The 144,179-nt window shown below is 38.5% G+C and overlaps 4 protein-coding genes, 1 long non-coding RNA gene, 1 other non-coding gene and 1 pseudogene across 13 annotated transcripts; 3 read left to right on the top strand and 4 right to left on the bottom strand.

Moving 5' to 3' along the window:
• Positions 1–57,987: 57,987 nt before the first annotated feature.
• Positions 57,988–84,765, bottom strand: SNRPE (small nuclear ribonucleoprotein polypeptide E). Of its 2 annotated transcripts, none has more exons than XM_089908301.1 (5): positions 84,632–84,765; positions 84,108–84,134; positions 83,001–83,063; positions 81,973–82,051; positions 57,988–76,759 (listed from the first exon to the last, which is right to left on the bottom strand). In XM_089908301.1, the coding sequence occupies exons 1-5, from the start codon at positions 84,683–84,685 to the stop codon at positions 76,671–76,673; spliced, it is 312 nt and encodes a 103-aa protein (XP_089764427.1). In that variant the 5' UTR covers positions 84,686–84,765; the 3' UTR covers positions 57,988–76,670. The 2 variants fall into 2 exon arrangements, with proteins under 2 accessions (XP_089764427.1, XP_022449430.1); XM_022593722.2 differs by lacking the exon at positions 57,988–76,759 and adding an exon at positions 79,473–79,688.
• Positions 60,520–60,592, top strand: TRNAK-UUU (transfer RNA lysine (anticodon UUU)). The gene has a single exon. It is a non-coding gene; the product is annotated as a tRNA-Arg (tRNA).
• LOC149750477 (small ribosomal subunit protein uS19 pseudogene) lies at positions 75,348–76,761 on the top strand (annotated as a pseudogene).
• Positions 84,766–93,703: 8,938 nt separating the features above from the next.
• Positions 93,704–133,710, bottom strand: ZC3H11A (zinc finger CCCH-type containing 11A). 7 transcript variants are annotated; one of them, XM_089908252.1, is made up of 17 exons: positions 133,543–133,710; positions 121,956–122,154; positions 120,752–120,871; positions 114,048–114,171; positions 112,011–112,214; positions 111,781–111,897; positions 111,418–111,498; positions 110,091–110,201; positions 109,220–109,282; positions 107,761–107,859; positions 105,642–105,710; positions 99,153–99,659; positions 98,564–98,643; positions 97,336–97,666; positions 96,551–96,717; positions 96,125–96,192; positions 93,704–95,708 (listed from the first exon to the last, which is right to left on the bottom strand). In XM_089908252.1, the coding sequence occupies exons 2-17, from the start codon at positions 122,007–122,009 to the stop codon at positions 95,450–95,452; spliced, it is 2,454 nt and encodes an 817-aa protein (XP_089764378.1). In that variant the 5' UTR covers positions 122,010–122,154; positions 133,543–133,710; the 3' UTR covers positions 93,704–95,449. The 7 variants fall into 7 exon arrangements, with proteins under 7 accessions (XP_089764378.1, XP_089764382.1, XP_089764374.1 ...); XM_089908256.1 differs by having other exon boundaries at positions 133,562–133,710; XM_089908248.1 differs by lacking the exon at positions 133,543–133,710 and adding an exon at positions 126,278–126,472.
• LOC149750476 (uncharacterized) lies at positions 126,593–127,688 on the bottom strand. Its single transcript, XM_089908282.1, has one exon. The coding sequence runs from the start codon at positions 127,214–127,216 to the stop codon at positions 127,118–127,120; it is 99 nt and encodes a 32-aa protein (XP_089764408.1). The 5' UTR covers positions 127,217–127,688; the 3' UTR covers positions 126,593–127,117.
• On the bottom strand, positions 127,729–132,730 carry ZBED6 (zinc finger BED-type containing 6). Its single transcript, XM_022593723.2, has one exon. It carries the CDS (start codon positions 131,817–131,819, stop codon positions 128,877–128,879), a length of 2,943 nt encoding a protein of 980 aa, XP_022449431.1. The 5' UTR covers positions 131,820–132,730; the 3' UTR covers positions 127,729–128,876.
• LOC149750475 (uncharacterized) lies at positions 133,621–135,201 on the top strand. Its single transcript, XR_016392294.1, has 2 exons — positions 133,621–133,809; positions 134,473–135,201. It is a non-coding gene; the product is annotated as an uncharacterized LOC149750475 (long non-coding RNA).
• The last annotated feature ends 8,978 nt before the right edge of the window (positions 135,202–144,179 follow it).

Below are 144,179 nucleotides of genomic sequence, written 5' to 3'. Positions count from 1 at the left end.
GCTGGGTCATATGGTAATTCTATTTTTAGTTTTTTAAGGAACCTCCATACTGTTCTCCATAGTGGCTGTATCAAATTACATTCCACCAACTGTGCAACAGGGTTCCCTTTTCTCCATACCCTCTCCAGCATTTGTTGTTTGTAGATTTTTTGATGATGGCCATTCTGACTGGTGTGAGGTGATACCTCATTGTAGTTTTGATTTGCATTTCTCTAATGATTAGTGATGTTGAGCATCCTTTCATGTGTTTGTTGGCAATCTGTATGTCTTCTTTGGAGAAATGTCTATTTAGGTCTTCCGCCCATTTTTGGATTGGGTTGTTTGCTTTTTGATATTGAGCTGCATGAGCTGTTTATATATTTTGGAGATTAATCCTTTGTCCATTGATTCATTTGCAAATATTTTCTCCCATTCTGAGGGTTTTCTTTTCATTTTGTTTATGGTTTCCTTTGCTGTGCCGAAGCTTTTAAGTTTCATTAGGTCCCATTTGTTTATTTTTGTTTTTATTTCCATTTCTCTAGGAAGTGGGTCAAAAAAGATCTTGCTGTGATTTATGTCATAGAGTGTTCTGCTTATGTTTTCCTCTAAGAGTTTTATAGTGTCTTGCCTTACATTTAGGTCTTTAATCCATTTTGGGTTTATTTTTGTGTATGGTGTTAGGGAGTGCTCTAATTTCATTCTTTTACATGTAGCTGTCCAGTTTTTCCAGCACCACTTATTGAAGAGGCTGTCTTTTCTGCATTGTATATTCTTGCGTCCTTTATCAAATATAAGGTGACCATATGTGCGTGGGTTTATCTCTGGGCTTTCTATCCTGTTCCATTGATCTGTATTTCTGTTTTTGTGCTAGTACCATAATATCTTGATTACTGTAGCTTTGTAGTATAGTCTGAAGTCAGGGACTCTGATTCCTCCAGCTCCGTTTTTTGTTCTACAGCTTTAGAGTTTAATATATCATGCCTTCAAAAGCTTGTATAAGGCATTCAGCAAAGGCCTTCTTTCCGAATTTACAAGTCAAACCCAGAACAAAATCACTAATGTTATTTTTATTAGCCCTTGAATGTTAGTTCCCAGTTTTTACTTATTTGTATGGCTCAGGTAACCCAATTGGTTCCCTTTAGTATGTTCAATTAATATTTTCTGAGGGGCAGATGTATATGCCATGTCTTATAATACCACACAGGGAAGCATTCCCCAGTGAAACATGTCTACCCTACAATATAATGAAAGAAAAAGAGATATAACCATCTTATATAAAGCCCATTTAAATATATACCAATTTTATACACTTCCATCTCAATTCTATCAACTTTTATACATTTAACTTTAGCTTTCATTAGGATATAAACAACAAGATTTGATCTTACAGGAGGAGTTCTAGAAGTTTTTCTTTCTTTTTATTCCCTGTCCATTTAATCTATTTTTTATATAAAAGGCTCTGGGATCCCCAGAGTGGGGTTGAGCCAAGGAACTCAGGCCTTTTGGTATGTTGCCCCAAATAATTGCTGGTCAGGTATCTCAGTGTAATTTTTTTCTAAGACCTTTAAATAAATATATATATATATAAATATATATTATATATTAATATATATTATATTAATATAATATATATATATTTAAATTGGGATAAATAGAGCAGACTTGTGAAGACCAGTAAGGGGTCCCTTTTGGCCCATTTAACCTCAGATAGTGTAGTATCAAAACCTTCTGTTCTAATCACATAAATGTCCATTTTATTTATCCCATTTTAAATAACGATCTAAAGATTTCTTTATTCATTTGAGGTAAGTCCTTTTAAAATTTCTACCTTGTTAGAAAAAGCTTCTAGACTTTCCTTACAAGTTTTTTTTCTGTTAACATTAATTATTCTAGTGTTTTTATTAGCATCTGTAAGAACCATTGAGGGGAAGCAAAGATCACAAATAAAGCTTCCCAAACTATATCATTATGTAGTGTCCTTCCTTGTCTCTTGTAGCATTCTTTATTTTAAATCCATTTTATCTGATATGAGTATTGCTACTCCAACTTTCTTTTTTTTTTTTTCCAACTTTCTTTTTATTTGCATTTACATGAAATATCTTTTTCCATCTCCTCACTTTCAGTCTGTATGTGTCCTGAGGTCTGAAGTGGGTCTCTTGTAGACAGCATATAGATGGGTCTTGTTTTTGCATCCATTCAGTGAGCCTGTGTCTTTTGGTTGGAGCATTTAATCCATTCACGTTTAAGGTAATTATTGATTTGTATGTTCCTATTACCATTTTCTTAATTGTTTTGGTGTGTTTTTGTAGGTCCTTTTCTTCTCTTGTGTTTCCCACTTAGAGAAGTTCCTTTAGCATTTGTTGTAGAGCTGGTTGAATTCTCTTAGCTTTTGCTTGTCTGTAAAGCTTTTGATTTCTCCATCGAATCTGAATGAGATCCTTGCCGGGTAGGGTAATCTTGGTTGTACGTTCTTCTCTTTCATCACTTTAAGTATATCATGCCACTCCCTTCTGGCTTGTAGAGTTTCTGCTGAGAAATCAGCTGTTAACCTTATGGGAGTTCCCTTGTATGTTATTTGTCATTTTTCCATTGCTGCTTTCAATAATTTTTCTTTGTCTTTAATTTTTGCCAATTTGATTACTCTGTGTCTCAGCATGTTTCTCCTTGGGTTTATCCTGCCTGCAACTCTCTGTGCTTCCTGGACTTGGGTGGCTATTTACTTTCCCATGTTATGGATGTTTTCAACTATAATCTCTTCAAATATTTTCTCAGGTCCTTTCTCTCTCTCTTCTCCTTCTGGGACCCCTATAATGCGAAAGTTGTCATGTTTGATGTTGTCCCAGAGGTCTCTTAGGCTGTCTTCATTTCTTTTCATTCTTTTTTCTTTATTCTGTTCCGCAGCAATGAATTCCACCATTCTGTCTTCCAGGTCACTTAACCACTTTTCTGCCTCAGTTATTCTGGTATTGATTCCTTCTAGTGTATTTTTCATTTCAGTTATTGTATAGTTCGTCTCTGTTTGTTTGTTCTTTAGTGCTTCTAGGTCTTTGTTAAACATTTCTTGCATCTTCTCGACCTTTGCCTCCATTTTTTTTCTGAGATCCTGGGTCATCTTTACTATCATTATTCTGAATTCTTTTTCTTGAAGGTTGTCTATCTCCACTTCATTTAGTTTTTTTTGGGGGGTTTTATCTTATTCCTTCATCTGGTACATAGCTGTCTGCCTTTTTATCTTTTCTGTCTTTCTGTGAATATGGTTTTTGTTCCACCGGCTGCAGAATTGTAGTTCTTCTTGCTTCTGCTCAGTTCTCCATACTCTTGAACTCAGTTTTTATTTTCTCAATAGCTGCCAGTCCAAACGCTAGTCCAATAACTATGGAAAGACATCTTGAAAATAAGCCTCTTATCAAAGAAAAGCATGACTGTTTGTAAATAGTTTTTCCATCATACTTTGTACAAGAAGAATCTGATGCACTTGGACGTTCACATGACTTGTAATCGTTTTGAAAATTATTTCCCCAGTCAGAAGCTCCATTGATGAAAGCATAACATTTTAACTGTAGTACATTTTGTCCTAGATTAGCAAGCAGGGAAGATCAAGGATGCTTGGTCCCACACAGTGGAGAAACCTCTCCCTGTTTTGAAGGATAGTTTTGCTGACTATAGAATTCTTGGTTGACAATCCTTTTTTTTAGCACTTTGAATATATCATTCTACTGTTAATTTTATTGAAGATCTCTTATATGTGATGAGTCATTTTTCTTTTGCTGCTTTCAGAATTCTCACTTGTCTTTTGACTGTTTTCCTTTGATATGACAAGGTGTGGAACCTACTGAGTCTGTTCTGAGAGTTCATTAAGATTCTTGGATGTGCAGACGTTTTTTGTCAATTTTTTGGCTGCTATTTCTTTGAATATTCCATCTTCTCTCTTTCTGAGACTTCAGTTATGCTTGTGTTGGTTCATTTGATGGTGTTCCACAGGTCTGAGACTCAGTTCATTTCCTTCATTCTTTTTAATTTCAATTCCTTTGGATGGATAATATTAATTGACATTTCTTCAAGTTCTCTTATTCTTTTGCCTGTTGAAATGTGCTGTTGATTCCATCTAGTGAATTTTCATTTCAGTAATTGTACTTTTCAACTCCAGAATTTCTTTTTTTTTAATAATTTCTCTTTATTGACTTTCTGTCTTTGGTAAGACATCGTTTCATATTTCTTTAATTCTTTAGATACATTTTCCTTTAGTTCTTTGAGCATATTTATAATAGCAAGTTTGAAGTATTTGTCTTGCAAGCCCAACATCTGGGCTTCCTCAGATAATATTTCTATTGACTGTTTTTTCCTACATATGGGACATACTTTTCAGTTTCTTTGCATATCTCATAATTTTTTGTTGAACTGGACATTTAAAATTATATAATGTGGCCACTCTGTAAATCAGATTTTTGACCCCTCTTCAGGAATTGTTTAGTGACTTTCTCAGATTAATTATATAAAGTCTGTATCTTTTTCATATGAAATTTCTGCTTAGTAGCTCAGTATCCAGGTAGTGATTGAACAGAGATTTCCTCAAATATCTTGAACCAACTTTTGCTTGATGACTCTATGTGTATATTGGGATATGGTTTCAATGATTTGTCAGGCAGTTCACACCTCTCATTGCCTTCACTTCTTGACTGAGCAAAATCTAAAGGTCTGCCAGCAGTGAGACTTTAGGGCCTTCTCAGGTCTTTCCTGGGTATGCACATAGCATGCACATGGCCTTATAGATTGCCAGGTGTATTTCAAATATTTTCATGTCTCCTTATGGACAGCTTATTCTCCAATTTTTCCTTTAAAATTTTTTTAGTCAGACTATTTTTAGCCCCAACTGTTAACAACACCTCTGGCAGCTTCAATGTTAAACAATTGCTACTGATTGTTTTTGATAAATACCCTGTGGCTAGGGCTATTTGCAGAGGTTGAGTCAGGTCAAATAAAACAAGCTCTGAGATAGTAAATTTTATTGGGTGGCCAGACAAGTCAAATAGTGACGATTCTCTGGGATTGTGGCATTGGGGGAACTTCAAACCCATTCTTCCTGTTCCAGTAGCTGCTAGTCTGCTTGTTTTCACAGCTACTGTAATTGTGAGGCTGCTGGCTTTTAATAATACTTTGAAGCTGGAAAGGGGTGTATTGGATTAGAGAAAGTTAAAATGCCCCTAACCTCATTGTTCTTACTGAGATTCAGCCATTTTTCTTGACAAAACACTGCTCAGATTATTGAAACCCTCTGTTTAATTTCAACAGTCTGAAAAAGTTGATTTTAACAGCTTTTCCTGGACTTCTCATTGTCTTTATGGAGAAACAGACTTTTGGATGTCCTTAATGTCATTCTGGAAGTCGGAAACCTCTCCAGCTTTCTTTTCTTTTGTGTTAGCATGGTATATCATTTTCCATTCTTCTACTTTTATTCTATTTGTTTCTTTATTTTGAAGTCAGTTTTTGAAGGTTTTATGTATTAGATATTGCTTGTTTATCCAATTTGACAATCTTTGTTTTTCATTTGGGATGTTAAAAATATTTAATTTTAAACTGTTTATTTATATTGTTAGATTTAAAGCTATTTACTTGCTATTTTCTTTCTTTTGTTTCACCTATTCATTATTCTGTTTTTTGGTCTTCTTTTGGATTGAGTATTTTTTATGATTTCATTTTATCTTTCATTACCTATTGGCTCTAGTGCTTTGAGTTTCTGTTTTGTTTTCAGTGGTTGCTTATGGCTTATAGTACACACCTTTAATTTATAACCATCTACTCTGAAGTAACATTATATTATTTCACAAATAGTATAAAAACCCACAACTGTATACTCCTCTCATTTCTCCACTCCTGGTCTTTGTTCTATTGCTATCAAATAATTTATTTCTGCACATGTCATAAATTCCATATTACATTTCTTATTTTTGCTTTAATAGTAAATTATCTTTTAAAGAAATTTTAAAAACAATTTTTAAAGTTCTTTTATATTCATCCACATATTTATCATTTCCTGTGCTCTTCATTTCTTGGTGTAGATTCAGATTTCCACTTGATAATATTTTCCTTCTTCCTGGAGACTTCCTTTAACATTCTTGTAGTTCAGGTGTGCTGGTATAATATTTTTTTCCAGCTTTTGTATGCTGAAAATGTCTTTATTTGGCCATTGTTTTTGAAAAATTTTCTCTAGGCATAGAATTCTAGATTGACAGTTTTTCTTCTTCCAGTACTTTAAAGCTATTGTTTCACTCTCTTTTGACTTGCATTGTTTCAGACAATAAATCTGTTGTTACTATTATTTTTCTTTCTGTACATAAGCTGTCTTTTTTTAATCTGCCAGTATTTAAGATTTTCTCTTAAATCTTATCAATAGTTCTAAGCAATTTGATTATGATGTACTTTTGTTCCCATTTCTTGGGCTTAGGATTTGTTGAGATTCTTAGATTTATAGTTTTCATCAATTTAGAAAATTTTTTATTCATTAGCCTTTTTTTTTTTTTTTTTATTGGCCTTGCCACACAGCTTGTTCCCTGACATTGATCTTAGTTCCTTGACCAGGGATTGAACCCAGGTCCCAGCAGTGAAAGCGCCAAGTTTTGACCACTGGACCACCAGGGAATTCCCTCATTAGTCTTTCAAATATTTCTTCTGCCTACCCCTCTCTCCTTTAGGGACTCTAATTGTATGCATATTAGGCCACTTGAAGTTGTCCCATATCTCACTGATGTCCTATTTTTTTCAGTGTTATTTTTCTTTCTGTATGTTTCCTTCTGTATAGTTCCCATTGCTATATAACTTCAGGTTTTCTATTCATTTTTCTGTAGCGTCTAATCTGCTACTAATCCTGTTGTGTATTGAATTGTGTCCCCCTCAAAGTTAATATGTTGAAGCCCTAACCCCCAATGTTACTTTATTTGGAGAAAGGACGTTTAAGAAAGTGACTAAGGTTAAATGAAACTATTACAGTAGGGCCCTAATCTAAGAGGACTGGTGTCCTTATAAGAAGAATTAGATATACCAGGAGTACATGCATTCAGAGAAAGGGCCATGTGAGGATGAGGACACAGTGAGAAGGTGACTATGTGCAACTGGTAGGAGAGTCCTTAGCAGAAGCCAATTCTGCTGGCACCTCCATCTTGGACTTCAGTCTCCAGAACTGTGAGAAAATAAACTTCTGAAGTTTAAGCCATCTAGTCCGTGGCATTCTGTTATGGCAGCTCTAGCAGACAAATATAAATGCCATCCAGTCTATCTTCATCCCTAAAAATTCTATGTGAACTTTTAAACGTGTCTTCCATGTCTTTCAACATTCTCTTAATTTCCCATTACTTTTTTTTTTTTTTTTTGCAGTATGTGGGCCTCTCACTGCTGTGGCCTCTTCCGTTGTGGAGCACAGGCTCCGGACGTGCAGGCTCAGCGGCCGTGGCTCACGGGCCCAGCCGCTCCGTGGCATGTGGGGTCTTCCCGGACTGGGGCACGAACTCGTGTCCCCTGCATCGGCAGGCGGACTCTCAACCACTGCGCCACCAGGGAAGCCCCTCCCATTACTTTTTGAAATTATGGAATGTATAACTATCATTTGTGTCATTTCTGGTTCTGTTTCCTTTGATTGATTTTTCTCCTCATTATGGCTTGTATTTTCCTACTTATTTGCATGTCTGATAATTTTTTATTTGATGACAGACATTATGAATTTTACATTATTGGATGCTGATTTTTTGGGGTTAGTCTTTAAATATTGTTGTGTTTATTCTGAGATACTGTTAAGTTACTTGGAAACAGTTTGGTTTTTCAGGTATTGCTTTTAGCTTTGTTAGGTAAAATCAGAGATGTCTGTAACCTAGAGTTAAACTGGCTGCACTACTGAGGCAGAGTGGTTGTTCCACTCTGATTGTTGGGAATTGAACTATTTTTAACCCTGTATATTTACTGGGAATTATTCTGCTGCTTCTACCCAGTTGTTCTTTCACTGGTTTATGGCTTTCTCACACCCATGTGTTGATCAGTATTTAACTGAAGACTAAAGGGAACTCCTCTGTAGATTGCTGCAGCTCTCTCCTCTCCAATACTTTGCCCTGTGAATTAAAGATGCTTTGTTCCAAATTCTCACCTATAGCTCCTCAACTCAAGGAAACCCTGGGCTCTCTTTCCTTCACTTCCTTGAGGTCTAGAAACTATTTCCAACAATAATTCATTTTTCCCCTCTTCTCCGAGGGACCACTCATTTGCATTGCCTGTAGTCTGCTTTTTGGAAAACCATTATTTCTTATCATTTGTCTGTGTTTTTAGTCATTTAAGGCAGGAGGGTAAATTTGGTCCTTGTTATACTTCTATGTTCAGAAGTGAAAGTCTCCCTAAAAGTTTTTAAGTACTTGGTCCTTCCAGCTGAACAGGTACAAATAGCATAATATCATTAATGTGTGACTAATGTGATGACCTTGAGATGTCAACATCATCAAAATTTCTTTGGATATATTATATTATATAATCAGAGAGAAACAAATTGAACTTTAGCACATCTGTGAAGGTAGGCTCTTTTAGGTCAAAGCGAATAGCAGGGGCTTCCCTGGTGGCGTGGTTGTTGAGAGTCTGCCTGCTGATGCAGGGGACACGGATTTGTGCCCTGGTCCGGGAAGATCCCATGTGCCATGGAGCGGCTTGGCCCGTGAGCCACGGCCAATGAGCCTGCGCTCCGCAACGGGAGAGGCCACAACAGTGAGAGGCCCGCGTACCGCAAAAAAAAAAAAAAAAAAAAGCGAATAGCATCTGGTGATCCTTGTAAACTGATACAGATTTTTTTAGAAAAAATCCTTTTCAAGGGACTTCCCTGGTGGTCCAATTGCTAAGACCCCACACTCCCAAAGCAGGGCCCCAGGTTTGGTCCCTGGTCAGGGAACTAGTTCCTACATGCCACAACTGAGTTTGCATGCCACAATTAAGACCCAACTCAGCCAAATAAATAAATAATTTATTCTTTTAAATCCTTTGCAAGATCAATAAGTCCATAAAATCTATTTTGATTTTGTCTAAGCAATATACCATGTCTGGAACAATAGCAGTAATTGAAATGCACATCTGATAACTTTTATGATCCACAATCATTCTCCAGGATCACAAGCTAAACAGATGAGTTGAATGGGGATATTTTAAATTTTATTTTATTTTTGGCTAAGTTGGGTCTTTGTTGCTATGCGTGGGATTTCTCTAGTTGAGGCGAGCAGGGGCTACTCTTCGTTGCAATGCATGGGCTTCTCATTGCAGTGGCTTCTCTTGTTGTAGAGCATGGGCTCTAGGTGTGCGGGCTCAGTAGTTGTGGTTCATGGGCTTAGTTACTCCATAGTATGTGGGATCTTCCTGGTCCAGGGATCGAACCTGTGTCCCCTGCATTGGCAGGCGGATTCTTTTTTTCTTTTCGGTACGCGGGCCTCTCACTGTTGTGGCCTCTCCTGTTGTGGAGCACAGGCTCTGGACGCGCAGGCTCAGCGGCCATGGCTCACGGGTCCAGCTGCTCCACGGCATGTGGGATCCTCCCGGACCGGGACACGAACCCGTGTCCCCCACATCGGCAAGCGGACTCTCAACCACTGCGCCACCAGGGAAGCCCGGCAGGCAGATTCCTAATGACTGCGCCACCAGAGAAGTCCCTGAATGGGGATATTTTAGATATCAACATCCTTGCACATACGAAGCTAGGAAGCATAGATCAACAAATACTATTGTGTGGACCACATTTTCTGGTCATAATGAGATGAAATTAGAAATCAATAATAAAAAGATAATTTTTAAATGCATACATTTGGAAAATTTAAAACACATCTCTCTCTATAGACTTATATGGAAAGATCCAGTTATACAGTTGAAGTAAATCATTCAAGATACTGAGTATTTTTAAATATATAATACCATTTGTGTAAAATAAGAAAATATATATTTGTATGTATACATAAGAACTATTTGGAACTATATCCCTCCAAATTTAACAGTGAATACTTGTATTAAGGGAGTATATAAAACCATATGTATGGGATCAGTAGTAGGATGGAAACTTCTCATAGAATACCATTTCACATTTTTCATTTTTGATTTCTATGACTATTGACTAATCAAAAATTAGGTGCTTAAAATTATTTATAAAACATATTTTAATAATTCATGAGCCAAAGAAGAAAATATAATGGGGAATTAAAATATATTTACAACTGAAGGACAATAAAATCTGTACTTTTCAAAATTTGTAAGAAGTGGCTGAAACAGTACCAAAAGGAACATTAATACTCTTAAATACATATATTAGAACAGAAGATAGATTGAGGTTAAAGTGTTTCCTTCAAAAAATTAGAAAATAATAATAGTGCAAATTCAAGGACACATTTTATTTTTATTCTATTTCTGACTATATAATGGAGAGTTAATCCAAACAACTGTACTATTTCAATTCAAATTCTGAGTGAAATATTATTTTAAAAACCTTTTAAATGTGCTGCTGGGCTGGCATAAAAGAAATCTCCAAATTCCCACTCTGAGTTGCAAGAGGAATTCTAGAAGTTCAGTGCCTTAGCATGCACTCTGAGGTTTTCTGACCAACCCTGAGGCCTTGACTTACTTTTTTTTTTTTTTTTTTGGTGCAGCTTGTAGGATCTCAGGTCCCCCACCAGGGATTGAACCTGGCGCATGACAATGAAAGCTCAGAATCCTAACCACTAGGCCACCAGGGAACTCCCCCTTGACTTCCATTTTGATGGCTACATGGATCACAGGACCTCCTAAGTAAGTAATTTAATAGGAGACGGCTCCTCATAGTTAGGACCCAAAGGAGAGAATCCTCAGTGTAAAAGTAAACACAAATCAAACCCTGTTGTAAAAACATCAGGTGACAAGGAAACATACCTGGCTTGACCTTAGTGCTGGAAAGAAGGAGGAGAAAATCTCCCTGGATAATTTACAAGAATAAGCCATCTGTGGTAGCCAGCATCTAAGATGGCGGCCCCAGTGATCTCTGCCTTCTGACATTCACACTCTTGTATGTAATCACCTCCTACATTGAATAGACTTACTTACTTAGGTGATAGAAGATTGCAGAAATGACCATGTGTGATTTCTGAGACTAGATCACATAAAATATTAAGGCTTCTACTTTTTTTCAGTTCCTTAAAGAACTACATAATGAAATATTTGTTTTCTTCTAGAGTTTAAATTCTTGCCTCAGTTATACCTGCTCACTTAATCCTCTAGATCCACCAGTTCTGCTGATGTTTCCAAGAGGTCCACACATGTGGACTTCAACCAGTGCCATAGCTAAAGCTTCAGGATGCAGCAATAATGTACACCCTGAGGCCACCTGAGGCCTATGCAGTGGCTTAGCCACTTTCTAGGGTTTGTGTTGTCTTTCTAGGGACCACATCTTTGCTTAAGGCCCAAAGTGTGCAGCTTTGCTTTGTAGAAGTATAAGCTACAAAGTCCTGACATAAGCTATAGTCATCTGCCAAGGTCAAAATATGAGGTGGCTTAAGACTTAAAGCCTCTTACAGAAGTTAAAAGCTATCTACACAACTGTGAAAACCCACCTGGGATAATACAACCTCTTAACTTGCTAAAGTTAAAACATGTTCAATATACCCTAAAGTGTGAAGCTCAAAGATACACACTTTACCTCACCAAAAGCCTCTTTGTGTATATATCTTGTCATCTGGAATTTAACTCCCTATTTATTTACCGAAAGTTACAGCCCAGCATTTCAGGTGTTGGGGTCTTTGAGGTTACACCTCTCAAATGCGGGCCTCCTTACTATAGAGGAAGGCCTGCCCCTGTATCTTACAGCATGGAAGAGAACAACCGGAAGAATGTACTCTCTACAAGCAAGCTAGCTTCCTAGATGAAGACATTAAACTACTTATGGCCATTTTCTCAAACTCATCGCTCAGGTAGTCCCCACTCCTCCCTGGGAGGAGGAGTGGGGGCTCCCTGAATCTTAAGTGCACATTTAAAAAATATTCTATGTGGCAAATAGGAAATAAACATAATGCACTTTTGTCTAGTGAAGTACTGTTATCAAGTTCAAGCTCATATCGCTCGCCACATGACAGGCCAATAAATCAAAAAGTAAGAATAGTGACTTTATTCGCAAAGCCAGCAGACTGAGAAGATTGCGGACTAGCGTTCCACACAACCATCTTACCCGAGTTAGAATTCAGGATTCTTTTATACTAAAAGGGGTGGGGGTGTGGTTGGTTGTTGCAGATTTCTTGGTGCTGGCCAGAGCCCAGAGGGGATGTGATAATCCTTTGTTCTTGCAGGTGTCCACGTTTGTCTGGTCACCATGTTCCTATAAATCTCCAACAAGACAAATTATTTTCTGCTCTGCAACTTTTTATCTCTACATGAACGAAAAAGTGTTATGGCTTTAAAGATCAAGCCTGGGAGGGAGAGCCTTGAGAAAGGGCTATAGGCAACATTCTTTTACAAATGTGCAGAGCCAGCATGACTAAGCATAGGCAACAGAGCACAAAGGTAAGAGCTAAAGGAATAGATCCAATATGGAGTCAGGTTTGTTCTTCTCTGTTAGAGTATGATGGTGGTCTCAACAAAAAGCATTATTTGTGGGATTGAGTCGCAAGCTGAACTAGCCACTTTTTTCATGTATCACCATTTACTTGAAAGAATGACTTACAAACCATTGTTATGGAGACTTCGGTATTGGAAGACACTTTCTTGAAAATGAAAAAAGTGAGCCTATTGACAGTATTTGTTGCCAATGAAAAACTTTGAGATTTCTGAAAATTAAAATATTAGAAAAGTTGTGTCTGCCACTCTGAGCTCAGATCCTTAATACTTACAGCCTTTTCTGATGATATCAGTGCTAATGCAAATGAAAGTGATTTTTTTCTATTATTGTTTAATGAAATATTAAACAACATTTGGAAGATACGCATAACTCAGTGAACCAATAATTTCCAAATAACCAAATAATAATTAATTAATAATAACCAATAATTTCCAAATAACCAAACAACATTTGGAAGATACGCATAACTCAGTGAACGAATAATTTCCAAATAACCAAATGCATGATGTTACAAAATTATGCACAGTTAAAAATTTCATTCAAGGTGAAAATAGGTCAATAGGTTCTAATTTAACAGAGTATGAATGATTCATTGAAATGGTTTTAGGTTCCACAATGCAACTAACATTTTATTAAATTTTGGTATAGTATCAAAGAAGAATATATAGAATTATCTGAAAAGATTATTAAAATACTTCTCCATTTTCCATATTTTCATATTGGCATGAGGCTAGATTTTCTTCATATGTTCCAACCACGACAACATATCACAACAGATTGAACGCAGAAACATATGAGCTATCTTCTATTAAGCCAGACATTAAACAGATTTGCAAACCAGTATTTTATACCCAAACAAATGAACTTTCCTGGGTGAAGACAACAAAAAATATTTTCAGATATGCAAGGGCTCAATAAATAGAATACTTACTTGCCCTTCTTAAAAGAAATGAATTCTGCCATTCAAGGTATGAGTAATTATGACTGTAAGAATGGAGAAATTGGGTGATAAAAGGATGGTTTTGTGATTTATAAATTGTCTCCAAATTACTTGTACTATGGTTGGAAGAGGAGCCGTACCTTAAAAAGGGGAAGGAATGTTGGACAGACAAAAACTAGGAGCCAACACATCACCTTGTCAAAGTCCCTCTGTTTAGAATGTTTATCTCCCTCTGTGCTCATCTTAATGCTATTTATATTTCAAGACAAAGCTCAGATCCCACATAGAATCATATAATCTTGATACTGGAAAGGATCAGGAGAGAGGAAAATAATTTATATTGAGACCTATTATTATGCACCTATCTGCATATTTAAAATTCATTCACATTTAATCCCTATAGAAAACCAGAAGAATAGGTTTTGTTATCCCCATTTTATAGACAAGGAAATCAAAGTTCAAAGAAGTTAAACCACTTGCCCATTGTCATCTTACTAGCTAGAGGTATGATGGGGACTCAAACCTTGATCTTTTTTACTTTGAAGTCCATGCCCTTTGTGGGTCACTATACTACCTTAAAGTTTGTTTAATCTAAATAAGCCCGACCAATGTGCTGTTTAAATTCTCCTTAGACATCCTCATGAGTGCTTAGCAGCCCAATTCCCTCCAGGGACAAAGAAGTCCACACATTTTAGTGCAGCCCATTATATCTATTGACTGCATTAGTTGCTCTCAATATTAAGCTGACATAGTTCTTCTGAAACCCTTAACCATAAATCCTAATAATGCCCTTTGGGGTTATGCATAATGAACTAGTACTGAGAGACTGTTAGTGGGGTATCTATTCTTTGCTTCTTAACAAGGGAATAGAACTTTACCTCAGCACTGAGGTAGCTGTACCTTGAAGTCAATGAAGCTGAAGCTTGAAGCTTCACTTGCCTGAGCCCCTGTGAGTGCTGGCAGCTGCTGGGAGCTGTGAAGGGCTCTAAATGGAGAGGGGAACATTGCAATTAGAAAGCAGGTCTGGCAAATTGGCTAAAGAGATCTCAGAAGAAAGGGACCTGAAACTCCAAAGCTCCAGTAATGGGTTATGATTTCTTTTCTCATACTTAAGAAATATCTACTTTTGTACCTAATTTTGCACCATAAAATTTGTATTATATTCCTTAAAGAAGGCTCCAGAATTGTATTCAGTCCCACAAATTCTGAACGGATTCAATCCATAGCAGTCCTGTTAAAATATATTTTCAATACAGTATTTATATCCTGGTATTTACATGAGAGAAATTAATTCCTATTTCATTTAACCCACTGTTATTTTGGATCTTTATCACAGTAGCCAGACCAATATCATGATACGAGATGTTTAATTTTTATTCTGCCCTGTGCATACATGACCACCACACTATTACTTGAGTAAGCTGGTCCGGGGGGAGGTGTGACCCAGGCCAGGCTAGTAATTTCTGCCCACGATTTTCAAACTGTGTCTGTTAAGAGAGACAGTCTCTTCATTTACCTGCGTTTAAAGCTGGGTAGCATAGGATCACCTGGCATTTGTGTTTCTTTACAATTTTTCTCATTACTTCCATATGGAGGACACCAGTAGGCAGTAAGAGAACATGAGGAAAAGAGAAGAAAGGATAAAAGCTATAGACATCTGCCCTTTCAGTTGTTCCATGAACCTAGATGCATTTCTGCCCTTCTTGTAGTTTGGTTCATCAGTTATTCCTTGATCGAGAAATTATACCAATATCCTTCTAATAAATTCCTGGCTTTCTCCAAGGTAGTTAAATAGGATTTCTGTCTCTTGCAACCAAGAGGCCTACCTTTTAAACTCATTATACACTCTCGTAAGGCATATATAAAGAAAGCCAGGGAATTCCCATGTTAACAACTTGCCTATGACTGTATCTTCTGAGCTCCTGGGTCCATAGATCCAATTACCTAACTGACAGGATATCACGAAGTCACCTCAAACTCACTTTCACCTCTCCTTTCAAACTTCTGCCTCCAGGGTTCCCCATCACAGTAAATAACATCATTACTCACACTCAGGTGCTCAAGTCACAAAGTTGGATGAGGTCCATGCCTTATAAAACCTAATATGCCCTGGGCCCTGCTTACCTCTCTAGTTTAACCATATACTGTTCCTCCCTCCATTCTCTACCCTCCGCCACACTGGTTTATCTAAAATTAATGAGGTAACATCTCCCCAGTGTTCCGCCACCTTCCCCATTTTGCTTAGAACTTTCCTATGCAAAACCTTACCTCCTATGCAAGGTACTTAAAATGAAGAGCTTTGGAAGTCCCTGGCCCCACAGGCTCCCTCCGCCTTCCTTAGGTCTCTCAGAAATAAAAGCGTCCTAATCCTCACACATCTAGGAGTTTCAAACAAATAGTGTAGAAACAGAAAAAACTATAGAGGTCATAGTTTTGTAGTGACGTGAGTCAAGGGCCATATTGACTTAGTTTTACGTGGATTGACTTAGTTAGGGCCCAATCTCACATAACAAATTAACAATTGGACCTCTGCTGCCACCCTGGTAAGAAAGTTGATCCTGCATGTCCCTTGCTTTCTCATCGTGCTCTCTTCTTATCAAAATCTCTCAGAGAAGCATGTAACTAGCGCCTGTATGCGTGCCTGTGCCATAGCTGCAAGGGACACTGAGACAGTGAGGGACTGGCTTCTCCTTTGGGAAGGTAGGACTCATAATGGCAGAAAACCCCCACAAGGGAAGGATGATCAAAACATGCTGGGCGGGGCTTCCCTGGTGGCGCAGTGGTTGAGAGTCTGCCTGCCGATGCAGGGGACGCGGGTTGGTGCCCCGGTCCGGGAGGATCCCACATGCCGCGGAGCGCCTGGGCCCGTGAGCCATGGCCGCTGAGCCTGCACGCCCTGAGCCTGTGCTCCACAATGGGAGAGGCCACAACAGTGAGAGAGGCCCGCGTACCGCAAAAAAAAAAAAAAAAGATGCTGGGCGACCTCAAAGCATAAGTGTCCCCTCCTCATTGCTTAACCCAGTCAGCTCATGACATTCATCTGACCATGGAGATTGCCTTATGATAAGCATCTGACCCATTTCAGGCCAAGGAGACACTGGGGAGGTTTGTGGGGTTATTGTAAAAGAAGATCTCTCATTCTTAAGCTCTACTTGAAGCTAGCCCTCCCTCTTTCAGGACAGTGTGGTTTAGGGACCTGAGACCTGGAACTATTGCAGCAATTTTGTAACCACCACAAAAGCTATGCCAAAGATAAAGCTAACACAGTAGGATGCAGAGTGGAGATATGGGAAGATAATGAGAAACTGAATTTCACTGATCCTGAAGCCTGAGCATTATACCTCTGGCTCTTACTATTAATTACATGAACCAATTTGTCATTTAAGCCAGCTTGAAGTTTTATTTGCCTAAAAAAACACACATATGACAAAGGACTTGTATCCATAATATATAAACAACTCCCAAAGCTCAGTAATAAAACAAACAAGCCAATTAAGAAAAAGGGCAAAAGATTTGAAGAGATACTTCACCAGAGAAGATATATAGATGGTAAACAAGCACAAGAAAAGATGATCAACAACATTAGTTATTAGGAGTAAATTAAAACCACAATGAGAAACTACTACACATCTAATTAGAATGGCTAAAATTAAAAATCTGACAGTACCAAGTGCTGACAAAGATATATAGCAACTGGAACCTTCACACATGCTGGTGGGAAGAGAAAATGGAACAGCCACTTTGGGAAACAGTTTGACAGCTTCTTTCTTTACTTTTTTTTTTTTTTTTTTGCTTATTAAAGACTTTATATTTTAGAGCAGTTTTAGGTTCACAGCTACTTTTCAAGTTAAACATACAGTTACCATATGACTCATCAGTCCCACTCCTATGTAGTTAACCCAGAGAAATGAAAACTTATGTTCACACAAAAACTTGTACATATATGTTCATGGTGGCTTTATTCATTGTCACAAAAAACTGGAAACAGCCCAAATGTCCTTCAACTGGTGAAAGGATAATGAAACTATGATACATTCATGAAATGAAACACAGCAATAAAAGGGAACAGATTACTGACATATGCAACAACATGGATGGATTTCAAAGTTATCATGGTAACTGAAAGAAGTCACATGCAAAAGGCTACATATGTGTGATTCCACTTATATTACATCTAGAAAAAACAAAATTATAGGGACAGAAAACAGATAAGTGGTTGCCAGGGGTTAAGGTTGGGGTGAGGTGGGGGAGATTGACTACAAAAGGGATTTGTGAGGCGGGGGAACAAAATTGTTCTATATCTTGATTGTGGTGGTGTTTACATAACTGCATACATTTGTCAAAACTCACAGAACTGTACTCACAAAAATAGTGAATTTTATTATAGGTAAAATTTTTAAAGTGAATAATTTTTTTTAAAGTTCTGCCTCTATAGTGGCTCTCAATCTTTTGGATAAAACAGAGTTCTAATCCTCAGGAAACTTTTAGTGCAACTGGTAAATGAAGGTGCCTGGTCTAAGCAGTCTAATATTAAGATGCACACACCTAAACATATATCAAAGATAGAAAGACAAGCACAAATGCATACAACTTCAAAAATTAATACATATAAATATTGAAATAAATATAACAAGATAGGGCTTCCCTGGTGGCGCAGTGGTTGAGAGTCTGCCTGCCGATGCAGGGGACACGGGTTCGTGCCCCGGTCCGTGAAGATCCCACATGCCACGGAGCGGCTGGGCCCGTGAGCCATGGCCGCTGAGCCTGCGCGTCCGGAGCCTGTGCTCCGCAACGGGAGAGGCCACAACAGTGAGAGGCCCACGTATAGAAAAAAAAAAAAAATATATATATATATAACAAGATAAAGTTAGTATGAGAAAGTTCCCTGGAAAGGATAAGCAGAAGTTATAATGAAAAAATCTTGCAAGGATCTGAAAACACTTGGGAATGTATGAATATTTATAAAAATGCAGATTTCATAATTTTTTTTGCAGCCCCTACAAGGTCTAGCATAATATTGTGCATATTGCTGGTATTTGGTAAATAATTTTTGTTTAGTCTTGTTTTTACGTAAGACTGATAAATAAGAATTGTTCAAAGGATTGTAAAACCAAGGGGAGTGTCCAGAAGAAGATCCTATGTACCAGCTCCAGAGCTGGCTCAGCTTCCCAAAGCTTTTCCCCTTGTTATGAGCAAAGTTTAGGGTTGGCCACCTTGTAAAACCTTGATTCAGGATAATTGAGGTCCAGCATGTTTTGCAGTCTGAGTAACTAGTATCAAACTTGTGCTCCCTGCTCTACACAAAGATGTAGGCTCTGATGGATATAAGAACACAAGCCCCAGGGGCTTCCCTGGTGGCGCAGTTGTTGGGAATCCGCCTGCCAATGCAGGGGACACGGGTTCGTGCCCCGGTCCGGGAAGATCCCACAGGCCGCGGAGCGGCTGGGCCCGTGAGCCATGGCTGCTGAGCCTGTGCTCTGCAACGGGAGAGGCCACAACAGTGAGAGGCCCGCGTACCCGAAAAAAAAAAAAAAAAAAAGCACAAGCCCCCACCTGCCCATGTGGGCGTCCTTCCTGCGGCAGCCCTCTCTGCTCGCCTTCCTCTCTCCTGCTTGACTGCAGGGCTCAGTGTTCTGCAGAAACCCCCCTTGATGGTATCTTGTTTCCCAGATCTGCAAGGTCCTCCCAGCTGCAGACTGGTGATGTGACAATTAACCTTCAAAGTGACCTGATCCCAGGTTTGAGGCACATAGCAGCAATCACCTCCGGAAAGTCAGCACCTTGCGAACCCACTAGTACCCCACATATCCGGTGCTGCTGTGATTTGCCAGAGTGGAAGAAAACTGTTTAATTAACCGTCTTTACTCACCCCACCAGGGCCCTAAAAGGCCTTGACTTCTCCCCATCAAAACAGTCCCTTTCACAGCAAGCTATAGGCTAGATAGTGTAAAGAATTAATTTTATTCAAATGGATCCTGTAATTCTCTCTCCTTTAGGACACCTCCTAGCTGAACACTTCCCCTGGACACTGAACTCTCAACTTTTTTTGTCAAGCTTTTCTTCATTCTCAACTCTAAAATCTTATTCATGAAAACATCTTACTCCTATTTCACCACTATTTTGGTTTGCGTTCTCTGTTATTGCAGGTTGGAACTTCATAAGTATACCTATCTCAAATTTTAATGCCACAGAATGCAGGAACTGGCTCTGGTCTTATGTAGTGGAACCTAGCAGCACATGATTTTTAAAGTAATGAACACATGACGTAGATGCGAAAACAAAGTCTAGTGAAAAATAATCACAACTTCCCCTCTAGCAAATGCCTTCCTGCATATAAGGCAAGAGAAGGGGATTCCATGAGTCACCATGAAGTTTAGGGACTGAAAGTAACCCGTTCTCTTCCAAAAGGTTTTCTGGGTATACGTTTTTAAAATGCAATAAGGCAAAAGGTTTGCTTTCATCTCTTTTCCCCATTTCACATGTTCAGAACTACAAGAGTCCCAAACAAACAATTCATAAATAAGCCAGTTCACATGTACTTACATTTATTATACATTTTAATTGCAAAATATTTTTCACATTCATTGCCAGAATATAGACACTGTAACCTTACCCGCTGCCTCATACAGTCACAGCACACGCTCCTCTCCTTTCCTCATGGTGAGCAGGCGACGCCAAGGGCCTGCCTCCGTTAACTCTTACTTTGCCCCAGTTCTCCCAATAGGGCTCAGATGCCCTGTAAGTTTCATCCTTCCGGTTGTGGTCAGACCTGGGAGAGCATTTCCCAAAGACAGGAAGTACCACGGAAACCTGGGGAAATGTCCCTACCCAACTCACAAAAGAGAAGTTTGGAAGAACCTACAGAACAATTTGTGGGCCTTTAGTTTGTGCATCCTAAACAAAGGCGGCCGCCCAGAGGATGTCTCCCCAGGCGACTCAGTCACAAACCACAGAATGGCTCTTACGCCAGGCGAGACCGAGACTAGTGGGAAGTGGGAATTTTCTAGCCAGTCAGCTTTTACCCAGGGCTCTGGGGAAAAGTCTCTGAGGAGGAAGATTTAGGACCAAATGGGGAAAATGGAAAGCAACACCTGGATCAGCCAGATGCAGAAAGAACAAGCAAGCCATTCCTGAGTGGAGTTGGGAGGGGCTCCCCACAACAATGGGATGCATAAATTAACACCTCCACTTGGGAGCTATCAGTTCACACCAACATAACACATCAAGGCAGTAAGGCAAGCCAGAGAGCAGACGACATCCGCCCTGTTTAAAATGATCAGGGGAACGTCCTTGGTGGTGCAGTCGTTAAGAATCTGCCTGCCAATGCAGGGGACATGAGTTCGAGCCCTGGTCCAGGAAGATCCCACATGCTGCAGAGCAACTAAGCCCGTGCATCACAACCACTGAGCCTGCGCTCTAGAGCCCATGAGCCACAACTACTGAAGCCCGTGTGCCTAGAGCCTGTGCTGTGCAACAAGATAAGCCACCACAATGAGAAGCCTGTGCACTGCAACGAAGAGTAGGCCCCGCTCACTGCAACTAGAGAAAGCCCGCACACAGCAACGAAGATCCAACGCAGCCAAAAATAATATAATTAAAAAAAAATAAAATAGAATTATGGGGGCAGGAAAGGCTGCAAGCTGGGTTCTGTCATCAACGCCATAGTAACATTCTTGAGGCAAGGTACCAAGAACCTCTGGGCCTCCGTATCTTTCAGGACAACAGAAATGTCCCAGGCAACACAGGTATAGGACCTAAGTGCTCTAGGTTTAAAACTATTGGTTCCCTGTGCCTGTGAGAAGTAAGTTATTCTAACTTCACAGGACACTTTATTCACACTTCAGGTAGGCCTTACGTATATTTTCTCATGTGATCCTTAGGATAACACTGTGAAACGGCGATTTCTTTCCATTTTACAGGAGAGGAAACTAAGCTTTACAGAGATCGCAGCTTGTGGAGATGTAGTGGATTAAGCTCGGCAGCATGGTGGTGTCTCTGGCCCCATCTGGTGCTCTTCGCACTGTCTGGTAGTTTCCAACCTTTGCTTTGCAAGCCCCTCACAACGACTCCGTGGAGAAGTCTGTGAGATTTTGTGGAGGCTCTTAAAGCAGGTCAGAAACTTTTAAAAGTACTGCTCAGTAATGCCTGACTTTGGTGCAGCCCTTTGCTTCCAGGTACATTTGATTCCCTCAGCAATCATCGGAAGGTTGCTAGGCCTCACTTTCCCCTGACGCTGCAGGGATTAAGAAGGACACATAATACATAGATAGGGCCCTGGGTGCCTTGAAAGCAAGCCTAGCTTCTGTAGGAACCAGCTTCGCGGGGCTGTGGTGAGAGAAGTGGGCAAAGCAGAAGGAAGTCTGTTACCGATACTTCGTGCCATCAGGTGATAACGCAACCGTTCATCTTCCTGTTGAAGAGTTTGAAGAGTGTGGGCTCACAGTTATGAATGAAATTCTCTCAGATTGGTTTTTAAAAATTCCTTTAAAACACCAAGCTCTTAAATGAGTTATAGTAGCTTCCTGCCTCAGCGACTGCTCCGACACAACATGCTATGTGTTTCTTGTGTTTGTGGCTGCCTATCATCTGAGCCCCCTTCCTGTAATGGAGGAATTCCCTGCCATTTGAACTTAAGTAAAAAGCAGGGCCAGTGTCCCACTTTAGAAGTAGAAGGACCAGATACTTACTTTCCCAGCACCTGTTGCAGCTGGGGAGTAGGCGTGGGATCTGAGCTTGGTCAGTTGGATATGAGCACCTGTTTTTTTTTTATTTTTGTTTTTTTTAAAGTAGTTATGTATTCAGTATTTTACTTATTTATTTTTGGCTGTGTTGGGTCTTTGTTCACTCTGCGAGGGCTTTCTCTAGTTGTGGCAAGCGGGGGCCACTCTTCGTGGTGCGCGGGCCTCTCACTATTGCGGCCTCTCCCGTTGCGGAGCACAGGCTCCAGACGCGCAGGCTCAGTAGTTGTGGTACACGGGCCTAGTTGCTCCGCGGCATGTGGGATCCTCCCAGACCAGGGCTCGAACCCGTGTCCCCTGCATTGGCAGGCAGGTTCTCAACCACTGCGCCGCCAGGGAAGCCCAGCATCTGGGGTTTTGACTCAGGAAAGAGTAATGCAGAGAAAGAAGCAGAGAAACAGAATTTATTCTAGCAAAAGCTAGAATATCTAGTTTCTATGCCAGGGATGGCATGCAATGTCCAGTGCTGGCAGCAAGAAAGGCTTCATCAGACTGGCTCCATGGTATGAGCTTGGCTATGGCTGTTGCTGCCTCCCTCCTCTTTATTTATATGCCCATTTTCAGAGCTTGAGTCTCCAGGAAATCCTATGAACTATCCAGCTCCTTCTTCTGGCTTCCCAGGCCCAAACTTTGGAGATGTCTTTGAGTCTTCTTTGTAACCCTATACGCAATCCATCAGGAAATTCTGAAAGTGGCCTCTCTCCTCCACCAGTACCCCCTGGCCTGAGCCACCATTATCCCTCACCGGTTCCTGCAACAGCCTCTTAACTGGCCTTCCTGCTTCCGCCTTTGTTCCCATACCGTCCTGTCTCCATGTAGTAGCTGGTGATCTTTTAAAATCTTAAGCCAGACCCTGTTACTCCTCTGATCAAAACCATCCCACATCTCTGATCTTACTCAAAATAAATGTCAAAATACTTACTGAGGTCTCCATGATCGGCCCCTTGCTTGCTACCTTTCTAATCTTATCTCCCTTCTCCTCCTCACTTGCTCTGCTTTGGCCACACAGGCCTCCCTGCTTTACTTCAAACTGCTGAGCGCACTCCTGACCCCAGACCTTAGCCTTGCCATTCCCTCTGCATGGAGCACTCTTCCCCAAGATGCCAATGTGACTTGCTGCCTCACTCAGTCAGGTCTCTACTTAAATGTTATTTTATCAGATAGGCCACCTTGACCACCCTATTTAAGATAGCACTCCTTTCCTCTGCCAGATCCCCTCTCTTTTTTTTTTCTCACATCTGAATCATTCCTCTTTATTTTTCTTCTTTAGCACGTGAAACATATTTATGCGTTAGTTGATTGTTTATCTTCCCTACTACAATGTAAATTCCTTGAAAATAGGGACTTGGTTTTCTGCTATATCCCCAAGGGCCTAAATAAAAGTACCTAGCACATAGTGAGCACTCAAGAAATATACATTAAGTAGATGTGTTGACCAAATAAATTCCATTTCTGCTTTTACCAGCTACAGTTGGTTTCTGTTTCTTACAACATAAACTCCCAAGAACCTTATCTGATAGACATAGTGTAAGGCCCAGTACTCTGGAGCATCAAATTGATCTTTTTGTTTAGTGACCCTAGGCAAACTTACTTAACATCCAGGGACTCAGTTTCTTTATATGTTGCCCCTCTTTAACATAATTTTACAATTTCTTTAAAAAGCCAAATTTCAAAGCAACAACAGAATAGTGGTTTTTCCAAATTACTTCATTCTTTTCTTTTTAATAAATTTATTTATTTTATGTATTTATTTTTGGCTGCATTGGGTCTTCATTGCTGAGCACGGACTTTATCTAGTTGCGGCGAGCAGGGGCTACTCTTCATTGCGGTGTGCAAGCCTCTCATTGCAGTGACTCCTCTTGTCGCAGAGCACAGGCTCTAGGTGTGCGGACTTCAGTAGTCGTGGTACTTGGAATCTAGAGCACAGGCTCAGTAGTTGTGGCGCACAGGCTCAGTTGCTCTGTGGCGTGTGGGATCTTCCCGGACGAGGGCTGGAACCCGTGTCCCCTGCAATGGCAGGCAGATTCTTAACCACTGTGCCACCAGTGAAGCCCCCAAATTACTTCATTCTTTAACTTTTACAATTAGCTAAATCTTCTTAGAAACGAGTCACTTCTCCTCAAGGTTTTCTTATTCTCATCAAATTCTTTTATTTATTTATTTATTTATTTATTTATTTATTTGGCTGTGCCGGGTCTTAGTTGTGGTGTGCAGGATCTTCACTGCAGCGTGCGGGATTTTTTGTTTTTAGTTCCAGCATGCGGGCTCTTAGTTGCGACATGCGGGATCTAGTTCCCTGACCAGGGATCGAACCTGGGCCCCCTGCACTGGGAGCGTGGAATCTTAACCACTGGAACTCCAGAGAAGTCCCTCAGCTAATTCTTATATATTGCCAATGCCACTTGTCACTATTGCCACCCATATCACCATCACAATCATCACTAAATAAAAGTAACAATCTAAAATATAGTATAGGATTTGGGATAAATAAACGCTAAGGAAGTTCAGAGCAAGGGAAAGTTCATCATGAATGGGGTTGAGAAATGGGTAGGACTGGAGCTAGGCTTGAATGAAAGGTAGAATTAAGGTGATCAGAGGGGAAAGGTGGTCTACAGGCATTTTATACACATGAAACGAGCACTGCAGGTATATGATGAGGGGGTGGAAGAATCAGAATCAAGCAAGGTTTCATAGGGATACCCACAAGCTATACACTAGCTTCTCTTGATTTCTAGGAAAAGATTTCGATCTCATAGTTTAAAGCTGTGTCTCAGGCCTTTCTCTAAATTGTACCCATATATACATCCTCAACCAATCTTGCTTCCTTCATCTTCTTACAATCGAAGACTGTATAAACATTTTTTAAAATTTCGTTTGCATCATTCATTGACTTCTATAAAATGGTAGTCCTTTACCTCTTTAACTGCTACCAAACCAAGTTTTTCCCTTCCTATACTTATTATATATTTTATTGGTTTTTTTTGGCGGTACGCGGGCCTCTCACTGTTGTGGCCTCTCCCGTTGCGGAGCACAGGCTCTGGACGCGCAGGCCCAGCGGCCATGGCTCATGGGCCCAGCCGCTCCGCGGCACGTGGGATCTTCCCGGACCGGGGCATGAACCCGCGTCCCCTGCATCGGCAGGCTGACTCTCAACCACTGCGCCACCAGGGAAGCCCCTTATTATATATTTTAATGTATATACTGGACTTTCCAATTACTCCTGTAAATTTTTATCTTTTAGCCCAACATTAGAGCTTATTACTTAGTATTTGGAATTCTAACTCTCTAGGTCAGTATAGTACAGTACCTGATAATTTCATGTAAGTATTTCTTATAGGTCTTTATCCAAGTTGTTGAGGAAAATATTGTATGAAGTAAGGCCTGGGCCCTCAGAGTTCTCTCACCAAGTTGAAATTGATCTTATCAGTATTTGGGTTTAACTTTTCAATCAACAATAAATAAATTCACCCAACTATTTTTGCAGGGAAGAGATTGAGTAAATAGAGCAACAGACTGAGATTTCTATGAACATGATTTTGACACAAATTTGTCACTGACTTTGTCAAGTTAACTAACTTCTTTTGACTCATTTGGAAAATGAGAGGGCTACACTAAACTCATTACCTGTTCCAAAATTCAGGGATTTTATCATCTAGTCCATATTTCCCCATGAAAAGAGACAATATTGTACTATCTCTTTAAGTATCCATTTTCTCTCTCAAAGACGGAGCAATAATATTTCTCTTTGGCCTAATTAATGGCATTTCAGCAAAAGTGAGTCTCACAATATTCCCAAGGATAGTCTAATTTCAATTCATTCTAAAAAACTTTGTTGAGTGCACGCATACCGTGCCAGGCATTGCACTAAGGGTCTTCTAAAAGAAATCACCAACAGTAAAAAACAAAGTTAATTACCAAATAAACCCTGCATTCCCCAAATGCCTCCTGCTTATTGATTTTGGATCTGTGCAGAAGTATGGAAGTGTGTCTCAGACTCCTTTCCATTGACACTAGCCGTTGTAGTTTCCACAGCATCAATCATTACTCATTTCATTAAAAGAACTGTATCTTGTCCTTGAATTCTCTGAGATATTCTCTCATTCCCTCAGCAGCCTTATGCAATTAATCACTTCCTTCATTCTATTTTTCCAGTGTTCCTTCTGGGATCTTTAGGGAAATGGGAATTATATCAGGATTTGATTAGGGATGAAGACCACTAGGAATGACATAGAATAAAGGATTTATTATGGGGATTGGGTCTTTTACAATCCTGGGAGCCAGTTAAGCAGTCTACATAAATCTGTTGCTCCTGCATCCAGTGCTGGGCCTGCCTGAAGTCAGCAAGGCCAGCAGTTGGAAAGGGGTGATAGACTGGATGTGGGAGACACAAAGGACCAAGTGCAACCTGTGAGGACAAAATGGAACTGTGTGTGGGTCTTTCTCACTCCTACTTTAAAAGCTGGTTTTCCTTAGCATACAGGAAAATTTCCTGTACATGCACAAGGCCCAGAATTTGGAGAGAATGAAGGAGGATATCCAGTGGGAGATGTAGCCTGCACCAAACCAACAAAATTAGCCAGTAGATAATTGATGATGTGTGAACTGCATAACTGCTGAAACCCTACACTGACCTTCAGAGCACAAAATTGGCTACTACTTCACTTCTACTTTCAAAATCTCATGCAAACTTCTCTTGTGGACAATTCTAACCAAGAACCTTGCAGAGAAGGAAGGAAATTATGGGAAATGTAGTTCTAGCTTAGCTACTGTTGACACAGTACAAAGCCATCATAAGAATCAAAACACAGCTGGACAGCTCTTACAAACTTTTTCTCTTTTATTGTTCAGAATCTTTTGAAGTATTCATTCCCAAATTCCCTGCTGCTGTACTTGTTTCTGTTATCAGGCTAGGGGGAAAAATAATGAAACCTACAGAAAAAAAAGACTTCGAAAATTTTTACAGAGGAAATTCTAAAAATTATTTTAAAACATAAAAAAACTAAATAAAAAAACATACTCTATGTTCATAGATGGGAAGCCTCAATATTAAAGTTAATAAGAAAGTAAGTTAGGGGCAGTGGTCCCCAACCTTTTTGGCACCAGGGACCGGTTTTGTGGAAGACAATGCTTCCACGGACGGGGATTGGGGGGGATGGTTCAGGCAGTAACGCGAGCGATGGGGACCGCTGCGGAGCGGCAGATGAAGCTTCACTCGCTCGTCCGCCACTCACCTCCTGCTGTGCGGCTCGGTTCCTAACAGGCCACGGACCAGTACCGGTCCGAGGCCCAGGGGTTGGGGACCCCTGGTTAGGAGATTTCCCTAGCGGACCAGGGGTTAAGACTCTGCGTTCCCAATGCAGGGGGCGCGGGTTTTATCTCTAGTGGGAGAACTAAGATCCCACATGCTGCACGTCTCAGCCAAAAAAAAAAAAAAAAGGAAGTAAGTTAGGACCAAATTAATCTAAAAATTTGATAAGATTCCAGACAAGGGCTTTCCTGGTGGTGCAGTGGTTAAGAATCTGCCTGCCAGTGCAGGGGACACGGGTTCGAGCCCTGGTCCGGGAAAATCCCACATGCCGCAGAGCAACTAAGCCCGTGCGCCCCAACTACTGAGCCTGCCCTCTAGAGCCCATGAGCCACAACTACTGAGCCCACGTGCCACAGCTACTGAGCCCACGCGCCTAGAGCCAGTGCTCCACAACAAGAGAAGCCACCGCGGTGAGAAGCCCGCGTACCACAACGCTGCTCACCGTGCGCAGCAAGGAAGACCCAATGCTGCCATAAATAAATAAATAAAATTTATTAAAAAAAAAAAAGATTCCAGACAAAATCCCAAAAGACTTGTTTTGTAGAACTTACACTTCACATAAAAGATTAAAAGGTCAAGAATAGCCAGGAGTATCAAAACCTATAGGTGGTTGCCAAAGGTGGGGGTTTGGGGGAAGTGGGAAAAATGAGTGGAGGGGTTCAAAGGGTGTAAACTTCCAGTTATAAAATAAATGTCATGGGGATGTTAAAAAAAGACCTATAATAAGGACATGATACTGAACACCATGGTAATAGTATAGGGATTGTCAAGGCTGCCAGTGAAGCAGAATAAAGAGGTAGGTGCAGATACATAGAATGTGATCAATGTGACACCACAAATTGTGTAGCAAAAAATTAATTATTGAAAAATTGATATTAGAATAATCAATAATCCACAACTGAAAAAAGTATAATAGATCCCTATTTTATATCATGTACAGAAAGAAAAATCCAGGTAGATCAAGACCTAAATGCAAAAAGCAAAATTTTAACATTTTTAGAAGAGAATTGGAGAATTCTCCAATTCTCATTGGAGAATTTTTTTATACTTCGGATGGAAACCTTACGGAAAAAACCCAATAATTTTGAAAGTATTATAATGTAAAAATTCTGTACAACAAGACACCATAAAGTGAAAAACAAGCCAAAGGCTAAGGGAATATAATTGCAATAAATGTAATTGACATGGGTTAACATTTAGAATATGTAAAGAACCCCTACAACACAATAAGAAACTGAAAAACAGCTTAACAGAAAAATGAGCAGAAGATATGAGCAAGCAATTTGCAAAAGAGAAAATGTAACAGGCAAGAGCCAAATCTGACTATATGTTGGATCTGTTTCTTTAACTTTTGCTTCCCATTACTTCTGTTCACTAAAAGGGTACTGTCTATACATAATGGCCTTCCTCGAGGAACACTGCCCCTATGCCTGAATGTTAAACCAAAGTGCCTTTGTTCGGGGAAACATCTGGACCCTGTCCACCTGTGGATGGCTGCAAGAAAGAATACTTAACACATCCCCTCCACGAGGCTGACCATTCCAGGGGATATTTGCCATTAGTCTGCCATCTTCTCAGTCTGCCGGCTTTCTGAATAAACTCATATTCCTTGCCTCAACAGCTTGTCTCTGATTCATCGGCTTGTCATGCGGCAAGCAGAGCGAGTTTGGACTTAGTAACAAAAACACAAGAAAGGAAACTCAATCTCTCTACTATGAGAAACGCACATTAAAGTAACAGATCACTCATATTCATCAGATCAAAAAAAAATTTTTAAGTCTACAAAAACAAGTAGTGGTGAGGATGTGAAGAATTAGGACCTTACACACTGCTAACATCTCTATTCCTAGGTATAAACAATCTACTCTAGAAAACCCTTTGTGTATGTACAAGGAGAAATGTATAAGACTATTCATTGCAACATTGATGTAACATTGAAAATTGCTAATGATATAAATGTCCACTAATAGGTCACCAAATAAATATAAATTGAGGTATATTCATTCAATAAAAAATATTCAATAGTTAAAATCAATGTATTAGAGTTACCTATACCAACATGAATAATATATAAAAAATAATCTGGAATAGAAAAACAATTTGCAGAATTATATATTTATAGTGTGACACCATTTAAATGAAGTTTAGACATAGGCAAAACAATAGAATATATTATAGTATATAGTAAATGTATAAAGGCATGCAGGAAAATGATATATACTAACATAACGGACACCCCCGGGGAGAAAGAGAAGGGGATTATACCATAAAGAGCACAAAGTGGGTTCAACTATATACATTAATGTTTAATTTCTTTTAAAAAAAAATCTGAAGTAAACATGGCCAAATGTTAAGATTTGAGAACCTGGGTGATGGATACCTTGCTTTTAAATTAGTCACTATATTTCCTGTTTGCCTGAAATAGTTTGTAATTTAAGTGGAAGAAAAGAAGACAAGAAGTTTGTAATTTAAGTAGAAGGAAAGAAGACAAGAGCAATTCCAATAGGGGCACCCCACCCATCTCCTACTCAATGCCACAATTTTGCTGCTGTGTCTTCTTCACAGTAGATCACCATGGTAGGATGAAGAGGAAAAAGTCCTGTTTTTCATAGATTTGGGTTCTGGTCCTAACTTGGTCCCTTTTGAGTTGTGTGAGTTAACTCAAGTCACACGATTCAAAAGGTACAGAGCTAGGATTATTTGAATTAGTATTGAGTTGGTTTCCTTTCTGTAAAATAGAAAAAAAGTAAACCCAGTTTTCAAAGTGGTTGTGAAGATTACCTGAAACAGCTTATATAAGATAACTCACAGAGTGCCTGTCTTATAGACATACGATAAACAAACGCAGAGTGAATGAGTGATCTCCTTCACCTATTTCTGACTTCCTGCCCTTCTGTTCCCCCTCTCGGTGCCCTATCCTCAGCCTGATTTGCTGAAAGGCATGAATTTTCTTGGTTTCCTCATAAACCTTCACATTTCTCCTGTCACTCCTAAAAGGTAAGGGCAGTTTCTTTTTCGCATTCTGTAGATGAGGAAGCTGAAACCCATAAAAATGAAGGAATTAGACAAATATGGTATTTAGGAGAGTAGCTAGCACTGAATCTCCTGATTCTTGGTCTGCTATTCCAAACAGTCTGCCATAATATTAACAAAACAAAACCAAAAGTAAACAAACAAAGCAAAATCAAAAACCTTAGGACTTCCTAAAAGATGACAAAGATTAACTGTGCTCAGACCCTAAACTTCCCATACTCTTTTTTTTAAAACTATTTATTTATTTATTTTTGGCTGCGTTGGGTCTTCATTGTTGCACGTAACTTTCTTTAGTTGCCGCGAGCAGGGGCTACTCTTTGTTGTGGTGTGTGGGCTTCTCACTGCAGTAGCTTTTCTTGTTGCAGAGCACAGGTTGTAGGCATGCGGGCTCAGTAGTTGTGGCTCGTGGGCTCTAGAGCACAGGCTCAGTAGTTGTGGTGCATGGGCTTAGTTGCTCCAAGAAATGTGGGATCTTCCTGGACCAGGGCTCGAACCTGTGTCCCCTGCACTTGCAGGCAGATTCTTAAGCACAGTGCCACCAGTGCTTAAGAAGTCCCCCATACGCTTTAAGTTTCAAAAGCAAATCATTGAAACAGTGAAATTTCAATATCAACAATAAGACTCAAAAAATTAAACTCAAGGCAAAAGTACACACAGAAGTTAATACAGGGCCTATAAAAATAGTAATACCACGTTAGCTCACAGTTAACCCAACCATTGAAATGGCTGAGCCATAAGAAACACAAAAATATGTTAGAGAGGAGCTGAAAATTAATTCCTGAAGAAGATGCAAGGGAATATCCAGTCTAGAGAATTCTCATATGTATGTACCAAGCAACACCTGGTCAGATTTTCACATTACCAAGTAAGATAATTGTGTAAAACAGTGAAAAGCAAAATAGACTCAACAGGAAAAAGTCAAATCAGTGAAATGAAAAATAATTTAGAGAAATATATTAGGAAATAAAAAATATAAGTAGATTTTTAAATAAAATGAAAGAGGAAGGTAGAACCAAATTTTGAATAATAGAAGTCTCAAAGAATACAGAAAAACCATCACAGGTGTGATCAATAAATGTATAAAAGAATATTTTTTCACCCCATAAAAGACCCAAGATTGGACACAAAAAAGTTCAGAGGATATCAAAATTAACTAGCAGAGACCAAGACCATGGCTTTGGAAAAAGAAATTAAATTACTAATAAAAGTGAAATAGGGCTTCCCTATTAAGAATCCACCTGCCCCACTGGGTACCAAGTTTAGTTAGTATGGAGGCTCTGGGCAGGTCGAGCCTGGTCATAAAAAGGGGTGGGGAGAGGACTGGAGGCCTGAAGTCATGCTTCCTTAGCCTGAGGAAGCATAGGCTCAGATCCCAGATGGGCTGTTTAGACAAGGCCTCCAACAACCAGAGTGCAGTGAACTGAAGTGAGGCCAGATTGCGTGTGTGTGTGTGTGTGTGTGTGTGTGTGTGTGTGCATGTGTGTGTGTGTGTGTGTGGTGTTTGTAGCCTTAAAGGTGATATGGATTCCTGTTCTAGAGTCTAGAAGGTCTTGGATTCCTGGCACCTGTGAGTTGTTCCAAGTTTAACATTGCAATTAGGTTGAGCTTAGGGCCAAGCCTAGAGCAGAAGCTTTCTTACCTGACAGCACTGGGGGGGCTGGGCCCTTAGGTCACTGGTCAATTGAGAAATGATGTTAAAGAGCAAAATCATTAAGTCACTTAAAAATTACACATTTGTATCCAATTTTTTAATTTAGAAGCTTCTTTTTTTAATTATTGTGGTAAGAACACTTAACATGAGGTCGACCCTCTTAAATTAAAAAAAAAAGAATACGCCTGCCAATGCAGGGGACAAGGGTTCAAGCCCTGGTCCGGGAAGATCCCACATGCTGCAGAGCAACTAAGCCGATACACCACAACTACTGAGCCCACGTGCCTAGAGCCCGTGCTCCGCAACAAGAGGAGCCATCTCAATGAGAAGCTCACACACCATAATGAAGAGTAGCCCCTGTTTGCCGCAACTAGGGAAAGCCCGTGCACAGCAACGAAGACAAAATACAGTGAAAAATAAATAAAGTAAATAAATTTATCAAAAAAAAAAAAAAAAAGAATTCTAAGCCTTCCAGCCTGAAAAGAAAAGCAGGCTATATGCAAATTAGAGCAGCTTTACATTTTGCCATTAAAACAAAACTGAAGGAATCAAAGGGGAAAAAAAGACATTTATTTCAAATATAAGTTTCATTTGTAAATAAATGGACAAGGAAAGCGATATTAGTTTGGCAAAGTGTTGATAAAATCTAGGAAGCCTTTTGTATTTGGTGTCTTTAAAAGCACCAAAAGCTTTGAAAGCTACTGTTTGAAGAAAAATGATTTTGAGGAAAAGTGAAGTATTATGTGTCAAATTGGCTAGGCTATAACCCTGTTATTCAATCAAACACTAAACATTCAATATAACCCTGTTATTCAAACACTAAAAAGGTATTGCTATGAAGGTATTTTGTAGATGTGACTAACATTTATAGTCAGTTAACTTTAAGTAAAGGAGATTATTCTAAATAATCTGGGTAGGTCTGATTCAATCAGTTGAAAGCTCGTAAGAGCAGAACTCAGAAGAAATTCCACTCGTGGACTGAACCATCATTTAGCTCAGCAAGGAACTTCAGCCTGTCCTTCCTGATGGCCTACCCTATGGATTTCAGACTTTTCAAGCTAGTCCCCACAATTGCAAAAGCCAATCCCTTGCAATGAATCTATTAATATCTATCTCCTACTGGTTCTCTTTCTCTGGTGGAAGCTTGACTGACACAGTGATATTAACTATGGTTGTTGGTAAGTATCTTCATTGATATAATATTAGGAAGAGATATAAAAGAGAGGTTGATTTTAGGAATTATAAAACCTCATAGTAAATTAATAAAGAATGAGAAACTATGAGGAAATTTTAAGACAAAGAAGCTAAATGTACTAAACTGCTCATCTTATAATTTGGTATCCAAATTCTTATTTTTATTAGACGGTTATAAGTAAGTAAATATAGAGTTAAGGATGTTTCTGGACATAAGATATTCACCAGTAGAATTAAAAATAGGGTGCTTGAGCTAACCAGCCTCCAAGATAGCTCCCAATATCCCTGCCTCCTGGTATTTACATTCTTGTGTTGTTCTTTCCCACACTGCACTAGTGTTGGTCTGCATGACCAATAGAATATAGCAAAAGTGATAGTATGTCATTGGGGAAATTAGGTTAAAAAGATATTATGGCTTCTACCTTGATTCCTCCCTCTCTCTGGATCATTTGCTCTGGGGAAAGCCATCTGCCATGTCATAAACAGCCCTGTGAAAAAGTCCATGTGGTAAGGAACAAGGCCTCCAACTACCAAGCCATCAAGGTCTTTTTTTTGGCTGCATTGGGTCTTCATCACTGCACACGGACTTTCTCCAGTTGCAACGAGCAGGGGCTACTCTTCATTGTGGTGCACGGGCTTCTCATTGCAGTGGCTTCTCTTGCTGCAGAGCACAGGCTCTAGGCTCATGGGCTTCAGTAATTGTGGCATGAGGGCTCAGTAGTTGTGGTTTGCGGGCTGGAGAGTGCAGGCTCAGTAGTTGTGACTTACGGGCTTAGTTGCTCCGTCGCATGTGGAATTTCCCGGACCAGATCTCGAACCCGTGTCCCCTGCATTGGCCAGTGGATTCTTAACCACTGCGCCACCAGGGAAGCCCCACCAAGGCCTTTTGACAACAGCCACTGAGTGAATCTAGAAGCAAACTTGCAGCATCTGCCCCTCCCCACATCAAGCCTTCAAAAGACTGAAGCAACAGTAGACTGCAGCCTCCTGACACACCCTATGTAAGAAATACCCAGCTAGACCACCTCCAGATTCCTGACTTTTAGAAATTGGGCTGATAATAAATGTTTGTTATTCAAGCTGCTAAATTTATCTTACAAATTGATTTAAAAGACAAAAGGAAACAAACTAAAACCTATAGAAAAGGCAGAACTGAAGAAACAAGAATAAAAGTTAGGAGACATAAAATAGAAAAAAAAAATAGAAAGTAAGATAAACCAAGCATAACAATTAAAATTATTCTAAACACTCGAAATCCTGCATTAGAAGGTAAAACAGCATAAATTGTTCAGAAATTAATTAAATAATATGTTATTACTATAGATACTTAATAGCCAAAAGGTCTAGGAAGGCTAAATATCAGAGAATGGACAAAGATAAACTAAGCTAAAATGGGCAAGGATAAAAAAGGAAAGCAATGATAGCAATATTCATATCAGATAGAGTAGAACTTAGGGCAAAAAAAGCACTGAAGGCCAGTGGAGTTATTGCATATGAGAAAAGGTAGTCAACAATGAAAATATAATAATAAGGAATTGATATGGATCAACATGGCATCTAAATATATAATGCAGATTGATAGACTTGTAATAAGAAAATAATAAAACACAATTATAGTGGGAGATTTTAATACTTAAATAGCAATGACAGATTAAGCAGATAATATATAAAGGCATGGAGGATCTAAAATATTCATAATGTAGAATATTATTTCAGATTTTATATTCTACAAAAATGGCTACACATGTTCATGTATAAAAATTGAGCAGCCTGGGTCATGGAGAAAGTTTTCATTAAAGGCAATAAAGGAAAACATTTTATGGGCTATATTTTCTGTCCACAATTGAACAGTAGCAGCATATGTGTTTTCTTATAAATAGCCCCCAATCACCTGTAAATTAAACAAGTATCCAAGGCTATAAAATTGTATGGCAAATATTAGTGATTTGTATTAGTTACCTATTTTTAAAAAAATAAGGAAAATGCCAACCTATCTAAATCTTTGTGATAAGTCAAAGCAGTCAAAGCAGTATTTGAAGGAAAATGTAGAGTTTTAAATATTTTATTGTTTCTTGAGAGAGAAAAAAAGATTGTATAAAAAGCAACAACAAACTCCCCAAAAGTAAATAGAAGCATGGGAATAATTAAAACCAAAATAAAATTAATTAGAAAATAAAAACAATGTCATTATGTAAACATCATGAAATAGACAAGCCTCTGACAAATCTAATCAAGGAGAGAGAACATAAACATAAAATATTAGGAATAAGGAGGTAATATACGAACATGCCAAATTTTTCCCTGTCCTAAAGAAGAAACCCTTTCTTTTACTGTAGTTCTCTTTCTCTCTTCTTTTGAAAGACCCTCTCAAAACCAAACAATTTTTTGGAAATAGCGTATGCTTTCTGATTACAAAAGTAATACAAGACTTATATTTCTGGTAGTTTAACAGACTAGGCACTAGAGGACTAAACCACCTGTTAAAATCAACTAAAGTTACTACATGTTTTAAAATCTCAAATGTAATTTAAATTTCAAATTTCTTGTAATTTAAAACTTTTGTATTTACTGAGGGAGATCTTTAGACTTTGTCATCTATTTTTATCACATATTACTCTTGGGCATACATAAACAGTAAAATATAAGTGAAAGAAATCACTTAAGTTATGCCTAAAATTTTCCATTTAATCTTAGTTTTCTACACAATCAATGCTCTGTGACATCAAGAACCTTGGTGATATATTATTTCATAAAATAATTCTTAAAAGAATGAAAAACCATTGATGCCGGGCTCTTAAGCCTGACTTTGCAATTATGCAGTACTAACTTACTTTTGACTTAACGTTTCAGGAATGTTGCTAAATATGTGTGGTTCACTATGACGACAGCTTCTCTCCGCAGACATCTGATCCCTAGGGGTTAAAATATGCTCCACTATCATCCTCAAAATTTTCTTCCAAGTCACGGATGTTCATCCTGCAAGTTTTGATGCTTCACTTTTGATATTCATACAAGCATAAAAAATGTGTTTATCTATGTTATGCCTGACCCTGGCTGACCATGATTGTAGGATGCCATCAATTTAAGATGCATACTAATTTCAGAGATTTTAAAATGTTAAAGAATGTATATTTTGAATAATGAAATATGATAAAGTGGGATGAAGTGAAATATCTAGCAAAAGCGGAAGAGCTTAAGATTCAATTTATATAGCATTGCATGGCATGCAAGTTAGAAGTCAAAGCCCAGGAGCATCTAAAATAGGGAAACTCCTTTTAGGAGATACTTTTCCTAACCACCCCCTCCACCCAGTAAAGCTGAGTCCTCAAAGTGTTACACTCTCAGTGTCAGGTAAATTACGAATCATGCATTTCCCTACCACAACTATCATCACCAGGACACTACAACAAAAATTGCTCATCTCAAAAGTTTGTGCAAGTTGGGAAGAAGAGGAGATTATAGCCCCCTAAGAATCTGTAACCACAAGACAACTTTAGTGCAAGTTTGCAGCTCAAACACCTCCAACCTGGACAGTTAAAAAACCTAAAGCCAAGTAATAGGTTTAAAGTAGTCCTAGTACAACGATGCCCTCAGGTGCCCAAAAGAAGCAAAAGCAAATCCCTCTGAAGGAACTCATCCTCCTCTCAGGTTTTAAAAACTTCCCAAAGAAAATGTTTTTTAAAAAAATCACGTCATGGTAAAACAACAATAACAAAACAAAACAAAAAACAAATCACAAAACCATCAGGAAACAAAGTACCATGAGCAAGAGCTAGCAGAAATCACAGAAAAATCAGAACTGCAAAGACATCAGATGTTGGAATTACCAGACACCAAATAGGAAAATTAAAAAGTATATTTAATAAATTTCTAGAAATAAAAGAGAAAGTTGAAAAAAGTTAAAAGCCAACATATATGAAAAGAAACCAAAAAGAACTAAATATATATGAATTAAAAAATTTCTATACAGAACAAAGAGAAAAAGATGATAAATATGAAAAAGATAATGGAGGATATAGTGTAAGGACCTAACAAATGACTATTCAAATCTCCAGAAGGAGGAAAGAGAGAAAATGGGGCAGAAGAAATAATTGAAGAAATAATGGCTAACAGTGTTTTAGAACTAAAGAAAGAAAACAATTCATAGATCCAAGAAATCCAGGGAATGCCAACTAGAGCAAGTAAAAAGAAAGTTATACCCAGACCTACAACAGGGAAACTACAGAATGAAAAAAAAAAAAAAAAAAAGTTACTTGAGGCAGCCATTAAAAAAGAGAGATTACTCTCATATGTATCATAATTAGAATGACATATGACTTATCAACAGCAACAATGGAAGCTAGTGAAGCTAGAAGACAGTGAAATAATATTTTTTAAATGTTTAATGTGCTGAGAGGGATAACTGTCAAGCTGAAATTCTATGACCAGTGAAAACATCTTTTAAAAATGAAGGCTAAATAAAGACATTTTCCAAACAAAAACAGAAAGTTTGCCACCGAATATCTTCATTAAAGGAAATTCTAGAATGTGTACTTTAGGCAGAAAGTGATCACAGATGGATGGTGTGAGATGAAAGAATACATTAATAATAAAGAACAAAATAGTAAATACATAGATAAATTCAAACACTGGCCACATAAAACTATAATAATAACAATGCCTTATGAAATTTTTAAAAATGAGATTAAAATACATGACAATATTAGCATATAAATTCAGAAAGAAATGGTTGGAGTGGGAATATTCTAAGTTCTTTTTTTTTTTTAAACTTGGCCTTGTTTTTGGTGGGGGAGGTGGCTGCATGGGGTCTTCATTGCTGGTGCAGGCTTTCTCTAGTTTCAACAAGCAGGGGCTACTCTTCGTTACAGTGCACAGGCTTCTCATTGCAGTGGCTTCTCTTGTTGTGGAGCACGGGCTCTAGGTGCATGGGATTCAGTATTTGTGGCATGCGGGCTCAGTAGCTGTGGCTCTCAGGCTCCAGTAGTTGTGGCACATGGGCTTAGTAGTTGTGGCTCCTGGGCTCTAGAGTGCAGGCTCAATTGTTGTGGCGCATGGGCTTAGTTGCTCCGTGGCATGTGGGATCTTCCCAGACCAGCGTTCAAACCCATGTCCCCTGCATTGGCAGGTGGATTCTTAACCACTGTGCCACCAGGGAAGTCCCTCTAAGTTCTTTTGTACTGTCGGAGAGGAGGTTAATGATTCTGATTCACTATAAAATTTCCATTTATCTCTTCATATTACCTTCCTTTAAATTCTTGAGTATATTTAAAATAACTTTAAAATTCTGTGCTACTAATTCCATCATCTCTGTTATTTCTGATTCTGTTTCTATTAACCAGCTTCTCCTGGTATGGGTCACATTTTCCTTCTTCTTTGTGTACTATTTTTTAATTGCATGCTGGACATAGTAAATGTTTCAATGTTGAGCAATGGATTTTGTTGCCTTCTTTTAAAGAGTGCTACATTTTCTTTTAGCGGACAGTCAAATTTCTCGATCCTTTCAAGATTTGTTTTCAAGCCTCATTAGAGTGGGTCTACAGTAGCCACTACTCTAGGACTAGTTTATTCCTAATAGTAAGGCTTGATCTTTCTGGAGTCTCTACTAAATGCCCCAGGTATTTAAAAAGTTCTTTCCTGTCTGGCTGGTTAAAATTCAAATGTCTCTCAACTTCATGTATTCTCTGGAATTTTTCACCTTATTGCCCCTCATTAGTTCTTTGCCCAGCCTCAAGGAGTTTTTTTTTTTTTTTAATTTTAATTTTTTGGCTGCGTTGGGTCTTCATTGCTGCGTGCAGGCTTTCTCTAGTTGTGGTGAGTGGGGTCTACTCTTCGTTGCGGTGCGCAGGCTTCTCATTGTGGTGTCTTCTCTTGTTGTGGAGCATGGGCTCTAGGTGCACGGGCTTCAGTAGTTGTGGTATGTGGGCTCAGTAGTTGTAGCTCACGGGCTCTAGAGCGCAGGCTCAGTAGTTGTGGTGCACGGGATAAGTTGCTCCGCGGCATGTGGGATCTTCCCGGACCAGGGATCGAACCCATGTCCCCTGCATTGGCAGGCGGATTCTTAACTACTGCGCCACCAGGGAAGCCCCTCAAGGAGTTTTACTCTATGCATTCATAGATTGGTATTCAATCAAAAATATCAAGGGACCATGGCCCAAATGTCCAGAACCATTTCTTTATGTAGCTACCTCTTCTCCAGTGCTCTGCTAAATAATTCCAACTGCCTCAGCTTCTCCAGATTCTAATCTCTGTCTCTTTAACTCAACAAGTCCACGGTAATCTGATTGGGTTCTCCCTCTGAAACCAAGCAAGGCCTTGTGGGGCTCCTGGGCACAAAGCCTTTCTGTGTCCCCCATTTCTTTGATTACAGGAAATAACCTTCATTCAGCCTCCATGACCTTCCCCAACTTCCAACGGGCAGATTCAAGCAGTTGTTAATTAGGGAAGGGAGGGGATGTGAGACAAAGGAGAAACAAACAGTCGAGAGAAACAATAGTGTAGCCTTGGGGCAAGGTCCTGGTTCCCCACCAACGGATACACACAAAGACATCTTTGAGCTGTTTCGTAGATACTGAAAACCCCTCCAGGTGGGAGAAGTTAATGATTAATGATGGTTTGCTGCCCACAAGCATGTAGACCCCAGACCAGTTGGAACCTGAAAGTTGATGATGCTGACTCCTACTTACCTCACCACCAACCCATCAGAAGAATGTAAGCCCATCATTGCCTTGATCCTATCACCTACCTCTGACCACAAGCCCTGACTATTAGACCTCTCCCTATTCCCCAGGGAGGGAGGCACATTTCTTGAGATGTTACCCTGCTATGTTCCCTCTTTGTCTGGCAAAGAATAAAGCTACTCTTTCTCTTTCTTCCAAAACCCTGTCTCCGAATTTCTGTTCAGCATCAGTGCACAGAAAGCCAATATTTTGGCATCAGCTCCCTATGTCATATTCCAGAAAACGCCACCAAACTGAAAGCCGGAATGGTCACAGGACTGACCTTGTTTATTTCTATTCTTTCAGGGATCCTAATGCTTTGCTGCCTATTGATCAATGTCTGAAAATAGTTATTTCTTATGTTTTGTCCAGTTTTCTAGTCATTTGTGATATATATAGGGAAGGGGCAAGTCCAGTACTAGTTACTCTGTCGTGGCCAGAACGTTATTAACTTAGACTATGAGAAATTAGGCATACATGTTAACATTTCTAGGGTAATTTCTAAAAACATAAGAATAGATAGCATATACTTGTGGTAGATTGCAAAAATGACCACAAATTCTTCCCATCCCAAAAGAAAGTAGAGTCTATTTTTCTACTCCTTTAAAAAAAAAAAAATTATTTATTTATTTTTGGCTGTGTTGTGTCTTTGTTGCTGTGCACGGGCTTTCTCTAGTTGCGGCGAACAGGGACTACTCAGCTACTCTTTGTTGCAGTGAGCAGGCTTCTCATTGTGGTGGCTTCTCTTGTTGCAGAGCACAGTCTCTAGGCTCATGGGCTTCAATAGTTGTGGCATGCGGGCTCAGTAGTGGTAGCTCACAGGCTCTAGAGCACAGGCTCAGTAGTTGTGGTGCAAAGACTTAGTTGCTCTGCGGCATGTAGGATCTTCCCAGGCCAGGGATCGAGCCCATGTTCCCTGAATTGGCAGACGGACTCTTAACCACTGAGCCACCAAGGAAGTCCCTATTTCTCTACTCCTTAAATCTAGGTTGGCCATGTTATTTGCTTTGGACTTTAGCAAACAAGAGATAAGTGGAAAAACGAAGTTTTGTGTAGTGGAACTTATTTGCTTCGTGCTCTTCAAACTTCAAGCTGCCACTGAAAGAAGTCTGAGTGAGATAATGGCTGACAAGAGACATGTGACCCTGTCAATAGTCACCCCAATTGGTCTGGCCAACAGTCTGCCAACCACCAGACATATGAGTGAAGTCATCCTAGATCATCCAACTGCCAGCCAATCTGCTAAATGGTTACAGATTCAGAGATCCACCTAGACCAGAGCACTCCCCAGATGGTCCAGGAATTGTGAGCCAAACAAACGATTGTTGTTTTAAGCCACCGTTTGTTTTTGTTTGTTTTTTGTAGAGGAGAGAAAGATCGTTGTACAGCAAGAGCTAATTATATATAAACTTCAAAGACTAGAATTAAAAACTAGAATGAGAGAAAAATAATTAGACAAGAAAAGCACAGGACAAAAACAAATAAAAAGCAAAACAAAAAAAAGCACAAAATGGCAGAAGCAAAATTTTAATTATAAGTGTAATAACTATAGTGACTACAAAAAAACTCAAGTGAACTAAAAGATACGGCTAAGACAAAGATTGACAGATGGAATTTTTTTTTTTTTTTTTTTTTGCCGCTTCTATGCAGCATGCAGGATCTTAGTTTCCCAACCAGGGATCAAACCAGTACCCACTGCAGTGGAAGTGTGGAGTCCTAACCACTGGACTGCCAGGGAATTATCCAGACTGAATTTTTTTAAAAGATAACTATATGCTATTTCCTTGAGACATACCTAAAATAAGATGTTTAGGTCACAACTAAAAAGAGGAAATTAACAAGTATACTTTTAAAAATAACTCATGAGTAAAAATAAATCATAATTAGAAAAATATTTAAAAGAACACTAGCATGAAGACTATATCAAAACCTGTGGTATACAACTAACGAAATATTTAGACTAAAATTTACAGTTTTTTTTTGTGTGTGTGGTACGCGGGTATCTCACTGCTGTGGCCTCTCCCATTGTGGATCACAGGCTCCAGACGCGCAGGCTCAGTGGCCATGGCTCACGGGCCCAGCCACTCCGCGGCATGTGGGATCTTCCCAGACCGGGGCACGAACCTGTGTCCCCCGCATCAGCAGGCAGACTCTCAACCACTGTGCCACCAGGGAAGCCCTAAAATTTATAGTTTTTAGTGCTTATTAAAGAAATGAAAAAGCTAACAGTGAGTTAGACACTAACTTTGGAAAAAGACCAACAGAGAACAGAAGGAAGAAAGGAAGAGAATAACAAAGATCAGAATGGAAATCCATAAAATGTAATATAAACACATAATACAGAGAAAAATCAAAATTAATGATGAAACTGACAAACTGCTGATGAAATTGATCAAGAAAAAGGAATGGTGGCAGAAATAATCAGCAATACGAATGAAATATAGTATATAACTATAAATGCTACAAATATTAAAATATAGCATAAACAATTTAATGTCAACAAGTTTTAAGAGTTCGATAAAATGGACAAACTCCTAGAAAATATAATTCCTGGACTTTTCTTTGTTAGGGGATTTTAAACTACTGACACTCTCTTTGGTGATTATAAGATTATGTAAGCATTCTACTTCTTGAGTCAGTTTTGGTAAATTACATTTTCTACAAGTTTGTCCATTACCAAAGAATTTATTCCCTAATTTATAAGAAGTTTCTAATAATCATTGAAAAAAAATAAAATCAATAGAAAATCAATCAAAGAATATGAACAGGCAATTCACAAAAGAAATATAAACATACAATAAAGCACAAAGTATACTGTACTAATAATTCTTGATAAACGGCAAAGCATAATGTAAATAATGGATGTTGTTAACACATTACTATTTATGACACCACACGTATTCTTTTCTCATTTAATACAGGTAAAATCTCTACTCATTCTTCTCTCTCTCTTCCAGGTTTGTTTCCTTTTTTTTTTTTCACTAGCTCTCTGCCTGTCTCTTTTTCCGTCCTTAGCCTTCTCTTTCTCTCAATCCATGTTTTTTCACATAGGGTGTTCACCACTTTCCATGGTTTCTACTATGCCTATTGAAATTATACTTGTTCTTCAATAATAATAGCTACTACTTACAGTGATTACTTAGTAGTTTATCTTTATTAATCATATTGATGAGGAAACTGGGGCACAGGGCTCTTAAGTAACTTGCGCAAGAGACATAACTTGTAGAACTCAGTTTTTTCTTCCAATTTTATTGAGATAAAATTGACATGTAGCACTGTATAAGTTTAGGGTGTACAGCATAATGATTTGACTTAACATATATCATTTGACTTAATGATTGTCACATATATCATTTGATTTTTCTGCATCTATTGAGATCATCATATGGCTTTTATCCTTCAATATGTTAATATGGTTTATCACATTGATTAATTTGCATATATTGAAGAAATCTTGCATTCCTGGGATAAACCCCCTTGATCATCATGTATGATCCTTTTAATGTGCTTTTGGATTCTGTTTGCTAGTATTTTGTTGAGGATTTTTGCATCTATGTTCATCAGTGATATTGGCCTGTAGTTTTCTTTCTTTGTGACATCTTTGTCTGGTTTGTCACAAAAAGTTTAGTAAGCATCCATCATCTCAAATAAATATAACATTAAAGAATAGAAAAAATATTTTTCCTTATGATGAGAACTTAGGATTTATTCTTTTAACAGCTTTCATATATAACATACAGCAGTATTAGTTATATTTATCATGCTGTTCATCCCAAGTACTTATATATCTATATCTGGAAGTAGGTACCTTTTGACTGTCTTTATTCAATTCCCCTCCCCCCACCTTCTAATTCTGATCATCACAAATCTGATCTCTTTTTCTGTGAGTTTGTTTTTGAAGTATGATTGACATACAACTCTATGTTAGTTGCTTTTACACAACATAGTGATTAGCTATTTCTATGCATTTCAAAATGATCCCCACAATAAGTCTACTTATGTCACCATACAAAGATATTACATAGTTATTAACTATATTCCCCACACTATATATTTCATACCTGTGAATTTTTGTTTTGCAACTGGAAGTTTGTACCTCTTAATCTCCCTCACCTATTTCTCTTCTTCTCTCATCCCCCTACCCTATGGCAACCACACATTTTTCTCTGTATCTATAACTCTGTTTCCATTTTGCTTTGTTTGTTAATTTGTTTTTTGATTCCACACTTATGTGAAGTCATACAGTATTTGCCTTTCTCTGTCTGACTTATTTCACATAGCATACCTTCTGGGTACATCCATGTTGTTGCAAAATAGCAACATTTCATTCTTTTTTTTAATGGCTGAGTAACATTCCATTTGAAATATTTACCACATATTCCTTATCTATTCACCTATTGATGGGCACTTATGTTGCTTTCATATCTTGGTTATTGTAATGCTGCAATGAACATAATGGTGCATATATCTTTTCTAATTAGTATTTTCATTTTCTTCAGGTAAATATCCAGGAGTGGAATTGCTGGATCATATGGTAGTTCTATATTTAATTTTTAAAGGAATCTCCATACTGTTTTCTATAATGGCTGCACAAATTTACATTCCCAACAACAACACAAGGGTTTCCTTTCTTCACATCCTCCCCCAACACTTGTTATTTGTTGATAATAGCCATTCTGACAGGTGTGAGGTAATATTGTGAGTCTGATTTACATTCCCCTGATGATTGGTGATGTTGAGCATCTTTTCACGTGCCTGCTGGCCATTTGTATGTCTTCATTGGAAAAATGTCTATTCAGATCAGCTATACTTTTTCTAATCTGGTTGTTTGTTTTACTGATGTTGAGTTGTATGAGTTCTCTGTATATTTTATATATTAACCCCTTATTAGATATATTGTTTGCAAATATCCTCTCCCATTTTTCTTTTGTTGATAGTTTCCTTTGCTGTGCAAAAAGCTTTTTATTTTGATGTAGTCCCATTTGTTTATCTTTGCTTTTGTTTCTTTTGCCTGAGGAGGCATATCCAAAAAAATATTACTAAAACCAATGTCAAATAGCTTACTTCCTATGTTTTCTTCTAGACGTGTTAAGTTTCAGATCCTTCATTTAAATATTTAATCTATTTTGAACTTATTCTTGTTCATGGTATGAGAGAGTAGTCCAATCTGATTCTTTTGCCTGTAGCTGTCCAGTTTTCCCAACATCATTTATTGAAGAGGCCGTCTTTTCCCTATTGTATGTTCTTGCCTCATTTGTCATAGATTAATTGCACATATAAGTGTAGGTTTATTTCTGGGCTCTTTATTCTCTTCCATTGATCTATGAATCTGTTTTTGTGTCAGTACCATACTGTTTTGATGAGTGTAGCTTTGTACTATGGTTTGACATCAGGGAATGTTGTACCTCCAGCTTTCCTCTTCTTTTCTCAAGATTGTATTGACGATTTAGGATCTTTTATGTTTCCATATTTGTTCTATTTCTGTGAAAAATGACATTGGTATTTTGACAGGGATTGCATTGTATCTGTAGATTGCCTGTGTAGTATGGTTGTTTTAACAATATTAGTTCTACCAATTTCTGAACATAGTATATCCTTCCATCTGTTTGTTTCATCTTTAGTTTCTTTCATCAGCATCTTACAGTTTTCTGAGTATAGGTCTCCTGTTCTTTTTGATGAAATTGTAAATGGGATTGGTTTCTTAATTTCTCTTTCTGATAGTTTGCTGTTGGTGTATAGGAATGCAACAGATTTTTATATGTTAATTTTGTATCCTGTAACATTGATGAATCCTAGTATTTTTTTGTAGCATGTTTAGGGTTTTCTATGTATAATATGTCATCTTCAAACAGTGACAGTTTCACTTCTTCCTTTCCTATTTGGATTCATTTTGTTTCTTTTTCATGTCTGATTGCTGTGGTTAGGAATTACAACATTGTGTAGAATAAAAGTGGTGAGAATGGGCATCCTTGTCTTGTTCCTGACCTTAGAGGAACAAGATCCTCAGCTTTTCACTGTTGAGTATGATGTTGGTCATATATGGTCTTTTTTTTTTTTTTCAGTATGTGGGTCTCTCACTGTTGTGGCCTCTCCCGTTGCGGAGCACAGGCTCCGGATGTGCAGGCTCAGCGGCCATGGCTCACGGGACTAGCCACTCCGCGGCACCTGAGATCTTCCTGGACCGGGGCACGAACCTGCGTCCCCTGCATCGGCAGGTGGACTTTCAACCACTGTGCCACCAGGGAAGCCCCATATATGGTCTTTATTTTTTTGAGATATGTTCCCTGTATACCCACTTTCTGGAGACTCTTTATCATAAACAGATGTTGAATTTTGTTGAAAGCTCTTTCTGCATCTACTGAGATTATCCAATGATTTTTATTCTTCAGTTTGTTAACATGGTGTGTCACATTGATTGATTTGTGGACATTGAACCATCCTTGCATCCCTGGGATAAATCCCACTTGATCATTGTTTATGATTCTTTTAATGTAATGTTGAATTCAGTTTACAAATATTTTGTGGAAGATTTTTGCTATGTGTTCATCAGTGACATTGGGCTACAATTTTCTTTCCTGTGATATCTTTGTCTGGTTTTGGTATCAGGGTGATGCTGGCCTCGTAGAATACGTTTGAAAGCACTTCTTTCTCTGCAGTTTTTTGGTTTTTTTGGAAAAGTTTGAGAAGGATAGGTGTTAACTCTTCTCTAAATGTTTGGTAGAGTTCACCTGTGAAGTCATCTGGTCTGGGACTTTTGTTTATTGAGACTTTTAAATTTTATTTCTGATTCAACTTCATTACATGAAATTGGTCTGTTCATATTTTCTATTTTTTTCTTGTTCAGTCTTGGGAGATTGTACACTTCTAGGAATTTGTCCATTTCTTCTAGGTTGTCTATTTTATTGGCATATAATTGTTTGTAGTAATCTCTTATGATCCTTTTTATTTTGGTGGTGTTGATTGTAAATTCTCCTTTATCATTTCTGATTTTATTGATTTGGGCCCCTCTCTCTTTTCTTCCTGATGAGCCCAACTAACTGTTTATCAATTTTGTATATTTTTTCAAAGAACCAGCTCTTCAGTTTCATTGATCATTTCTGTTCTTTTTTTTTTTTTTTTCTCTATTTCATTTATTTCTGCTCTGAAATAAATAAACAAATCATGAAGATTTCTTTCCTTCTACTAAGTTTGGGTGTTTGTTTGTTCTCCTTTTTTTAGTTCCTTTAGGTGTAAATTTAGGTTGTTTGAGATTTTTCTTGTTTCCTGAGGTAAGCTTGTATCATTATAAACTTCCCTGTTAGAACTGCTTTTGCTTCATTCCACAGATTTTGGATCATTGTGTTTTCATTTTCATTTGTCTCCAGGTATTTTATTTTATTTTTTTTTTGCGGTACACGGGCCTCTCACTGTTGTGGCCTTTCCTGTTGTGGAGCACAGGCTCTGGATGTGCAGGCTCAGCGGCCATGGCTCATGGGCCTAACCGCTCCATGGCATGTGGGATCTTCCTGGACCGGGGCATGAACCTGTGTCCCCTGCATTGGCAGGTGGACTCTCAACCACTGTGCCACCAGGGAAGCCCCTGTCTCCAGGTATTTTTTAAATTTCTTCTTTGATTTTTTCAGTGAAGTATTGGTCGTTTGGTAGCATATTGTTTAGCCTCCACCTGTTTGTGTTTTTTGCAGTTTTTCTCTTGTAGCTGATTCCTACTCTCATAGCACTGTGGTTGGTAAGATGCTTGACATGGTTTCAATTTTTAAAAATTTACTGAGACTTGTTTTGTGGTCTACCACGTGATCTATCTTGGAGAATGTTCCATGTGCACTTGAAAATAATGTATATCCTGCTGCTTTTAGAAAGAATGTTATATATATTTATATTGTATATATATTTATATTTATGCTATATATATACATATATGTGTGTGTATATATATATATATATATATATATATATATATTCCATTTGGTCTAATGTATCATTTAAGTCCAATGTTTCCTTATCACTTTTCTGTCTGGATGATCTGTTTATTGATTTAAGTGAGGTGTTAAAGTCCTCTACTATTATTGTGTTACTGTCAATTTCTTCCTTTATGTCTGTTAATATTTGCTTTATGTATTTAGGTACTCCTATGTCAGGCGCATATATATTTACAATTGTTATATCTTCTTCTTGAATTGATCCCTTAATCATTACATACTGTCCTTCTTTGTCTCTTGTAATAGTTTTTGTTTTAAAGTGTATTTTGTCTAAGTGTTACTAACCCCAGTTTTTTTTTTTCATTTCCAGTTGCATAACTTCTTCCATCCCCTCACTTTCAGTCTGTGTGTGTCTTTAGGTCTGAATTGAGCCTTTTGTAGGCAGCATATGTACAGTCTTGTTTTTGTATCTATTCACCCACTCCATGTCTTCTGACTGGAGTATTTAGTCTATTTACATTTAAAGTAATTATTATTGATAGTTATGTACTTATTGCCATTATGTTAATTGTTGGGGGTTGTTTTTGTAGTTCTTTTTTTGTTCCTGTCTTCTCCTTTTACTCTCTCCCCTTGTGATTTGATGACTATCTGTATCTGTAGAGTTATGTTTGGATTCCTTTCTCTTTTTTGTGTGTATCTACTATAGATTTTTGGTTTGTGGTTACCATGAGGTTTATGTATAAAAATCTATACATACATACATGATTATTTCAAGTTGCTCATCTCTTAAGTTCAAACACATTTTCCAATCCTACATTTTTACTCCCCACCCCATGTTTACTATTTTTGACATCATATTTTATATCTTTTTGTTTTTTGTATCCCTTAACTACTTGTTGTGGATATAGATGATTTCACTACTTTTGTCTTTAAACTTTACCACCTTTATACATAGCTGACTTACTACCTTTACTGTATATTTGACTTTACCAATGAGACTTTTTCATTCCTAATTTTTATATTTCTAGTTGTGGCCTTTTCTTTTTTGGTTAGAAAGCTTCTCACAAAGCTGGTTTAATGGTGCTTGTGTCTTTTAGCTTTTGCCTGTCTGTAAAACTTTTGATTTCTCCATCAAATCTGAATGAAAGTCTTGTGGGTAGAATATTTTTGGTTGTAGGTTTTTCTAATGCATCACTTTAAATATATGCCACTCCCTTCTGGCCTGCAGAGTTTCTGCAAGTCAGCTGATGGCCTTCTCAGAGTTCCCTTGTATGTAACTTGTTGCTTTTCCCTTGCTGCTTTTAATATTCTCTCTTTATCTTTAATTTTTGCCATTTTAATTACAATGTGTTTTGATGTTGTCCTCTTCGGGTTGATCCTGTTTGGAACTCTCTGCTTCCTGGACCTGGATGCCTGTTTCTTTTCCCAGATCAGGGAAGTTTTCAGCTATTATGTCTTCAAATATGGTCTCTGACCCTTTCTCTCTCTCTTCTCCTTTTGAGACCCCTTTAATGTCAGTGTTACTACACTCATGTTTTCTCAGAAGTCTCTTAAACTGTCCTCATTTCTTTTTATTCTTTTTTCTGTTCAGCTTCAGTCATTTCCACTACTCTGTTTTCCAGCTAGCTGAACTGTTTCTCTGTAGCATCTAATCTACTGTTGAGTCCTTCTAGTGTATTTTAATTTCAGTTATTATATTTTTCATTTCTGTTTGGTTCTTCTTTATATTATCTAACTCTGTTTAAAACTTCTAACTTCTCACTCTGTTCATCCAATCTTCTCCTGAGTTATTTGAGCATCTTTATCACCTTGAACTCATATTGGGTAGATTGCCTACCTCCACTTCACTTAGTTCTTCTTCTTGGGTTTTATCTTGCTTTTTTGTCTGGAATGTACTCTTCTGTTGTCTCATTTTGTCCAGTTTGTTATTTTATTTCTATGTATTTGGTACGTTGGTTATGTTTCCTGACCTTGGAGAAGTGGCCTTTTGTAGGACACATCCTATATGTTCCAGTAGTGTTCTCCCTTCTGGTCATCAGAGCTATAGAGGTGCCTCCTACGTGGGTTGCATGAGTCCTTCTCTTGTAGCAGCCTAACTACTGTGGGCAGTCTGGTATGTGTGGCTGGCCCCTTGTTCGTTAACTACCAGGCCCTGCCTTGTGTAGAAGTTGCTAGCCACTGGTGTGCAGGACCAGGTCATGGGGAGGCTGGCTTCAGAGCCCTGGGGGGTTCCAGGGCTAGTGCTGGCCCACTGGTGGGCGAAGCTAGGTTCTACTGTAGTTAGCTGTGGGACCAGGGGTCCTGGATCCAGTGTTGGCCTGCTAGTGGGCAAGGCAGGTTCCTGACATGGTTGGCTAAAGGGTCCAGTTTCTCCCAAAGCTGGTGTCAGCCTGTTGATTAGTGGGGATGGATTCTGAGGTGGCTGGTTGAAGGGTCTGAGGTGTCCCAAAGCTGGTGCTGGACAGTTGGTGCGTTGGCTGGGTACTGACATGGCAGGCTGCTGGGCTGTGTTGGTCCTAGGGCTAATGTCTGCTGACTGGTCAGCAGGGCTGGGGCCCAGGGGATCCTGGAGCTGGTGCCTGCTCACTGTTGGGTGAGGCCAGGTCCTGGGGCTAGTGCTAGCCAACTGTTGGGCAGAGATGTGTCCTAAGGTCTCTGGCTGCTGTGCCCAGGGGACCCAGAGCTAGTGTCAGTCACTAGTGAGGCGAGGTCCAGGGTGTTCCAGGGCTAGTGCCATCTCACTGGTGGGTAGAGCCAGGTCCTGGGGGTCTGTGTTCTTAATCACACAGCCATACGTAGAAAATATCACTTCCTCTGAATAACTATTATTTTCTCAAAGAAGAAATAATTTATTCTTTTCCTGCATCATTAAAAAACTCTGATTTAAACAAGTAGTGCTGGGATTCAAGTGTACCTGACCCTTTCCACTTCACCACCCAGAGTAGGAGCAGGGGAGGTAGAAGAAACTGGACAGATTTTGTGAAATCCTGGATTAAGACCATTTGTGCATGCCTCTTGAGAAGCTGATAATGTGCCACACTTTTGCAGCTGTGTAGGGTTCTGGTTGGGGTGTTTGGGTGGTCAGAATTGAGAGAGTCAGGGTATTCCATTAATCTCTATGTAATGGAGAATTATAGTAAGTGAGCCATGGAATACTCAAGCACTTGTGCTCAGGAATAGCAAGAACTTAGTAAAGTCGGGTGGTCTCAAAGAAACAGAAACCAAAGGCAAGAAGGAATTTGGGGCAGTTAAGGAATTTGGGAATTGACCCTCCAGCACCTCACCCTCACCCTTTGAGCATACTTCAGCCACTCATCACCTGTCTAATCCATTCTCCTCTTGCTAAGAGATCCCTTCCACTCTCCATATCTTCTCTGTCCTAGAACTACTCCTACTCATGGTGAATACTTTCCCCTGACTTTGTGTTCCCATGACTTCTTATTGCCCTCACTACACATTTATATCATAAGAAGCCAGGTTTTGGAGAGAAGGAACCAGAAGACCAGTTTTGGGAAGGAAGACCATGAATCTTGCTTCAGACATGTTGAGTTTGAGGTGCTCATAGGCCATCCAATTTAAATTTGGCCAACTGGGCCAATGTGAACCTTTCCTCCAATCTCCATCTAGGTCTGGAACATAGAGGACAAGTCTGGGCTAGAGATGTGGACTTGAGAGTCACTCCTAGGTAGAAACTGTTCTAAACTAACCTAAACTCAGGGTACTCTCTTAGTTCCTTCATTTTGTGCTTCTTCAGGGTTTTCATACACAGCTCATGAGGTCGCATGTAGAGTGGCTAGAGTATGCACAGTCTTTTCAAACAGATAGAGCCAAGTAAACTCCTACTGAGCAACTTATTAGCCATATGAACAAGGAAAAGTCACTTAATGGTTTCAGCCTCTGTTTCCTCATCTTTAAAATGAAGCAATTATCTGAGGGTTAAAAAAAATAATTATACCAGAGGAGAATAAGGAGACATGACAACTAAGTGTAACGTGATATTCTGGATAAGATATCTCACACACACACACACACAAAAAAGGGCATTAGTGGGAAAACTGGTGAAATTCAAATAAAATTAGAAGTTTAGTTAATAATAATGTACCTATGTTAATTTCTTAGTTTTGACAAATATACCTAGTATGTAAGATGCTAGCACTAGGGAAAGTTGGGCAAAAGGCATATAGGAACTCTCTGTACTATCTTTGTAACTTTTCTTTAAATCTAAACTTACTCCAAAATAAAAATTTTATTAAAATATAATCAAATAAACAACTATTTATATATAATTTTATATAAATATAAAATTTATATAAAATTTAAGTGTGTATACTTTACATATATATGTATATTAAATTTTATAGCTCTGTTTGTTGAGATAATTAGAAGCAGTGACACCCCACTAGCAATGAGCATGCCTGAGCCCAGATCTTGGTTTCTGAATACCATTCTCCAATAAAAAGAACCAAGGTTCCTTGACGAAATGGGATTTCAGGGCTGGGGCAAGGAAAATACAAGATAGGCCTGGAGCACCTTTTAGTGCCAAAAGTAAGAAAGTGCTCAAAAGACAAAATGATGGGGAAATGTCAAAGGGACACAGGAACCAACTGAAAGAGCTCCCAAAGATCAAATTTGGAATAATTTGGGCAAGAAAATAGATAACACAGTATTAGATTATAACCTAAGGCATAACATAAATATTCATGAACCCATATGTATATAAATAAATGATTGAACAAATAAATAAATGAAGAGAAAATTTTTCCTTATAGAATTCCAAATCATGTATGTCGATATTTTGACCCCTCCAGAAAGTGAAGCCTAATTCCCCCACCTTGAGTGTAGGTTCCTCTTAGTGACTTGTTTCCAAAAACAGAGTATGAAAAGGGAAACATAGTAACTGTTCAGTTGAGAGATCTGGCAGACACCACCCTAACCAAGTGAGAAAGGTTAACTCACCAGCAGTAAGTCATGTTAACATCATGTGCCCCCAATATGATGCAATGAGAAGGTTGCTTTACTTCTGTGGTTTTCTTTCCAAAAATCTGTAGCTTTAGTCTAATCACGAGAAAATCAAAACTGAGGAATATTCCACAAAATATTACTTGACCAGTATCCTCAAAATTGTCAAAGTCATGAAAAACAAGGAAAGACTGAGAAACTGTCACAGACAAGAGAAGAAAAGGAGATGTGATGATAAAACATAATGTGGCATTCTGGATTGGATCCTTGAGCAGAAAAAGGACACTTGTAGAAAAATGGTGAAATATGAATAAAGGCTGGAGTTTAGTTAATAGTGATATACCAATGTTAATCTCTAGTTTTGCTAAATGTACCATAATTATGGAAGATGTTAATATTAGGGGAGACCAAAAAAAGGTATATGGGAACTCCCTGTACTATCTTTGCAACTTTTCTGCAAATCTAAAATTATTTCAAATTTTAAAATTTTATTGAAAAGAAATCATCTGGTCTATTGGATTCACAATGTGAATTATTTAAAACTTTCAAGAAATTTAAAATTTCCATATTATATAATTTATTCCAAAAAAGATGGCAAGATATAAATTCAATTTATTAGGCATATATGGTCCTGATAAAGGTAACACACACATTCAAACAGAGGATAATAATAATGACCAATGAAAAGTGTTGAATATTTAGTATGTTCCAGGCCCTGTTCTAAGTAATTTATGTGAATTAACTCAATTCATCCTTACAACAATCCTGTGAAGGAGTTAATTTTATTATTATCATTTTATAGTTAACGAAATTGAGATATAAGCTTAAGTAAGATTACTGAAGTAAGATGTGGTAGATTACACACACTAGGGCACATCAGTAGACTACAGACAGTCTTAAAATGGAATTTAACATTATATATAAGCATAGTGTCAGAAAACACACTTTTTCTCAATGTAACACACTCCTAGTTGTCCACATTTTCTACTTAAGTGTCTTAGTTTGTGTTCCTCCAAAAGCCAAGGCTAAGGTCAAGATTTGGGTTCAAGTAGTTTATTTGGGAGATGATCCCAGAAAGCACAGTATGAAAGTGGGGAATGAACAGGGATGACAGGAAAGCTAACAAAATTGTTTTAATAAGCTGGTTAACCACTGTGGGTAAATGGGGCTCAATCTGCTGGGGACCCTCTGAGAGAATGTGCAGAATATGTCTCAGAATTGTAACATGGGTATTTTCCCTCATTTCCAGTCTCTTATTAGTTAAGGGTTGCTCTAAGAGCATTAAATCTCAGGCAGCACATGGACTGAGTGTGTGGCAGTGGCCAGAGAATGACCCCAGGCAGAGATGTAAGAAGTGATTGTTGTGTACAGTAAATGGTCTGCAGGTGCCCTCAGTTTGAACCAAGGAAACATGGGCTGAACACTGATAGTCACAGTAACAAAACAATGATTTTGTTTGGTGTGGTAATATGTTGAGCTAAAAATGCTGTTACGGACTGAATTGTGTCCCCCCAGATTCATAAGCTGAAGCCCTAACCCCCATTGTGACTGTATTTAGAGATAGGGCCTTTAACAAGTTAGTTGGGGTGGGGTCATAAGGGTGGAACCCTAAACCAATAGAATTTATAAAAAGAGGAAGAGACACCAGACACCCCTTTCTCTTTCCTTGCACACACAGAGATAAGGCCACGTGAGGACACAAGGAGAAGACAGTCTTCTGCAAGCCAGAAGAGGGCCTTTACCATAAACAGAATCTGCTGGCACCTTGATCTGAGACTTCTAGCTTCTGGAAATGTGAGGAAATAGATTTCATGTAAGCTACCAGTCTGTGGTATTTTGTCACTGCAGCCCAAGCAGACTAATACGTTTACTTTTTCAGACATCCTGGTAGCTAGGAGTGAACAGTAAGTCTTGGTTATGGCTAATGATATACAAAGAAGCCTTTGGGTGGAAACTCTGAGAAAGTTTTTTTAAAAAGGTCAGACTCAAATGGCGTGCTTCTTCAAGCTCCCTCCATTTTCCTAGTGGAACAGCAGTCCTTTCTTATGATCACAAAGAGAAAGGCATATGGATAATTCTGTGACAAAGGAAGCAGCAGGGAAAGATGGAAGTAGCCTGGGTGTCTGATGGTGTTGTTGGACTCCCATACTAGCACTGCAATGTTCTATATACCAATGGGTGGCACAGAGCTCGACTGCCTAGCTCAGATTTCTTACTGTGTGCTAAATAAATGTATATTTGTTTGAGCTACTGATAGTTGGGTCCTGTGTTATTCGCAAGTTTCCATATGATATCATATTCCCAGATGATAAATCCAAGGAGAAAAGATGGAAAAACAAGAAGTTATAAAGTTGTGAAGCCACAGCATGAAGCATTCTTCTCCTTCAGAGAAAGAATGTGGAAGGTGAGTTAAGTTTTTTAAAACATTATTTGTTTTAAATAAAATATTAAGTAAAATGTTTTAAAATGTTAAACAATGATGAAAGTAAATGGAAAAAAATATAAGCAAAATCTACATGATTTTTTAAGATAAAACTTAACACTTTAAAGAAATCTCTTTCTTTGATGCATATACAAAAGCCCAGGACCAGATGGCTTCACATTCTATCAAACATTTAGAGAAGAGCTAACACCTATCCTTCTCAAACTCTTCCAAAATATAGTAGAGGGAGGAACACTCCCAAACTCATTCTACAAGGCCACCACCACCCTGATACCAAAACCAGACAAAGATGTCACAAAGAAAGAAAACTACAGGCCAATATCACTGATGAACATAGATGCAAAAATCCTCAACAAAATACTAGCAAACAGAATCCAAAAGCACATTAAAAGGATCATACATGATGATCAAGGGGGTTTATTCCAGGAATGCAAGATTTCTTCAATATATGCAAATTAATCAATGTGATAAACCATATTAACATATTGAAGGATAAAAGCCATATGATGATCTCAATAGATGCAGAAAAATCTTTTTACAAAATTCAACACCCATTTATGATAAAAACTCTCCAGAAAGTAGGCATAGAGGGAACTTACCTCAACATAATAAAGGCCATATATGACAAACCCACAGCCAACATTGTTCTCAATGTTGAAAAACTAAAACCATTTCCACTAAGATCAGGAACAAGACAAGGTTGTCCACTCTTACCACTATTATTCAACATAGTTTTGGAAGTTTTAGCCACAGCAATCAGAGAAGAAAAAGAAATAAAAGGAATCCAAATCGGAAATGAGGAAGTAAAGCTGTCACTGTTTGCAGATGACATGATACTACACATAGAGAATCCTAAAGATGCCACCAGAAAACTACTAGAGCTAATCAATGAATTTGGTAAAGTTGCAGGATACAAAATTAATGCACAGAAATCTCTTGCATTCCTATACACTAATGATGAAAAATCTGAAAGAGAAATTAAGGAAACACTCCCATTTACCACTGGAACAAAAAGAAGAAAATGCCTAGGAATAAACCTACCTAAGAAGACAAAAGACCTGTATGCAGAAAACTATAAGACACTGATGAAAGAAATTAAAAATGTTACAAACAGATGGAGAGACATACCACATTCTTGGATTGGAAGAATCAATATTGTGAAAATGACTATACTACCAAAGCAATCTACAGATTCAATGGAATCCCTATCAAACTACCAATGGCATTTTTCACAGAAGTAGAACAAAAAATTTCACAATTTGTATGGAAACACAAAAGACCCCAAATAGCCAAAGCAATCTTGAGAAAGAAAGATGGAGCTGGAGGAATCAGGCTCCTGGACTTCAGACTATACTACAAAGCTACAGTACTCAAGACAGTATGGTACTGGCACAAAAACAGAAATATTGATCAATGGAACAGGATAGAAAGCCCAGAGATAAACCCATGCACATATGGTCACCTTACCTTTGATAAACGAGGCAAGAGTATAAAATGGAGAAAAGACAGCCTCTTCAATCAGTGGTGCTGGGAAAACTGGACAGCTACATGTGAAAGAATGAAATTAGAACACTTCCTAACACCAGACACACAAATAAACTCAAAATGGATTAAAGACCTAAATGTAAGGCCAGACAATATAAAACTGTTAGAGGAAAACACAGGCAGAACACTCTATGACATAAATCACAGCAAGATCCTTTTTGACCCACCTCCTAGAGAAATGGAAATAAAAACAAAAATAAACAAATGGGACCTAATGAAACTTAAAAGCCTTTGCACAGCAAACGAAACCATAAAAAAAGATGAAAAGACAACCCTCAGAATGGGAGAAAATATTTGCAAATGAAGCAACTGACAAAGGATTAATCTCCAAAATGTACAAGCAGCTCATGCAGCTCAATATCAAAAAAACAAACAACCCAATCCAAAAATGGGCAGAAGACCTAAATACATATTTCTCCAAAGAGGATATACAGATTGCCAACAAACACATGAATAGATGCTCAACATCACTAATCATTAGAGAAATGCAAATCAAAACCACAATGAGGTACCACCTCACACCGGTCAGAATGGCCCTCATCAAAAAATCAACAAACAATCATTGCTGGAGAGGGTGTGGAGAAAAGGGAGCGCTCTTGCACTCTTGGTGGGAATGTAAATTGATACAGCCACTAAGGAGAACAGTATGGAGGTTGCTTAAAAAACTAAAAATAGAATTACTATATGATCCAGCTATCCCACTACTGGGCATATACCCTGAGAAACACAAAAAGAGTCATGTACCACAGTGTTCACTGCAGCACTATTTACAATAGCCAGGACATGGATGCAACCTAAGTGTCCACTGACAGATGAATGGATAAAGAAGATGTGGCACATATGTACAATGGAATATTACTCAGCCATAAAAAGAAACAAAATTGAGTTATTGGTAGTGAGGTGGATGGACCTAGAGTATGTCATACAGAGTGAAATAAGTCAGAAAGAGAAAAACAAATACCGTATACTAACACATATATATGGAATCTAAAAAAAAAAAAAGGTTCTGATGAACGTAGGGGCAGGACAGGAATAAACACATAGACATAGAGTATGGACTTGAGGACACGGGGAGGGGGAAGGGTAAGCTGGGACGAAGTGAGAGAGTAATATTGACACATATACACTACCAAATGTAAAATAGATAGCTAGTGGGAAGCAGCTGCATAGCACAGGGAAATCAGCTTGGTGCTTTGTGACCACCTAGAGGGATGGGATAAGGAGGGTGGGAGGGAGACACAAGAGGGAGGGGATATGGGGATATATGTATGCATAGAGCTGATTCACTTTGTTAAAGAGCAGAAACTAACACAACATTGTAAAGCAATTATATTCCAATAAAGATGTTAAAAAATTATATTAGTTTCATGTGTGTTTTCTATATGGAAGGTAAACTATGGTTAATTTTGGTCAGTTTAAGCTCTTAGCACAGTACTATTCCCCATCCCCATCCACATGGCAGGCAGCTGTGTATATGTTCCTGGAGCAGATTGCACACACCCAGGATGGGTAAAAAGGACCCTGTTCTCCAAATACTGGAAAGTTGTATTCTAATTGGTGATGGCTGCTTCTGATCACAGAGGTGCAAAGAGGAGGTGCCATTGTTGTTGCACCTCCACCCATTGTTGCAAGCCACTTCCCCTACAGCTGAAGTGAGCTTACAGGGGATTTAAAGTGCCAGTGCCCTTTTCTCCCTCCCTTTCATTTTTCTCTTTTTTCCCATGTTGGCAGCCAGACATCAAAAGACTGTGACATTCAAAACCAACTACATATATGGGGAAAATTAGAAAGTGCTCAGGCTCAAAAAAGAGCTGAGAAGACCTTAAGTTTAAACCTCCAGCTGATCCTTGGTACAGAGACAACCCATAACAATAAAATAATAATAATAATAACAAAAAACTTCAGGTAAGGGGGAGAATCTGATTTCCAGAGATAACATTATTAGATTCAAATGTCCAGTTTTCAGCAAAAAAATCACAAGACACACAAAGAAACAGGAAAATATTGCCCATTCAAAGGAAAAAGCTAAATCAATAGAAACTGTCCCTGAGAAAGACCTGATTGCAGATCTGCTAGACAAAGTCTAACATATCATCTTAACAATGCTCAAAAACTAAGGAAGATGTGGAGAAAGTCAAGAAAGTGATATAGGAAATCTAAAAAGAAACTAAAAAAATTCTGGAGCTAAAAAGTATAACTGAGGGACTTCCCTGGTGGCGCAGTGGTTAAGAATCCTCCTGCCAATGCAGGGGACATGGGTTTGATCCCTGGTCTAGGAAGATCCCACATGCCACAGAGCAACTAAGCCCATGTGCCACAACTACTGAGCCTGCGCTCTAGAGCCCATGCCGCAACTACTGAAGCCCATATGCCTGGAGCCCATGCTCTGCAACAAGAGAAGCCACCGCAATGAAGCCTGCACACACTGCAACAAAGAGTAGCCCCTGCTCGCCACAACTAGAGAAAGCCCATGTGCAGCAACGAAGACCCAACACAGCCAAAAAAAAGTATAATTGAAAAGAAAAATTCAGTAGAGGGATTCAAAGGCAGAATTGAGCTGCCAGAAGAAAGAACAGGGAAACCTGAAGAAGATAGGACAATAGGAATTATTGAGTCTGAAGAAAATAAAGAAAAAAGATGGAAGTAAAGTAAACAGAGCTAAGGAACCTGTGGCACACCATCAAGTGGACCAAAATATACACTGTGGGAATCCCAGAAGGAGAAGAGAGAAAGGGGCAGAGAGAATATTTAAAGAAAAGATGGCTGAAAACTTACCAAATTTGATGAAAGACATGAAAATAAACATCCAAGAAGCTCAACAAACTCCAAGATGAATGCAAAGAGACCCACTTATAATAAAATGTTCGAAAACCAAAGATAAAGAATCTTGAAAGCAGCAAGAGAAAAGTGACTTGTCACATACAAGAGATCCTCAATAAGACAATCAGATTTCTTATCAGAAACTCCAGAAGCCAGAAAGCAGTGCAGCTGATACATTCAAAGTGTTAAAAGAAAAAAACTTTCAACTGATAATCCTATATCTCACAAAACTATCCTTCAAGACTGAGGGAGAAATTAAGACATTCTCAGATAAACAAAAGCTGAAAAAGTTTATTACCACTAAGCCTGCCTTGCAAGAAATGCTCAAGGGTGAAATGAAAGGACACTAGACAGTAACTGAAAACAATATGAAGGACTAATGAGAACACACTGTATAGCATGGGGAACTCTACTCAATGCTCTGTGACCTAAATGGGAAGGAAATCCATGGAAGAGGGGAGATATGTATATGTGTGGCTGATTCACTTTGCTGTACAGCAGAAACTAACACAACATTGTAAAGCAACTATACTCCAATAAAAAAAAAAATGAAGAAATAAAGATCTCAACAAAGGTAAATGTACACAAGTAATTATGAAAGCTAGAATTATTTTAAAAACAGTCTCTATCTCCACTTTTTTTCTATATGATTTAAGAGACTAATGTATTTTTAAAAAAATTATTAGTCTAGGGGAATTCCCTGGTGGTTCAATGGTTAAGACTCTGCACTTCTGCTGCTGAGGGCCCAGGTTCAATCCCTGGTCGGGGAACTAGGATCCCACAGGCCACACGGTGTGGCCGAAAAAAAAAAAAAAAAAAATACACACACACACACACACACAAAACAATAGGATTATTGTAATTTTGGTTAGTAACTCCACATGTTGCTTTCCACAAAATTTAAGAAACTGATGCATTAAAAAGAATTATTATTTTATGTTTTGGGGCATACAGTGTTTAAAAGATTCAATTCTGTGAATTGACAACTGAAACCAGGGGGACAGAGCTATAAAGGAGCAGAGTTTTTGTATATTATTGAAATTAATCTGGTATAAATTCAACTTAGAATGTTGCAACTATTGAATGTTAAATGTAATACCCATGGTAACCAGAAAGAAGATACCAATAGAATATACACAAAAGAAAGTGAGAATGGAATTTAAAATTTTTACTACTAAAAAATCAACTAAACAGGACTGCAGGAAATTAGGGGGGAAAAAAATTATAACTCATAAAAACAAATAGCAAAATGGCAGAGGCAAGTCCCTTATTACCAGTAATTACTTTAAATGTAAATGGATTAAACTTTCCAGTTAAAAGACAAAGATTGGCAGAATGCATAAAAATACATGATCCAAAATATATGTTGCCTGCAAAAGACTCACTTTAGATCCCAAAACACAAATTTATTGAAAGTACAAGGATGGAAAGAGATATTCTATGCAAATAGTAATGAAAAGAGAGCAGGATTAGCTATATTAATATCAGATAAATAGACTTTAAACCAAAAAAGATTATAAGAGAGAAGGGAGAGATCATATATTAATAAAAGGCACACTACAGTTCATAATAATTATGAACATTTAGGCACCTAATAACATACGAGCAAAATATATGAAGCAAAAACAGAATTGAAGGGAAAAATAGACAGCTCTACTATAATAGTTGGAGACTTGAAAACTCCACTCTCAATAATGAATAGAACAATCAGACAGAAGATAAATTAGAAAACAGAGGACTTAAACAACACAATGAACCAATTAGATCTAAGACATATACAGAACACTCTACCCAACAACTAGCATACACATTCTTCTCAAGTGCACAAGGGCCATTTTACAAGGTAGACTACACGTTAGACCTCGAATTAAGTCTCAATAGATTTAGAAAGATAAGAACCACACCTGAAAAACTCACAGCAAACATCATACTCAAAGTTTCAAAATGGATTAAAGACCTAAATGTAAGACTGGAAACCATAAAACTCCTAGAAGAAAACATAGACACAACACTCTTTGACATAAATCATAGCGATATTTTTTTGGACCTGTCTCTTAAGGCAGAAAAGGAAACAAAAGCAAAAATAAACAAATGCCTAATTAAGAGCTTTTGCACAGCAAAAGAAACCATCAACAAAACAAAAAACAACCTACTGAATGGGAGAAAGTATTTGCAAATGATATGACCAATAAGGGGTTCATATCCAAAATATATAAATAGCTCAGACAACTCAACATCAAAAAAACAAACAACCCAATTAAAAAATGAGCAGAAGACCTGAATAGACGTTTTTCCAAAGAGGACATAGAGATGGCTAACAGGCACATGAAAAGGTGCTCAGCATTGCTAATCGTCAGAGAAATGCAAATCAAAACCACAATGAGTAACTTTCCTGGTGGTCCAGTGGGTAAGAATAATCTGCACTCCCAACGCAGGGGGCCCAGGTTCGATTCCTGGTTGGGGAACTAGATCCCACATGCATGCCGCAACTACAAGTTCGCATGCTGCAACTAAGAAGGCTGCACACCACAAGTAAGAGCCCGTGTGCTGCAACTAAGAAGCCTGCATGCCACAACTAATAGCCTGCATGCCGCAACTAAAGATCCCACATGCCACAACTAAACATGCTACAACTAAGACCCAGCACAGCCTAAATAAATAAATATTTAAAAAAAAAACCCACAATGAGGTATTACCAATATCACCTCACACCTGTTAGAATGGCTATCATCAAAAAGACCATAAATAATAAGAGTTGGTGAGGATGTGGAGAAAATGGAATCCTTGTACAATGTTGGTGGGAATATAAATTGGTGCAGCCACTGTGGAAAACAGTTATGGAAGTTCCTCAAAAAAACTAGAAATAGGGCTTCCCTGGTGGCGCAATGGTTGAGAGTCTGCCTGCCGATGCAGGGGACACAGGTTTGTGCCCCAGGTCTGGGAAGATCCCACATGCCGCGGAGCGGCTGGGCCCGTGAGCCATGGCTGCTGAGCCTGCGTGTCCGGAGCCTGTGCTCCGCAATGGGAGAGGCCACAACAGTGAGAGGCCCGCGTACTGGAAAAACAAAACAAAACTAGAAATAACTCACAGACATAGAAAACAAATTTATGGTTACCAAAGGGGAAAGAGGGTGGGGGAGGGATAAATTAGGAGTTTGGGATTAGCAGGTACAAACTACTATATATAAAATAGATAAACAACAAGGTTCTATGGTATAGCACAGGGAACTACATTCAATATCCTGTAATAAACCATAATGGAAAATAATATATATGAATAACTGAATCACTTTGTTGTACACCAGAAGTTAACACAACATTGTAAATCAACTATACCTCAATAAAAATTTTAAAACTAATTAATTAAAAGGGAAACTAAAAATAGAACTACCATATGATCCAGCAATTCCACTACAGGGTATACATCTGAAGAAAATGAAAACACTAATTCGAAGATATATGCACCCCAATGTTCATAGCAGCATTATTTGCAATAGCCAAGATATAGAAGCAAAATAAGTGTCCATTAGCAGATGAATAGATAAGGAAGGTGCAATACACACACACACACACACACAAAGGAATACAGTTCAGCCATAAAAAAGAATAAAATTTTGCCATATGCAACAACATGGATGGACTTGGAGAGAATTATGCTAAGTGAAATAAGTCAGACACAGAAAGACAAATACTGTATATTACTTACATGTAGAATCTAAAATGTAAAGCCAACTAGTGAATATAACAAAAAAGAAACAGACTCACAGATACAGAGAACAAACTAGTGGTTACCAGTGGTGAGAGGGAAGAGGGGAGGGACAGGATAGAGGTAGGGGATTAAGAGGTACAAACTATTATGTATCAAATAAATAAGTTACAATATATATTGTATAGCACAAGGAATACAGCCAATATTTTATAATAACTATAAATGGAGTATAACCTTTAAAAATTGTGAATCACTGTGCTGTGCACCTGAAACTTATATAATATTGTAAGCCAATATACCTCAATTAAAAAAAATGTGAAAGCCTTTCCTCTAAGATCAGGTATAAGGCAAGGATGTCAACCTTCCTCACTTTTATTCAACTTAGTACTGATAGTTCTAACTAGAGCAATTAGACAAGAAAGAGAAATAAAAGGCATCTAATATGGAAAAGAAGAAGTAAAATTATCATCGTTTACAGATATGATCTTTGATAGAGAAAACCCTAGTCTACAAAAAATTGTGACACTAAAATGTTAATTCAGCAAAGTAACAGAATATAAAGTCAACATACAAAAATCAGTTATATTTCTATCACTAATAATCACCAATAATAAACAATCTGAAAAGGAAATTACAAAAACAATTCCATTTACAATAACATCAGAAAGTATAAAATACTTAGGAATGAACTTATCTAAGGAGTTGAAACACTTATACAATGAAAACTACAAATCATTGCTGAGAGAAATTAAAGAAGACATTAAAAAATGGAAATATCCCATGTTCATTTATTGGAAGACTTACTATTGTCAGTACTATCCCACAGATGTCAAGACTACCCAAAGTGATCTACAGATTCCTAACAAACGTAATGTATTTCTTATCAAAATCCTGATACTTTTTCCAGGAATAGAAAAAAAAACCAAAACCCATCCTAAAACCAAGGACTCTGAATAACCAAAACAATCTTGAAAAGGAAGAATAAAGCTGAAAGACTCACTTCCTGATTTCAAAACATACTACAAAGCTCCAAATAGTGTGGTACTGGAATAAAGACAGATATATAGACCAATAGAATAGAGAGAGCCCAGAAATAAATCTTCACATGGTGAAATTATTTTTGACAAGGGTGCCACAACCATGCAATAGAGAAAGGACAGTCTTCAACAAGTGGTGCTGGGAAAACTGGATATTCACATGCAAAAGAAAATGAAGTTAAACCCTATCCAATACCATATACAATGAATCAAAGGCTTAAATGTAGGACCTAAAACCATAAAACTCAGGAAAAAACACAGAATAAAAGCTACACAACACTGAATTTGGCAATAATTTCCTGGATATGACATGAAAGACACAGGCAACAAAAGAAAAAAATAGGCAAACTGGACTTCGTGAAAATTTAAACATTCTCTGCACTGAAAGACACCATCCAGAGTAAAAAGGCAACCCACAGAATGGGAGAAAATATTTGCCAATCATATATGTGATAAGGGATTAATATCTAGAATATATAGAGAATCCCTAAAACTCAAAAAGCAACTTGATTAAAAAATGGGCAAACACTTGAATAGATATTTCTCCAAAGATACACAAATGACAGATAAGCAAATGAAAAGATGCTAAGCATCAATAATCATTAGGGAAATGTAAATCAAAACCACTATGTCAATTAATGTAAATTATTGCAGTATTGTAAGATAGAAAATTCATATAATCATTAATGAAAGCACTCTATAAAATTTAACATACATGCAGGATAAAAAGAAGGAAAAAGTATTGTACACTTACAATTTTGTTAAAGGGTAGATATCATGTTAAATGTATTTTCCACAATAAACATTTAAAAAAAAAAACAAAACACAATGAGATACCACCTCACACCCATTAGGACGGCTACTATCAAAAAAACAAAACAACAGATGTTGGTGAGGATGTGGAGAATCTGGAACTGTTGCATGCTGTTGGTGAGAACGTAAAATGGTAGGGTTGCTGTGAAAAACAATATGGTGGTTCCTCAAAAAATCAAAGACAGATTTACCATATGACCCAGCAATTCCACTTCTGAGGATATACACTCAAAAGAATTGAAATCAGGGTCTCCAAGAGATATATGTACACCCACGTTCAGAACTTTATTTACAATAGCTAAAACATGGAAGCAACCCAAGTGTCTGTTGATGGCTGAATGGATAAGCAAAATGTGAGATATATATATATATGCAATGGAATGTTCTTTAGCCTTTAAGGAAAGAAATTTTAACATATACTACAACATGGATAAACCTTGAGGACATTATGCTAAGTGAAATAGCCAGTTATAAAAAGACAAATACTGTATGATTCCACTTAAATGAGGTACTTAAATCATAGACACAAAAAGTAGAATTGCGGGGGCTTCCCTGGTGGTGCAGTGGTTGAGAGTCCGCCTGCCGATGCAGGGCACACGGGTTCGTGCCCCGGTCCGGGAAGATCCCATGTGCTGCGGAGTGGCTGGGCCCGTGAGCCATGGCCACTGAGCCTGCAAGTCTGGAGCCTCTGCTCCGCAGCGGGAGAGGCCACAACAGTGAGAGGGCTGCGTACCACAAAAAAAAAAAAAAAAAAGTAGAATTGTGATTGCCAGGGGTTGGTGGCAGGGTGGGGGAGATGAGAGGATTGTGGGAGTTATGAGCATAGGGTTTTAGTTTAACAAGATGAAGAGTTATGAAGATGGATGGTGATATTAAATATTGACCTGTACACTTAAAAATGGTTAATATAGAAATTTTATATGTATTTCACACAATAAAAAAAATTTTTTAAACCAATCAAGAGGTATTGAAACCTCAAATACTAACGTCTGGAAAAAGAACAGTAGAGATCCATAACCAAATTTTTGAAAATTTCCTTGCAACAGCCTGTCTTCAACAAGTCTATACAATTTCTTCACCTTCTTTTCTCTAGGCAAAGTTATAAGATCCCCAAACCCCAGGGTATGTATTTTCCAGGTTTCTTCCTCTTTCTAACCTACTTTTGTAATACATAATAAATATATAAAAATATATTTATATAGGTAAATATATATATTTACCTATATAAATGCTGGTAGTTTTTAAATACACAAACCCACTCATGGAAATATACCTCATGAAGTGCAAAAGAGATGCAAAAGGATGTTCACTGTGGCATAATTTATAGTAATGAAAAAGCTGAAACTACATAAAGAAATATTTCATAAATTATGATTTGTCAACTCAGTGGAATGTTATGCACAAAGCCTGAAGGACAGGAGGAAACAGCTATTACAAGGAACCATGATTATGGGTGATAATTTAAAAATCCTTGAATGCCATAACAAACTGTTTTTAACAATGGAATCTATAGAAAAAGGAACCCTCTAGAGTTGAAACAAGGTAAAAAGACTGCAGCAGAAAGTACCTTTTCATTTCTTTAGCTGTCTGAAGGAAATTAAGAAGAGAAAAGGAAATGCCCTTATTGACCTTCCCTCCAGCCTTTCCTGCTGCTAATTCCTTGACACTCAACACTAGCCAACACTTTAAAAGGGAGCCTATACAGAAGTGGATTCAGCACTCAGGTTTCCTCTAAGAGGAGGTGGGAAGGTTACGTATGAAAAGATCTCAAGCTGAAGCCAAGAAAAGATCCACCTGGTAAAAAAAAAAACAAACAAACCCTCACGTCTCTTAAAAAGAAAAATGACCTGAAAAATTATTCCCAATCCAAAAGTTAAAAACTGATAAGACAGAAAAGATGGGACTTCCCAACCAGATATTCAGGTAGGTATATGTGAATCTTGTTACTATCTAAAGCAAAGATAGCAACAATGTATTGAGGAATTTATAACACATCTAAAAGTATGACAAAAGAGTATGAACAATGTGAGGAATAAGGTTCTAACACCATACATGAAGCAGTAAAATACTATTGAAGGTAAACTATAATAAGTCAAATATGTATATTGTAATCCCTAGGGGAATCATGTAAAAAACTTCTTAAATGAGGTATAGCTAACAAGCCAATAGACAAATAAAATGGAATCATAATAAAAACAATCCAAAAGACAGAAAAATAGATAAAGGGCTTCCCTGGTGGCGCAGTGGTTGAGTGTCCACCTGCCGATGCAGGGGACATGGGTTCGTGCTCCGGTCCGGGAAGATCCCACATGCCGCGGAGCGGCTGGGCCCGTGAGCCATGGCCGCTAAGCCTGCACGTCCGGAGCCTGTGCTCCGCAACGGGAGAGGCCACAACAGTGAGAGGCCCGCGTACCGCAAAAAAAAAAAAAAAAAAAGAAGAAATGGGACTAATAAAAAACAAGAAAGATGGATTCAAGAACTGTGAAGTATCTAAAATTTTACCCTACTTGCAAGCCAACAGGTTGGCCTGTCACAGTTTCATGGATGCTGGCAGAAGACATGAGGCATCTGAGTTACAGAAGGGCAGCTTATTATTCCTATCAATGGAAATACCCAGAGTATCAGTTTTTGTTTTTTCTACTGGTTCCCCAAATCTCAATTAGCACAGAGCAATGCAACTAGGGCCACATGACACTGACATATAGTGCTTTGTCAGGTTCAGAAAAACCGTGAACTTGGAGAACTAAATTTTTTATGTGGGCAGTAAGCAGGCCTGCTCCTTGCTCTAGAAAGATACTATCTTCCAAGTCTGTTTGCTAAATAAACATCCTTGAAAAAAGACAGTCAGAAACAAAGGGCAGTCAGTACCTTGCTTGCAAGACACACAGAAATGCAAAAGACTTATGAAGCTCTGTCTCCCACTAGATGGCAGATTTATTTTTAAGTTTTTTGTTCTTTTTTTCATTTTTAAATTTTTTATTTTATTTTTTTTTGGCCGTGCCATGAGGCATGCAGGATCTTAGTTCCCCGACCAGGGACTGAATCCATGTCCCCTGCATTGGGAGTGTGGAGTCTTAACCACTGGACCGCCAGCGAAGTCCCTAGAACACACATACTTTATAAGTGCATGTGGAATAGTCACCAAGACAGATCATGTGGGCTACCAAACAAACTTAACAAACTTAAAATAACTAAAATTATATAAAGTGTATTATCTGTACACACAGAAATACACTAGAAATCGATAACAGAAAAATAACTGGAAAATCCCCAAATATTTGGAAATTGAACAACACACTTCTAAATAACTCATGTATCAAAAAGGAATTTAAAAAGGAAACTGAAAAGATTTTGAGCTTAATAAAAATGCAATATATCAAAATTTCTGAGACATGATGAAATGCTTATATTAAAAATGTAACCGGGCTTCCCTAGTGGCTCAGTGGTTGAGAGTCCACCTGCCGATGCAGGGGACATGCCCGGGTCTGGGAAGATCCCACATGCTGCAGAGCGGCTGGGCCCATAAGCCATGGCCGCTGAGCCTGTGTGTCTGGAGCCTGTGCTCCACAACGGGAGAGGCCACAACAGTGAGAGGCCCGTGTGCCACAAAAGAAAAAAAAAAAAAGTAACCAATATTTTTATATCAATAATCTAAACTTCCACCTTAAAAAACTAGAAAATATCAAATTAAACCCAAAAGCAAGCAGACAAAAGAAAATAAAAAGCAGAAATTGATGAAACTGAAAATAGTAAAACATTACAGATTAATGAAATGAAAACCTGTTTCTTTAAGAAGTTCAATAAAAATGATAAATTTCTGACCAAGGGAAAAACTTCGACACAAATTACCAATATTAGGAATTAAAGAAAAGGTATCTCTATTGATCATACCAATATTAGGAATTAAAGAAAAGGTATCTCTACTGATCATACAGGCATTAAAATAAAATAAGAAACATTATGAATAACTTTATGCCAGTTTGATAGTTTACATAAAATGGACAAATTCCTTTATAAAAAGTTTCCTCTCAAAACTCACTCAATAAATGTAGATAAACTGAATAGTCCTAGATCTATTAAAGTAATTGAATTAGTAGTAAAAACCTTCTATCACAAAAACAAGCTGTAGAGATAGGTGAACTTAGGGGACAATGAGTTATTGGTTTTGAATACAGAGGCGTCCTAGGAGTCCTGGGGGATAAGGCGAAGTCCTGAGAGATAGATAGACTGTAGAAAGCATTGAAAGTCAGGCTAAGGACTTCAACTTCCATTACACAGATGATGTCTTTCTTTTTCATGGTGTGCCCCAGACCACCCTCCGCATTTATGCCAGTGAATCTTTTTTTCTTTTTTTTTTATTGGAGTATAGTTGATTTACAATGCTGTGTTAGTTTCTGCTGTACAGCAAAGTATGTCAGTTATACATATATCAGTACATATATCCACTCTTTTTTAGATTCTATTCCCATATAGGTCATTACAGAGCATTGAATAGAGTTCCCTACGCTATACAGTAGGTTCTTATTAGTTATCTATTTTATACATAGTAGTGTGTATATGTCAATCCCAATCTCCGAATTTATCCCTCCCTCCCCTTTCCCCCTTGGAAACCATAAGTTTGTTTTCTACATCTGTGACTCAGTTTGTTTTGTAAATAGGTTCATTTGTAGAATTTTTTTAGATGCCACATATAAGCAGTATCATATGATATAGGATATCACTGTCATATTGTCATTGTCATATTGTCTTTGTCTGACTTACTTCACTCAATATGACAATCTCTAGGTCCATCCATGTGACTGCAAATGGCATTATTTTGTTCTATTTTATTATGCCAGTTAATCTTTAGTATTTATATAGTGCCTTGTACTATTTTCTCTGTTGATTATATGTGTAAGAGTGCCCTAAGCAAGTCTGTAAATTCCTTAGGATAGGTCACATGATAAAGATTTCCAAACTGGGGGCAAAGTTACAGAAACCTTCCAGCTCAGGTGGCTTCATAGGTAAAAATATACCAAACATTTAAGGATGTAATGATATGAATCCCATACAACTCTTCCAGAAAATAAAAGATGAGGAAACACTTCCCAACTTTTTGAAACTATTACCCTGATGCTAAAACCAGATAAAAACACCACAAAAAACTACAGATCAACATCCCTTATAAGCACAGACACAAAAAACCTTAAACAAATAAGTAAACTGAATTTAACAATATATAAAATAGATAATACACCATGACTAAGTGGTGTTTATCTCGGAAATGCAAGGTTAGTTCAACATTAACATTGAAAACCAGTTAATGCAGGAACTTCCCTGGTGGTCCAGTGGTTAAGAATCCACCTTCCAGTGCAGGGGACTCAGGTTCAATCCCTGGTCGGGGAACTAAGATCCCACATGCAGCGGGGCAACTAAGCCCACACGCTGCAACTACTGAGCCTGCGCATCACAACTAGAGAGAAGCCTGTGCACTGCAACAAAGAGCCTGAGCACTGCAACGAAAGATCCCGCGTGCCACAAATAAGACCTGATACAGCCGAAAATAAATAAATAATTAAAAAAAAAGAGAAAACCAGTTAATGCAATTTGCCTTATCAGACAATAACAGAAAAACCATGTGATCATCCCAATAGGTGCAGAAAAAAGTGGTGACAAAATTCAACACATATTCATGATAAAAAACGCTAAGCAAATTAGATTTGGAGGGAACTTAACCAACTAAAGGGACATGTACCAAAAACCTACAACTGTATCATACTTGATAGCATGTTTTTTCATTAATGGTATACTTTCTTGCTAAGATCAGGAACAAGACAAAGATGTCTACTCCTACCACTCATACTAGAATGGCCCTAGCCATTGAAAAAAGGCAAGAAAAAGAAATAAAAGGCTTAGTCTGGAAAGGAAGGAATAAAACTTTTTCTTTGAATTTTTATTTCTTGCATTTTTATTTGCAGGCAAAATGATAATGTATATAGAAAATCCCAAGCAATCCACAAAAAAGAGACTAGTATTAATAATTGAGTTTAGAAGGGTCACAGGATACAAGGTCAACTTATAAAACTCAGCTGTATTTTATAATAGCATCAAAAAACATGAAATATTTAGGAAAGGATAAATCTAACAAAATGTGTGCAAGAATTTTATGCTGAAAACTGCAGAACACTGATGAGAGAAATAAAAGAAAACCTAAATAAGTGGAGAGATATCATGTTCATCAATGGAAGATGATAGTAAGATGTCAATTCTCCCCAAAACTATTTACATCATCAAGTAATCTCAACCAAAATCCCAGCAGACTTTTTGCAGAAATCGACAAGCTGATTCTGAATCTATATGGAAAAGCTAAGGCCCTGGAACAAACTACTTTAAAAGAACAAAGCTGGCTGATTCCCACCACCTGATTTCAAAGCTTATTATAAAGCTATAATAGTGAAGTCAATGTGGTATTGGTTAAAATACAGACCTACAGAGCAATGGAACAAAAGAGCCCCGAAAAAGTGACCCACACATACGGTCAACTGATTTTCAACAAAGGTGCTAAAGTAAATCAATGGAAAATGACAGTCTTTTGAACAAATGGTCCTGGAATATTGGTCATCCATCTGCCAAAAAAATGAACTCAATCTATACCTCACACTGTATTATAAAATTAACACAAAATGCATCATAGATCTAAAGGTGCACCTAAGATCTCTAGAAAAAAGCATCAGAAAAATCTTTGTCACCATTGGTTTGGCAGAGAATCCTTATGACACAAAAAGCATAAACCATAAAAAAATTTGTTTTGATAAAGGAAAACCTTGAAAATTGAAAAAATGAAAAATTTGTGTTAAGACATTGCAGAGAAATGAAAAGATAGCCACAGACTGGGAAGAAATATTTGTAAAACCCCTCTCTGATAAGGAATTTTTTGTGCAGAATATATAAAGAACTCTCCAACACTAAAAGAGGAAAACAGCCCAATTTTTAAAACAGCAAAAGGTTTGAAGAGACACTTCATCATAGATACAGAAGGCAAATAAGCACATGAAAAGACAGTCGGCCCTCCTCTGCATCTGAGGGTTCCACATCTGCAGAACAAAAATTTTCAGAAAAATAAAATTACATAAGTTCCAAAATGCAAAACTTGAATTTGCCTCCACACCAGAAACTATTTGCATAGCATTTACATTGTATTTACAACTATTTACACTGTATTAGGTATTATAAGTAATCCAGAGATGACAAAGTATATGGGGAGGATGTGCATAGGTTATATGCAAATACTACGCCACTTTATATGAGGGACTTAAGCGTCTGCAGATTTTGGTATCCTGTGGGAGGAGGTGGGGGCAGCCACCCGCAAACCAATCCCCCAAGGATACCAAAGAATGACTGCAGTACTCACAATTATTCAATATTAGGAAAATGCAAATTAAAACAATGAGATACCATTATATACCTATTAGAATGGAGAAAATAAAATCTGACAATACCAATTGCTGGTGAGGATGCAGAGCAACTGGAACTCACATACATTGCTAATGGGAATGCAAAATGGTATAGCCATTTTCAAAAGTCTCACAGTCTCTTGTTAAACATACACTTATCATTTGACTGTCACACCACTCCCCTGCCAAAAACTGGAAACAACCCAAATGTCCATTAACTAGGTAATGGATGAACAAATTGTAGTATATCCATACAATGGAATACTTAGCAATAAAAAGGGAAAAACCACTGATACAAGAAACATGTATGAATCTCAAAAGCATTATATGAAGGAAGCCAGACACAAAAGGCCATACATTGTATGATTCCACTTATATGACATTCTGGAAAAGGCAAAACTGTAAAGTCAGAAATCAGATCAGTAGTTGCCAAGGAGCTAGGGTGAATGAAGTGGATTGACTGTGAAGAGCCTGAGGAAACCATTTTGGATCATGGAAATATCAATGTTATGTTTTGACTGTGGCAGAGGTTACATGACTATACATTTGTCAAATGTCATCAAAGTGCACACGTGTGAAGTGTGACTTTCAGTATCTGTAAATTATGCCTCAGTAAACTGAACCATGAAAAACAAAACAGATTCACGAAGTTGTGATCTGTCTCGTTCTATGTGGAACAAGTTTACCTTTTCCCCACACATTCCTAAATAAATCTTTTAAATGACAGATCTATCCTCATTTGTAACAAGACAAATAATACTTCTTGAGCATTCCCGAGGCCTGATAGGTACTTTACATGTATTATCTCATGAAATTATTCCACCAGCCCTATGAAACTGAGGTTAAGAGGTTTGGATAATTCTAAAGTTGTCGTTTAAACCCGAGTATGCGGACTACCAAGGTCATCTTTCCCTCTGTACCTCGCTGCTTTCCCAATTCCCCAAAGACAAGGACTAAACTTTTTTTTTTTTTTTAGTAAGTTTATTTATTTATTTATGGCTGAGTTGGGTCTTCGTTGCTGTGAGCAGGGGCCACTCTTCGTTGCAGTGCGCAGGCTTCTCACTGTGGTGGCTTCTCTCATTACGGAGCATGGGCTCTAGAGCACAGGCTCAGTAATTGTGGCACAACGGGCTTAGTTACTCCGTGGCATGTGGGGTCTTCCTGGACCAAGGCTGGAACTCATGTCCCCTGCATTGGCAGGCGGATTCTTAACCACTGTGCCACCAGGGAAGCCCAGGGACTAAATTTTATATTCTTCACTATGTCTAACATATAACATCCAAATAAAAACTGACACTGGTGAAAAACAACAACTTCCCAGAGTACCTTATCAAGTGTAGGATCTAAAGAAAGATGCTTTTCTGGGGAAAATCCTCCCTTTCCCACTCTACTCCTACCACCTCTGGTTTAGTAACAGCCCATCAAAAGGAGGCACTCATTTGTTTATTCTCCCTAGTTCCTCTCTGCAATTTCCCAGCCCTGCAAAACATCACAAACTCAGGTGGCTCTGGGGATGAGGCTAATCTGTTAATACTCCAGAGACAGCAATTTCTATGGACATAGAATGATGATCCAAGATCACCTTTCTCAGGAATTATTTTCCTAACTAAGGAAGTTTACTGTTTTATTGAATAAAATCAGTCACATCACTTCATTTGTATTCCCTCATACAGTCCAAGATTATCACTTCAATCGCCAACTTTCTTAACTATGGCATTTAACGAATCTTCATTAAACAACTAATCCCTTCCCAAGCTTAAGAGGTACTGAAGACAAGTGGCCCCATTCTGACACTGTTCTCAGTTACAATGCTTTAGTTGTAAGTAACAGAACATCCAACCAGGAATTTTCTTCTATCACATAACAAGTTAGGTGGTAGGGAAGTTCCAGAGTTAATTCAGTGGTTCAAAAGTCATCAAAGGCCAAATTTTTTCCATTTTTCTATTCTGGCATCCTTAGGATGTTGGCAATTATTATTTCATAGTATCCTCACAATAAGCCTGTGAGTTTCATTAAAGCTGCTGCCTAATGGTTGCCTAGTATGAAGAAAACAATTTTCTCACATGTACTTTGGAAGGCAATTTAGAAGTACCTATAGAATTTTTTTTTAATGTGTATATCCTTTGATCTAGCAATTCCACTTCTAAGAATTCATCTCAGAAAATGTTAAGTGGACAAAAACAGGCATGAAGACGTTCATTACAAAATTTTTTTTAATGGTAAAAAATGAGAAACAGCCTAAAATACCCATCAATAGGGTGTGATTACTTAAATTGAGAGACTCATATATAATGGAATACATCATAGCTGTTCAACATGGAACTATGTGCAAGTTTTGTTGATAACAGCAGAACTGCAAAGAGTATGTGTGCAGAAATAAATAAAAATACCTATGACACTAAAAAGGCAGCAGGGGATTCCTGGCAGTCCAGTGGTTAGGACTCTGCACTTTCTCTGCCAAGGGCCTGGGTTCCATCCCTGGTCAGGGAACTAAGATCCCACAAGTTGCAGCAAGGCCAAAAAAAAAGGCAACAAAAGCAGAAACAGATAAACTGGATTACATCATAATTTAAAAATTCCGTGTATCAAAAGACAATGAACAGAATGAAAAGGCAACCCACAGAATGGGAGAAAATATTTGCAAATCATTTATTTAAGCCAGAATATGTAAAGAATTCCTTCAAATTAACAACAGAAAAGAACTGTTTAAAAATAGGCAGAGGACTTGAATAGACATTTCTCCAAAGAAGACAAGCTAATGACCAATAACATATGAAAAGATGCTCAACATCACTAATCATTATGGAAATACAAATCAAAACCACAACCTCACAACCATCAGGATGACTGCTATCAAAAACAGAAGTTTTACCTCTCCGAAGAATCGACAAGATGGCAGAAATGGAGCAGAAGCAGCAGACCTTCGGCAATTTCACCTACAGCAGCATGGACCTTGTAGGACGTGACCTACAAGCAGCTGGTACAGCTGTACAGCACCCAGCTACTGCTGAACCAGGACTGCCAAGGAAGCACACCCTGCTAAAGCGCCAGTGCAAGGCCAAGAAGGAGGCACTGCCCAAGGAGCCGCCTAAGGTGGTAAAGACGCACCTGCAGGACATCATCATCCTGCCTGAGATGGTGGGCAGCATGGTGGGCGTCTACAAGGTCAAGGCCTTCAACCAGGTGGAATCAAGCCTGAGTTCTCAATCACCTACACAGCCAGGTTGGCACTGGGGCCACTCCTCTGGCCTCACCCCCTTCAAGTAGCCTGCTCGGCCAATAAAGTCACAGACTTCTCTTAAAAAAAAAAAAGTTGTTTTGCCAAGGATGTGAAGAAACTGTAACCTTTATGCACTGTTGATGAGAAAGTAAAATGGTGAAGCCGCTGTGGAAAACAGTATGATGGTTACTCAAAAATCTTCAGAGAACATACTCAAAAGAACTGAAAGCAGGGTCTCGAAGATTCACAGCAGCATTATTTACAAAAGTCAAAAAGTGGAAGCAACCCAAATGTCTATCGGCAGTTAAATGTATAAACAAAATGTGATATATATACATGCAATGTTATTCAGCCTTAGAAAGGAAGGAAATCCTGACACATTCTACAACATGGATGAAATTTGAGGACATTATGCTAAGTGAAATAAGTCAGTCACAAAAAGACAAATATTGTATGATTCGACTTATATGCGGTGCCTAATCAAACTCAGAAACAAAAAATCAAATCCAGGGGCTGAGGGGAGGGATGGTTAAGTTGTTGTTTAATAGGTACAGTTTGTTTTTTGCAAGATAAAAAAGTTCTAAAGATTGGTTGCATAACAATGTGAATATACTTAACACTACTGAGCTGTACACTTTAAAATGAAGATAGGGACTTCCCTGGTGGTCCAGTGTTTAGGACTCCACGCTTCCATTTCAGGGGGCAGAGGTTCCCTGGTTGGGGAACTGAGATCCCGCAAGCCACGAAGCACAGCCAAAAAAAATAAAATAAGTAAACAAGATGGTTAAGATAGTAAATATTACGGGTATTTTACCAAAATTAAAAATTTTACCTAAAAGAAATTTTAAAGTAATACCAAAACGAGAATCAAACCAAGCTATACATATCTGTAAAGAGTTCAGAAAGCACCTAACTGTTAACAGTGGTTATTTATGGAGAACACTGATGGGAAAAGGAGGGACTTTTGTTTTCTGCTCTGTATATTTCTGTATAGTTTACATTTGATCATAAACATGTATTAAGTTAATGCTTTTAATATTTAAAAATTCCACTGGATATAACTTTTAAATTAAAATTAAATTCTAAGTAGTAACAGACTTAAGTTCTCATGCCACCTTAAGTTTTACCAAGCATCCCCTCAAAAAAGCATGCCACGAGTATGTGGTTATGATCAGTTCTAATACAAATAATTAATTAGGGAAAAGATCCTGTGTCATCCAGTTAACATGAGATGGTGCTATTAGGTTTTCCCCAGAAAATGCCCGTGACACTTCCTGGCTAATAATGCCTTAATCCAAATTAGACAGAGATCCACTCTCTAGTCTTGAAATTGACAAATGTGATACAATAATATTTGGTGCCTGCATATACAAAATTCTAGCATTTTCAAACTATTCTTATCCTTCTTTCTCCCTACTTACTACTAATAGAACACCAGGCCCAAATCAGCACTTACTTTTTCAGAGCCTGATTCTCCTCCCACCCCTCACTTCAATAATGTTACAAGAGAGTTCGTGGGTGGTTAGCAAACCCCCTTCGGAAACCAACAGCCATTCCAGAAAAATAACCGCTCACATACCAAGGGCTGTCAACAAGAGCAGCTTCCCAGCAGCATGTTTTAATAACCTTAATGAAGCAGACAGCAACTCCCTCTGTAATACAAATTCTGGTTGGAAGAAGATCTCCAGATTGTGGAAAAGTACAACTTAAAAAGTAAACACCACAGGCTCCAGTACAGCAGGAAAGCAAGCAGAGATTTCTAAATACAGAGCTCAATTTTAAGAGTTCACTGTACCTTATTTCTCACTATCACCACTTGCTCTGTCAAAAATAGACCTTTCCATGTCTTGATCCATTCAGGATAAGCCACAGCAGGCACAGCTTTGCTTACACAGGGCAGCCAGGTCAGAAAGGCCATACAGGGAACTGGAAAAAGCAGCCAGCAGGTTTTCTTAGGGATTATACTGCTCCAGTTTTTATCCTGCTTCCCAGCTATTTTGGTGCCAAGAAAGCTGCAGGGAGGTCTTTGCTCTGCTCTCAAAAAGCTTTGCACCAGAAAGGCTGAAGCAGTCTCAGGACTGCAACCCCCTCTGCTGCCCAATGTTTTCTTTGCATGCTGTAGCAGGTTCAATTGAATTTCAAACTCAAATATGTTAAAAGAGCTAAAGCAGCCCTTTATTTCAAAATATGACCAAAAAGGCACAAGTTCAAATGGAGTGGAACAGCTAGAATGCCAAGTTCTAAGCTAGACTGATTTCTAGACTTACCGACAAATCTCCTCTGTCTCATGAAGTGATTCTTTTACTCAGTTTAAAGAAAAGTTCTGGGCTTCCCTGGTGGCGCAGTGGTTGAGTCCGCCTGCCAATGCAGGGGACACGGGTTCGTGCTCCGGTCCGGGAAGATCCCACATGCCACGGAGCAGCTGTGCCCGTGAGCCATGGCCGCTGAGCCTGCGCATCCGGAGCCTGTGCTCCGCAACGGGAGAGGCCACAACAGTGAGAGGCCCGCGTACAGCAAAAAAAAAAAAAAAAGGAAAGTTCTGTATCTCCCTCAGAGGCACTTGGAAAAGCAGGAACTGGACTTTCTGATTCTTCCTTACCTACCCTTAATAATACTGCCCATTACCAGAATTTAAGGTAGGCCTTATTCATCTTTCAAGATTCAACTTAAATAACACTTAGCATGTGGTATTGAAGCTATGTTTGTCAGTCTGTTTCACTGTATATATTCAACTAATAGCAGATGCTCTATAACCATTTAACAGAATTCTAACTAGAACAACCTTGAAATATTGGGGCAAGAGAGAACTGACCACATAATTTAATTAGGAAATAAGCAATTACTGGAGGAGGAACCAAAATTCTTGGAGATAAGAATAGGAGAGGTGTTTCCCCAACTAACATACTATTGTTCTGCCTAACAACAACTTACCAGTGTTGCCTGTGGGTCTTTTTCTGGTTACCAATCTCACAGTCTCCCTCCAGTTAACTCTTAACAGAGCTCCTTTTTAACAAACTTTCATTCTTTGCCTATATCCAAATACTTCTCACATTCTGATCTTAGTGATAAAAGAATTCACAAAGGCCTTACACAATAACTCTAAGAGAGTGCTAAGCAAAAACTGAGCTACTATAATGTCCCCAACCTACTGTGGTTAGAAACCCTTGTGTCCCAGCATTCAGAATTAGAACTGATGATATTAGCACCATAATCTTTACTTTTGTGAACACTCCCCTTCTCCACCACCCAGTGTCAGAAGATTACATGTCAGGCAGAATTCCTACTCTTTGCCTTAAGAATCTACAGATCCCAGTTCTGTGAAAAGCAAATGCCCAGGACAAGTGCCATCTTCAGAAAACCTTAAAATAAATACTAACAGCTAATGGTGCCATTGTGTAAAAACTCTCTACAACTGGATAAAAGAAAACAATGTAAATATTTTAATAAAAACAATCCCACAGCATTTATTGTCATCTGGTAATAACATAAAGGTGAGCAAAACAATATGAATAAATGCTTTGGAACTACACTTCTAACAAAGCACACCTAAAAAAAACTGTATTGCCTTCTGAACAATTTCTCACTTCATTGATCATTTCTAGTTGGAGACACTTTGGAGCAGAGTAATGTTATCTCCTTTTAGCATGATCCGACCTGCAACACAAAATTAAAAAAAAAAAAAGCTATTAATAGCCACTCAGACTACTTTGTAACCACCTTTTAGCCTCAGAATTTCATATCATTCTTGAGTGATTCTGAAAATGCTTTCTCTCTTGAGAAGGTATGTGACATTTTCCAATATTCATATATTGAAAGGCTGTGCATATCAGACCATGTGCACTTTTCCAACAATAACCTAATGAAGGTAGAGAAATGTTATTTTATAAAAAGTAGTTTCTGTAGACTAAGTCAACTACCCCAACATTTCCTAATGCTCCGAGTTTGTAGAAGTTGAGAAATTGGTTTTTTTTAGGAAATGCAGCATATTTACTATAATCCCTTTCTTACAGTTTTTTTTTTTTTAACATCTTTATTGGAGTATAATTGCTTTACAATGGTGTGTTGGTTTCTGCTTTATAACAAAGTGAATCAGTTATACATATACATATGTTCCCATATCTCTTCTACAATTCTTAATAGATTTCATCCTGTGGTACACAAACTTGTTTAAGTTTTACCTAACATTTTCTAAACTTATTTGAGCAGAGAATACTTTTTTCCTGAGAAATATCTATAAATATCTTCAGGAACACTGGTGTTCAGTAAAACAGTTTGAGAAATGCTAATCAACACCAATAGCAATTAAATTGTTTCACTTTCCCAGGCTTCTACAACAGGTAATATTAATCTGTTCTACAGGGTGGATATTACCATGGGAAATCAACATTTTGCAAATAATTTATAAATAACATCAATAAGGTTAGCTTGGCCTTCCTGGCAAGACATGTTTAAATTCGAAAAATAGCCTAAGCAGGAAAAAGCAAAGCAAAACATTATACCACTCCCTAGAATCTACTTTCCACAGAGCTAGTATAGGCTCAAGAGAATCCTCAAGGACTGGAAGAAAGAGGCACCTGAAACCCACCACTGATAAAAATACTAGTGAGCTCTGAAGTGGGGCATTAAACAATTAAGGACAAAATGTCTAAATAAACCTCAGGTTAATGGAGTTTTAACAGAAATGATTCAGTAGGTCTTGATGAAGCCATGAATCCTAAAGAACGTGGGTTAAGAAATTGCCTTCACTGTTCAAATATTTTAAAATTTCTACTACGTGGCATGCACTGAGTTAGGCACTGAGCATATTAGGGAGCAAAAAAGACAGGACTCATGCACTAATGGAGCATGTGGTCCAGTGGCAGAGACATTAATAATCCCAGTAATGAATATTTTACTACAAACTCAGCACAGCACACCCTCCATCAATCCCCACCCCAAGCAAAACCAAACCAAACCCTGGCAGGAAGTGACATTTGGTCTGAGTCCCAAGAAACAGGTAACAGCATATACAAAGATTTATGATGGGACAAATGTACAGATTCCAAGAATTGAAAGAAGTGTGGGTGAAGCTCAGAATATGAAGTGCAAAGTGATACAAAATGAGCAGAGGGAGGTAAGGCCGTGAAGGATACATTAAAGATTTCCTTATCCTATGAGCAATAAGAAGCCATTGAAGGCTTTCTAGCAAAGAGATAACAAGTTCAGATTGGTGTTTTAAATAAAAGATGACAGGAGCCTGCAGAGCAAACTGGAGGGAGCTGAGGTAGTTGCAGAGAAATTTATTAGCAAACTGAATAGAACTGGTGCCATTCAGTATGGCAGGGAACACTAAAATTGCTCTAAACAGTGTGTGAGGGGTTGGAACTGAGTTTGATTTCTGATATGCTAACTTTGAGGAGCCTTTGAGACATCCAAGTAGAAATGTTGAATAGGCTCAGAGAGGTCTAGAGCTACAAATGTAAATTTGGAAGTCAACATATAAATGTAATTTAAGGTGCAGTCTTGAGTGCCTAGGAAAATAATACTGAGTGACAGGAGGACGTAGAACCAAGACTTGAGCAACTCAAACAGTTAATGGCTGGGTCCTAAAGAATGAATATATAAAAGTCTGAAAAAGGAACAACTAGTAATGAAAAGAAAAAACCTGACTATAGTATCACAGAGCCAAATGCTGCTTAGAGCGCAATAAAATGAGGACCATTCGATTTAACACCATTAGTCTTTGGTAACCTTTGTGAGAGCTCTCTGAGTGGAGAGACAAAAGCAAAAATGGAATGGGGTAAAGAATAAGTGGCAAAGGATGATTTCAAGAGTATATTTCTCTCCCAAATAATAACTTCTCAAATGCAAACTAAATTTAAACATGAAATGAGTTGCAATTCAATTCTGTAAGTGAATAAAAATTTCTACAATTCTTTAAGGCCATCTATAGTCTTACCCAGTTGTTTTCTTGACTTTGTTTTAGAATGAATCTCTTCTGCATCATCTAATACGAGGTTCATATACTCATCAAAACCCTAGAAAAATAAGCCAATTGACTGTCATCTTCACGTAAGATCATATCCAAACCATTCTAAATGAAAATGGCTATATATAGAGATGCTAACTTCAGAAACTCACCTCTCCACTGATCTTTTAGCTGAAACACCACCTCCCCGTCCTAAGCCTTGTGTTTTTTTTTTGGCCATGCTGCACAGCTTGCAGGATCTCAATTCCCCAACCAGGGACTGAACCCGGGCCATGGCAGTGAAAGCTCAGAACCCTAACCACTAGGCCACCAGGAAACTCCCTAAGCCTCTTTTTAAATAAAGGAAGACGGAATATACTTCAGATTACTTCTGGAACCCTTGGGACTTAAGATTTCATTAACTATGCCAAAGAGCCATTTCCCTTATCTTTTATAACATGCTCAATATAGTGTGTGTACATATATGAATTAACTCTTCCCATGTTCCCCACAAGACACTACCACCACCAACCACTGTGCTTGTTTTCTAACTAGTAAACAGGGAAGGGGAGATTATTGATGGAATCTACACTGTCTAAAAGAAATACCAGAGTCGTAGCATAACACTTCCATCCATATCTTCCTTTTTAAAAACATTATTTAGGCTATTCTGCCATCGTGGACATCTTATTTAACTAACCCCACCCAGTTCTATTCAGGTATCACCTAACCCAGAACTAATACTCCATTAATCCCATCTCCCCGGCCCCATTTTATTTCTTTTGACCCCTCCTTTAAGGACTAATACTGTTGTTTAAATAATTTTCTAGTAATTTTCCCTCTCTTTTATGAATTACATAATCCCTATCAAGCAGAACAATGAGACAAGGATAGTGGGTCCTGAAGAACTTTCCGTGGGTTGGGTCTTTGACTTTTTGTATATTGCTCTGCTGGCTATCTTTTGGTAAGTCTTTTTCTATAAACAAACTGCTCTGAGATAAAATATCTTGGGTACTCACAATAATACAGCCCTCTATCCGCATATTCACTTGCTCATAAAGCCACACCTGAATCCGAGATCTCTGAAATAATCAACAAAAATAGAAATGTTAAGAAATAAGTAAATAAAATCCAACCACTTTGGTCAAACAACAGACCACCATGGCTCCTAAGAAAACCTTAACAAATAAAAGCCAAGACTAGTTACTTATCAAGAAACATTCTCACTTAATAAATGCTAAATTGGAACTAAGTTAATAATTTTCCTGTGAACTTAGAACTCAATCATATTTCCACTGCTTCTAGTCTCTATACATTTAAAGTGAAAATTTGTGACAGGATAGCATTTAAAAGGGCTTCTTTCTTATCTGCTATAGCAAAATCCAGCTCCAAGACAGTTTTCTCTAGGTACTCAGTTCTCCATATCTCACACCTAATAGGAGGGGGACCCTCAATTCCTGTGATTAAAAATTACAAGAGCTTGAAATTAATCTGTTTTTCGATTGTGTTGTCACACACTAAAGTTTGTCAGAACAACAGGAGCCACATTTTCTTTCAGAGATAACTTAAATACTCCGCCTTGTCAAGTCAAATTTTGAGTTGCTAAAAATCCTCTCAAAGGAAAGAAGGCTGCCACTAAATCCTCTGAACCTATCCTTCCTGTCTTCCTTTTTTTGTGTCTTTTCTATATATATGTGTCTCCCACCCCGCAAAGTGATAAACACAACACTTTATGACCTAGTTTAAAGCCGACTGAATTTTTCTTCCAGTGTCTCATCCTAAAGGGAAGGGGGAAAGGTTCCAATGTTCTGGCCATACCCACTGCAACAAAAGTACCCAATTACCACTGTCATGTCAACCAATAATTACTTTTTGAAATTAGTAATTTTGGTCTTGTAGAGTAATTACGACACAATTCTTTGCATGCTTGGAGTTGGCATGGTTACACACCATTTTACCACATTAGAGCTTTCCCAGCACTCCTTCCCCTCAAATACCCTCACAATCTCCAGTTTCATCTACATTTAACTCTAGAACAATGATCAGACAGGATGAAACAAACAGCCAAATAAATTCACCTTTAACTTAAAAAGTAATTATAAAACAGTTAACAACAAACAACTTACATTTTGCAAGTATCTGAAGATGAGATTCTGCAGCAGTAGTTAAGGAAAAAATACACGCATAGCATAGACTCTGCTTCCTGGAACTGGTCAATCCTACCCCCATCTCACTTTTCTGAACGCGACGTCTGTGCCTATGCAAAGTGCCCAACTAGGCACCCATTTGGGGCTCCCTAAACACTGTAAACGAATCCCCTCCCACTCTCATTCTCCGGGAGTTTCTTCGGCGCCGACATCTTCCTCAGGCACGAGACCGATAACTCCCGCTTTCACTGAGTACTTAACTAAGGTTGTCTTCCAACGGCTCACCCCCGCCATTCTTGCATTTCCCACCGCAGGGGTCTGCCAAGCCCACCTCCCACCTGTAATTGCTTCTTCAACTACCCGCGCTTTCTCCCAGTCTCGGCCGCCCCAGGGGCTCATGGGATGAGGGGCCGGACTCCGCTCCCTCTGGCCTGCTCCGTCTGCTCCTTCGCCCCCCATTTCCTGGCCCAAACCTCCTCCTTCTCACATCCCGAGTAGGATACGATTGGCTGCACCATCACCTTCTGCACCTTCTGGCCCTGGCCCCGGTACGCCATGGTGGAAGCTCACAAAGACCACACTATCCCGCACACTACCTCAAAAAGCAACTTCCGGAATAAAGAGCCGGAAGCGGAAGTGCATGGTGCTCGCGGGGCGACCTGGGAGGTTCCTGGGAAATACCTCTCTAGCCGCGGGCTCCGCTTATCTCGGTGCTTTGTAGCAACTGCGGCGACTGCATTTTGGAACATGGGTTGGTCCTACAGCGCCACCTGAAGGGAGGCTGGAGGAGGAGCCTAGCGGCTTCGGTTGTGCCTCGGCTGCCGGGAGGCGGTGCACAGCGCTTGGCCATCGCGACTTCGTTTTCTGAGTCGGCTTTAAGAGCCAGATCGTCCCATTGCGTACCTCTGTTTGTGAAATAGGTCGGTTTAGTGCTTTTTCTAAGGCCTATTTCCCTTGAATTTAGGCTTGATAGCAGCGTTGTGGTGGACAGGGTAGGGCCGCAAGAAGCCCAAACTCAGGGCTCCCACAGCTGACACTTTCGGCCACAGACAATCCGAATTCAAAAGCCAGATGCTCTGGTTTGCTCCAGTAACCGATTCAACTCTCATGAACTTTGTGAGGAGCTAATTGTAAGGTGGCAACAGAAGATCTATGTAGCATGAAAACCCTGAAGTCTGATTTCTGGCCTCAAATCTGGCACTGTTATAGTGTGTGACCAAGATCCAGCCTTGGACTTCACTGGCGGCGCAGTGGTTGAGAATCCCCCTGCCAATGCAGGGGACACGGGTTCGAGCCCTGGCCCGGGAAGATCCCACATCCCGCGGAGCAACTAAGCCCGTGCGCCACAACTACTGAGCCTGTGCTCTAGAGCCTGCAAGCCACAACTACTGAGTCTGCGTGCTGTAACTACTGAAGCCCGCGAGCCTAGAGCCCCGGCTCTGCAACAGAAGCCACCGCAGTGAGAAGCCCGCGCACCGCAATGGAGAGCAGCCCCTGCTCGCCGCAACCAGAGAAAGCCCACATACGGCAATGAAGACCCAACGCAGCCAAAAATAAAATAAATACATAAATTTATTTTTTTTAAAAGTTATTCAGCCTTGCCATGTCTTGGCTTAGTTGTTACCAAAGTGGAGATAAAAATGTTCCTTCGGGGGCTTCCCTGGTGGCGCAGGGATTTAAGACTCCCGGCTCCCAGTGCAGGTGGCATGGCTTTGATCCCTGGTCAGGGAACTAGATCCCACATGCATGCCGCAGCTAAGAGTTCGCATGCTGCAACTAAGGAGCCCGCTGGCCACAGCTAAGACCTGGCACAACCAAAAAAGAAAGATCCTTCCTCATGGAGTTAAAGATTCAATGAAGTAGTAGTATACATGTGTACACATTAAGGTCTCAATGTTTGACCTTTCCTTTTCCTGGGTAACACAGCTGGAAGGGGAGGAGTTGGAATTTGTTAGGTTATGTTGTGGGCTGGCAGAAATTTCATTTAATTGGAATACCCATTTTATAGACAAGGAAACTGAAGCTCAGAGTTGAAGGGGCCCGTCAAAGGGGACACCACTTAGGGCAAGTAGCAAAATCCTAACTTGTTTAACTGAGGTTGTTACCAAACCAAACTTAGGTCCACTCAGCGGACGAGCAGTAAAGCCAAGCGGTTGACGCTGGTTTGTGATGAAGGAAAGTACAGTGTTTATTGTGAGGCCAAGCGAGGGGAACAGGCAGCTCACGCTCAAAAGACCCGAACTCCCCAGTGGCTTTTAGGAAAGGATTTTTAAAGACAAAGTAAGGGAGAGGCTTGCAGGTACATGATCAGCTCATGCACAATTCTCTGGGTGTTGAGGTAACCACGTGAGGTCACAGGGGTCAGCATTATCAATCCTCAGGCTCCAGGTGGTCTGGAGGCTAGGTGTTCATGGTCAAGATGCAGTTAGCTTCTTAGTTGTTTTGGTATCTGAAAAAAAACTCAAGGATATGGCTCAGGATATTATCTATAGCCCTTGACTTTGTTTTATGGCTAAACTATCATTATTTTGTCTTGCTTGACTGTTTTCCTTTGTTTCTGCATTTTCTCACTTCTCTGATTAAATTTACTCTTAGAAACTCAGGGAAGTCCTAGGAGGTTAAAGGTTTTCTATAAACAAGAGGCAGGAGATACAAGGGGGTCTGTCCCCTGGAAGGCCTTGCAGGGTCCTGCTCAGTTTCAAGGCCTTCTGTTTAATGAGGATAATATTAATGGCAACCTCATAAAAATGTGAGATCAAAGGATATGAAAGTGATTTTTTAAAAAGGGCTAGATGGGACTTCCCTTGTGGCACAGTGGATAAGACTCCATGCTCCCAGTGCAGGGAGCCCGGGTTCAAACCCTGGTCAGGGAACTAGATCCCACATGCATGCTGCAACTAAGAGTTCACATGCTGCAAATAAGGAACTGGAGAGCCACAACTCAGGAGCCTGCCTGCCACAACTAAGACCCAGAACAACCAAATAAATAAAAATAAAAAAAGAGAGAGCTAGAAAACACACGGAATAATTATTTCTTTTTAATCAGCCCCCCCAAAAACCAAATAGAGGGTCATGATGTGCGTGGAGTGAAGTTGAGATTTGCTGAATTTGAAGACAGTGTGACTAGAACACACCAGTATACCTATCCCATCTCATATGTAGAGATGCTTAGCTACTTGTTTTTGCATTTTCCTGTTTCTGAAGTCATGATTTCTAAACTTTTAAGGATTGATCTCTAAAACCAATCATTTGAATGATTATACAACTCATGAGAAGAGATCTACTATTTTTTTCTTAATGATTTTGGCCTTTTCCATTTAAATCTTTGATCCATCTAGAATTTATCCCAGTATATCCTAGAACTGATACAACTTTTAAAATTTCTAGGTGGCTACCCAGTTGTCCATCACTATTACAAAAAAATAATCCTTTGTTCCTCATTCAATTTTAAATTCCACTTTTATGATATACCAAGTATATGTGTGTGTGTAGGTATGTGTTTTTATGTATAGCATTTATATTTTGTTCAGTTGATCTTAGTGTCTATTTATAGACTAGTATCACTGTTATAAGTTTTGTAGCTTTATAATGTTTTCGTATTTACTAGGACTAGAAGTACATAGAATTTTCCTAGTTATTCTGGTTTTTCTTTAAAACTTTAGAATAAGCTTATCTAATTTTAAAAAATCCTTTTGGTATTTTTACTGTGATTACATTAAATCTAGAACAACTTAGAATTCTTTTTTTTTTTTTTTTGTGGTACGCGGGCCTCTCACTGTTGTGGCCTCTCCCGTTGCGGAGCACAGGCTCTGGACGCGCAGGCTCAGAGGCCATGGCTCATGGGCCCAGCCGCTCAGCGGCATGTGGGATCTTCCCGGACCAGGGCACGAACCCGTGTCCCCTGCATCGGCAGGCGGACTCTCAACCACTGCGCCACCAGGGAAGCCCCACAGAATTAATTTTTAAAAATCTAAGTACATGATGGCTTTCTATTTGTTCAAATTTTCCTTTGAGTCTTTGAGAAGTTTTTAGTTTTCTGTAGTTCTTAGTTTCTTCTTTCTAGTTCATCCAGTTTAATCATAGATATTTCATCTCTCTTGGTCTGAAAAATTGTCTTTTATTCAATTGTATGCTCTAACTGGTTTTTAAAAGAAAAGTAATACATTCAATTCTATAAAAATTATAAAGTTTTGCATCACTAAAAAGCCACCATAATAAGCAAAATGAGAAGATCTGGGAAAAGTATGTTTGCACCACATCAGAAAAGTGGGTAATTTTACTAATATATAAAGAACTCGAAAAAAAAAGTGCTGTGTAAGAAATATTCCAAAACTTAATGGCTTAAAACAGCATACTTTTTTTTTTTTTTAATTTGTGACCTTTGTGGGTCAAGAGTTAGGGCAGGGATCAGCTGGGTGATTTTTCTGCTTCAGATGGTCTAAGGCCTTGGCATGTGTATTTAGAAGGCTAGCCCCACCTGAGTCAGTCTCCATGTCTATATAGCCTCAGGGCCTCACCACATGGTCTCTCTGGCAGAGGAATATGCTTTATTATACGGGGGCCCAAGGCTCTAAGAAGCCAAAGCTGAAGCTAACAGCACCCTTTAAGGCCAGGCCTGGAACTAGTATAATGTTCACACCCCAGGCCAGGTTCAAGGGCTGGAAAAATAGAGCCCACCTCTTTATTGGAGGTGTATTAAAGAATTTGCAGCCAGTTCTAATCTGACACAAAGACCCAAAATAAAAATTGGCAATGGATATGAACAATCAGTTTTATAGCAAAGGAAATACAAATGGTCTTCAAAGGTATGAAAAGAGGTCAAACTTCACTCATTATAAAAGAAATGCAAACTAAACTATACTGAGAAATCATTTTCTCACTAGGTTGGCAAAGATCAAAAACTGGTGGTAATATACCTTATTAAGCTCCAATTCTAGACACTTGATCGTACAAACTTACATGTGTGAAATAATATAATCATTGCAGCATTGTTTAAAATACCAAGATGGGAAACAACCTAAACGTCTATCAATAGGAACTAGCTCAATTATTGCATGTTCATATAGTGTAACACTATGCAGCTATAATAAAAATTGCAGTTCTTTGTGTCCTGTTATGAAAAGATATCCAATATACAGTAAGAGAAAAAGTAAGCTATGATACATTTCAGATTAACTTCAGAATAATTTGGTGGAGCCAGCAGAGCTGGATCTTAGATGGGGCAAGCCTAAGGAATAAAATTTAAGGAGTCACACTTGCATGTACAAGTACAGCCCTGAGAGTGAGCACTTCCTTAAATTATGCCCAGGTACCTTGCTTGCCTCACCCTAGCCCCAGTCCTGGGGGCCAGAATAGGGGATGGATAGCTGGTATGGGTATAGGTGAAACAGGATTTGTCATGAATTTGTAATTCATAATTTAAAACTGTTCATAATAAATATAATAAAAGCAAGGTGCAGGATATCACGTTTTATATATAATATATAGAAGTATATTTGCTTATATGTGCCTGAAATATCTGTAGAATACCTGAGAAACTGAGAACATTGGTTTTGGAGGAGAAGTGGGTAGCTGGGGCAGGAGTAGGAGGGAGGATTTTTACTGTATACCCTTATACACATTTTGAAGTTTGAAACTTGTGAATGAATATCACCAATTCAATGAATTTATTAGATAGTGGAAAGTACTATGACATTTGTTTCCCTTTTTTTGTTCCAACTAATCATAATGTTCTTGTAAAATTTGAGATTTTCATGACATTCCCAAGGTATCTGCAAATGGCTGGTACACAGAGACATAGCCTGAGAATCACTGGTCCAAAGGGACATATCCTGAGAAGAGTCACCTCCAGGCCTTCTGAATATTGAAGAACATCCTTCCTCTCAGCTTAAAGTTTCTTGCATATCAACCAGGAGCCTCAAAACTTGCTGAATGAAGCATGACAAAGAATGGGGTTGGGAAGAGACAGGGGCAGCCTGACAAAGATCAACAGCCCTTGAAATGGGCAGCAAGTATTTATTGAATGCTTTCTGTTATTTTCCGAAGTGTGCCCCCCAAAATTCATGTGTTGAAGCTCTAAACCCCCAGTACCTCTAGAATGTGACTATTTGGAAATAGGCCCTTAAAGAGGAAATTAAGGTTAAATGAGGTCATATGGGTGGGCCCTAATCCAAGGTGACTAGTGTCCTTCTACCGAGAGATTAAAATACAGACAAGTATATGCAGAGGGAAGGCCATGCCTCATGTGAGGACACAGTGAGAAGGGGAACATCTGCAAACCAAATAGAAAGGACTCAGAAGAACCCAAACTAGCCAACACCATGATCTTGGAATTCTAGCACCCACAACTGTGAGAAAATATATTTATGTTGTTTAAGCCACCCAGGCTGTGGTATGTTGTTTTGGCCCTAACAAACTAATATACCTTCTATGTGCCAGACTTCTACTAGGTGCTGAGAATATATAGGTTAGTAAGAATCTCTATCTCAAGGAGTTTATACTCTGCTGATGGAGAGGTAAACAATTTCAAAACAATGAGGGTAAACAAAGAGTATATGTCTAGTAGACAGGCACCAGAGCCCAGTTTGGGGAGAGGGAGAACAGGGTATTATTGGAAGAGGTAACCTGGAAGTCATGGAGTGTGTAGGAATTAGCCAATGAAAAGAGGAGAAAAGAGACCTTTAAATAGAGGACAGCATTAACAAAGGCAAACAGCTAGAGACAGATTGGTGTATAAGGGAAGTCGACTGTCAGTAATTTTGCTAGTGTAGAGCATGAAGGGTGAGTGATGGAAGAGGCTGGTACAACAGGGCCTTACATGCTATTCTAAGGGACTTTAATTTTGGAGGGAAGGGGAAGGCACAGGAGGATTTCATGAAACAGTGACTCAGATTCACATTTAAAATAGATCCTTCTTTCTTTGTAAAAGACCAGTTTATTCCTTAGCCAAGAACAGCTGACAGCAAACTGAGCAAGAATGAGACAAGACAGACTCTGAGAATACCAACGGGATTGTCAGAGGTCACTAAAAACAAACCTTACCTGCTCAATTTTGGCTTCTTTTGCAGCTCAAATCATCTCCTGTGCTAAGCTACACAAAACTCCAGATCTAACACCTCAAGGAAAACTTCCCTGACCAGTCTTGAACTCGTTGATTTCTCACTCATCCCCTTTATAGACAGCATCATCCATTTATTTCTTGTACCCATTTCACTCTTGTTACTTTATCCTTAAAAGTATTTCAAAGGCAGAAGTTTACCTTATACTTAATCTATCCCTAGTGGCCAGCAGTGTTTAATGATGGTTAGAATTCATAATGTTCTGATTTGAGCCTCTTCAAGGGAAGGCAGTCCAAAACACTTTGCGGCAGTTATGCCGACGTACTTCACATTTCCTTACAGCTTTTCTAAACTTGACTACCTTCCTTGACCTCTCAACCTAAATAAGTGACCTCACTAATCAAATACACCTACCAGGGAAGGGTTCCTTCTTATTTAGCTTCTCCTTCCCCTTGAAATTTCTCCTCCTCCTCTGAGTGTTCTTGATCCATCCAATGTCCTATTTCAGTCATTTGTCTATTCAACAAACAGCAGTCTTTTTTTTTTTGGCCGTGCCATGCAGGATCTTAGTTCCCCAGCCAGGGATTGAACCCACGCCCCATACAGTGGGAAGTCCCACAGTAGTCTTTTACTTAATCATTTTTCCTCCTCTGCATTCTTCAGTCTGAATATCGGGTGTTCACACCCTTAACTCAGCAGGCTATTGCTTTACTCCTATCTGAACACAAATCAGTCACAGAATCTAAAGACCAAAAAGCCCAGGAACAGGCATTACCAAGTTTTAATCCACTGTTGCTCGTCACGATTGACTCAGACTCTGCAACACTTTCCCAATTAAATCCAACCAAACTTTACTAATAGGCCCACTCAGTAAATTTTATGACTCCTATTTTTTAAAATATAAAATTTTAATTGCTGTTCTTATTTATGGCCATTGTTTATACTGTCAATTTTATTGTACAATGTTAAGAAAATGGTCGGGTCTTTCCTGGTGGCGCGGTGGTTGGGAGTCTGCCTGCTAATGCAGGGGATGCGGGTTCGAGCCCTGGTCTGGGAGGATCCCATATGCCGCGGAGCAACTAGGCCCGTCAGCCACAATTGCTGAGCCTGCACGTCTGGAGCCTGTGCTCCGCAACAAGAGAGGCCGTGATAGTGACAGGCCCCCGCTTGCCACAACTAGAGAAAGCCCTCGCACAGAAACGAAGACCCAACACAGCAAAAATAATTAAAAACAAAAGTACCAATGCCACCGTGGATGTGAGGATTAGTCAATGCTTAAAAAAAAAAAAAAAAGAAAATGGCCAAGTATTTTGTGTTGATGCCTCTAACATTTTGCAATTCATATAAATTAGAGTTTGGAGAATAAATTATTAATGCAGTTAGATGTGTAGGTTGTGGAAACTTCCACAGACTTACTGAGCAGCTTTCAAAGACCAGATTTAAGAAAAAAAGAGTTCTTGAAAGGTTCAACGAATCAAACCCAACTGCACATAAAAATATACTTTCTTACTGTTGTATCTGAACACACTGATTCTGACACTCCAGTGGAGATAAAAAGCAGTAATCTTCCAAGGCAGTGTAGGATTTAGTGTCAAAATGGATATGTGAATTAAGAGGCACATAATAAGTACTCAATGTATGTTAGCTACTTTAGAGTGGTGTTACATAGCAACTGGAGACTACACAGTTCCTGTTGGTTCCTGACAAATTCAAAGCAAATATTTTAAAGAACTGCAGAAATATTCTGGCAAAATGAAGCCACAATTTTAGAAAAGGATCATAGAACTTTGATCAATATAGAGAACAAGCTTTATTTCTGAAACTGTAATTATTAAACATCGACCAAAGATTAGTTGAGATGAAAACAAACTATGTTCTGGTCGTATGTGAGAGGATCCACTGGAACTTGAGGTTAAGGCCAGAACTTTAAGGATCATTTATTGAGACAAATACATGAGCTGCAAATTATCTTGAAAGTTCTGGCTATGCTATGACCAAGTTCTACAACATGTGGGCCCTTTGAAAACCATCATCACTCAACACTGAACACACAATCTGTTCTGCTTTCTGTGAAAAGTTGACTCAACTTTTTGGGGACTACTTTTAGACTATTTGGGAAAATCTATATTCTCTGGTAAATTAAAAATTTATATGTATTCCCATAACAAAAAACTGGACTTTCCTGAAGTAAAAATTTTATATGCCTTCATGCTTGAAAATTCTAAATTGTTGGAACCATCTAAGATCACTTCTAAACCCTCTCTCCTTTAAAAAAATTAATGACATTACTCGAGTTACAATGCTAATGGCTAAGTATCAGTGTCAGAAAAAATCCTCACATATAATAGTATTTATTCTTACCTAAAGCAAATGCAGCTAAAACTGAGCATACTTGTGGAGAAGTCTGGCAGTATGTCTTTGTAAAAGGTTTCTAAAGACCAATAGTATCTGTGAAACTGGGCCTCTATTGAGGCAGATCCCAGGCTGAAGTGATGTACGACTACTTAACTCATAACATCAAGACTTTCCTACACCAGCTTTATTTAAAACACAAATAAAGTATTTCTCTTTATGTAATGGCAAATGGTTCAAATAATGCTGAAAATGAATCATTGACTAATACACAGCTTTAAATATGAAACAAAATTATTTTTAAAAAAGCAAAAGAATAAAGGTTATATACAAAAGGGACCTGGAATCTACAAGCCGATTCCAAAAATGAAATGAGTAGAAAATCTGCGGTGAAACCAGAACATTCCACCCTTGCTTTGGAGAAGGGCTATTAGATAACATTCAGTCAGCTGAAGATGGATTGGTAGAGAAGTGTCTATACATAAATTTCAAGTCAGTTTTGCTTGTGTAGAATCATCCAGATCTTCCCAAAACTGAATGGGCAATCCTGTGGCTTTCTTCCTTTTCCATATTCCCAAAAACGCTACATGAAGTTCAACTCTTGATGAGCCGCTTACAACAGCAGTTCCTTAGGAGCCAACATGACAGGTGGGTCAGATTTCCCTATGAGAAACAAAACCGGCCACCTATAGCAAAATATCAAAATGGGCAGGTCCTTTCCTCTTCCTTCTGATTTTGCACAGTATGTCTCCTTTCAAGACTATTATCCCCATCATACTTGTTCCTTCACAGTCTAAACCTTGAGGTGATATGAAGGAGACCAACATCAAGAAAAGAAAATTCAATTCGGAAATGAAGAAAACTGGAAGGTATACAATACACCCCCAGAGCATCTTGATAATCCCTGCTACTGTACAATTCAGCATACTGCTACAGTCCATAGATAAATAATGGCAGCTTGAATGAGTTCATTTCCGCCCCCCTCAGGTGTTTAAAGGGCACCAAATAAATACTGGGCAAGAGGAGTTTGCTAGGAGAATTAGAAATTAAAAGTTAACCAATTTTTATCCCTGTGATAATTCAATGCTAGTAAGGTGGCAAGTACTGAAGAAGAGAAGGGACAACTTTCTTACTAAAAAATAAATTCCTGTAATCATTATGTCACCATCTCTTATTAAGAATCCAAGGAATCCCAGAAATAGAAAATTAGTTTCAGAGGACCCCTGAGGCACTTTAAAGCCTTAAAAAATTACAGTAATAATAAATCAGCTACTGCTCTTCAGAGGCTTACAGAGCAGTAGAAGCATGAAAATCACATCCAAAAAGTTATGTCCAGATTACAGGTTTCCTGAGCTGCTCAGCTGTCTCTAGAAGCTTAGTTGAATTTTCCAAATACCTTTAAAAAGACGTACAATTTAACACAGACTGAGTGGATTTTTTTGTTTAGTGGTGGCATGAAATTTGGTCCTTAATGGTAGCAGCTGTCTTCATCCTTTTCAAACTCAGGTAACAGTAGGTACATTAGGATAATACATAAAAGAAATAATACAACAATGGGGGAAAAAGCCAAAACTGACAAACACCTCAAGGAGTCACTAAGTTTTCTTGTACCCTTTCACTTAGGTCTCCCGCTCAGTCTTTTTGTGGAGAGAGGGGTAAGACAGAACTTTTTTCTCAAAGATGCTAAACAATGGCATCAAATGGACAAAACGACTACCAAGGGACTTTAAAAATCTGACCCCAAGGAATCCAGAACACACATGGATAATTCAGAGGTATATTTCTTATTTGGGGAAAATTCTAGACTAAAGAAATGATCATTTTGGATAAATGTTATAATAGATGAAACTAAGTCCAGTTTTTGGTGAGTCTTTTTTTTGTGTTTTTGTTTTAAATGTTCTACTACAACCTTCAGCTATCAATCATTTCTGATAGCTCAAGCAGAAGGTCATCTTCATCCTTCCCAGGATCCAGGTCAATCTCAGCTTCTAATTTGCCTCCTGAAATCTCCCATATTAATTTCTCAAAATCATCCTCCATAGACAGTAGCGGCTTCCCTGTTGAGGCAGAGCTGAGTCGGCGAGTTTTTGTGGCCACCTGGGATGAGGAAGGGCCAGATACTTCTGGTGGGGAAGGATCTGAAGAGGACTGGGTTGGAGGCAGCACAAAACTGTAAGAAAAAAAAACCCAAAGGATTATTAGATGATTGCCCTTCATCAATGGTTGGCTGGACCACCCAGTCTCAGGTACACAAAGAATTTTAGCAAAGAGTTGTTTCTGAAGACACACATAAACAAAGAATTGTTTTACTGATTTGGGATAAAGCATTTTCATCCTTTAAAGGAGAATCCAGACAGGTGTTTAAAAACTGTTTTCAATAATACAGGCAAAATATAAACAACAGCACCAAAAGAGAACAGCAACCTTGAATATCATGTTTTCCTGCAATTAATATGAAGTTTAGCAGATTTATTTAGATGTGGCTAAACTGTAAATTTTTCAAATTATTTAGCAGTGTTATTCTCTACAGAGCATAAACAATAATAGCGGCCTAAACTTTGGTTAAACAGAATCGCAAGGTATTACCTGTCTCTAGGTTTTTCTGTCTCAGGCACAGTGACTGATTTGTCTTCAGAGAGAAGTGGGACAACAGCCTACAAAAGTGAGAGTAAGGTAATTCAGTGGGAGAGTCAGGCTTTTAAATTTGAGCGGTTTCATTTTCTCTGCTGCCTTCTTAGAACCATTCTTTAAGCCTGGGAATCCAAGAATAAATCCAAAGACTGAGGGTACAAATAAGCAAAATATCTTAATTAGGTTAAAAAAAAAAAATTCACCCTGCCACTGCAAATGTTTAAGCTGTAAACATAATATACAGTAACAACCTAAACAACTAAAATGCTTAGGAATTGACAAACTATTACACATAATACAGAGAGAGCTAACAGAGAATTCATCTTGCCCACTTTCCTACCACACAGACTAAAGCACCACTGAGGTGGATTTCCTTCTTACCACAGCTGCTTTTTTGGCTGGGCTTTTCTGCAGGACACTGCTGGAGGTGAGTGGTTTCACAGATGCAATGACAGCAGAGTGGGCCTCCACTGCCCTGCGTTTTTGGGCCACTTTGTGTGATGAGACAACTTTAGCCACAGATGGCTTCACATTCATTTTAGGTTTAGCTACAAGACAGAAAACATCTGATTAAAAGCTAGAATAATCCCCTTTTTACATGGAGAATAACTCAGAATATCAAAATTCCTTCTCAGCAATTTAGAAACAGCACAAATAAGTAAAAAAACGAACCAACCAACTAACCAAAAAAGAAACCTAGACTGAAAATGATCCACCAGCAATCTGCACTACACTTGGTCGTAATATATACACACACACGTGTATATATATACACACATGTATCTACATACGTGTGTGTGCATGTACATATATGTATACACACACACACACTCTCCCCTCTCTCTCTCTCTCAAACAATTCCTTTCAGTGCCTCTTGAATTTGCTACTGCTCTTTGCTTCCCTGGTGTTTTTCTCCTTCAAAACCAGAGGGAAAAGGCACCATGGAAAGTTTTAGACAAAGCCTTATAAACAGCAATTTTAAATTGTGAAAAAGGAACTCATCTAGTCTTTCTGTCTTTTTAAATAGAATTTTCAGAAATATTACTACCCACCTGTGTGACCAGTATACAAAGGCAAATGAAATTCAACCCAATTATTGCCAGGCAGTCACTGAAACTTGGTAATTTTGAAATTCTAAAGCAAAATGCACTAGAAAAAACATTCACCTTTACCCCTTTTTTCCAAGGTCTGTGTTGCACCTTTCACATTCAGTTTTGAGTGCCCAATCCCTGAGGTTTCCACCTCTGTCTTCTGGGATATCTTTGAATGAGGCCGTTTAGTCAGGAGCCGTGTGATGTCTGGCACGGTAGCGAGCACTGGTTTCTCTGCTAACTGGGTGTTGCAAGTGTCTAAATCTCCCCGAAGGAGTGTCAAAACTGATTTTTCCTTCTGTGAGGTTCCCTTCTCCGACAGTTTCTGCACATGCTTTTCTCTCACTGTCTCACATCTCTTGACTTGAATTTTAGTGATGTCAACTGCTGCGGTCTCATCTGAAGTCTATGGATAAATTTAAACGACAGAATTAAAATCTAGTGCCTCCAACAACCTGTATGATGATAATTATTGTTTATAAGTTACCAAGCTAACATCTAAGTCAAGCAAAGTTTCACATGATCTAGAACACAAGAGCTTTTGCCTTTTATATGATATTAAATAGAAAGATCAAGATAAAAGATTAAAGATGTGTGGAACAACAAAAACCCAAATTCTATAAGCTAGACTATCATGACCGTAAGTCTAACACAAATGGTTCCTAATCAGACACTTGCACAAAAATGTATGTACAAAGACGTTCATTATCTTAACTGGGTAAAACAAAATCCAGTCCAGAAACAGACTATATTTGTGTAATAGAACACTACGTGGCCGGTAAAAGCAATTGTCTTGAAGAATTATTAATATGGTAAAGTCAAAGCAGGCTGCAAAATGATACACTGTAGAGTTCTCACCTATGTTCTAAATATGAGTTAAACATTAAACAAGTTCACGTACATACATATACAAAGAAAAGGCCTGAAAGAAATGCATCAAAAAAACTAAGGGTGGTGACATCTGGAATGTGGAATTATAGGGTTCCTCATTCTTTTTAAAAAATAAAAATTCCTGAGTTTTATAAATGAGTAGCATTACTCTCAAAGGCAAGGGAAAACTTAGTTTAAAAAATATGAATGGCCAATTAAAAACAACTTTAAAAGGGCAGAAAACACCGATATACACAGAAGTACAGAAAACTCTCATAGAAAATTATAAGCATAGTGAAAGACTGTTTACCTGGATATATCAGTGAAGTGTTAAATAGGAAACTTATAAACTAAAACTAAAAAGCACATATACCATTCATCTAGCCTTTGCTTGCCATGGACAAAATTATAAAATGATTCTAAATAAACTCACCTCTTTAGCCTCTGTTCTAGTAACACTGCTCTGAGAAGCAACAACACTTTCTTCTTTAAGTTTCCTCTCTTCTTTTATACCTAGATTCACATTAAACACATCACTAGTAATTTTATTCATGCTGCAACCTTGTAACAGATGAAGTTAAACAAAACTTTTCTTAATAAAAGTAATGATAAGATAGGACAAATAAAAATTGTGGACAAAATCTATTTAGTCCTCAAACAGATTCAAAATGCACATTAAAATATCAAGGTCTATATACAGTTGTTGTAAAGAAAGAGCTTTAACAACTTTTTTGGGGGATGGGGTGGGGGTGGGTGCTGGCACGCCTCACAGCTTGTGGGATCTTAGTTCCCCAACCAGGGATCGAACCCATACCCCCTGCAGTGGAAGCACAGATTCCTAACCACTGGACTGCCAGCTTAACTTCTTTCAGTGCCCAGCTTAACTTCTTTTAATCCAGTGGTTTTCAAAGTTATCTGAGTAAAGAAAAGTTCTCACAGAATTCCTATGAATATCCTGTAGAATACTGCCCTTTGAAATATTATCTGGGGAAGTGGTACTACAGACCAAGTTCTTTTGTTACCTGTTCTTTTAGTGATCTGGAGAAGCCGTCTTGCCCCCGGGGTGGCCTCAGGCTGAGGCTGGGAGCTGGTTCTGCTCTCAGAACTCTGCTGCACCCTCAGAGCCTTCTCCAGTTTAATTTCCTCCAGCGTCTTGATATGCACTTCCTGCATAGACTTCGCTCTACCTGCAGGTTCCTCTGACTGTCCTCTGCTGGCTACTACAGGTGGCAAAACCACTGTTTTTTTAATTTCATTATCAGTCTTTAGCTTGATGCAGGTTACGTCCTTTTTGCTTTTTTGTCTCTCTGCTTCCTGCTGCCGGTGTTTCTTTTCAGCCAAGACCTCAGAGAATGTTTTGATTCGGACAGTGGAGGAGGTTCTTGTTCCTGTTGTAGAATCATCAACTTTTGAAGGTCCTTCTGTCTTGAGTTTAGTTTGCAACTCTCCACGTTTTTGACTGGCTCTTTCGAGAAGAATTTCTTCTAATGTCTTCACGTGGATCTCACCAACTTTAGTAACTCTCTCTGCTTTCATGGGGGAAAAACAAATCACTGTACTTGGATTTCATCTCCTAATGACTTATGATCTCTCTATTCTTGGATCAGGACAGAGTCCAATAGAGTGGTATCACTTAGGCAAGCAATTAAAATGGTCAAAAGCACATTAGTTTCAATCTCAATTTTAGATAGTGGCCCTCAAGGAAAACTCTTAGGAGGCAAAAATTAGTGATTTGGATTGCTATTCAGAAGCTTATTCTTGAGGATCCTGAAAGCCATTTACTACTTAGAGAAGCTTGTCATTATAAATCTTACCAATAAAAATAAATTCTTCCATTCGTGCACAGATATAAACACATGCTAGACACTATGCTAGAAATATAATGGCAAGCAAAATGCAAACTCTGCCCACATGTATTGATAGTTCGCAGTCTAACGGACCAATAATTAAACAACAACAAAGTATGGTAATGATAACAGCTTTGATAAAGGAGGTAAAGTTGACCCTTAAACAATGTAGGGGTTGGGATGGAGTACTGGGGCACCAACCCCTACGCAGCTGAAACCCCGCATATGTGACTTTACAACTGGGCTCCGTATCCATGGTTCTGCATCTGCAGATTCAACCAACCCACCATGGAACGTGTAGTACTGTAGTACATACTTATTGAAAACAAATCCACGTATAAGTGGACCCACACAGCTCAAACCCATGTTGTTCAAGGGTCAATTGTATAATGCTATGTAGGAGCATACAGCAAGAACACCAACCTTTTTCTACAGATTGGTTAAGGGAAGCTTTTCAGAGTAATATTTAAGTGACATTGAAAGGATGAAAAGGAAGTAGAACACGTGACAAGACAGAAGAAAAATGAGAAAGGCCCAGAGACTGGCATGCCACTGAAGAGCTATTTTTTAATGATACATTAATCATTCTATATTTGTTTAAACTAAAGAGAAAATTTCACACTTGGCACATATGCCTGTCCTCATTACTGAAGGGTCTAAAGAAAGAAATAATGAAGCGATGTGAGAAAAATAAAAACAATTTGGAGATTATACACACACATATTTAATCACCAACACCTTTTTTTTTTTTTTACCAACACCTTTTAAAGAAAGATCAAAACAAAAAATATCCTTTTACAACCTTAAACATATCACTTCTGTCTCACCTTCTGAATCTTTGAATATGCTGTCCCTTCTATATGGAATATTCCCTACTGGTCTCATTTCTCCTGCTGCTTAGTTAGTTTAAAGTGAGTTCAGCTTAGAACCTGACACCCTCCAGCAGTCTAGTTTGTTTCTCTGATCACAGCACTGATCACACAGTACAGGGTAACTCCTTGTAATTCCAATCATACTAGATACTTCATGAGAACAGTGGCTATGTTTAATTATTTTAGTACAGTACCTGTTACAGAGGAAGTACTTACTGATTTTCTTAGGTTTTTTAAATAAAAATTCTTCCATTTCAAGATAGTAGTCTGATCTCAGAACCACTTTAAGAAAGTATGTGAATGGTCAGTGGTTAAGAATCCACCTGCCAATGCAGGAGACACGAGTTCAATCCCTGGTCCAGGAAGATCCCACATGCCACGGAGCAACTAAGCTGGTGCACCACAACTACTGACCTTGTGCTCTAGAGCCCGTGAGCCACAACTACTTAGCCCTCGTGCCACAACTACTGAAGCCCGCGTGCCTAGAGCCCACGCTCCACAGCAAGAGAAGCCACCACAACGAGAAGCCCGCACAACACAACGAAGAGTAGCCCCCACTCGTCGCAAACTAGAGAAAGCCCGCGTGCAGCAACGGAGACCCAATGCAGCCAAAAATAAATAAATAATACATGTATTAAAAAAAAGAAAAGAATGTGAATGGTGACACAGAGACCCTGTTTCCCTACACTACAAAATTTCATCAAAACAATAGAGAAGACATTAAAAGAATAAATCCACAATAGCAATGGAAAACAAGGATGCTACCGGCAGAACATAAACCTTGAGGAATTTGAGACAGAAAGATGTCTGAAATTACAGAAACAGAAAAAGAATAGATAAAACCATAGGAGTGAGATCTGTTCTTCAAAAAACAGGCAAAGAAAACTGCCAAACTAGTATGAAAATTAACAGTGGTAGAAATTAAGGATGGTTTACAACAGAACAGCTGGATCAATCAAGACCTTCTCCTGAGAACTGCTCCCTAAAAAGAGGAGAATCTGTCAGGGAAGGGAGCACACTATGAGGATGCTGGGGCTGAAAAGAAGTAGAGCATGAAAATTTCAGGCTTTCACAAATGCCAAGCAGAAAAACGAGAGGTGAGGGAGAAAAGTAAAAAGCAAAGCTAGAAAATGAAATTAGTTGCACTCCGAAAGTAAAGGAAGGTTTTCTTACCATGGCAATCATATGAGCCCTCAGCCTTGCAGCCTACAACCAACACAGGCTGCCATTTAGTGCACCCTCTCTACTTAGGCAAACAGATCTCCCAGCCAGGAGAGAGGACCACTTGGGAAAAAGACCTTTAGAATCACAGGCCCAGTGATTCTAGGTTGTAAGAAACCTAGGCCCAGTACTTACAACTATGAAAAAGCAACATTAAAAATGAACCAAGGGCTTCCCTGGTGGCGCAGTGGTTGAGAGTCCGCCTGCCGATGCAGGGGACACAGGTTCATGCCCCGGTCGGGGAAAATCCCACATGCAGCGGAGCGGCTAGGCCCGTGAGCCATGGCCGCTGAGCCTGCGTGTCCGGAGCCTGTGCTCTGCAATGGGAGAGGCCACAACAGTGAGAGGCCTGCGTACCGCAAAAAAAAAAAAAAAAAAAAAAAAATGAACCAAAATGAAGAGAAGCAATGAGGAAGACAAAATAACATACAAACCCATTAAAAAAAAAAAGATTCAAATTAGAAACCCCAATCAATGAAACAGAATAAAGAGCCCAGAAATAAACCCACATGCCTACGGTCAATTAATCTTAGACAAAGGAAGCAAGAATATACAATGGAGAAAACACAGTCTCTTCAGCAAGTGGTGGTGGGAAAGCTGGATAGCAGCATGTAAAATCAATGAAGTTAGAACACACCCTCTCACCACCATGTACAAAAATAAACTCAAAATGGCTTAAAGACTTAAATATAAGACATGACACCATAAAACTTAGAAGAGAACATAGGCAAAACATTCTCTGACATAAATCGTACCAATGTTTTCTTAAGTCAGTCTCCCAAGGCAATAGAAATTGAAGCAAACAAAACCAAAACAACCAAATGGGACCTAATCAAACTTACAAGCTTTCGTACAGCAAAGGAAACCATAAACAAAACGAAAAGACAACCTACAGACAGGGAGAAAAATATCTGCCAAATGATGTGACCAACAAGGGCTTAATTTCCAAAATATACAGACAGCTCATACAACTCAACAATCAATTAAAAAAAAAAACCCTATTGAAAAATGGGCAGAAAACCTAAATAGACATTTACCCAAAGACATACAGATGGCCAACAGGCACATGAAAAGATGCTCAACATCACTAGTTATTAGAGAAATGCAAATGAAAACTACAATGAGGCACACTGGTCAGAATGGCCATCATCAAAAAGCCTACAAACAACAAATGCTGGAGAGGGTGTGGAGAAAAAGGAACTCTCCTACACTGCTGGTGGGCATGTAAACTGGTGTAGCACTATGGAAAACAGTATGGAGGTTCCTCAAAAAACTAAAAATAGAATTTCTATATGATCGTGCAATCCCACTCCTGGGCGTATATCCAGAGAAAAATATAATTTGAAAAAATACATGCACCCCGATATTCACTGCAGCACTACTTACAATAGCCAAGACATGGAAGCAACCTAAATGTCCACTGACAGATGAATGGGTAAAGAAGATGTGGTACATATATACAACGGAATACTGCTCAGCCATAAAAAAGAATGAAATAATGCCATTTCCAGCAACATGGATGGAACGAGAGATTATCATACTAAGTGAAGTAAGCAGAAAGAGAAAGACAAATACCATATACTATCACTTACATGTGGAATCTAAAATATGACACAAATGAACTTATCTATGAAACAGAAATAGACTCACAGACATAGAGAATAGACTTGTGGTTGACAAAGGCGGGGGTTGGAGGAGGGATGGATTAGAAGTTTGGGATTCGGAGATGCAAACTATTACATATAGAATGGATAAACAACAAAGTCCTACTGTGTAGCACAGGGAACTATATTCACTATCCTGTGATAAACCATATGGAAAAAATACGAAAAAGAATGTGTATATATGTATAAATGAATCACGCTGCTATACAGCAGAAATTAATGTAACATTGTAAACCAACTATATACTTCAACAAAATAAATTTTTAAAAATAAAAAATAAATTACTTTTTAAAGAAGAAAGAAGCCCCAGAACTGCCTGAAATCAGGCTGTACAAAAGGAGAAATCAGAGAACTAAAAAAAGTTCTTGGAAAATAAAAAGCCAAGTGACAAAATAAATCCAACCTAATTTAAAAAAAAAAAAAAAGACAAGGCTAGTAGAATATCAGCCATCTAGAACAGGGTCAGCAAACTATATAGTCCATGGGCCAAATATGGCCATGGTCTAAATTTTATAAATAAAGCTTTACTGGAACACAGCCACACTCATTCATTTACATACTGCAAATGGCTGCTTTCACACTACAGTGGCAGAGTTGAGTAGTTGCAACAAGAGATTGTGAACCTCAAAGTCTAAAACATTTACCATCATAGAAAAAGTGTGTCAATTCCTAATCTAGAAAATATAACCAAGCAAAAGTCATAGAAAGTGAGGCAAAAAAACAAAGGAATGGAAAGTGTGAAGGCAAGGTTAAGATACATGGAGCATATGTCCAAAAGTTCCAACATCTAATAACAATTCCATAAAGAGAAAACAAAAAGAAGGGTGGGGAGGACATACTCAAAGAAATCAGAGGAATATTTTCTACAACTAAAAAAGTTAGTTAAGTCCTTAGATTCAAAGGACCCACTAAACACTGAGCATAATGAACAAAAAGATCCATGTTTAGATCTATCATAGTGAAGTCCCAGCCTAGTAGGAAGAAATAAGAGGAAATCCTCAAAGTTTCTGAAGAGTAAATTCAGGTTGTTTACAAAAGAATGTTTGACATCAGATTCCCTTTTTATGATATTTATCCTTATCTAAAGATAAGGATAGGATGAAAAAGGAAAAGCACAGGCTAACACTATCCATACATATAGATATAAAAATTTAAATGCATTACTGAATCCAGCAATAAAATATTTTAATAGAAAAGCTGGATGGCTCAATACACAAAATGTTCATTTTATTATTCTTTAAAATTGTACACAGGTATATACACTTAGGTAGTTATATCTCACAATTTTAAAAGTCTAAAAATTAGAGTACAGGAGGAATATGATGAAGAAAATTAAAATTACTTAAAAGTTCAACACCCAGATAAAACCAATGTTAATATTTCGGTGTATCTTTTTTTCTAGGCATATATTTTTATAAAACTGGAAATCATCTCACATGTGGACATTTTCCCTAAGAAATATGTTTCTATAATAAGAAAATAAACTTCATTCCCCACCCCCCCAATAAAAAGATTCATATGTTGCCCTAAGACAAAAGCACTTGTGTATACTTTCATAATCTTTCTTCGTTCAATACAAGGAGATAAGTTTCCCGTATCATTATTGTTCAGAACATGACTTTTCATGACAGCAATTATTTTAGTACATAACTATCTTAATTCCCTTTTGTTAGATATTTAGATTATTTCTAATTTCTGGTTATTAATGCTATCATAAACAATCATTTTGCCACCTTTAACTACAAAAAGAGAACTCATTCCAGTGAGAAAACTATTACTTAAAAAGCAAACCCACAAAAAACAGAAAACGTAAGCCCCAACATAACTCAAAAGGTAAACTGGAGAAAAACCAAAGATTCTAACAGCAAGGAAAAAAATATCAGGAGCTGGCATTAGAGTTTACCTACCTGCTGCCTCCTCATTGTTTAGACCAGCTGACATGCCTAATCGCTCCTTCAGAGACTTGGAAACTTGAACTGTTTAAAAAAAAAAAAAAAAAAGTTGGGGACTTCCCTGGTGGTGCAGTGGTTAAGAATCTGCCTGCCAATGCAGGAGACACGGGTTCAAGCCCTGCTCCGGGAAGATCCCACATGCTGCAGAGCAACTAAGCCCATGTGCCACAACTACAGAGCCTGTGCTCTAGAGCCCATGAGCTACAACTACTGCAGACCATGCACCTAGAGCCCACAGCAATCAATCAATCAATCAACGAACACTGTCAAAAAAAAAAAGTTGAACAGAGACTTTTTATAGGTCAAAAATCTTTTTCAAAGGTCACGAATTAGGCTTATACTTGTTTTCTAATGAAAGTGCTTTTCAAAAATCTATTCAGGTCTTACAACTTCTTCACAGTACAGATAGATCTATACAAATAACGGATTCTCTAGAGCACTTTGGAAAGCACAAAGAAAAAGCCCTCTCTTTTACATCTGAAAAGCAAAAATTACTGAATTTAAGGAAATAATTTTGTTACTGTGCAACATTCTAAAATCTTAACATTCTAAAATCTTATTGGCATCAAAAGGTTTGCCCCCCCTAGATCCTTCTGAAATATGCTCTTTAGTTATGAGAGTCTTCAATACGATTGATAGGCAAAAGGGAAGGAAATTTGACTGCAAAGAAAAAAAGTAACTTCTGTTTACAGCTTTCAGAATATAAGAAAGCCCCCAAACAAGAAAGTCTACTTGTCAAAGCCTCTTGGGCTAGGGGAGAAGTGGAAAGAAGTGTCTTATCTTCGGCAGAAGTTAAAACTAAACACAAGAAGGAAAAAACATTTTTTTTTTTTAAAGTAATTAACACCACTGCTTCACTGCAAGTGAGACAAGGGGAAAAAAATCCAACCCTTTACTTCCTTCTATAAATAAAACTTCAACTATAAAATCATTCTAACTTCCAAATATCTCTCAAATTAGTCTGCATCTCTTCATACCAACTTCCAGAACACTAAATCTATGACACTAACTCCTCTTGCCTGGATTATTTTAACAGCCTGCTAACTCATTCCTGGACAGCACTCTTATCCCCTTTCTCCATATTTTAGATGATGGTTCCAAAATGCCAATATGAGCATCTCTGATCCTTGTTTATAACCTTCCCATTGTTGGCCACTATCTTAGGATAAGCCCAAACTCTCTAATATGGCTTAAAAGGTTCTATTATCAGTAGTCCCCAAACTTTTTGGCACCAGGGACCGGTTTCGTGGAAGACAATTTTTCCACGGACCCAAGGTGGGGAGGGGGTGGTTTTGGGATGATTCAAGCGTATTACGTTTATTGTGCATTTATGTCTATTATTATTACATTGTAACATATAATTAATTATACAACTCACCATAATGCTGACAGGAGGCAGAGCTCAGGGGGTAATGCGAGCTATGGTGAGTGGCTGTAAATACAGATGAAGCTTCGCTTGCTCACCTGCTGCTCACCTCCTGCTGTGCGGCCCAGTTCCTAACAGGCCACAGACAGCTACCTGTCCGTGACCCGGGGGTTTGGGGACTCCTGCTCTATATGACCAATCCCTTCTTCCTCTCCAGTTACCATGCTCTTCATTCCAATTCTGATTCAGTCACAGTGAGTCCCTTGAGCTCTGTGCCTTCTGTGTATTATACTCTCTGCCTCTGGCCCTTCAACTTTACCTGGCTAAATCATGTTTCAGGTCTAAGCTTCAATATCATTTCCTCTGGGAACCTTTCCCTGACAGATGGTGAGATTAGGTGCCCTTCCTATGTGCTCCCATAACACTGTGTACTTTCTCTGTCACAGAATTTATCACAATATATGTAAGGATTCCTATCTGCCATTATACTACAAGCTCCTGAGGTCTGTGATGGTGTTTATTTTTATTCAATGGTGTCTACCTAGAATCCAGCAGAGTAAACATTCAAATGTTTGTTGAATGAATAACAAAACAGACACAAGAATAATCTTATTAACCTGAACAAAAAGAATGACAAACCATACCTGTTAACACTACAAGAGACAAGTGTCAAGATTACACACACAAAGTATATTAGAACAAAAGTACCTTTCTTTGGTGTTCTGTCAGTGTCAGTCTCTGGAGCTTCAACTTTCTTCCCTAGCCTTTGTGCAAGGCTATGCTTTAATGGAGGATCACTGTCGCAACCTACAAACAGAGAGAGGGAACTCAGTTTAAGATTTCAAGCCAACCTTTAGCAAGGTCAAGAAATACAGGCAAAAACAGACAATGTAGAATAATTCTGTAAGTTTTCTGCATTTATATGATGTGTTCATTCACTAGCTTCCTTATAACTCAATGTTAGAGAAGGAATAAAAATGTCCCAGAAAAAAGAGGTAAGGAAGGAGATAAAAAAATTAGAATGCACAAATTAACATTTACCAAATAACTAAAACTATAAATGGAGGATTATAAACCCTGATTAAAGCTGAAATTCAGGATTAGGAATATGTGAAAAAAAAATCTTCATGCACACAAAAAATCTTTAACTGGCCAACTGTTGAATTCTAGGTCGATCTGTGATTAAATACAACTGGGATGACTAGGAGGACAGCAAAAGAACCATAAAATTAAAAATTTTCCAGGGACATGAAGACTCTAAAGGCCAAAGAGCCCCTTTCTTCAATTCCAGATAAGAAATCTAAGGTTATGAAAGATGCTGTATCTTACCCAAGTCACCAGTTAGTGACAGAGCCAGGACTTGAACCAAGTTTCCTGACTCCTGGAAATTGCATTACACTGGTCAATACAAGCTGTTTAAATGTCAAAAGTTTTTAAAAACTATTCTTTGGATCACTTGACTAAAGGTAGAACTTTAGCAGGGTTCCATAAAGACTTTAAAGACCCTACACAGAATGTACTTTTCTCTCTCCTCTTATTTGTAATTTAAATATACAACCCCAAATCACAAAGTTTATTACACATATGCTGATATTAAAATAGATTATTTCCGTAATTTTTTACCTAAATTTCTCAGGCAGCGAGAATGGTGTAAAACAAAACACAAAACAGATAAGATTTCATATTCATAAGCACATTTTAAAGGAGTATGAAGGAACCTCTGAAGTCAGATAAGATTTTCAAAATAATTATTTTGAGACAGATACACTAGGGTCAGTACACAATAATTCAGTTACATGGTAAAATACTTCCCTAAGTATAAAATAGCACTAATAAATTCAAGGACTGAATTTATATTAACTGGACACTATGTTTTCCCTCTAAAAACTCAAATTTCATTTATCCATAGAAACAGAGATATCCTTTACTCTTTTTTAAACCGAGTACCTTCTAAAAAGTTGGCCATAATCTAATTAAAACACTATAAATTTGTATAACTTCTCACATGTCAAAAACATGAAGAGATTTTATACATGCTTTCAGCCAGAAATACAAGGGAGTTAAACATATCAATATTGACACGGCACTTGTATAAAGAGAATTTTGGAGGAGATATGTAATGCACAAACAAGCAGAAAACAAAGGATATGCTCAAAACTTATCTCACCTCCTGAAAATTTGTGTTTCCCCAGTCTCTCGGTTAGACTCAATCTTACCAAAGGTTCTTCTCCTAAAATGGCAAAAACAGAATTTCTCTACCATTAGCCAATTTTTCCATATTCAGTAACTACTAATGGGTACAAAGTATGCTCTGATATTAAAGTCTCTTGGAAATCAGATCTCAGTCTTAAGGAAAACTACCCACATTAAAAGAAAAAAAATCAACCTATTAAATAATAATTTAAATAACCAAATGCACAGCCCAAAGGGAAGCAATAGCACAGTCCTAATTAATAGTAGCTAAGTACACAAAGACAAGCTGTGTCTAACCAATTGATTATAAAACCCAAGCTATACTTTTGCTTGTGCACTTCCATATGTTAAATGAAATCATACTTTACTCCACTGCTAACTCTCCTATATAACGTTCCTTGATCACCCCAGCAAGAAGTGAGATCTCTTTCCTCTGATTCTTTGTTGTCTGAATGGCACATTTTAATGTATCTGCATACTACAATTACTTGTGTCATATTCCTTATCAGATTTAAAACTATTAAGGGAAAAAGACTTTTACATTTTTCTATAACTTAAAAGGTTTATTACAGTTCTTTAGTTACAATGGACAGTCAATAAATTTGATGGATAAAATAAACAGTATATGTAAAAATCAAATACAATACATAATGTGAGAGCTGCATGATTAAGAATTTCATCTTTTTAAACAGTAGGGGCAAATGCACTAATTTTTCATCATTCTATCCAATCAACATACTGAAGACTCCCTGCAAATCCACCAATATACCCAACCCAAGCATTTTGCTCTCCAAGTCATTTAAAAGTAGTAGGCTGACACCTCTTAAGACCTACCTATACCTCACCTTGTTTGTTGGACAGAGTTACTGTCCTCACCACAGTCCGGACATTCTCTTTTTCAGGACCTGGAATGGTCTGTGATTGGAGTAAAAGACTGGAAACTCCTGAAGAACCTTCTAAATATAGAGAGTCAAAAACAGTAAATAATTTATGGAAAATAAAGCTATCAGAAGTCAAGAAATTCTGTTTTTGAGACCAGGTAAATCCAACACAGACCACTGGACTACAAGTCAATCAGTTTTTCTGTTCCTGTTTGCCTACAGTGAAATGGAGTAGGGAAAGGGGAGATAATCTTATTTTTTATCTGCCTTTGGCACAATGTGAAAGTAAAATATAAAACTGTTTTGAGTGACTCAGGCACTCAATGTACTTTTATTTACTAGGAAGGCTAACATTATTCTAAAGTTAACCTCAGAAGCACATCTGCCATTAAGTGTGTCAATTCAATCTTTTCCATCTATATTCAATTATCTGCAAAGCACAACTCCAAAGTTGCTACGGAACAATCCTTAGCAAGAAGGCACTTAGAACCAACCATCTGATTCTCTCTAAATGCATTTCACACTATATAATTTTTAGGGTTGGAAATATAGATCAACCAGGCTAAGGCAAGCACCAGAAGAAAATCCTAGCAGCTCTTGAGGAAGAATTCACCTACTACAAAATGAACTTTTTCCTCTTTTAAATAATAGTTTAGGGAATTCCCTGGCTCCAGGGGGCATGGGTTCGATACCTGGTTGGGGAATTAAGATCCTGCAAGCCATGCAATGCGTTCAAAAAAACAAACAAACAAAAAAACAAAACAAAAACCTTATATGCTATTCTTTAGAGTTATATTTCTCAAAATAAACAAACAAGTTCTTTCAGGTTCTTCATTGTATGTGCCTAGCTCTGAACAGTCAGGGACTGAAACAGCTGCAATGGGTTAAAAAAGCAACTGTGATTTAAATAAGACTGTGTTTTACTTCAAAGAAGCCACAAAAATCAAAATCTATTTGCTCATTTTGGTTGGTGTCAAGTGTCCTTATTACCAGAAGTATCTTTTTTTTTTTTTGGCTGCATTGGGTCTTCATTGCTGCAGAAGTGTCCTTTCTGTTCTTCTGTAGCAACATTCAATCCTCCGTGTCAGGATTTCCCTGGTGGTCCAGTGGTTAAGACACCACGCTCCCAATGCAGGGGGCCTGGGTTCCATCCCTGGTCAGGGAACTAGATCCCACATGCATGCCGCAACTAAGGAACCTGCCTGCCGCAACTGAGACCCGGGGGAACCAAGTCAATAAATAAATTTATTTAAAAAAAAAATCCTCCATGTCAAAACTCCTGATAACTCACCACCTTGCTTCTTTGATTTTTCCTTCATTTTCTTTGATTTAATTTCTTCCAGAGTTTTTATCCCAAAATTCAAACATTCACCTAGGAATGCAAATAGCAACCACATGAGGAACCAGCACCATTTCACCTCTGCAGTTTATCTGTACACAGCTGGCATTCAAATGTTTGTTCAATGAATAAGAGAAATCAAGTGTGTGTGTGTGTGTGTGTGTGTGTGTGTGTGTGTGTATAATGGGCGCAAGGAAGATGGGGGTGGTGGTAATCATGAACTAAATTTCAAAGGTATTTAAAATAGTCTGGGCTCACTCAACAGTGCTGCAAGATTTATGAGCAGGAACCAGCATCAATATAGCCTCTTCTTACCTTGTTTTAAATTGACCCCAGGTTTCCGGGCAGAAGCCACTCGTAATCCATTATGAACTTCAGGAGTTGGCTGCAGGGTAGGTGTTTTGGTTTCATCACCTTCCTCAGAAAACTGATCTATATTATCAAAATTTGAGGCAAATTTCCAATTAAAAACAGGTCTAGAGCGTCAAGTCTGATTCTACTTCACTCAGCTACATTTACTCGCCTTGAGGAGGGCCAGAGCTTACCGTCATCGTCTTCGTCATCATCCGCAGCGTTGATCACCACGGGTGGGTGTGTAGGGCTAGGGACGTTTTCTGAACCTTCTACTTTCATAATACTTCGCAGCTGAGGAGAGGGATTAGACTGGACAGATAATTTGCTCTGCTGAACTGTGAGCTGGCTAGCCTTCACTTCCTCTTCTGGGGACTCAGGCACAGTGGGCAACACAGCTAGACATACAAAGTTAGTCATAAATTAAAAATAGAAGATACAGTCCCAATTTATCAAAAATCTCTGACAGAACAGTATGGAGGTTCCTTAAAAAACTAAACATATAACTGCCATATATCTCAGCAATCCCACTACTGGGCAAATACCCTGAGAAAACCATAATTCAAAAAGAGTCATTGCAGCTCTATTTACAATAGCCAGGACATGGAAGCAATCTAAGTGTCCAACGACAGATGAATGGATAAAGAAGATGTGGCACATATATACAATGGAGTATTACTCAGCCATAAAACGAAACGAAACTGAGTTATTTGTAGTGAGGTGGATGGACCTAGAGTCTGTCATACAGAGTGAAGTAAGTCAGAAAGAGAAAAACAAATACCATATGCTAACACATATATATGGAATCTAAAAAAAAATGGTTCTGATGAACCTAGGGGCAGGACAGGAATAAACACATAGACGTAAAGAATGGACTTGAGGACACGGGGAGAGGGAAGGATAAGCTGGGACGAAGTGAGAGAGTAACACTGACATATATACACTACCAAATGTAAAACAGATAGCTAGTGGGAAGCAGCTGCATAGCACAGGGAGATCAGCTTGGTGCTTTGTGACCACCTAGAGGGGTGGGATAGGGAGGGTGGGAGGGAGATGCAAGAGGGAGGAGATATGGGGATATATGTATAGCTGATTCACTTTGTTATAAAGCAGAAACTAACACACCATTGTAAAGCAATTATACTCCAATAAAGATGTTTTTTTTAAAAAAAAAAAATCTCCAACCACCTATCATAAGTTTGGTGATTTTCTTTGAGCATCATGTCCTTTTAATTTATGTCTTTTAATTAAAATTTTAATCTAATTAATTTCCCCATTTTCCCAATTAGGTTTTAAACTCCCAGGGAGGGAAAATGTGGCTTTCAACTAGTAACTATTCACTGCACATAAACACACTCAAAGTGGGTGCTCAAAACAGAGAATAAACAGGAAGCTAGATGCACAGTAACTATTTACAAATTCTAGACATTAAATTTTAATACTAAAATTCTAGGCTTTTTGATCAAGCAGCAGCTTTTTAAAGGGATAGCGGGCAATACTTCTGAATTATACCAGAAAGGAGTGAGCCTTTTTTCCCCTTAAACAGAGATAAAAATATATATCCATCACATTTTAATCACATAGCAGATGTGGCTTTAAATGGCTAATCACTCCACTAGGAAATTACTTTAAATACTAGCTTTTGGCAGAGTGTAAGTTTCATTTTGGATTGCACCCTAGAGCAGGGGCAGGGTTAGCAAACGTTCTTCTGTAAAGAGGTATATAGTAAATATCTTAGGCCTTGTAGATCTTGTCTCAACTACTCAACTCTGAAGCAGTAGCACAAAATCTGGCCACATAAAATACATAAACAAATGGGCAGGGCTTCATTTCAATAAATCTTTATTTTACAAAACAGGTGGAAGACCAGACTTGCCAACACCCCTGGCCTGGAGAATCAAGTTTCTTTTGAAAATCTCTATAGATATGATAAGAAAATGGGAAATGAGGTAATAAGCTGTAGTAATCTAAACTATCTTGCCAAGAAACATTTGTGAAGCAGCATGGATTTTTGGCAACAAAGTTTTAATCGTGACTGCTATTTTATTGGCTTGTGACTGTGTACAAGTCATTTAACCTTAATAAAGTTCAATTCCCTCATCTGTGAGTGGAAATAATACTGCTCTCTCACAAGACTAAAAGAAGGCCATGTTTATAAAGTACTCTGTACATTGTGCATGTAGGTGTTCATTATACAGTAACTATTCTTTCAAAATTGAAACGAATCTCACTTTTGCTTGGAGGTAGGAAAAGGCCATCAACAAAACGTCCTCTGTTGTGATGAAAAGCACAGTTTAGTTTCTGACATCCCACTGGCTGATTTTCCCAATAACAAGGAATCTCACTGCGTTTTTTCTGTAAGAGGAAAAACACATTATTTTCAAATAAAAAATAGTGTGACCTGTATTAATTTGGTCATGTTTTCTGGACAAAGTTCATACAAGGTTAAAAAATCTGAGGCATGTGAAATGATTTTGAGTATGAGGAAGAAGGGCTGCTGAAAGTAACTTATTCTAGCATGACAGAGAGATGAAAGGAACAGGGAAGTAGTCTGCTATTCTTTCCTCCTTGCCCTAATCCTTGAACTCCTAAATGTCTACATTTAATTTAGAAAAGCAGGGTAATATAGTAGGTAAGATTATGGAATCAAAGATAAGAGTCAAGAATCTCTATTATGTTACTTATTGACCATGTGATGTCAAATAATTTAATACCTCTTAGTCTCACTTTCCTCAGCTATAAAATGGGAGTAACAGTAGCTATTAATTAGTTTCTCATGAGAATTAAATGAAATAATGTACATGAAGCACTTAGCACACAGAAAAGACGCAATAAACTGCAGTTATTATTTGAAGCTGAGAGTTCAAGACTTGGAAAAATTCTTCCTCTTCCCATTCGTGACTTCTAAAGGTTCATGTAACACACTAGGATGGTTATCTTTCCTTCCCAAGCTACCTCGCTCTTATAAAGGGGAACAAGAAAAACAAGAATACTGGTACATCTAGAATGATTTGCTGGATAACAGGATATATGTCCAAGAGAAACACATACGTAAGTTCTAATATACACATTAGATGTATATAAAGAATATTCAAAGAACACTATTTGTAACAGCTCCAAAATGGAAACAAACCAAATGTACATCAACACTAGAAAGGATAAATACATTGTAGTATATTCATAAAATACAATGCTATCCAGTAATGAGAGGGAATAAACTTAACACCATGGGTGCAGAACGAAAGAGGCCAGACACAAAAGAGCACATCCTGTATAATTCCATTTATGTAAAGACCAAAACAGGCAAACTCGTCTATTGCAGAGTAGTCAAGACGGTGATTAGTTTTGGGGGTGTGGTGAGTGACAATGAAGAGATAAAGGGGGAAGACAGAGTGTTGGAAACGTTCTATTTCTTGATCAGGGTGCTGGTCTAGTAAGTATATTCACTTTGTGAAAATTCTTCAACTTGTAAGATTATGATATGTGCACATTTCTATATATACTTTAACAAATAGTTCAATAAAGAAAAAAAAAAAGACGTGATATGCACTTCTGAAAAGCAACTAAATTCTGATTAATAACCTGCATTATGTTGGATCTCTCATAATAAGCAGCCTAAGGATTAAATTTCCAGGAAAGAACAGAAGGACTACTTCAGAAATCTTTAAATATGGAAGAAAGAAACAGAGGAACAATGACCATTACAAAAAGATCCTTAAATGTATCAAAAAGGGCCAAGATCCCAATATCTACTATATTGGGAGACTGATAATTTGATAATACACTGTGTTGGTAGGGATGTGGAAGAATCATGGAGTCCCACATACTGATAATGAAAATATAAATTAGCTCAACATCTCTGAAAGGTGATTGGGTAAAAACTATGTAAAAAATTTATGTCCTGCATTTACTGCCACATATTTTTAAAAAGTATAGCAAATAACTTTGCCTCTGAAAAAACTGGATAGTATTTATTAGTCTCCCGTTACACTTAAAAGGTAGGTATAATAGATACCATTGTTTTTTAGAATAACAACAATTATTCTATTACTCCTTGAGGCAGAATCTAATGCCAATCTTCCTTGCTCCTGGATTTGTGTTTGCTTAAGTTTTTACTTCTTTCCTGAAAGCAATCTTCAAATTACTGCATGACTACTGTGATAGCATCCTCTTTATACAAGAGTCACATGACGTTTATTTGATCTGTTTAATACTTTTACTGAATTTTATTTGTTTCAAAATAAAAAGTAATACATAAGCAAAGAAGATGACTTGGAAAATAAAATTAATGCCTGTTAGGCCATTACCCAGTGAGAGTCACTTATTTTGGTACAGAATTCTTTTTCTTAAAAAACAAAAACCTGTAGAATGTATTGATTCACACTTAAAAGAAAGTTGTTCCATATAATTCTGTACATTTTCACTTAGCAACACATCCTCCATAGTAACATTCTCCTATATGATTACTCCTTTAACTTTTTTTTTTTTTGCGGTATGCGGGCTTCTCACTGCCGTGGCCTCTCCCGTCGCGGAGCAGGCTCCAGACGCGCAGGCTCAGCGGCCATGGCTCACGGGCCCCGCCGCTCCGCGGCATGTGGGATCCTCCCGGACCGGGGCACGCACCCGCGTCCCCTGCATCGGCAGGTGGACTCTCAACCACTGCGCCACCAGGGAAGCCCCTCCTTTAACTTTTTAATAGTAACACAGCACATGGTCCAAAGATATATAGTTAATGCTCACATTATTTAATTAGCAAATACTGAACCATTCTGCTCAAGGAAACAGAGTTGGGCTCCTGAAAGCTCTTGGTCACATTTTCATCAAGTGATCAATACATAATCTTGTTTGATGTGTGTCTGTGTTTAAAGATACCTTATTTAATAAATATCACTGGGGACTTCCCTGGTGGCACATTGGTTAAGAATCCGCCTGCCAATGTTGGGGACACAGGTTCAATCACTGGTCTGGGAAGATCCCACATGCTGCGGAGCAACTAAGCCCATGTGCCACAACTACTGAAGCCCGCATGCTCTAGAGCCCGCACACCACAACTACTGAAGCCCGCACACTCCAGGGCCTGCGTGCCACAACTACTGAGCCCATGTGCTGCAACTACTGAAGCCTGTGTGCCTAGAGCCAGTGCTCCATAACGAGAAGCCACCACAATGAGAAGCCCGCACACCGCAATGAAGAGTAGCTCCCACTCGCTGCAACTAGAGAAAGCCTGTGCACAGCAACAAAGACACAATGCAGCCAAAAATAAATAAAATTTTAATAAATAAACATCATTGATTCATTAACACTGAACTCAAGGTCAACAGCGCTGTAACTCACACCTGAATGAAGCTTATCGAACACTCGTGTTTTCTACACAAGGCACATAAGAGCTTTCTTGCACTTAGGGACATTACATACAGCACTTCAGCACTACACTTGGGGGCCATTTAAAACAGCAAAATCACAAACAAAAAGCACAAAAATGCAAACAAACATGGCACTAAATAGATCACGAAGAGGACATCTGTACTGATTTTGGGGTTATAAATTTTAGCATATATACAAATTTGCAAATATGGAACCCATGAATAATGAAAGTCGATGCATCTAGAAAGGGGGGTATACAGTAAACCGACTCCTTACCATTCCCGTCTCCACTCTCCTATAGCCATTGTTGTTAGGTTTCTCCTTTATACTTCCAGAGATATTTAAAATGCATATACGAGTGAAAAACAAATTCTTTTCCTTATCTTTTTAACACAAATGGTAGTATATTACACACTTTATTCTGTCCTTTGCTTTTTCAGTGACACTATATCCTGATCTTTTCATATAAATAAATAAGTAGTATCCCTTAAAAATTTTTTGGTAACAGCTGCCCAGCACTCCACTGTATGAATGTAATAAAATTTATTTTAAATGAAGGTTCGGTTGCTTCATACACTTTACATATTACAAATTATGTTACAATGAGTAATTCTGCATAGATCTCATTTTGCACATGAGTACAGATGAGACAAAGGTACAGGTAGTTAGTAGTTTTGAAAGATGCAGCCAAACAAGCCTCTGTGCAAAAAAGAGTTAACAGAGTAGCCTAGCCCTAAGCCTGCAGTCCTCAGATAGCCTGCTTGTAAGGCTGGTCCTTTCCCGGCATGTGGGAAATTGGCTCTTATAATGCTCCTGGTCAGTTAACTGATCACTGTGCCTGGACTGTTCATGCAAACAATATGGCTTATGCTGAACACCTGACATCCTTCTAGGAGACTAGAGTTTTGGTATGTGTTAGGTAGAGAGTGCCTATGTGACCAGCCCCAATAAAAAAATTTGGATGCTCATCTAATGGGCTTCCTTGGGCAAAAACACCCCACACATGTTGCTGCATTTTCACCACTGGGGGAAGTGTATGTTCTTTGTGACCCCTTATGGGAGGGAAAGATAATAAAAGAAACCCACACATGGATTCCTCCAGTCTCTGTGTTTTTTTCTTTTATGATCAGTGTAACCTTACTATATCACTGTAATAAATCTTAGCCATGAATAAACCATATGCCAAGTCCCACGAGTTTTTTAGAAAATCTCCAAACGCAGATGTTCTTAGAGACTGATACACCTTTCCTAGGAGTTGTGCCAGTTTACACTCTGCTCGCAATGTTACAACATGATCTTTTGAAAGTTCCAGAGTATTTCTTTTTCTGAATGCATTTAGTGAATTCCCTATTTGGAAGACAGCATAGAATGTAGCTGAGAGACCATAAATCTGAAACCAGAATGGAGTAGTTATATAACCACAGGCATACAAATTGCATATTTAGTCTCTTTCTTCTTTCCCCACCCCATCTCAAACAATTCAGTCCAAAGTCATTAGGTGAAGCTGAGAGAGGTAGGCATTCATGTTGGGAGAGGGAAGGGCAAGTGCCCCAGAGCAAGGTGTTGGAGGTTGACTGAGATGAGGAAGGTATCCATGTGACAAGGTGGAACCGGCCCATAGGGTGTCAGGGTTAGTAAGGCATTTGTGTAGGAGGATGGCCTGGCACGAGGTTGGCGCCTGAGAAGGGTGAGCAAGGCTTTTATGCAGAAGGGATCCTAATGTAGGGTGAGGAGGGTATACTCATGGAGTGTCAGCCTAGAATGGGCATCAAAGATCAAGTGAGGTGAGGAAGGCAGGCTCTTCTGAGTGGGTCCTGGTACAGTCAGAGAATGAGCAGGGTGAGGAAAGCAAGCATCTCACATGGGAGGGCTGCCCAACACAGAGTATCAAAGCCCAAGGATGTGAAAAAGGCATCCATGAGGTCCGGAGCAGGGTGAGGAAGGAGTCCTCACAGTGGAGCAAGGTGGGAGGCCTGCCCTGGTACAGGATGTCAGAATCGAAACAAGGTGAGAAAGACATCCTGTGCAGGAGCAGCCTCATGTGACATCAGAGCCTGAGAGGAAGAGACAGGCTGTAATACACTGTCTAGTTTACGTAACTAGGGGACTGATCAAGTAAGATTAAGAACAATGGAAATCAAGTTTTGGAGAAAAGAGTTACAAGTATGAATAAGGAGAAGCCTAGACAAAACACTGTAGTGCTGGTAAATTGGAAGCATCCATGTGAACTCATGATTTTCAATACATAAAGTAATAAACAATGATATAAATGTATGTATATACATTTATATATTCCTCTGTTCTGTCCACTGCATGCCTGGAAGCAGTGACACTCCAGAAGCAGTTACACTAGAAGGAACCAAGGCTCCTTGCAGAAATGGCTGATTCCACAACTGGAGGAGGAAAAGTACCAGATGAACCTGGATAATCCTGTTAGGCCACAAAGTGAAGACGTGTTCAAAGAATGATGGAAACATCAAAAAGACACAAAAACCAGCTTTAAGGTCTCTTACTGGCCCAAACTGAGTCAACCTGAGGATAACAAATGATAGTAGTGACATAAAACACATTGAATAAAATAGGAAACAATGAGTTCACACATAAAAAGCTAGAAAAAAACCCTTGAGAACTTGATGAGGAATGGGATAATTACAAGGTCTCCAAGTTCCCCTCCAAAAAATACTTACTAAATACAAAAAGGAAAACTTTATAGTGAAGCAATCTGGTGGATACCACCTTAATGAAGTGATCAAAGTTAACACCAGTAATGGGATAATTAATATTGTATGCCACCCAATGGTAAGCAATGAGAAGAATATCACCTCTGTGATATTCCTGCCAAATATACATGACCTGAATTTAGTAATGAGAAAATATCAGATAAACCCAAATTGAGGAACACTCTACAGAATAACTGTCCTCAAACTATCAAAAATGTCAGGGCCAATGAAAGGCAAGAAAAGACTAACTGTTCTAGACAGAAGGAGACTGAAGAGTTATGGCAACTATATGCAACACTTGATTCTGGACTCACTCCTACTGCAATAAAGGACATCACTAGTACAATGGCAAAACTTGAATGGGATCTGAGGATTCAATGAAAATAATACATATATGTTAATTTTCTCATTTTGATGGTTGTATCACAGTTATGGAAGACAGTATCTTTCTTGTTTGTAGGAAACAGTCATGAAAGTATTTGGAAGTGACAGGAAATGTCAGTAATTTACCCCTAAATGGCTTAGAAGAAAGTTTTATAATATTGTACTTGCAAGTTTTCTCTAAGTTCAGATTGCTTTAAAATAAACATAGAAATATAAATACCCCCCAAATATACATATATAATTTTTACACTTTGGACAGATTACCAAACTACCTTTAAGAAATATGATACCAATTCATACCATGTAACATCTAGATATTAAGTGAACATTTTAATGAGAGAAATTTCACTAGGTCATTAAAAAAATTTAACTCACATGTTATATGAAATGTTGTTTTTTACCCCCATATTTTTTATTGGCCCATCAGGACGCAAGACTACTTACTATAATACAAACTGAAAACTTACATCAATCTCCATGTGCCGAAACCTGCACACCTGTCGAAAACAGCGCCCTTCCTGCCATAATGTGCAAACAGTTTCATTTCCTAATGCAGCTTCACAGTGACGGAATGGACAGCTGTCACCCTGTAAACAAAGAGAATAATACAGAAAAGAACTGTGGTACCAAACTAGATCCCAGGCAAAATGTTCACTGTACATTTCTTGGTATCTAGACAAACACAAAGGAGTAAGGAGAGACAGGTAAAGTAGAAAACAACTGACATGAGATGACACGAACAATCTGAGGTCAACAAATTTTTAATTTCCTAAAACCTATTTCTTGACAGCATCCTACATCTGATCTGACAACATGAATGACACAAGCTGAGAGATGGGGCTGAAAAAGACAAATGGGAGTATTAGGTACGCTTTAAAAATATATTTTACTGTTAATCTTCAAAACCATTTCATACATCCTGACTTGTGTAACTAGTTTTTAATGGAAAATCAGAAAGTTAATAGATTAGAATTTAAGTATAATTCCATACTTCACTATGTATTTCATACAACGTTAATATCTGAAACAAAATGCTACTGTTGTGCAACTTGCTATATAAAATCAAAGCTTTGCTCAAAACTGACAATTTTAAACACAGCACCAATATGATTTAAGAAAAATTTTTGAAAAAAAATACACATGCATAGAATTAGTCATAAAAGAACAACAGAAAACAGCAGACAGATCTAAATGGAGCTATAGAAGAATCAAGCTGAAAAACAGGAAGCTCTGACAAAGAAAAAGCAATAAAGCTGTAAAAGCTTATTTAGAAAAGTGGCTTTAGTATTCAGCAGGAAATCGGAAGCAAGAAGTCAAATTCAACCCACCCATTCATTTAACACAAAGTAAATAAAAGCAAAGTTGGCCAGCCACAGTTAAAGTGTTCCCAATTCCAAAAGCACCCTGAACAGATTAATTACAGCTAGAACACTGAATGATGATTAAATGCTATGAACCTTTTTATTTTTGGAGAATATGGAGAACATAAAATGAAGAGAAAAAATGATGAAGAATGAATTCCCTTAGGAATGCTACCCTTTACTAAAAAACTGACAGCAGATAATAAATAGCTGAGCAAAACATAAAGACGACTTGGTATATTGGGAAAATCTTATCCAATTTTATTAGGGAAATCATAGAAAGAAATGATTTAGAGATGCCAATTCTTACTTTAGTACATGTAGAATAGAAAAAAAAATAGCAGTCTTCTCCTTGATTAGGCATGCTGAGTAGATCCTCAGATGAGAAGTGGCTTCTTGAAAACAAGCCACTGCTTCCTCAAGGCGAGGACCAGCTCCAAGTCCTCTTGAAATGGGTTTAATCTTCCAAAAGACAACTCAATCACAGGAATTGTCTTTTAAACGTAATCCTAAAATGAGAAGACAATGAACGAAAGTATTTCAGGTAAATTCTTCCAACTTTCTCCTCCAAATCACCTTGACCAATGAGATCACATTGTTAAAACCAAATTTTAATTGTATTAGTATGTCTATATTGCCTATAACAGAGCCTTATGAAAACTGATTCACATTTTATTCTGATGTGAAAGTTGTACATTCTCATCTACAATGTAAAAGTTTTGTTAAGAACAGCCATGCTTCTTTCTTTTGCACTCTCTATGGTGCTTCAGCATAAACTAGGTAAGCACTGCACACTCAATAAATGATCTGCAGTTTAGATTATTAATGGGACTTGGATTATTTTACACAAGATAATTTGCTAAATCTACATTTCTGACAAACCAGATTTTTTTTTCATCTAACAGAAGTTCCAATATTTTCACAAGCATTTTTGTCATTTCAAAAGTATATAATTGTAAGTATGTGGGAAAAACTGTCTCACTAGAAAAATTGGTGAAACAATTACCCCTGAAAAATCTGTAGAGCTAATAGCTAATATAATTAAGATGGACAAAGAGCTGCACACCAATTGCAAACAAGGAGCAAAAGAAGTTCTCAGAGCTTGACCCATAAAATAGTGCTTATGCAAAATGACCAACATTCCCTCCCACCTCAGTCCCTGCCATACCCTGGCCCCCTGCACTAAAGGGTTCAAAAAAGAAAGCTTCTAGAGAAGTAAAAATACATGACAAGAGCACAAGCCAGAATTTGGAAGGGGTTTCTACAAACTCCTACATCAGAAGATCAGGTTTCAGAAACACTGATCTAGGGACTTCCCTGGTGGTCCAGCGGTTAAGACTCTGTGCTTCCACTGCACGGGGCGTGCAGTTGATAGGGGAAGTTCTGCATGCTGAGAGGTGCGGCCAGAAACAACAACAACAACAACAGAAACACTGATCTACAATTTGAAATCAGCTGAATCAAATTCCTTCATATTTCCTACTAACAATTCCTAATCCAAGAACAGCAGGCCATGACAAAAACCAGCCTTTAAGTCAGCAACCAAGGTTAGAAGAGTTATGTTACTAAACATACCTTCAAAATGTACATACCCTATGACTTCCGATTCCATTTCTAGAATTTATCCTGAGATTAATATTCAACAAATATGCAAAATAACAGTGCATAAGAAAGTTCATCACTAATTTCTTCTAACAATGAAAAACCACCGAGAAACCTAAATGTTCAAAAACCGATGCATCTATAAGCCAAGGAATGACACGGATTGCCAGCAAACACCAGAAGCTAGAAGAAGCAAGGAAGGATCATTTACCTACAGGTTTCAGAGAGAGCATGACCCTGCCAACAGAACACAGACCAAAATGTTAGCAGCAGTTACGGCCATGGTAGTAGAATTACAGGTGGCTACTGATTATTTTGTTTTATGCTGAGAATAACATTAAGTTTTCTAAAATAATGCAACACAGACATAAAAAATTTAAGTTTGCCCTAACTGACCTGACCATCACTGATCCACGAAGGACTGGACCTTTAATAGCACCTCACCAATCCACTACCAGGATTCCTCTGACCGCAAACACAGGGAATGCATTCCGCCTTGTAGGGTACACCAAAAGGTAACTTTAAAAATTGGGGGGGAGGGGGACGTCCCTGGTGGTCCAGTGGTTAAGACTCCACGCTCCCCATGCAGGGGGCCCAAGTCTGATCCCTGGTCAGGGAACTAGATCCCACATGCTGCAACTAAGACCCAGCGTGGCCAAATAAATATTTAAAAACTGGCAGAAGAGGGGCTTCCCTGGTGGCGCAGTGATTGAGAATCCGCCTGTCGATGCAGGGGACACGGGTTCGTGCCCTGGTCCGGGAAGATCCCACATGCCACGGAGCAACTAAGCCCGTGAGCTACAACTACTGAGCCTGCACTCTAAAGCCCATGAGCCACAACTACTGAAGTCTACTTGCCTAGAGCCTATGCTCCGCAGCAAGAGAAGCCACCGCAATGAGAAGCCCGCGCACAGCAACAAAGACCCAATGTAGCCAAAAATAAATAAAATAAATTTTTTAAAGAAAAGAACATGATCAAAGAAGGTTTATTCCAGGACAAAGAATGGTTTAATACTGGGAAATTCATTACATTAATAGAATAAAGGGGGGCTAAAAACAGAAACTCTATGGTATCTTAAGATTTCAAAAACAGAAAAACGGTGGGAAAAAGACTGAAAATTATAATTTTTTAAAGTTAAAATGGCTTAACAAAAAAGAAAGCTAAAACACAACATCTACTCCCAGTAAAAACTCTTTGTAAATTACAAGGAAACTCCTTAGCATGAATGTACTAATTCATCAGAAACTATCAACACATGAGACATGGTAAAACACTGGAGGTAAATCACTCAAGGCAAAAAAAAAAAAAAAAAAAAAAGTCTCGCTGTCTGCACCATCATTCAACACTGTTCCAGAGTCCAGTATATGCAATAAGGAAAAAAAAGTATAAAGATTAGAAAGGATGAGCCAAAAAATTTAGTATCTGCACATTATATGCTTGCAAACTATAAAATCTAACAATCAACTAAAGAAATTTAAAATAAGATATTTAAAAGATCAATAAATTTCCTATGTGCCAGCAACAATCATTCAGATAATAACATTGAATGCAATTCAATTCAAAATCTCAGTGATACTTTATTTTTATTGGAACTTGACAGACTGCAAAATAACCTAGAGTAACTGAGAAAAATAAAGAAAATCTTAAAAAGAATGAGAGGCCTTGTGCTTCCTGATATTATCATAGATGTGAAAGATAACATTTAAATGTAATATTGGCAAATAAATGAGTACAAGATTAACAGAATCCAAGCAATTTCTGGAAAAGGTGGCATTTGAAATTAACCAAAAAAATTAGCTACCCATTTGAAAAAAACAATTACTACTTCATACAAAAAGGTTCCAAGGGAATAAAAGCAAGCATGGCAAAGAGGCTTTAGCTCACTAAAAGCACTATATAAGATTCTAAATTCGTAACTATGCTGAACAAAAAAAACAAGCAATATTCGACAATGCTTAATGGGAGGAAGAGAGGCAATGTCATATAATTACAATCCTTAGATTACTTCTTTTTTTGGGGGGGGGTTCGCAGGCCTCTCACTGTTGTGCCCTCTCCCGTCGCGGAGCACAGGCTCCAGATGCGCAGGCTCGGCGGCCATGGCTCACGGGCCTAGCCACTCCGCGGCATGTGGGATCTTCCCGGACTGGAGCACGAACCCGTGTCCCCTGCATTGGCAGGCGGACTCTCAAGCACTGCGCCACCAGGGAAGCCCAGATTACATTTTTAATATAAAATATATAACCACCCAAGTACTGGAAAAACAAATGCATGCTATTTTTTTTATAAGCTCAGGATGAAAAACACCTGTCCTTAACATGACACCAAAGTTACAAACCGTAATAAAACTGATGGATTTTACTACATAAAATGAAAAACATTCATATAGCAAAAGGTTTATCAGCAACATGGCCAAAGATTAATATCTTCACTAAAAGGGATGTGTTAAGAACTTTTAAAAATCAAAAAGACTTCATTAATTCAGTAAATTGGTATAATCTCTTTAGGGAATTTTAACAATTCTACAAATTCGCATCTAAGAAGTGGTTCAAAGAAATAGTTCACATATATGTGTGTACAGAGCTGTTTTTGGATGCAGGGCTTTTTTGTTTTTAGTGGCAAAAACCCAAATGTCTATCAATCAGGGATACATTACATTATGGCACATCCATCCATATAAAGAAACACTATGTAGTCATTAGAAAAAGGTGAGGCAGAGCTATGTGTATGGACACTGAACTATGCCACGATAAACTATTAACAGTGCTTTTCTCTGAGGAGGTGGAATTACAGGAAGAGTCCACCTTGTTTATATTGTTTTTACCTTTTTTATAAAGTGCATATATTATCCAAAAAAGAGGGGGTAGGGATATTTCCATCAAAAAAACTAAAAACTCATGAACAATTACAAGAAAAAAATGTGTTGACAATATTTTTTTGATTTTCTTACTGATCCAGGAAAATTATGCCTTAAATTACAAAAATGTTCACTCCTTTAATCAGGGAAGAAAAGAACACATTTCCACACTTACATTATTAGCTGGTTGGCTCTCAGCAGCAATGTCTGTGTCTTCACTGAGTTCCAATCTATTACGCCTGTAGGTCGAACCAACACTCAATCCATGAATTAATAATAATGAGGCAGAAAGAATTTTCCTCCTCACATTGCCAAGGAAACCTCTCAGCCACAATTCAAACACAGGGTGTGTTTTTAAAACATCTCCCAACTACTGAGAGATTTAAGTCCATTCAAACAACCTTTGTCAAACTGGAGACAGCTAGGGTTAGTTATCTCCTCAACAAAAAAACAACAAAAAAGAGTTCATATAAAGATGAACTTGAGATTCAAAGAATTATTAAAAAAAAAAATCCATCTTCCATAGCCGAACAATTAATTTAAAAAGAAAAAGAAAAAAGAAAAAGAACACCAAAATTCAATAAGATCCAATTTCTGGTCTTCAAGATTTCTTCACCTATTAAGAAAAAAACAGAAACCTTCCCCCATCTTTATTATCTGTATAATAAAAACATACTTGTATGTAAAAATATAAAGTGTTTTATGTATAATATACATATACATATATACTAACTGGCTTATACACACACACACACACACACACACATACACAAATGTGTAGAAATAAAACATTTGGGTAAGTTTTCCCTTTTAAAATACACTACAAAAGCTTTTAAATTTGAGTTCATTATAAAAATAGTGAACTTCCTCTTCTACCAAAGTATCATGAAGTATATTAATATGTTACACTAAATTTTGCCCAGCCCACAAAATAAAGGTGAAGGGAAATCCTTACACATATATCGATGTGTACAATGTGGATGTATATATATCATCACATCATCTTTTATCACCTTCAGGGAGTGTTTAACCAAAAAAGATAGAAATGTATAGTTATAGAGTAACTACAGAGTGGTGCAGCAAGCTGTAGAAGGCAGAGCAGCATTATAGTCATCCTGAACTGGCACTGTCAAAATTACAGAAAGCTTCTATCTAATAAGGGAAGATGTTTTCCTTCTGTTATAGCAACACCAGTGTCACCGGCATGACATTCAATGGTGGCCCTGCAAAGGCTTGCTTATGCAGCCTAGATCCAAATTCTTTACTGGTGATGGCTTCAACTATAGATTTTATAATTATCCATTTACTCCAGTTAGTAAAAGGGTAAACTTTTGGAGTTGAAATTTCATTTCACAATGGTACATTTACCATTTAAGAATTTCAAAAAAACGAAAAACAAAAACAAAAAACAATTTTGATACATAGAAATGAGTTCTAAATTTTGAACCAGCCCAGTAACAAAGCAATTTTGATTCTCACGTAATAAATACTACATAATTTCTAGGCTAAATCTTGCCAAATACTACCCAAGACAAAACTAAAATCAAAACTTAAAAAAAAGTGGACACCTTTTACTCACACTTAATACTAGTCAATTTTCCAGGAAATTTTTGGGCAGGGAATATCCCCAAATCTAAAATGAAAAAAAGGAAAAATTGGGATCTTACATTAGTTATTCAGTCTGAAACTTTTAATAGACTTTTACTAAAAGTCATCATTTATGGCCTCCCACTCAATCACAAAAACATACTTCCAGAGTGGAAAGGGACAAGATCAACTGAGATCAATTCTCTCATGTGTTAGGCAATGATTCCTAACACATGAAAATATTGACTGCTTATTTTTAAATAAGAATTACGGCCAAAATAATCTCATAGTTAAGAATACAGTATTATGGATCATTCAGTATAATTTTTAAAAGACATTTAAGATCACTTAAATTCAAAGAAACATTCTGTGGGAAAGGGATACTGGTTTGTCACAGTATACTCATGGGGCTTTCATTCCAATTTCCATTCAATCTTTTTCAATTCTGTAAACTTTTTGTCATTTACCCATAAATTATATAAAAGTAGCTAACCTTTGTTTTTACAATAAAAGTTAAAAAGGGCAATTCAAAGACTAAAAGTAATTTCTTCCTAATTGTTTTCTCATGTTTCCTCTCTACATAGACCCAATCTTAAATATAAAGGGCAACTCTATCACACTTAGTAAGTTGAAATTATAACGCTGACCAGTATGAGGAGGCAATTAGGAATTCCCAAATATAAAACAATTTTGTGAACTTTGTTTTTGCCAAGCTGTAAGTATGAATCAGGGTTTTTAAAGAAATAGAAAAATGGTGGTGATGGGGAGAGATACCAGTTTAGTATGCTTTTTCTCTATTTCATTGGTTTCAGAGCAATCAAACTTCCCAGGTTGAGAGAAATTTTTACTTAAAACCAATTACTAGTTCAATCTACCAGCCAGAAATAGCCTAAGGCCTTTCAATGCTGCACTATATTTTTTTAATTAAAAAAGCCTTTTTTTCTCTCAATTGGTATAAACAAAATTTCAAGTGACAGCTACATTGAGTTACTACTATGAAATCTTTAATCTTCACTTTGTCAACATTATATTACCCCTGAGGAATTTTCAGCCCTTTCTGTGTTTTCAGGTTTCCCCAGATTGTGCATAAAGAATAATTAGTATAACTGTATACAACAATTATAGCAATTAGGACACAGTAACATAGCAATAAGTTGCCCATTTTAAATGGAGAAAGGAAAAAGAAATTAAGATAATATTTCTTTTTCATTGCTTTGAATAACTTCATTCTCAGGATCCCAGCTCAGAACCAATGAAGAATAATCATAGTTAACATTTTTCAAGTTCATTTTCAGAAACATCAGCTGTTCTATATTGTCAAAGTCCAGGCTCATGATCTGCTTTGGATGAAAGTGGCTATTTGCAGTAAAGATACATTCAGACTGCCAACTACACATGGGGCAGCTCAGATACTGAATGGCAACTTGGGTCAAAGCTGGCCATACGCTCACCTTCTTCTGCCAGTAAATCAAAGGGTCATCACCTCCTGAGGTCTCTGAATACTTCTCTTTGAAGTATTCATCCACTACTGCCATAGCAGAAGGAAACATGAAGCTTTTGCCTCCAATGGCAACATTATCTGCAGCTGAACTATCAACAGACCCTGAACTGGAGGTGCCTTCTCTTATAGATGAGGTAAATGAATCAGCTCCTACTATGCCTGAGGAACCAGAAGCTTCTGAAGTTGCAATATGGCAGACCTCTGATGAAGATTCCATATAGTTACAAACTTCTTCTGCAAGGATCTGCTTATAAGTTTCCAAATCAGCACCTTGAGGGAAAAAGTCTTCCAAACTGTTTTTAAAGCAGGGGTCTAACAAAGCAGCCAAGATACAGGGCTTGGATTTGAGCATGGCACTTAATAGGGTATCAGTTTCAAGTTTCAGAGATAAACTGTCTACCAGATTGAGGGCCTGAGTAATACCTCTAACTTGAAAATCTTCTCTGAGTTTCTGCAGGGAAAGGAGTAGATGATGGATTAGGGGTAGCACCTGATTCAATCCTGTGGTCTTCACACTCACTTTCTGGGTGGCCTCCTCAAATGGTTTAAGAATATCACAAACATACGTCATTAGAGTCCACTGAAGGGAGGTGAGCACAACTCCACTGGCTCTACCAAGACTATGGTGAACTGAGTAACAATGCTCCAAGAGCCATTTTAACATATAAAAGGTAGAAATCCAATGGCCAGCTTCATCCTGCTTCAAATTTTTCCATGGAAGTTGGTGATCATTTTGGAATTCTTGTAGTATCTGACGGGCCTTGACTGAATGACTAAAATGATGACAGGTTTTCCTAGCAGCCACTAACATGTTCTCAATGCTTTTGTGCTCACAGAAAAAGTCTTGAATGACTGTATTTAAACAATGCAAGAAGCATGGCACATGGGTAAAACCACCATCTTTGATTGCATGTACTACATTAGAAGAATTGTCAGAAACGATGAAGCTAGGGATGAGGAAATTAGGAGAAAGCCACAGACCAATCTGGTCACTTAATTCTTGTAAAATGTTGGTTATCAAACAGTCTTTGGCCAAACCTGTTACACAGAGAACTGCCCACTTTCTAAAATTGGGGATCCTGCCATTACTGGAAGAAGGTGTAGTTTGCAAAGAGACCCAGTGTACAGTCACAATGAAATAGTCAGTGGATGGGTCATGGGTCCATATGTCCACAGTCAGGTGGATCTTTTGGCTTTGAACATTCTCCAAAGTTAAGAAAATTTTCTCTCTGACCCAATCATATAATTGAGGCACAGCCTTAGTGAAAAAGTAAGTTTCAGATGGTAACCTATAGTCAGGGGCCACAATCTGCATGAACCTCTGAAAGGCTGGAGTTGAGAAATAGTTGTAAGGATGCATATCTTCCACAATCATTTGAATAATTGCTTGACTTATTTGACTTGAGGTTGAATTTTCACAATATGTTGTTTCTTGTTCCTGTGCATGCATTAGAGTGTCTTGCTCTGCAACAGGAATAGGACTCTCAGATCTTCTATTTTCAACCTCTAATACAGGAGGTTCATCTGAATCAGAGTCACTAAGGTCCTCAGCTGTTACATCCTGGCTGCCTGTAGACTTCTCTCCAGGCAAAGTATCACTCAAGAGATCATTTCTCTCAGTCTCAGCTTCATCTAATCCATTTCCAACTGCACCACTGTCTTTGTTGGCAACTGCCCAATGGATGGGATGTGTGGCCTGCAGGTGTCGTTGAAGTGTTGAAGTTCCTAAGTGAGAACCCGGCCTACCCCGGCTCACACTTCTTTTACATATATTACAGACAGCTCTTGAGATGTGCTGAGGATCGGTATAGAAAAAATTCCAAACTGCAGATGTCTTGGCTCTTGTTCCAGGAATTAAGGCATGCTTGACAATGTTACTTTTGATGAGAAATCTCCCTCTTTCTGCCTTCAGGGCATCAGATACTGATTTATCACGTTTCTTTCCCATTCCATTATTATCCAATGGATCAGTAGGGATATATTCAAAGCTTCCACTGCTTCCCGCGGAAGAGGGAGATAAAGGTACATCCAAAGTAAAATCCTCCTCCCCACTAGTAACTCCAAATTTGTTGGCCCTGGTCCAGTGAGGTGAATGCCTTGCCTGCAGATGTCGCTGAAGAGTAGATGTCCCGAGATGGCTACCTGGTTTACCCCTGCTAACACTTTTTTCACAGAGGTTACAAATAGCCCGCCAGGTGTACTGGGGGTCAACATGAAAGAAGTGCCACACGATGGAGGTCTTGGCTCTAGTACTAGGTAAATAGATCTGTTTTTCTATATTGCTCTCAAAAAGACTTTCTTCATCCTGTTCAGGGGCATTGGAAGCCAACAAAGCAGGGGCATCTGCAACTGGCCTCCCAGATACCAAATCCTTACTAAACTTTTTCGAAAGGATCAGTTTCTTTCGTCGCCTTTTCCCCTTAATTCGCAAACCCTTCTTTCTTTTCTTTTTCGCGGGCAATTTTGCCTCTTTATCCAGTCCTTCTGCCACCATCTTTCCCTCTACCACATCTTCATCTGTATTAGACGTAATAGGAACACATCCCAGAATCCCGGCACCACTAAAAGTGCTACATCTTCTGCCAGGAGAGAGTGAGGAAACTGGTACACTTAAGGTACATACACTCATTCTTTTTATGTCTCTGAAATTCGTACCAGAATCTATTGGTGGGTTTACTCCTCAAACAGATATACAGCTGTTCCTCTCTACTTGCATTATCTTTTCTCCAATTTCTATGGGGAGTCAAATTCCCGTTGGACCAATAACTTCCAAACCAGGTTATTTTTGGAGGAAAAATGACAGCAATGGAGAACATTCCCAAACGCTTTCACAGAGGGCTTTAAGATCCCTTCCAACTTTCTGAGTTCTGAATTCAAACGGTCCAATTTACTCATGTTACAGAAAAAAGAACTGAGGCCTACTTTCCCAGAGTAATAGAGTTGATCAGAAGCAGCTAGAAACCAGGTCTTCCAAATCCCAGGTTCATGTTCTTTCTGCTTCAAGAACTATACCTGCTTGAAATGTCTTCAGTTTTTAAAATATGTATTTTGTATGCTGCCTCATGATAGCAACATCAATTTCCCTTAATTCTGAAGTTAATTATTCTCAGTAAATTTCATTTAAACAAAAACATAGTGCATCATTCAACACTCATCGTTTAGGACTGTGATTTGGCAATACAACCCAAAATGTCAATTCTGGAAAGCTAAATCAGACTCCACATACTGGTCATTAACAGCAAATTCTAGTTGAGGCCTTTCAACTCTAATTAAAAGTAACACAATTTTTTAAAAATGTGGGTACCTAAAAAAAATGCTTTGGGAGTTAAATTTTACTCAGAAGCTGAATTTTCAATTTACTGTTCGTATGGAGAGTTAATCCATGCTTGGTTTTCAAACATTTTTAGTCTGGAGAAGCTTTACAGCCTGTAAATGAGTAACTCCTAGGTTGGACTCTATATGAGCAACAAAAACTGAAATATTAGCTTTAAACCACTTCCATGCCTTCTCGGTTGATCCCTCCCCTTCCCCCAATACCTACATACATTTACCCTAAAAAGCATCGCTATCACTAGTTCAGCCTCCTTCTCAAGGTCCAGAACCAAGGCCTGGAAGATGTCAACAATATGGGCCTTCCCCATAGGAATCCGCACCGATTATGGGAGTTTAGGGGGTGTTCTTCATTACGGTTTCATCAGTCCTACAAGGAGAACGGAAGTGTCCCTGTTGCTCTTGACTCCGATGCTGAGGGCTGGGAGTGGGAAGTGTAATTAAGGTAGGGAAGGGGTGTAGGATACCGGAATAAGGTCGGTGGCTTTCTGTGTGTGGAGTTTGAGAAAATCTCCCAAGTAGTGGGACCCTGGAGAGGAATGAGAGTAGGTAAAATCAGCTCCTGGCACTCAATTTGACTTAGGCAGCGGGGGTCCGCTCAACTACGGAAACTGTTGCCCCCAAAGAAAGCAATCTAGTGTCAGTTCTCCTCTGGGAGTAGGGAAACAAGTCGGCTTCCTGCGGCTGCTCCGGGCTCCTACAGTTTCACCAACACCGGATGTGGGGGAGGGGAAGAAGGTTCGTTGGGAAAAGGAGCAGGCGCCGTGGGGGTGGGGTGGGGTGAAGTGGGGTGGGGGTGGGGTGGATGGGAGCGGGAGCCTGGGGCTCCCAGCCCGCCCCGGCGACGGCAGCGGCCGGGAGGTGGGGGAGGGGGTCGTTACCGCGGGGCCGAAGGACCCGCTCTGACTTCCCGGGCTAGGCCGCGACCCAGGGGCGAGGGGAGGCCGTGGCCACTCCCCTCGCCCTCTCCCCCACCTCCCCGGCCCCAAGCCACCCGGGAAGCAAAAAACGGGTCTAGTTACCAGAGAACAGAAACTTTACCGAACCGTCGACACTATCCCCGACTCCCGTTTGCTGCCACGTCTTTCTTCTTTCTTAGCCGCTGCCGCCCGCCGTCCTCTCAGCAGCAACACCAGCAGAAACCCAACACTGCCAGAGTCAAAGATGGCGCCCGGCTACAGGCTCAGCTCTAAGACCCGGCCACTAAAAGTGCCAGCACGACGCAAAGCGCAAAGATTCTGGGAGATGTAGTTTCCTCTACGAGGCGCGGCTTAAGATGGCTTCCCCGGGTAAGAGAGGGTCACGTGAGAGGAGAGGCAATAAACCGGTGGCGTCCCTTCCTTTCTGAGGCACGCGTTTTAGAAAGTTACGGGTGTTTTGAAACCGTCTTTGATTTAAATTTTTTTAATCAAATTCACGTAATAAGCGAGGAAATCGCGAGAATTGTCTCTACCAGACAGTAGGCGCTCAGTTTATTCTCACCAGAGTGTTTGCTTAATGAATGAATCGTCCAAATCCTGTGTTAATTTGATTTAGAAATAAACTACTTTTTTCTTGCAATGTTGAAGGATTTGTGCATTTATTTGTATTTGAAGAAGTGAAATGGGTTTGAGGGAAGTTTATTTCTTAAAACAAATTTTAGTTTTGTAAAAACAATTCATGCTCATTAAGAAGTTGACAAGGATTGAGACGTGAAAAGGAAAAAGATCACTTGCCTACCTACTTCATTATTGATATTAGCCTGTATTTTCCCATTTGAATGTCTTTCCTTTTTTACCCTGATTATAAAGTAATGCATGAGTTTTTTAAAGGTAATAATAGAGAAATGTAAAGGTAGAAAGTTTAAATCTGCGTTAACCTCATTCCTGAGAAATAATCTCTCATTAATTTAACATGTATTCTTTCTAACTTTTTTGTATGCAAATATACTTAAATATATTGCACTGATACAGCAGGAGCCCAAGATCCCCCCTGGGTTATAGGCTCAACAGAACTTGCTTCGTGGCAACATTTTACTGAACTTGGATAAAGGATCCATTTCTGCTAAGAAAGGATACACTTGATGGTAAAGCTGATGGGATTCCAGGCCTCTTTTATTTCCTCTTGGGCTTGTTTCCCCACCTACCAGCCTAGTGAGAGAGTCCCAGCCAATCCAGACGGGTAAGTCTCTTCACACTTGAGCTGCTATCTCCTTTTAAAGTGAGAAGCACAGCATTAGAATCGTAGCACCAATCCCTGTATTACATAACAATAATCTGGTTGCCATGTCAACCAGCCCTACAAGCAGGTTCTTGGTAACCAGTTTCTGCCTGTGCCACAACACCTAGGGTTTTTCATTTTAACAGAAGGCTTTCCAAACAGCTGAAATGTTTTCCAGACTAGGACTTTCAAGCCGCATCCAAGACCTTAATACGTAACCAAACTGTAGTTTCGGCCTCTCCCAGGAGTGAAATTTTAATTTCCTGGTCAGCACTAGTGAGGCAATCTGCCTGATAAGATTCCCCCCTACCTTTCTCTAAGAAAGGGTAAATTTCCCCAAAATAATCCACTTTTAACTTCCTTGTCCCACCTGCTTTCTGCCTGTAAAAACCTTCCATTTTATACAACTCTCTCCTTCTATTTGTTAGATGGGATGCTGCCTGGTTCATGAAACGTTGAATAAAGCCAATTTCATCTTTAAATTTACTCGGCTCAAGGTTTGTTCTTTAACAATAGTTATATTTCATCAAATCTAAGGTATCATTGATTATAGCGTGCATCTTATTTTACAGGCCTCTAAGAGAAAAAACTGCCACTTAAACTCTGACAGGCCATTGATCAGAGATATTAAAATTTGATAGGATGTTCATCTCAGAATGAATGAAATACAGTAATTTCAGGATAAGAACAGGCTAAAACTATGCATATTGCTTTGCAACTTGCTTTTTTTCTTCCACTTTACCATTTATCTTGAATATCTTTTAATGGTCATCAGTGCTTAGAGGCCTACCATATTCTTTTTAACAGCTCTCATACCATGGTAAGGCTGTTTTGCAGTAAATTTCACCAGTTCCTTTTTGATGGAAATAATCCTGTTTCCGTCTCCATTAGTCTCTCCCAAGGGGGAAAAGAAAAATAATGGAGTAATAGGGACACTGAAGAGTGCAGAAGTTAAAAGCCTCTGGCTATTAAAAAGAGGGAGAACTAGTTAGGAAATCCTCTGAAGTCCAGGTGAGAACCCACATGGGGATCCCCCCACCCCACCCCATATATACAAACAGAATTCTCAGGGGTGGATGTGGGCTTGCCCCTTGTTTGTTAAAAGGGGATAAATTATCTAGGCCAAGGGCACAATGCCAGATTTTCCCTACTCACACCCCACCTTGATTCTAAATGAATTTCAAACAATCTTTAGACCTCTTCCGTAAGTAATTGACAAAACATTTTACGATGTGCAATGTGAGAGCAAAGGTTTTGTAGAGCCCTCTAGAAAAATAATGCAAAATTATTGAGAATTGATTCAAAAGTGAATATTTATTTAGACTAGGAAAGGAAATCACAATAAATTACACATAAAAAAAATCTTGCACTATATATATTACAAACTCAAAAAAGTCATACTTTTTTTTAACCAATAAACTATAATCCTCTATAATAGACTTTTCTATATATTTAGCTGCATAGTTTTTGATTGCCTCTTCATATGACAATCTTGTAATATTTCTATAAAGAGAATAAAAAATACATCAGTCTTCCCTCTGGAATTTTTAATAAAAATAGTTTTATCAATGATAGTTTAGAAAAGTCTCTTATTTCACAGCTTATTGGTAAAATTGGTGAAAATTATAGATTTGTTGTCAAATTTAGGGAAACTTCCATCAAGTTTCTTACATATGTAAGCACTAAGACTTCATAGAATATTGAATTATTTAATATATTCTTGACCAGGAGAGAACAATCATTTTTGCTAGATATATTAGTTATCTATTGCTACATAATAAATTATCCCTAAATTTACTGGCTTAAAACAATGAACATTTATCACCTCACAGTTTCTGTGGGTCAGGAATTCAGGAGCAGTTTAGCTGGGTGGTTCTCGCTCAGGATCTCTCATGAGATGGTAACCAAGTTGTTGGCCATCTCTACAAGTCATCTGAAGGCTTGACTGGGGCTAGAGGATCTATTTCCAAGCTCTCTCATATAGACCTCAGTTTCTTACCATGTGGACCTCTCCACGGGGCTGCTCAGGATTTTTCCAAACATTAGTTTCTGGTTACATAAATTTCAAACCTTGTCTCTCCTCCACAATATACATGCCACTTATATCAAGATATGACCTCTGGCCCTACAACTTTGGGTCATAATGCCAGATGAGTCTACATAGCAGGTAATAGGGGTATTGTTGAAAGCCATTTCTACACCTAAATGTCTGGCAATAACTTAACTCTAAGTGAAAGTGACTGTACACCACATAAATAAAACCCAAAATATTTGTATCCCAACTCAACTTCCTCTTAGCAGGATCCCAAAAATGTCCAACAAGGGGAAGGTATTGGAGAGAGAGTCTGAGTGAAAAGAAACAAGGATCTTAGTCATTGCTATGAAAATATCTTACTTATGGAATTTTATGATAACCACATGAGCATATTGCTAAGGCCTTGCCCAGAGCCTTGAAGGGGGCTTGTGCAAGTAGGGGGCCTGAAGGTTAAACTTCTTTAGCTTCATGCTAAATCCTCCTCTCTTTGTATAGTATGTTGACTGGGGAGCCATATGATCTAGATTCAAATCCTGGCCTGTCCCTCCTCTGAAGCTCTAGCCAACTCTGTGGGCTCCACAAGTTGGCAGTAGCCCTCTTTTTGTACTTCCCACATTAGAGAACAGAATGGGAGGGGAACTACCACATGAGTAGCTAGTCCCTTCTCTGACCCAGTGTCCATCACCACTATCCATCAACCTTCCTCTTTTTCTTCCTGCCTTTGGGTCTCAAATGTCTGACATGAGTAAGGAAATAGGAACCAACAGAGTCTCCTAGCAAGGAGCCTTGCACAGGAGTCACAAATACCTGTTAACTGCAATGGACAAATTAAAAACTTCTTGCTCTAGCTGCAAGACCAGAGCTGGTATCACTGAAATCAACCTTCCTAGGACTGCCTTCCCCTCTTCACTCCCAGTGCTTTTCTTATTTCCTTATATAGAATTTTTTCCTTGGTACTTAATTTTGGAGTGGGGTAACTGTAGTTCTGTTGGGTGATGGGTTAGTTAAGAAAAAGCAGATGAGGTTCTCATTCCCGTTTATCTTATACTAAGTATTCTTCTATGTTTAGGTTGCTGTGCTAGGCATTGTGAGGAACCCTAAATAGGCATAATATGTGGAATTGCCCATGTGGAACTTTTCCAGAAGACATGATAAACGTAAAGATAAATAACTGCCATGTACTGTACATCAAGTGTCCAGCTACAGTTTAGACCTGGGATTACAAACTCAAATGCTTACATGAGCCAGGCACGTGTGTATATGAGAATGATGAGCCAGGTGTAAGAATAAAACTCGAGGGACTTCCCTGGTGGTCCAGTGGTTAAGAATCCACCTTCCAATGCAAGGGACATGGGTTCGATCCCTGGTCAGGGACCTAAGATCCGACATGCCGTGGGGCAACTAAGCCCACGTGCTACAACTACTGAGCTCGTGAACTCTGGAGCCTGTGTGCCACAACTAGAGAAGCACGTGCGCCACAATGAAGAGCCCGTGCACTGTAATGAAAAGATCCCGCATGCAGCAATGAAGGTCCTGCATGCCGCAAATAAGACCTGACACAGCCAAGTAAGTAAATAAATAAATAAATATTTTTAAAATTATTTAAAAAAAAAGAATAAAACTTGAGAATGCATGCCCTAGCTAAAGGTCCCACTGTTACATTCAACTCCAGCCTAGACTTGCCAGGTGGGAATGCCTGATTTTTCAATGGAAGCCAGAAACTCAGATTTTTATGTGAAATTTATGATTAAGCTGATTCAAATGAAACAAACAAAAAAATCACTTCATGGCCTGGCCTGCAACTCTACTTTAGTTCTAGAAAGGAAGAGGTGGTCATTGAAAAGTGCAGTGTTCCAGGAAATACTTCCTGGAGGGAGTGAGACCTAAGCTGACCTTAAAGTAGGACAGAGTGAGAGGTAAGTGAAGACTATGTTAGGGAGATCCCTGAAGGAGCTAGGAGAGAAATTCAGCTGGGGAAGAGTCTACACACTATAGGAAGAGAGAACATTGTAAAAGTAGGTTGAGAAAGATTATGGAGGCCCTTGAATGTTGGAAAGGCATTTGAATAATATTCCTTGGACATTAGGAATTCCTTGAAGACTTTGGAACAGGGACAGAAAGGTAGAGGATGTGACATTTGCAAACTTGTGTTTCATAAAGGCTAAACTAGTGGTGATGTTCAGCAGGAGTGATGACAGTAAAGAGTCAATGGGAGACTCGAGGAGTGGTCCCTTATTGATCCTACCCATGATCCCCTCTCGTCTCTTGTATTATTTTTTTTTAAGGTAAGACATAGCTTTTATTGTCATTGTTTTCTTTTCAAATATTTATTTATTTATTTTGGCTGTGCGGGTCTTAGTTGCAGCATGCAGACTCTTAGTTGCAGCACGCGTGTGGGATCTAGTTCCCCCACCGGGGATCAAGCCCGGGCCCCCTGCATTGGGAGTGTGGAGTCTTACCCACAGGACCACCAGGGAAGTCCCCATTGTCACTGTTTTCTAAAGAATGGCACTACACTGTACGTACCATTCTGAGACTTGTTCTTCTCGCTTAAAACTATCTGGAGTTCTTTCTAAGCTGGCACGTGTGTGTCACCTCAACCCTGGTTCAGCTGCAAAGAGCTCTGCATGAAGAGTTTTGAGTCTCCCACTTGCAGAGTAGGGTACACCCAGAGCCATGCAGCAGCTTCTCTACTGACAACTCCACTAAGAGTGATCTTGACCCATTTGAGTCTTTGCTTTTAGGGTATGAGGGGGACACTATGAGCACTTAAGAGGGTTCTTGTATTTAAAAAAAATTTTCTTTTATTGAAGTATAGTTAATTTACAATGTTGTGTTAGTTTCTGGTGTACAGCACAGTGATTCAGTTATACATATATATACATATTCTTTTTCATATTCTTTTCCATTATGGTTTATTATAGCATATTGAATATAGTTCCCTGTGCTATACACTAGGACCTTGCTGTTTATTTTTATACATAGTAGTGTGTATCTGCTGATCCCAAACTCCTAATTTATCCCTCCCCCTGTCTTTCCCCTTTGGTAGCCATAAGTTTGTTTTCTATGTCTGTGAGTCTGTTTCTGTTTCATAAGTAAGTTCATTTATGTCATATTTTAGATTCCACATATAAGTGATATCATACGGTATTTGTTTTTCTCTTTCTGAGTTACTTCACTCAGTATGATAATCTCTAGTTCCATCCATATTGTTGCAAATGGCATTATTTCATTCTTTTTTATGGTTGGGTAGTATTTCCATTGTGTATATGTACACTACATCTTTTTTATCCATCCGTCAATGAACATTTAGGTTGCTTCCATGTTTTGGCTATTGTAAATAGTGCTGCTATGAACATTGGGGTGCATGTATCTTTTCAAATTATAGTTTTCTCCAGATATATGCCCAGGAGTGGGATTGCTGGATGATATGGCAACTCTATATTTAGTTTTTTAAGGAAGCTCCATACTGTTTTCCATAGTGGCTGCAACGTAATTCCTACCAACAGTGTAGAAGAATTCCCTTTTCTCCACACCCTCTCCAGCATTTGTTTTTGTGGACTTTTTAATGATGGCCATTCTGACCAGTGTGAGGTGGTACTCACTGCAGTTTTGGTTTGCATTTCTCCAATAATTAGAGATGTTGAGCATCTTCCAATGTGCCTGTTGTTCATCTGTTTGTCTTCTTTGGAGAAATGTCTGTTTAGGTCTTCTGCCCATTTTTCGATTGAGTTGTTTGTTTTTTTGTTATTGAGTTGTTATGAGCTGTTTGTATATTTGGGAAATAAAGCCCTTGTCGGTTGCATCATTTGCAAGTATTTTCTCCCAGTCCATAGGTTGTCTTTTCGTTTTGTTTATGGTTTCCCTTGCTGTGCAAAAGCTTGTAAGTTTGATTAGGTACCATTTGTTTATTTTTGCTTTTATTTATGTTGCCTTGGGAGATTCGCCTATGAAAACTTTGGTATGATTTATGTCAGAGAATGTTTTGCCTATGTTCTCTTCTAGGAGTTTCATGGTACCATGTCTTATATTTAAATCTTTAAGCCATTTGGGTTTATTTTTGTGTGTGGTATGAGGGGTGCTCTTACTTCATTGATTTGCATGCGGCTGTCCAACTTTCCCAACGCCACTTGCTGAAGAGACTGTCTTTGCTCCACTGTATATTCTTGCCTCCTTTGTTAAAGATTAATTGAATGTGGGTATGTGGGTTTCTTTCTGGGCTCTCTTTCTGTTCCATTGATCCAGTGTCTATTTTTGTGCCAGTACCATGCTGTTTTGATGACTTCTTTGTCTGAAGTCTGGGAGGGGTATGCCTCCAGCTTCTTTCTTCTTCTTCAGGATTGCTATGGCAATTCTGGGTCTTTCATGGTTTCATATAAATTTTAGGATTATTTGTTTTAGTTCTGTGAAAAATGTCATGGGTAATTTGATAGGGATCACATACAATCTGTAGATTGCTTTGGGTAGTATGGCCATTTTAACAATATGAATTCTCCCAATCCAAGTTATCTCTTGTATTTTAACTTGTCCCTCTCTAAGTTGTTCCCCAAAGGCTAGTAACATATATGAATCCCCATTCCATATTTTAGAAAGGCTGGGGTGTGGGTATAGGCGAACATTATGCTCAATTCCTTGTTTCCCTCTGGCACACCTACTTTCTCATTTTTTTAATAGATTTATTTATTTTATTTATATTTATTTTGGGCTGCATTGGGTCTTCGTTGTTCTGCGCAGGCTTTCTCTAGTTGTGGTGACTGGGAACTACTCTTCATTGCGCACGCGGGCTTCTCATTGTTGTGGCTTCTCTTGTTGCAAAGCACGAGCTCTAGGCACACAGGCTTCCGTAGTTGTGGCACACGGGCTCAGAAGTTGTGGCTCGCAGGCTCTAGAGAGCAGGCTCAGTAGTTGTGGCACACGGGCTTAGTTGCATCCGTGGCATGTGGGATCTTCCTGGACCAGGGCTCGAACCCGTGTCCCCTGCATTGGCAGGTGGATTCTTAACTACTGCGCCACCAGGGAAGCCCCTACTTGCTCATTTTATCTTCATTGCCGAATTCCTTGGCTCTTTCTTCGCCTCTCATACACGCTTCTATATATTTCATTTGGATTTATATCTGTGTGGCTTCTCTGAAATTACTATAGTACGGTCATTAGTTTTAAATTGAATGGATCCTTTTCTGTGCTTATTTTTCTTATTAATCAGCATTTATTGATAGTTTATTATGTGCCAGATATTGTGCTAATAGCTTTATATACATTATCTAATTTAATCCGGACAATAACTCTATTAGATAAGTAATATTATTAACCTCTTTTTGCAAATGCTTATAAAGTTCTGGTGACGTGTCCAAGGTGTCATTGTCGGTAAGTGGCAAAACTAGGATTTACACCCAGGTCTGTCCAACTCCAAATCATTATGCAATCATTTGGCCTCACTCACCATTTTCTTTCTTTAAACTCCTCCTCCCATGGCTTAAAGGACAAAATTCTGTCTCGGTTTCCTTCCAAATTCTCTGGCTGCCTGTTCTCTAGTTCCTTTGTAGGTTTCCCCTTCTCTATCATCTCTCACTTAGTTGTGATTCAGTCCTCAGCCCTCATCTTTTCTCACTCTGCATTCTCTCCGTGGGTTATTTCATCCATTTCCTTGGTTTCGACTATGAATTAATTATATGTGGTGACTCTCAGATCTGTATCTCTGACCCAGATCTCTCTCCAACTGGCTTTAGGAATCTTTGATCAGATGTTTCAGAGGCACTTTAAATTCCAAACAAAAACTGAAATCATCATCTTGTCCCCAACATCTATACTTCCTCCTGAAGTCTTTGTCTTAGTGGATGGTGCCACTCACCATCCACCCAGTTACTGAGGTCAGAAATCTGGGAATGGGGACTTCCCTGGTGGTCTGGTGGCTAAGGCTCTGCACTCCCAATGCAGGGGGGCTGGGTTCGACCCCTGGTCAGGGGACTAGATCCCACATGCCTCAAGTAAGTGTTCACATGCCACAACTAAAAAAAAAAGATCCCACATGTGGCAACGAAGATCCCACGTGCCGCAACTAAGACCCAGTGCAGCCAGATAAATATTAAAAAAAAAAAATCTGGGAATCAATGAGGACTTCTCTCTTTTCTCACCTTCCATATCCAAATACTTAGGAAATCCTATTGACTTTACCTCCTAAATATCTCTTGAATATTCCTTTTTCTTTTCCATTCCCATTTCTTCTGCTTAGTTTAGGCCTTTATCACTTGTTGCTCATTTTCCAGATTGCTCCCACAGCCAGCCTCCTCATTGCTTTTGCTGCCTGTCCATCTTGCCCTCTCCTTAGTCTCCCTTCCAAACAGAATTTCTCCCTACCACAGAATTTCTCTTTCTAAAATGCAAGTATAATGTAAACAACACACACACACACACACACACACACACACCACACACACTTACTTATGCACAGAAAAGTTTCTGGAAGAATCTATAAATGGTGGTTAATTGAAGAGAGAGGAGCTGGATGTCTGAGGTGGAATGGAGACTTTTATTATATTTTTTTGTACTGATTCAAATATTATTTTACTATATATGTGTTACTTTTATTATATAAAAACTAGTTTTTAAAAATGACTTCTCTATACTTTAACTGAGAAATTCTACATCTAAAAGTTTATCCTATTCTTGTACATACACATGAGCAAAAGTGACATATGTACATGGATATGATATAACCTAAATGCCAATAAATACTATAATGGCTAAGTACAAAAACAGTACAGACATACAATGAATTTCTATGCTGTCATGAAGAATGATGTGCCTTGTACTATGTACCTCTGTGTATTAATGTGCATGAACATGCAAAAGAGCATATTCTATGATGTACCACTTTTATATCACAGAACATCTCTGAAAGATTTTTTAATAGACTTAAAACAGTAGTTGCTTCTAGGGAGGGACAAGGGGACAGGGGATATCTCCTATGTAGCATGGGAGGAAGCTTACTTTCACTGGCTTATAGTGTTTGAATTTTATACCATGTTTATGTATTAATCTATGCAAAAATTTTTAAATGCATATAATTTTAATAGGTAATATAATCCATTTCATGAAAAGAGGCACAATTCACTTGGATTGTCCTACACTGACTGGAAGCTATCTTGCTTCTCCAAGCTTCTTTATCACTCATTCTTTGCAGATACACAGTTTCATGCAAAATGAAGGAAGGTTATACTAGTAATGGTTTTAGTTTTGTATTCCCTGATAGGCTGGCTAAATATGGTTTTCTACATTGGTATACATGGTGTTACGGAAGGTCACTCCTCTTACCCTCTCTTCCATGTTCACAAACACGTGATCTCTCTGTATTGTACTGATAAGCTCTTCAAAACACATAACATGCCCCTTAATTAGGACTTATTTATGAATCAGAACAATTCCAAA

The sequence above is a fragment of the Delphinapterus leucas genome, chromosome 1 (genome assembly GCF_059928025.1).
Source record: "Delphinapterus leucas isolate spDelLeu-1000000601 "Yukka" chromosome 1, BTC_Dleu_Yukka2, whole genome shotgun sequence".
In the NCBI taxonomy this organism is placed as follows: Eukaryota; Metazoa; Chordata; class Mammalia; order Artiodactyla; family Monodontidae; genus Delphinapterus; species Delphinapterus leucas.
This window is presented reverse-complemented; position numbering and strand designations above follow the sequence as displayed.

Bases quoted from the DNA above. Each gene is read 5' to 3' on its own strand.
- SNRPE (XM_089908301.1), bottom strand. From the start codon at position 84,685: ATGGCGTACCGGGGCCAGGGCCAGAAGGTGCAGAAGGTGATGGTGCAG. The intron at 84,135-84,631 runs GTATCCTACTCG...CTACTGCTGCAG, and splicing joins AGGTGATGGTGCAGCCAATC to AATCTCATCTTCAGATACTT. The intron at 76,760-81,972 runs GTAAGACTATAG...GCGGGATCTCAG, and splicing joins AAAGTCAAGAAAACAACTGG to TTCCCCAACCAGGGAACCTC.
- LOC149750476 (XM_089908282.1), bottom strand. From the start codon at position 127,216: ATGACTATAATGCTGCTCTGCCTTCTACAGCTTGCTGCACCACTCTGT.
- ZC3H11A (XM_089908252.1), bottom strand. From the start codon at position 122,009: ATGCCTAATCAAGGAGAAGACTGCTATTTTTTTTTCTATTCTACATGT. The intron at 97,667-98,563 runs GTGAGTTTATTT...ATTTATCCATAG, and splicing joins CTAGAACAGAGGCTAAAGAG to ACTTCAGATGAGACCGCAGC. The intron at 96,193-96,550 runs GTAAGAAGGAAA...TCACTTTTGTAG, and splicing joins CAGCCAAAAAAGCAGCTGTG to GCTGTTGTCCCACTTCTCTC.
- ZBED6 (XM_022593723.2), bottom strand. From the start codon at position 131,819: ATGAGTGTATGTACCTTAAGTGTACCAGTTTCCTCACTCTCTCCTGGC.